At 33.1% G+C, this 144,179-nt stretch overlaps 11 protein-coding genes across 12 annotated transcripts in view; 6 read left to right on the forward strand and 5 right to left on the reverse strand.

Annotated features, from left to right (window-relative positions):
- Positions 1–2,904: 2,904 nt before the first annotated feature.
- On the reverse strand, positions 2,905–7,420 carry LOC103496262 (CBS domain-containing protein CBSX3, mitochondrial). Of its 2 annotated transcripts, none has more exons than XM_008458045.3 (6): positions 7,111–7,420; positions 5,677–5,943; positions 5,459–5,540; positions 4,427–4,500; positions 4,114–4,174; positions 2,905–3,348 (listed from the first exon to the last, which is right to left on the reverse strand). In XM_008458045.3, the coding sequence occupies exons 2-6, from the start codon at positions 5,935–5,937 to the stop codon at positions 3,206–3,208; spliced, it is 621 nt and encodes a 206-aa protein (XP_008456267.1). In that variant the 5' UTR covers positions 5,938–5,943; positions 7,111–7,420; the 3' UTR covers positions 2,905–3,205. The 2 variants fall into 2 exon arrangements, with proteins under 2 accessions (XP_008456267.1, XP_008456268.1); XM_008458046.3 differs by having other exon boundaries at positions 5,677–5,958; positions 7,111–7,362.
- Positions 7,421–14,214: 6,794 nt separating this feature from the next.
- On the forward strand, positions 14,215–20,751 carry LOC103496261 (uncharacterized). The gene is made up of 9 exons (XM_008458044.3): positions 14,215–14,528; positions 14,671–14,793; positions 15,628–15,716; positions 15,819–15,957; positions 16,979–17,053; positions 17,877–17,998; positions 18,119–18,194; positions 18,456–18,515; positions 20,347–20,751. The coding sequence occupies exons 2-9, from the start codon at positions 14,710–14,712 to the stop codon at positions 20,482–20,484; spliced, it is 783 nt and encodes a 260-aa protein (XP_008456266.1). The 5' UTR covers positions 14,215–14,528; positions 14,671–14,709; the 3' UTR covers positions 20,485–20,751.
- A 5,801-nt stretch (positions 20,752–26,552) lies between these two features.
- Positions 26,553–30,599, forward strand: LOC103496260 (calcium uniporter protein 6, mitochondrial-like). The gene is made up of 2 exons (XM_008458042.3): positions 26,553–27,443; positions 29,909–30,599. The coding sequence occupies exons 1-2, from the start codon at positions 26,904–26,906 to the stop codon at positions 30,392–30,394; spliced, it is 1,026 nt and encodes a 341-aa protein (XP_008456264.1). The 5' UTR covers positions 26,553–26,903; the 3' UTR covers positions 30,395–30,599.
- Positions 30,600–44,551: 13,952 nt separating this feature from the next.
- On the forward strand, positions 44,552–45,133 carry LOC127143954 (uncharacterized mitochondrial protein AtMg00810-like). Its single transcript, XM_051079262.1, has 2 exons — positions 44,552–44,978; positions 45,084–45,133. Exons 1-2 carry the CDS (start codon positions 44,552–44,554, stop codon positions 45,131–45,133), a joined length of 477 nt encoding a protein of 158 aa, XP_050935219.1.
- A 5,590-nt stretch (positions 45,134–50,723) lies between these two features.
- LOC103496259 (uncharacterized) lies at positions 50,724–53,208 on the forward strand. The gene is made up of 3 exons (XM_008458041.3): positions 50,724–51,146; positions 51,442–51,674; positions 52,795–53,208. The coding sequence occupies exons 1-3, from the start codon at positions 50,895–50,897 to the stop codon at positions 52,988–52,990; spliced, it is 681 nt and encodes a 226-aa protein (XP_008456263.1). The 5' UTR covers positions 50,724–50,894; the 3' UTR covers positions 52,991–53,208.
- A 15,267-nt stretch (positions 53,209–68,475) lies between these two features.
- LOC103496258 (NAD(P)H-quinone oxidoreductase subunit N, chloroplastic) lies at positions 68,476–71,226 on the reverse strand. Its single transcript, XM_008458040.3, has 4 exons — positions 70,655–71,226; positions 70,433–70,549; positions 70,253–70,338; positions 68,476–68,780 (listed from the first exon to the last, which is right to left on the reverse strand). Exons 1-4 carry the CDS (start codon positions 71,051–71,053, stop codon positions 68,735–68,737), a joined length of 648 nt encoding a protein of 215 aa, XP_008456262.1. The 5' UTR covers positions 71,054–71,226; the 3' UTR covers positions 68,476–68,734.
- A 4,691-nt stretch (positions 71,227–75,917) lies between these two features.
- LOC103496256 (ABC transporter B family member 25, mitochondrial) lies at positions 75,918–88,221 on the forward strand. Its single transcript, XM_051079334.1, has 21 exons — positions 75,918–76,035; positions 76,153–76,605; positions 76,715–76,942; positions 77,032–77,218; positions 77,366–77,427; positions 77,634–77,677; positions 78,885–78,987; positions 79,226–79,333; positions 79,565–79,648; positions 79,753–79,813; positions 80,390–80,535; positions 80,623–80,739; positions 80,857–80,942; positions 81,571–81,659; positions 84,882–84,937; positions 86,117–86,197; positions 86,284–86,349; positions 86,423–86,515; positions 86,867–86,931; positions 87,138–87,273; positions 87,869–88,221. The coding sequence occupies exons 2-21, from the start codon at positions 76,276–76,278 to the stop codon at positions 88,013–88,015; spliced, it is 2,289 nt and encodes a 762-aa protein (XP_050935291.1). The 5' UTR covers positions 75,918–76,035; positions 76,153–76,275; the 3' UTR covers positions 88,016–88,221.
- Positions 88,222–99,099: 10,878 nt separating this feature from the next.
- LOC103496255 (uncharacterized) lies at positions 99,100–104,005 on the forward strand. The gene is made up of 6 exons (XM_008458037.3): positions 99,100–99,955; positions 101,240–101,452; positions 101,582–101,695; positions 101,893–102,090; positions 103,020–103,184; positions 103,468–104,005. Exons 1-6 carry the CDS (start codon positions 99,641–99,643, stop codon positions 103,804–103,806), a joined length of 1,344 nt encoding a protein of 447 aa, XP_008456259.2. The 5' UTR covers positions 99,100–99,640; the 3' UTR covers positions 103,807–104,005.
- An 18,577-nt stretch (positions 104,006–122,582) lies between these two features.
- LOC127143993 (uncharacterized) lies at positions 122,583–124,794 on the reverse strand. The gene is made up of 2 exons (XM_051079336.1): positions 124,544–124,794; positions 122,583–122,706 (listed from the first exon to the last, which is right to left on the reverse strand). The coding sequence occupies exons 1-2, from the start codon at positions 124,778–124,780 to the stop codon at positions 122,623–122,625; spliced, it is 321 nt and encodes a 106-aa protein (XP_050935293.1). The 5' UTR covers positions 124,781–124,794; the 3' UTR covers positions 122,583–122,622.
- A 16,688-nt stretch (positions 124,795–141,482) lies between these two features.
- On the reverse strand, positions 141,483–143,904 carry LOC103496254 (ethylene-responsive transcription factor ERF069-like). The gene has a single exon (XM_017046464.2). The coding sequence runs from the start codon at positions 142,447–142,449 to the stop codon at positions 141,682–141,684; it is 768 nt and encodes a 255-aa protein (XP_016901953.2). The 5' UTR covers positions 142,450–143,904; the 3' UTR covers positions 141,483–141,681.
- Positions 143,905–144,047: 143 nt separating this feature from the next.
- LOC103496253 (ubiquitin-conjugating enzyme E2 28) overlaps positions 144,048–144,179 on the reverse strand; it is a 2,512-nt gene continuing 2,380 nt past the window's right edge. Inside the window, exon 5 of the mRNA XM_008458035.3 lies at positions 144,048–144,179. This exon is cut by the window's right edge and continues 199 nt beyond it. The gene's annotated coding sequence lies outside the window, so the exon portion shown is untranslated.

A 144,179-nucleotide genomic window follows, 5' to 3' on the forward strand; every position in this document is an offset into this window, starting at 1 on the left:
ACATTTAGTTTTTTGAAAACGGTGCTGTTTTCAAAACTTGATCATATGTTTCATATTTTCTATGTGAATTCTTTGACAAATTCTGAAAAAGGAAAACAAATTTAAAGAATTAGTTATGTTCCAATTTAACAAAAATTGAAATTATTTATAAAATAGAGTAAAGTTTATTCAATTTCTCATAGTTCATTTATCTTTTCATTTTTAGTTTTTTTTTTTTTCTTTTTTGCTATTTAGGAGAATTTCTTTTTTTGAAAACTTTTTTTAGTTTTCAAAATATAGTTTGGTCTTTGATAAAGTGGTTAGAAAATAGAAATAGATAGCAAATCAAGAAAGTTAAAAGATGTTATGAGTGTTTAACTTGTCTCAATTTTTTGAAATTTTATTTGTATTTTCATAACATCCTTAACAAAAAAAAAATATAAATTAATAGAGGAAATTGGTGTTCGTGGGTTTATCATTTTCAAAAATAAAAAGAAAATTGTTGCTAGATGAGACTTCAAAGTTATTAGTTCAGTCGTCAAACCTTCTATTAAACAAAAAAAAATGTTTATAACCCAGCTGGTAACAAATTTGGCTTATGTTTGTAGGATTTTAAACTTAAAGCATGTTTCTTCTACTTTTTTATAATAATTTGCATAGCAGAGGTGAATTTTTAGTCAAATTATTTCTTTTTTTAAAAAAAAAAAATTGACTTAATTTTTGAAGACATGATGGCAAAGAAAAAAAAATTAATTCTATATGTAATGGATCAATTAAATTTTTTTCAGAAAAAAATATTTGTTTGGGTTTATTCCGACAAAATTGAAAACATCTTCAATTGGTTGTTTTAAAGTTGAATCCTATAAAACCATTACCGGCAATTTCATCCGAATTTGTTTCAAGTTATCTTGATTAATATTTTTTTTTTCTCGATTAACGTTTGGGTAACTTTCTTTGTTTATAAAAAAAACTAATTGATTTAATCGTAAAAGAAGGAACTATTGATCCAGCAACTAACTAAAAGATTATAGATTTAATTCATGGTGGTATTAATTTTTTATGAATTATCTTTGATACTCCGGTTAATTGGGTTGTACATAAGAAGTGTGCAGTCCAAAAACTTTAGTGAGATGCTTTGGGGAAAGAAAAGAATAAGGAGAGAGATTATGAAAAGGGAAGGATTATAATAATCTTTGTTTGGAGAAGAAATAAGTGAAAGGATTATAATGGATCATTTATAATCCGTGTTTGGGAGAAGAAACAAGTAAGGAATATGAGAAATTTTTTTTATTATTATTATTTTTAAATTAGTACAAATGTATTTTTTTTAAAAAAAATATATTGTAAATCTAATATACAAATATTTGTATTTTATTTATCAGAAATTGAATTTTTTTATCGAAAAACATATTCTATTAGCTTTCATAAATGCGATATCAATTTTGAACATTTTGTACACAAGTTTTTTTGTGCCAAAAATTAATTGATGCATGCGAAAAAAAATTACATGTATTTTCTTTAAATTGATGTTGTAAATGCAATATTGAAAAATTGCGTATTGTTAATAATTAATTTAAAAAAATTTATTTTTTTTTAATTTGTACAAATATATATTTTTTAAATTCCTATTGTAAATTAAATACACAAATATTCATATTTTATTTACCAACATTTGAAAATTTTATTGGAAAATACGTTTCATTAACTTTTGTAAATACGGTATTAATTTTGAACGGTTTGTACATAAGCTACCAAAAAATTAATTGATGCACTACATGCGAAAGACATTACATATATTTGTTTTTAAAATTGATGTTGATAGTACAATATCGAAAATTATGTATCGTTAACAGTCGATTTAAAAATTTTAATTATTATTTTTTAAATCGTATTATAAATCTAATATACAAATATTCATATTTTATTTATCAAAATTTAGAATTTTTGTTGGAAAATATATTTCATTAGCCTTTGTAAATATAATGTTAATTTTGAACGTTTTGTACGTAAATTTTTCGTACCAAAAAATTAATTTGTGCATATATGTATTTTTTTAAAATTGACGTTGTAAGTATAATTTCAAAAAATTATGTATTGTTAACAATCGATTTAAAAAAACGACAAACATTAACATCATCATACAACTCTATTTTGAAATATAGTATTAAAATAATAAAAATATTAATAATGGCAATAACAATAATAATAATAAATTTCTTAATTTAAAATAATAATAATAAATTTTTTAATTTTTATAAATGATATCAACCTTTTTATATTTTATAAAAGAGATTTAAATATATTTCTTTTCCTCTCTTTATTCTTTGTCCCAAACATGGGAAGGACATTATCTTTTCCTTTTTTTTTTTTTTTTTTTCCTTCTCATAAATGGGACTTAAAGGATATTAAAAAAAACTAATTAATATGTAAGTATAAAGTATAAAGTACACATTCTTTCTGTTTAAGAAAATCCAATTTAGTCTCTTTTTTTTTTTTGTCTAAACTGTTGCATGTTTTATTTTATAACATAAACCGAATGTAGAAGAAAAAAGAAAAGGAGCTTTTGGAAAAAGGTGGATTATTGGGCGGTTCACCTTGCTGATTCTTGGTTTAGGTATTACTTTTCATGTTAACTTATAAATTTGGTCACAACATTTTAGGTGTCTGATAGAAGTACTTATGAATCTTTTAAGTCTTCAACATTATCATTTTGTATCTAATAATATCTTCCATTTTGAAATTCAGACTATTCAAATACAAAATTCAATGCCAAATATATCTACTCTTCAATTAAATTGAATATTTGCTTACTAGATGTCGATAAATAACGAAAAAAAGGGACTTCAAAAATTTATTAGGTAGGATCGGTGCTAGTGCCTCTGAAGAAAATCTTGAAGTTAAATCCAAAGAGATTCCACAAATACATTTTGAACAGAAATATACTGCTTCATTTTTGGTAAATTGCAAACTTGGAGGAGATTTATGACAGTCATCTCCTTCAACGATGATGCAAAATTAGGGTGCAATTTTGCAAAGCAAAGTTGTTGCGAGTCTATTATTACAACATCAGTCCGTTATTGTACTAAAAACAACATGAAAATGAAGCACAACCATATTAATAAGAGAGTGCGCATACCAAGCTTATCATCATCATCATATGTACAAGAGCTGAAGTGCTCTGGTTTATCGAATCATACACCAAGCAACCAAAGTCAGCAGAACCAACTTAATAACCTCCCTGAATGTAAGCATTCAGGCGATCTAGCTCCTCCCTATGCTCGCTCACCACAGCCCGAACAACATCCCCGATTGACACCATGCCTTTCATGCCCTTGTCATCAATGACGGGTATGTGCCTGATTCTGTTGTCTGTCCACAAACATGAGATCTCCAAGTTATATTAGATAAAACGGATATTGCAAATTGGACTAAAAAAAATAACTCTGGACTTTGTGGTTTATTTCATAAGTTGCAATATTACTTTTCTGGACAATCCTCGGAGTGTCGGAGAATTAGATATAGAATGACGCAATTGTGACTTAGGAGTAGAATCTATGTTCTCTTTCTTTGTTACCACCACACAACTTCACATCCTAATTTTCATTCACTTTGCTAGTTTTGAAATATTAAAGTATATAGAGATATTTCTAAAACAAATGAAAATATTCCTTTCAAATACAAAAGAAAAAACCAAAATATCACAGTTTATTTGTGATGGATCGCAATAGACGGACTAGTTTTTGTTTCTATCTATTGTATATCGTAGTCTATTATAAATATATTGTGATATAACAAATATTTGTAAATATTTTTAGAAATTTTCATTTGAAATACTTTTTCTACATTCAAATTTGCATTTTTTATAATTTAACTTAAAATCAATCATAACACCAGCTATAGATATCCTCGAATTGATGGAAGTTTGGAAATAGACTAGTGTGACAGTGTTCACACCACATCATTCTATATGTCCCGTTTTCCATCCCACTCGAAAGGTGGACTTGAAACATTTCATAAATGTTTAAGAGTAATCATAACTTTAGAAGATATAGACGTATTATAAACGACAAGATTCAGAGGTGTTTTTTCTTTTCTTTTCTTTTTAAATTTTAACTTAAAAATGTATTGTAATACCAGTCATAAGTTGCATAGCCCGCAAGACCTTGGTGTCAGGTGTCACAGTGATAAGTTTGTTCTGCAAACACAAACCAAAGCAATTTGTAATTGCAATTCGACCTTCCCATGTTTTGTGTGGCTATGAGATATAGATGGAGGGGAGATTAAGGAATAAGAAAAGGGACCCATATGCAAATTAAGATAGTTGATTAAAAAAAAGGAAATGATTTAAATAAATAAAGAAAACACATGAGCATCTAACTTCCATCGTTCCACACGCAACTAGTAGAGAAATCAAGGCTGGGTGAGAAATATAGGTGACAGGTTATACCTCCTCAGTCATAATATCCCCAACTTTGGTAGACTTCGAAGATCTGCCTTGCACTATAATCTTTCTCAGATAATCTATAAATTGCGTGAAAAGAAAGGCTCAGAATTCAGATATTTCATTCCAAAAGACAAGAAGATGCTTTCGTTGATCTTAAAATAACATTCTAGGGTCATAGTAAAAGGAAAAGTAAACACCCCACGATCGATTGACACGCAAAAGGTAGAAAATATCTTTGACAGACTATGATTGAATAATTTAATGGTATATTTGAAACATGTATAGTTTAAAATGTATCTATGTATTTTAGTGCAACGGAGTAATGCAAATTTACTCTCCGTTACAAAAAAAAATCCAGTTCACTTTGAAATCTCCACTGAAAAACCAATGAGAATATGTAGGTTTCTTGAGAAGAATGGCAATACACAAAGAAAGTGCATCAGAAGTTTGAATTTCCGAGTTTGAACTCCAGTACTTGGCACAATCAGCCAATTGCAGAGTATTGGAACTTTAACTTTTTTTTAGGGTTTTCTTAACATATTATCTATCTTGTTGTGTCTTGGTGCTTTGTACATATTTCTAGCTCTTATAACTTCTCCTCTATTTGACCAATTGAAAAAATCATGTGTCACTCCTTTAATTGGGGGCTATCACCCCATCTTTTGTAAATTCAACACCTCAATAAAACTTTATGAAGAAAAAAAAGGTCGTCGCAATGCAAAAGAATTTACAGATATGGCAAAATTTAGATTCAATTTAGAAGTCTATCAGCGATAGAATTTTATTACTAATAAATTTTGTTATATTTGCAATTTTTCTTTATAAATGTTACAATCCAAATTATTATCCCCAAAGTGATACCCAATTCATTTACCCAAAATATATATCTCCAAGCATACATACACTTTGTTATTACCCAAACTAAACTATAAATGAATCTCCACTATAAATTATGAAAGAAACATATATTTCGTACGTACCCATATATTAAGACAAATGCCTGCATTCAGAAAGCATATCATACAAATATTGTACCTCTCTCTGTTATAATACCAGCTATTGAATTTTGCTCCGCAGGTTTAACCACCACCAAGGCTCCAACATTGTGCTGAGTCATCTTTTATATATATATTATTTAAAAAGGAGTGTGTAAGTATGCATATCAGAAGTCTAAACAAGATACGAAGATCTCACTAAAATCCCAAAAGATATAAAAATGCTAAAAAACACACAACTCTCGGGAGGAAGCATACCGACTGAACAGCATCATAAACAGAGTCCTCCGTGGTGCACCAAAGCCAAGATCCATCGGCACTTTTGCCTTTAGCTTTCAAGATATCATCAATGGTAGTGCTTTCAAAGCCATGCTCTTCAATGTTTGCAGAACTAGCTGATGTTGAAAAACGTGAGAGCATTGCAGGCCTCATATGGGGGTTTGCTACACGAATTTGTTGCAGAACAGCAGTTTTCACAACGTTTCCATGTGATAGAAATGATCGCACAGCACCTTGCATCTTTACCTGTTGCACCGAAAGCTGAAAAAATGTGTACAACAAGCTATCTCTAAACTTTGAAGTGTGTAACATTTATCAGAAAACAGCAGTCCATTACAATAGTACCCGTACCCAAGAAAATGATTCAAAACTCCCATTAATTATTACATTCAATTATAAATTTAATCCCTGAACTTCAAGATTCGTGTTTAAATGATCCTAAACTTTCAAAAGCACAAATTTAGTCTCTCCATTTTTTTAGTATTTTTTTTAGTTCAAGAATCTAATAGACACAAAATTAAAAGTTTATAGAGGGTGTGTTGGGGCATTTTGTCCAGCATGTGAGATCGGAGTGGACGAGCAAGATTATCCAACTAGGACGACCGGACCAAAATCACGCATCAAAGAATCAACGATAGAAATGACTCATAAGCATTAAACAGCAATTATGAAGAGATATTATGGGTAATATGAGATACTTATCAAAGTTTTGGGACCAAATGAACAAAAACCTCAAATCAAGACTAAACCTGAAATTTTACCAATAATCTACATTTTAAAATCCACATAGCAAGAAAACAAGAAACAACAGCTTGCAAGAAACTTGACAATTGAAGCACAATAATATATCTATGCCATTTCCTTCATAACATGACAAGAGATGGCCCCTAATTTTTCCTCTTGCCGATGAGCTAGATGACAGTTATCACGTAAGAAATAAATCACCATATCTGTATCAAATCACTCACCTTATCCATATTATGAAGATCTAAAGCAGAAAAACGTGTACGGAAGGGAGTATGAGGACGAAGAAAAATCAATTAATTAAACACGCAGAGGAACAATTATTAAACCAACCGGCGGTGGTCGTAGCCACAAAAGCTGAACTAAACTAATTAATGCGATCGATAAAAAAATATCCACAATACAAAACAGGACTCAAACTCGATCTAAACGAGATCAGTACACCTAAACATACTGAATACGAAGGAATGGAAGAACATGAGTAAGGAAAAAAAATCAACGAAAAAATCAGCAGGGCAGAGGTTGACGGACACATTAAAACGAAGAGCGAGAGAAAAATAAAGTTAGAAAGAAGATGAAGTGAAAAGAAAAAGGCAAATACATCAGAGAGTAGAGCGTTGATTGCAGGAAAAAAATAAAGAATGAAATGGGGGAGAAGAAGAGATTTACCTGAGTGAGGAAGATCCGGAAGAAAAAATGAAGGAGTTGAAGAAGAAAGTTGAGAAGCAGGAAGAGTTAGAAGGTTAGGAGAATGAAACCTAAAGGAAGGTGAAGATGGAGATGAAGATGAGGAAGATGAAGATGAAACGAAGGGAAGCGAAGCTGATGGAATGGAACTGCGAGACCCGATTTTATCTCACTCTCAATTATTTTGCCTTTTTCTTTTACTTTATTATTGTTTATTTATTTCCTGTTTGGACACTCACACACACTTTCTTATCCCACCGCAGCTCGTGGTTTTGTCATCTATCTTTAGTATAAATATTCGTCGTTTCATGTGACTTCCATATATATACATTGATACATAAAACAATCATTAATTTTATAAAAATTAATAAAAATACATGTCAAATTTCGGATTTTTAGCAATAATGGCACATACTAATACAATTAACAATTCTATTTTTTATATTTACTCCGTTTTTCTTTTATTTAATTTTAATAGATCTTAAGTTAAATTTAGTTTTCTAAAACCCTCATTTTGAAAATTTGTTTTAAATAATAAATTATTACAAAATATCATAATCTTTCATCACTATCTATTATGATAAGCATAAACAAAGCTAATAGTCTATAGTTGTTCATCGTAGATAGACTATTTTTTTCATATTGTAAATATCTTCGTTTATTTTATTTGAAGACAACTTTCAATTTTTATCAAAATTGATAAAATCATAATGATAATAATTTTTAATATCTATCACCGGTAGATATTTATAGAATTCTATCGATGTTTATTAAATATTGATAGATATCGATCATTGATAAATTTTAAAATTCTGCTTATTTGTTATTTGAATAGTTTGTTTTAGAAAGTCATTGTCAGCCAATTGGTGTTCGGCTATTTGTTGTGTGTAGTCAAACAAACCTAGAAAAGTATCTTTTTCTTTTCTTTGTTACATGGAGGAAAAGAAGTATCTTATGACTTACATATTGTAGATTGTACTTTGTAGCTTTATTTCTTTTTAAAGAGAATAATATAGGTTTTATCTCATTTTTATTTTAAATTCAATAATAACCTCCTACAAATTTCAACCATTCATATCTTTTCATATATTCAAGATATGGTAGTTAATCAATGTCTTATCCACTTCGCCATATCTTCATGATAGTAATTAATTATTGTCTTATCTACTTAATCTTATCTAATCTTTGCAATGGTAATTAACTATTGTCTTATCAACTAACATTTTTATGAACAATTACAACATGCAGAAATTTTAGAGATAATTATTAATTGTGAAACAACATTTTAAAAATGAATTTCTAAATGTAGCAAAGTCTATCGTAGATAGACTTTTATGTGTAATATAGTTTATCAATTATAGATTCGGACAAATTTTATTATATTTTATATATATATTACATGGTTTCTCTTTCAACTTCAACAAAGATTGAGTTAAAATTTGGACAAATATTTATAATAGTAATTAATGTTTTGTATTAAACTATAATTAGATAAACTATATAGATTTGTATTGTTAAGCTATAAGTGTCTTTTGTCGAAGTAAATAAATTTATGCTAGCTATTGCATATTGTTGGAACAACTATGCTCAAACGAAAATTTCAAATTGTTGTATAATTGTTTTACAGTGGGACGAACAACAAATACAAAGGAAAAACCTGCAAAACAGAATATCGTAAGGAGATGCTGAGTCGTGGATCATATTTTTTTAAAAATGTTTCACGACTTTACTTGATGTACAAATAGTTCGAAATTGGATGTCACGTTGTCCCTAAAATAAAATGGTCATCTCAATTGAAATTGCACTATAACTAAACGAAAGCAACACCTTCAAATTATGCTTAAAAAATAAAGAGTAACAAGAGAGAACGAAAACAAAGAGGGAAATGAGAACAGACAAACAGAGACGGAGAGTGTTTTTTATACATCTAAAATGGGGTGATGAGTCTTTTTATGAGTTTGGCTCACAATGATTCACAATAACCAAAACAACTTAAATGATGGAAGACAGTTCTGTCGATGAAATAAATATGGAATTAAATAAAAAATGAATTCAAGAAAATAACAATGGAAATCTTTTATTTAACAGATAATCGTTGGACTTTAAAGAAAAATAAGTTTAAAAAACTATTTTAAATAAAAGAAATTTTATTTAAAAAACAGGATAATTATCAAAAATGGCAAATTTGACAAAATATTTATAAAATATAGCAAAATTTCATATTCTGCATCGATAGACACTAATATGATTTTATCAGTTGTATTGATAGACAATAATAGAAGTCTATAAGTGTCTATCATTAATAGAATCTAAATTTTTAGTATATGTTGTAAATATTTTAGTTTATTTTACTGTATTTGAAAATATCCTTAAAAAATATTATATTATTATTTTATTCCTTACCTTGCCTCACCACGACCAACTGATCGACCAAAAGCTACGGTGAAACATGGGTACCCCTTGGGTTTTCCTCACATGTGATTCAATGGCGGATCTAGAAAATATATTGACGGGAGGCTAAAAGAAAAATATGAAAAATAAATTTCATAGGTAAGATTTGAATTGGGTGGAAGGGAGGCTAACAATCAAAGTAACCACTAAACTAATGGTAAATATTAACAATTAAGTAGCTTTCTTTATATATATTATATAAAGGCAATAATGGGCCTATGCTAGCTCCGTCGGTAATGTGATTCATCTTTCTATAGGCGTGAGTTTCCTTCTTTCTAAGGTTTTGAAAACCTTCTTTTTGGCTAGTCTTTTCGTCAAATGATCTAACAAGTTTTCATCTGTTCATATGTGATCTACTCTAACTACACCAGTAGTCATAAAATCTCTAATGTTACTCTGCTTAAAATATATTTATTGTCTCTTGCCATTGTAATTGAAATACTAAACTTTTGCGATTGTTGCAATACTATTGCAATGGATCAATATAGTTGGTGCCAGTTTTTCCTATAAAGGAATTTCCAATAGCAAGCTTCAAAATCAACTTGCTTCTTCACTAGTTGCTGCTAATGCTATCATTTTCGATCATCTTAAGATAAACGATATATTAAGACAAGAACAAGTTCCCTAGCCCAAAATTCAAACATCCCATAAAAGATGATTAATTTCACTTGAATGTTTTTGCCATACAACTCAATACATTAATTGCAAAACTCAAGAAACTCTCCTAACTAACCTTGAAAACAAAAGCTTGGAGATCAAACTCAATAATTTAGTGTAAAACTTATAACTTCTTGAACAACCTAATAACAAGCATAATTTATCAAACTTTTATCTCGATATGGAAAATTTGAACCCAATACCTCATATCCATAAGTACTTACAAGTGTCAGTTGAGATAAACTCGTATCGGCAATAGTCCAAACATTAGTATAAATTTATAACGATTAAAAAAATCTTATTTTCGCATTTGAGACAAAGATTATCCAATAATATAATATAAATGTATTACTGCAATCAAATAATGTACAAAGAAATAAACAAGTTTATATATTCTACGGGCCGCCATCAATGAATATATATGCATTCTAACAATTATTAAAAACAATCATAAGTTGCGGCAATCTCATTTTAGAAAATAAACCCTTCAATTACGTCGTTATCTGGATCCTTAAATCTCTAAAGATTTGAAATTTAAATTTCATAATGATGAAAAGAAAAAAAAAATGGACAATCGTCATTTCATTTTTTCTTTTTCTTTTTCTTTTTCTAGCAGGATGAACTTTCAAAAAAAAAAAACCATTTTACCCAAAATCTAATTTTAAATTTATATATAAAACAAGCTGCGAATAATTACAAAAAATATGCAATGAAAAGTTTAGAATTTGTGAAGTAGTCTTATTGAGTTTTATACTTGGTTAACTCTAATAAGTAATAAGTAACAATATTAATGTAATTAACCTTCGAGAAAGTATTTCTTTTTTTATTATTCCAATCAATCTTGCATATCATTCCATTAATTTTTTAAAAAATTATTTTATATAAATATTTAAAAAAAAAAATAACAAGATATCGAAACTATTTATAGAATATAAAAAATTTATCCATTTATTCCTTTTTATCTTTTCGTTACATTTAAGTTCACATATAATACAATAGTTCCTTTAATATATTAAAAAGTCAATAAATTAATAAAGAAGGAAATGTTGTATTAACTACTAAAGTAATCATGTTTTGGTAGGTAATTTTTATAACTACTGCTATAACAAAAGTATCAATTTGGACCCTTCGAGATGATTGGTTTGGTCCAAGGCCCAAAAATGCACCGAGTGTCCACGAATATTGATGATCCAAAAAACGTATATTAAAATGACTTAGTTTAAGAATAAAATCAAGATAGAACACAATTCAATTCGAACTTTCGTTTATCCATAAAAAGAATCCATATGATTTAATTACAAATAAAATGTTGAGAGAACTTGAGGTTTATCATATATATACACGCACATACACATATTGAGAATAGCTTATGAAAAATTAAGTATCATTTCAAAATTATTTTGATCTTATTTGATGACTATTTTGTTTTTTATTTTTAAAAATTACGTATTTTATCATTGTTTTCAACCTCCATACATAAAAGAGTTGAGTTTTCAACCAAATTCTAAAAGCAAAAACAATTTTTAAACTACCTTTTTATTTATAAAAAGAATATGACTTAGTTAAGAAAAATATTGGTAGAGAAAATAATCGAACAAGAAATTCAAAGATCGAAATGGTATTCATATGATTAATTTTTTAAAAAATAAAATGATTATCAAATGAGTCGATTTCTTTTTTGTATTATTATTATTTTGAAAATTTTGTTTTCCATCCCATAATATGTGCAGGTGGTTTTCATATTTACTACGTAAATCATTTGAATTTTCAATCAATTTATCAACTGAACAAAGATAAGCTTTTGTTAAACTATGTTTCTAGTTATTTTGTTTTTTGAAAATTAAGGGCCCGTTTGTTAACGTTTTTGTTCCATGCTTCTTGTTTCTGTTTCCATTTTTTAAGAAACAGAAGTGTTTGATAACGTTCCTTGTTTCTCGTTCTAAAAAAAAGTAGAAACGTTTCTCATTTTATAAGAAATTATTGGGAACAAAAAAAAGTAGTTTATTCTGTTCCGTTTCTCAATTGCTTCTATTGGTTTCATTTTTCTCAATTTATTTCTATTTGTTTCGTTTTCCTTTTCTCAATTATTTTTATTTTTTCCTTTCATTTTTCTCAATTATTTTTATTGGCTTTTTTTCTTTTTCTCAATTATTTTTATTGGTTTCCTTTTCATTTTTCTCAATTATTTTTATTTCTTTTCTTTTCCTTTTTCTCAATTATTTTTATTGGTTTCGTTTGACTGTTTCTCAATTATTTTTATTGGTTTCATTTTCCTTTTTCTCAATTATTTTTATTGTTTCCTTTTCCTTTTCTCAATTATTTTTATTGGTTTCCTTTTCCTTTTATCTCCATCGTCTTCTCCAAATAATCATCCTCTTCCTCTTTCACTCATCGTTTTTTTCTGCACACTGTCTTCCTCTTCACCTCTCATCGTCTTTCTCGACAACCCGAACTCTTCCTCTTCGTCGGATCCATAGTTTTTGCCTGATTGTTCCTCTTCGTCGGATCCATAGTTTTCATCTTCCTCTTTGTGCAAATCTGGGTTTTCGTTGTGGGTTTTTCTCTAAAGCATCATAGGTTAAGAGTTAAATGTTAAATTTTGTTTTGTTTCTTTCAATTCTGAATATTGAAGACATAATAACTTACTTTAAAATTAATATTAAATTCTAGATGTCACGAAATAACAATGACATTGTTGAAATTGATGGATTAAAAAGAGAAATTGCCTGAGTAAGAGATGATATTGCCAATCAAATTTGGCAACATTTGAAGGATAAATATAATTTTATGTTTATGTTATTATTTTTATTCGTGCATTGATACTTCTTCGTATTAAATGAATAAACTTTTGATAATTTTATTTGTTATGTTTGATGGATAGACCTATATTTTTGTTTAATGTTTAATTGAAGTAGATGTGAAAAATAAAAAATAAATCTAAAAGAAAATCAATAAACAAGAAACAGTTATCAAACACATTTTTTGTTTCTGTTTTTTTTCGAGAAACAAGAAATATAAACAGTTATCAAACGCATTACTATTTCTTGTTTTAAAAAAAGAAGAAACAGGAAACAGGAAACAGGAAACAAGGAAGAAGAAACAAGAAACAGAAAATAGGAACGTTACCAAACGGGCCCTAAGTTTATAAACTCTGACGCAGGGTAAGTTTTTTATTATATTATTTACTTTAGGGGTTTTTCAAAAATAATAAAAAATACAAACTATTTACTCTACGGAAAAAAAACTATAAACACAAAATCTTGTTACATGTTGCATAAATTGTTTATCCATTTTGACAATTCCGGTTTGATATAAAAAAATTGAACTAAGTTTTTTAAAAGATATTTATGTGCTTTAATTTTTTTAAGGATTTTCTAAAAATTATAACAAATTTGTAACATATCGTACTGTTCCTGCTTTTGCTTTTTTGTTTTCAAGCCATAAGTAATAAATATTTACGTGTTTTTGCTACATTTATCAAAGGGTAATTATAATGGGTAACAACTTTTAGAATAATTATTAAGTATGTAGCAATATTTTTAAAAAATTGTAAATATAACAAAGTCTATCAGACTATCGTTGATAGATTCTTATGATTTATTAGTGATAGACCAACATTTACTACATGGTTTATCAGCGATAGACTCTTATCAGTGATAGATTTTGACATATTTTGCTATATTTGTAATTTTTTTAAAATGTTGATGTATAATTAATAATTTTGAATATAATCGCTATATTTGCGATTATCCCTTTATCGAAATTAATTTTTTTCTAAAATATTTTATGAAATGTTAATGGTAGGTTAGGCTACAAGTTTCTAAATAACTACGAATTAACTTTTCAAAATGAGGCCCATTAGACATAATTCGGTGCAGACTTACACATGGCATGGCATCCACTCCGTCGGAACGCTGACGTGGATTCCCGATTTCTTGTCGGCCTCCCGAGAAAAGGAGACATTATTATTCCAAAATTCCATTTTCCATAATCCATATTAGTCAAGTCAAATCTCAAACCTCTTCTTCCTTTTCGGTCCTCCACTTGTTGCTCTACCTTACAAATTCTCTCTTGCTTCCTCTTATTATTCTGCTGATTCTCTTCCATCTTCCCTTTTTTGGTCGTTCACCGGCGCCTCTTTGTGAACCACTCGTTTTTTTCTATTTATTCCGGCTGTCGTTGCTACTTTTCAACACAAATTTCAATCCAGTGTATCTAGCCGAAGTACTTTGATGCCCATGGCCCCCTAGTGCAATTGGCTTTCTAAGCCTACACCGACCTTTTCCGGAAAAGTACGTCTATGTTCATCATCTACGAGTTAATGCTTTGGCGGCTTTAACTCGTTCTACACGTGATTCTAGGGCTTTAAACTGTTTTTTCTTTGACTCTGGTGAGTGAACTATTCGATAGTGATTTGGTTTTCTTTTTGTACAGTTTGCGGGAATTGCACATTTGCTTCTGGCTCTTGTGTACATGACTATCTCAGACGCTTCCGGTCCGAGCAAGGAACTTCTATGGCTGGCTTCGGTCTTTTCTGGCATTGTTTTCTGCAAGATTGTAAGTGTTGAGTACCGGTTCGTATTGTTGTTCTTTGTTTGAAGTAGAGTAAGTGAATTGCTATCTGCAATCTATGATTTCCTTGACCGTCGTGTCTCTTCATCGATGTATAATACTTATTAACCTTCACATGTAGCAGCATTTCACCAGTCGAACTGCATTTTTGCTCCCGGTTTATTACGCTCCTTTTTTTTTACCTAATTTCTGCTTGTTCTTTTAGAAGCTGGTAGTTGATTCAGTTACCAATTGTTGTCTCTTTTCAATGTGCATATATTTATATATGTTTATTAGTGGTGGCGTCTTGAGTGAATATGTGAATTTTAATACATGCTGCTCTCATGTGCATGTCTGTTAGTATTTTAACGATAGGAAGAAAAATATTTTTCTCCTTTTGGTATTCGTGGGTTACCAGTGCCACGTTTTCAAAATGTTAATGAAATTACTCTTTTGATTGCCTGTGCACATAAATTTCTTATTCACCATAGGACGAGTAGAAAAGACATATATATGAACTTTAGTTTATTTAAATAATTTTCAAGGGAAGCTTCAGTTGTTTAAAAGATCGTTAACCAGAAAAGCAGAAAGAAGAGTGGTTGAAGAGTAGTTGTCAAACACATTTTATTTATTTATTTTTCTTCAAGGCATCTTATCCATCGAGCTACGTTGAACGGACTATTTCTCTTTTCAAAGTAGAAAATAGAGAAGAAAATGAAAAATTCCAAGGAAGAGACTAGAACTAGGAAATGGAAGCATTGAGGACTTGTGCTGTGTTCTGTCCACACGAGTGAAAAAGAAGATTGAATGTTAAGAAACTTCTCTGTTTCTTTCTTGAAGGTTTACACGTTAACAGGCATCATTAGCCTCCAAAGCTTTAAAGCATATGTCAAACTAAGCAATTTTGGAAAGGTTGAATGGAACAATAGGTAAAATGCTTGTAATCTCTTATTTCATTTAACACTGTGCTTATTTATTAGTAATACATCTGCTATGTGAATGCAAGAAGATGAATTATTATTCTATTTCAGGGGATTTTCAACATTCCACGCCCTTGTTGCAGCATCTTCTTCTCTTTACCTTGTTCTGTTTTCAAGTACTTTTGATCCAAGTTCCCGTAATGAGCTTCTTATAAGAAGATCATCCTCTTTATCTGATATGACATTGGGGGTAAGTTGAGTAGAAAGGTCATGAAAGCTTCCTCGTGCGAAATTTGGTTATAATTGTTTCTTGACTTTGCTTCTTTTGTTTTTTGACACTTGACATTACAATATACTTGCCCCTAAGCTGTTTTAGGAGTTGATTGGGCTACAGAATTTGATAGTTCTTTTGTGTACAATTTATGTCATTAATATAAATGTACGTGTCAATTTATTTATTCTAGTATAATTATTTTTTTGACACAAACCGTTCTACTTGTTATTTTATTCAGTTTGCTTCTGGCCATTAAATTGAGGATGTTAGTCTTATGAGTTGACCTAAACTACAGTTTTATCACCAAGTCATTATTTGATATAGAGGTTCATGGTTGGACTTTTCACATTGAGTATTATTCACATCCATCTACTTGCATTAACTTTTATTGTTCTTCTGTTATTTGGTTGAAAAGTATATTTAACATGTGTACTCAAACACGTACATTACTCATAAGGGAGTTGCAACATAGATTTTTAGAAAGCTGGGACAAGAAATAACATTAGCTTCTATGTTATCAAGCACTTTACCTGCCTTAGTTTAGTCGAATGGAATCACTGGTACATTTTAATTACGCTCTATATTGATTTAGATAATTAGAAATTTGGTCAGTTCAGTGAACATTAATTTTCTAGGAGACTCTAAATTTGTTGATGCTCTTTCAGTCAACCAAGTGATGTGGCAGTAATAACATAGATGCCATTTTGTTCTTTACCTTCTGTTTTTACTTACTCTCCCGGCTATGTGTTCAATCTTAATTTTTGTTCTTTGTTTTTTCTCTTTTTCATGTTAGAACATTTTCCATTTTTGTCATTTTCTCTTCCTCAAGGCCCCTAGTGGCTGCAAGTGATTAGTTCCATGAAAAGTAATTTTATTATTTTTACTTGTTACTCTATTCTCCATGCCCAAGGAGCAGTTAGATATCTCATTGCCATTAACTTTGTCTGTTTTGAGTCATTAATTTCATTTTATCTTTTCCTGTTGGTGCTTTTTGCAGTTCTCCATTGGCTATTTTCTATCAGATTTGGCAATGGTTCTTTGGCTTTTCCCAGCTTTAGGTGGTTTTGAGTATGTAAGTATGGAGAAAGATTCATCCACCCCCACCCCCGCGTAATATTGATATATTCATTTGATATTGTATGTCGTTGTGGTTTATACCTTACTCGAACACAATTTATTCTATAGGCATTGCTAGAGTTCTAAAAATATATCTTTTTGTAATGGGAAAATGTTATTAACAATTGTTTTTGTTTTCTTCTTTATAAAGTACACAGGAAACTCAATAGATACTGAGTCTGTCTCCCTCTAATAGGATTATAACTATAACTATAAGCTTAAAATAGTTTTTCCCCCTTTACTGTCAGTTTTACAGATTTAAAATGTTCTTGACTGAAAGTAGAGACTAATTTCGTACATTTATTGTGGAGAGAAATTGATTTGAGCAATAGAGCAGTCGGGTCCAAATGTAGGAAAGCTCATTATGCGGGTGACTTGTTAGACTGATGAGAGGATGAAACGTTGTGGGGTTTCGAGTGCAGTGAATTAGTTATAAAGATAGCAAGAGAGAATTAGTAAAAATATATGTATAGTACGAAAGAAAGTTATATTTGTTGATATGGTGCTTTGGTACAACGAAAGGGAAGCATGATAGCTTATTCATGGAATGTGATAAAATTGATTCTATACTTGTAGTGGAGAAAGTAGGATAAAATTACTACTGATTGTAGGAAATATGTTTCTCATCTAAGAAAAGATATTTTTTCAGAACTTATTTTCTTTTAGTTTTAAGTGTCCCTGTAAACATATTTTCTTGTGGTGAAAAAATGTAGACCGTAGACTTGTGTACTTCAATACTGTGTGAAAGCTGATAACTGACTTTCCTAATTTTCAAATAGATCGTGCATCATGTTTTATCACTGTTCTCAATCATTCAATCCCTCCTAAGTGGCCAAGGACAGGTTTATATACTAATGGTTCTTTTCACAGAAAGCACAACACCATTTGTAAATCTTCGATGGTAAGCTGTGAGTTAAGTTTACTCTGTACTCTATTTCTAATGAGAAAAGCAAATTTCTGTTCAGAGCAATAACATATTTAGTTTTCAACATTTTCTCCTTGCTTTTCTTTAATTTATCAGGTACTTGGACAATGCTGGCCAGAAGAATTCAAACCTCTACGTCATTAATGGAATTGCATTGTTTCTCGGGTGGTTGGTAATGTCCATAATTTGAAATCTTGTTTCTTTTAGTGTAAACAATGTTCCCTAATGAATAGAAAATAATGTATATGTGAATTCATGTAACTGAGCTTAGTCTGTGTCCAATGGCTTCTTTAAATTTTTTATTTAATTGGTTTTTAGCTATGAAAAGAAGTTACTTCACTCATGTATTGAGTACCTAATTAGGCGTAACCAAATTTTATCTATTTCAGTTCTATTTTCTTCTTCGGAACTGACATGAGTTTTGTTTCTGCAGGTTGCCAGGATTCTCTTATTTATATATTTTTTCGGTCACATGTTTAAACATTTCGACCAGGTGAGATCAACATCTCCCTTTGCAAACCGAGTTTTGAATAGTTTGATCATTGTTAATAACAGCTATTGCGAACTGTGAAAATAATCAAACACAATAATTTTAATACGAAGAAATATGATACTATCGTGCTATAGATGATCCAAGTACAATTTTCATGAAGTATGGTGCTAGAAATGATCGATTTACAAGCTTAGCTTCATGCTTTAAGTATTCAAATCATGTAGTACAATTAAAAGATGAAGAAATATGATGTTATCATGCTAGAGATGATCCGAAGTACAATTATCTTGAAGTATGATGCTAGAAATGATCCAATTACAAGCTTAGTTTCATGCTTTATGCCAATCAGGATATAGATGTAGGGTAACCTAAGACCAAACCTCTTCATTCTTCCGATGAAGTTTTTGTTACTGAAAATAAAAAGGAAAAATCTGTTCCAAGTTAATGCTGATTATTTGAACGGCTGTCTTAGACTATAACTAAAATCTAAAAGCATATTAATTATGGAGAGAAAAATGGAAAAAGGGAAAAGAAAAGAGCCTCCTAGTTTGAAAACTTTTTAGGCCAATAGCCTAGAGACTATTTTCAAGTGGTTGCTTTTAATCACGGTGAATGAGATACCCCAAAATTTTCCTTTCGTAGCTTTTGGTTCTTATGTGTCAGATAATTGGTGGGCTGAGTGGGATTACTTGTTAGAAAGGAAACAAATTACTATTTTTGGTTGAAGTGGGTATAGGTAATGAAATATATGGTTCGAGTGGGATTCATTGGAAAAAAAAAATACTATGTTTTGTTGGATTTTGGTAGGTGGGAAATATTGGCTAGCCTGGATAACTCCTTCCCCATATGGGTGAATTCGAGTTGACTTATGGACCTTATAAAAAGTTTTTAGCTTATTCAAAGCACTTTTTGGAATTTTTACCGCATTTGATTTGATTGTTAAAAGTGAGTTTGAAGCCTCTTAAGTGCTTTGTTCTTGATGAAAAGTTGGGATGAGTTGAGGTGTGAATTCCACTTCTCCTTTAGCACAAGAAATTAGTGGGTGCCATGGTTGAAAACCATCAATTTTGTGCCTTATTAACTCCTTACCTCATGGGCTCAAGGAGTTCAACACTAGGGTTTGTTTGAATCATGAAGGAATGAATTTAGATTGAGCGTTTTGGGAAGAATTTGTAATAACAAACTCATTTCGTGCTTGCAGTTTCCAACCCAACTCTCCTTTTCATCGCTTTCACACTTCATGATTTCATTTTCATTTCGTCCTTGATTAGTCATGCATCCCAATATTACTCAGATTCCCAGTAATCCTAAGTGAATTCTATCTCTGCAAACAACACCTGAAAGGTAGTTTGAAAACTTGGTTTCGTCCTGATTAAGAGTTCAATTCTGCTCCTCTTTTGGTACAACTAGCGTGGGCCAAGAACTTAAAATCATTAATATTGTACCTTATTAACTCTATACACCCTAGGTTTTAGGAGTTCACAACTCCTAGTACCTCACAATTCTTTGCATTTCACAATTCCACTCCTTACCTAAGACGTCCATGAGTGATTCATCTAAAATTATTTTGCTAAGAAGCATTTTTGTTTTTACTCGAAAGCACATTTTTCAACCTTCATTCTAAACTCACCCTTAACTGGAGCTTCCTCCAAAAGCCACTAGGAAGAACAAAAAGTGCCTTCTTTAAAAAAAAAAAAAGCCCTAAACACCAATCCCTAATTAACCATAACTTAGAATCCTGTCATAGAAAAAAATACTTGTAAGTGGTTGCAAGGCTTCTTTCCTTATAGAATTAATTGTTGCTGAATTTTTCTATTTCGATATGTTTCAGGTGAAAACTGTATATCCTTTGGGGTTTTATAGCTTGCTGGCGGTGCCTCCTATGTTGGCTATGATGAATGTGTTTTGGTTTTGGAAGATCGCTAGAGGAATGATCAAAACTCTCAGAAAAGCAAGGCACAGCAAATGATAGGTCTTTTTTAACCTGCTGCTTCTTTGTTTGTCTTGCAGTATGTATGCTATTTAGTTGCTAAAACAAGCATAACTAGTATTAGTGTTTTGTACTAAAGAAAAAAGGAAAAGAAAGCTATTTAGTTGCCGACATGTAAAAGGTATAAACGTCGTTAATTTTAGGTACAAGAATGAGTATGCTTTTGGTGGTTAAACGTCGTTAATAGTTTAATTATTGACCAACGATACTTTTTATTCATTAAAGATTGTGTTTCTTTGGTTGAAATTAGCTCTTAATCAATTAGAGCTTTACTTGGAATTGCTTAATTAGATTTTTTTTTTTTTTTTGTTTTTCTTTTTTAAAAAACGAGAGCACTTTTTATGAATAAAATAGAAAGAGATTAATGGTCGAATTATGAAGCGACAAGCTTGAATTACTTTTTAGTAGCTATTTGGCTTTTGAAAATTAGGTTTATTTTTCAATTTTTTACCAAAATTTTTATCTTTGCTAAATTCTAAAAAATAAAGTTTTTAAAAACTGTTTATTAGATCTAGTTAGGTAATTGTTTTGTTTTGTTTTGTTTTTTTAAATTATGCATATAAACATTATTTTCACCTCCAATTTTCTTAATTATTTAAAAAATTTAGTCAAATTTTGAAAAGAAAAAGTTCTTTTTTTGTCTCTGGAGTTTGTCTAAGATTTTAACTTATTGGAGAAAAAATAGCTTCAGAAACGAAAATCAATAAAAATTTATTTTCAAACGGGACTTTAGTTTTAAAAACTTGGTTTTTGGATTCTAAGAATATAAACAGGAATTACATAACAAAGTAAGAAGTTGAGAGATAGAAAAAGTATTAGGTTTAATTTTCTTTTAAAATTAATAATAAAAGAGAAATTTGTTTAAATGAAAAGTCAATCGAAAATATTTATAAATTTTTTCTACACACTTTTAAATCCTTTTGAATTAATAAAAAAAAATATTTTCTAAGAAAAATAATAATAAATCACTCTTGAATTCTCTCTCATTTTTAGATGGGAATTAATAATATATAATAATTTGAAAGAGCAATTTGTTGAAGAGTAATCTCCAAACATAATTGATTTGTTGACTCTCAAGTATACACCTACCCATCGTTTGGTCCCTCTCTAAAAGTTTCCTTTTCACATCCCAATAATGACTGTCCTTTTTTCTTTCTTTCCAATCACTTTCTGATAGGCCTGCGGAACTTGAGGTCATAAATATGTGATGTTTAAGAGATTGAATGTTTGATCTCAAAATTGGTAGAGGTATTCAAAATTTTATATTAGTGTATATAACCTATTTTTTCATATTTAAATGATCGATGTGCCAAGAGTGATTTTACTTTAGAAGGATGACTATGACTGTACATACAATATATTGTAATTAACAGAGGGGCACGAGTGGATTGCCTCCGGATAAATGCTAATTGAATTATACTTATTTTTTACAAAATTAAATTTGATACTGTTTGTTTCTTGGTTTTAAAAATTAAACTACAAACACCAACTTTGATCTAAGATTTTTATGTTTTGTTATATATATAAAGTGTAGTTTTGATTTCACCGTGGTTTTAATTTAAAATATAATTATTTATTAATAAATGCAAATTCCATTAGGATAATTAATCAATGCAATTTGCATTAGGGTAATTAATCAAATGCAAATGTTAAGATAATATATATTTAAATTCATCCTTTATTTATTACTCGATAACCATTTTTGCTCTTTTCGAAATTAAGCATACACACTCATTCTACCAAGAAATTATCTAAACATTATCAACGTTTTTCAAGTTAAAAAATTTTTAAAAAAGAAAAGAAAAAAAAAATTTGAATACTAGTGTTTTCTTTTATTGCAATTTAGTTAATAATTCAACAAACCAATGTTAAAAAAATGAAAGAAAATAAATTTAACTTTTTAAAATGAAAAAAAATTGAAAAATTGAAAATTGAAGTAATTATCCAGCAAAAATTAAATAACATAAATTTAAATATCAGGAGTAGGTGGAGGAGTCTAAAATGTGAATCGAAAGGTCAAAGTAAAAAAAAAATAAAAAAATTATGTTTTAAAAAAATGAAAAGAAGAAAAAGAAAAAGGAAGAAAAGAAAAGAAAACGTGAGGTCCATCCAATATTGACTAATAGTGCCTATCCAAGCGAGAAACGATTGCATCCTGACATACATATATTGGTTTCATACCTGCCACGTTTTGTTGCTCATACGTGGATAAGTGTCCGTTGGGTTCGTCGGCAAGACAGTTACGAAATATGTAATAAAGTCAATTTAATGTGATTTTATTTCTTTTTTATAAGTACTTACCTTTGAGTTTCAATTCTCTAAGTTCAGCTTTAACGTCGGATCCAAAAACTTTATTAACTAGGCTTTATAGATTAATAAAAATAATATATATATATATAAAAAAAAGGGTTAAAAATCACATTTGGTTTATATACTTTGGTATCTATACTTTCGAAAGTAATGATTTGATTATGTACTTTAAAGTTTGCTATAATATAGTTCCTACTGTCGAGTTGTTAATATTTAATAAGAATTTGAAATGATTGTCATATAGGATTCACATGTACAAGTTAATAAACAATTTTCTACGTGCAACGAGTTTAGATAAAAGATATTAAAAATCCTACTTTCTATGTTTTTAATTTATTTCTTTCATTGCCTTTCTTGCAATCTAATATTTTTCAAAGTAGATTTGTTTTCAATGGGCATCAAAGGTTTGAGGAGATTTAATTGGGTTCCTAACTCAAAATCATTGTCCTTAGATTTGTAGGCTCGTATTCATATTTTCATGCTCATATAACTTTCCAACAGTGATGTTGGTTCTTTCAAATGTTGTTTTGATTCATTCTGATTTCAATCCTAATCTAACCTTCTAGTTTTACTAAGGTTAGCATGAATGAACCTGGAAGAAACCAATTGTGATTAAAGAATGTGAAAATACAAGAACAATATTAATCAAAGAATGTAGTCGTTACTGACGCTAATAGCTGTGTAAATGATGCAAGTTACTAGAAGGAGAGAAAAAATAACATAGTCATGTTGGTAACTCAGTTTGGTGCAACATCACCTACATTTGGAGGCTTTTAGCCCAAGTGAGGAAATTATATATCAAATTCAAGATTGTTCATAAGTACAAAGTTTATTAAAGATAATATCCTCAAGATATTTTTTCGTTTAGAGTAAACTAAATCAATTCAGAACTATTATGGATACTTCCTTTGAATCGACCACTCTAAGTTGAACTCTACATTTACACAAGAGAGGCTCTCCTTTAGTGTGATTCTTCTGAATTTATTAGTCAGTTAGACCTCCCCCAACTCTTGTAATTTCTACGTCCTCGTGTAGTCCACGGTTTACAACATGTGGTACAATTTACACATCAAATTTACGAAGATTCTTCTTTTTTAGCATTCACCAGCTATTCGACTGGAAACACCACACTTGATGGAACACAATCTTCAGTACACACAAGTCACACCCTTGACAGATCCAGTAGGTCATATATATATGAAGATACTCCAAGTTGTAAATGTGGACAAAATCTAGCGAAACAACCAAATCACCACTGGCTCGAAAAGGATCAATCTCCACAAATCTCTCAACAAAATAAGAAACACAAACAACAAAATCATGTCTTTAAAAGTATTTGACCGATAATAATAAAAATAAAGAAAATTTGAAAGCAAACACCATAACAAAATGATATTGATAGTGTAATGTTGACTTCTAACCTCTAAACTTGGATTTACGAGTTTAGCTACATTGGTTCACAGTAATCCATAAAAGTAAGATCGAAGCTAATTGTATATTGAACAAAATCACACAAAATATTCATAGATCCACTTCATTTATTAGATATAACTGATTTTATTAATTAAAAGTAAAAAAATTAATATATTAAATAATATAGATTTTACATTTATCTATTTGCAAGTATTAATTTTCATACATCAATTTTTTTAAACCATTAAAACAAAGCTAAAAAACTTTGAAACTTATCTCTTTCAATCTCTAGTTCAAATTCACTTTTCTCAAAATTTAAAGTTGCAAGAAAACTTAAAACTATCTGGTAAAAAAAATTGAAAACCATGTAAAAAACCATAACTGCATTCATACTCTGAAACTTATTTCCTATCTAGTCTAAAAATTTGAAAGTCATCTTGCAGAAAATCATTTTTGCATTCACTCTAAAACTTATTTTCTAATTCATCCTAATTTTTTGTTTTATTTTCTTTCAATTAAGATTCAGATGACAACCACCTCAAATTTTATGACCAAATGTGATTTTTAACAAAGAAAAAAAATGTAAGGAATGAGGCTTGAGCCTAGGTCTAAAAAGGAGGGCTAACTGATTCCTCTCTTTCTTCGACATCATGACGACAGGGAGAACAGTAAGAAAAAAAGAATCTTCTTATACGCAGGGCAAAATATGAAAACAAAAGGGGTGAATGGGCCCTTCCTTCCTCTCCACTTGGTTGTGCAAGTTATTTCATTGCTTCAATTTTTGCCACCTGGTAAACTAATGAAACCAAAAGGGTTCTTAGAAGAATAAGAAATAAAAGGTAAGGCTCCCACAACGATACGGACAGTAAGAAACAAGCAAAAGAACCCATTTGGACGTTGAGTCTTAGAAGTTTCTGTTCTTGCGGTAGCTAGACTCAGAATTAGGAGTGAAGCAACTTTTCCTAAGAGGCTGTATTTTCAGAAAGATGTTGGGATCAAAAGGAGAAATGAGGTAGGAGTCAAATCCGTTCGAAGGACTTGTTTATTTTCTTAAAAAGAGTAGAAGCTTTCTGGAATGACTTCCTAGGGGCTATGCTAACAAGCCTAAACCTAGGCTACAAGACAAGAAGAATAAAGAAAGTCTAGGGTCGGAGCAAAGACTAAAAAGGGGATAGAGCCAGAACCTTTCTTAAGTTTTCTTGTTAACCCCTTAGGCTTTCTTTTCTTCCTTGCCTCTAAATGAGAGAAGACAAAGGGCAAACCCTAATGTCAGCCAACAACCTGCCCCTCTTAAGCTGAAACAGGGATGAATTGAAAGAGTGCATGAAATGCTCTTGATCTTTATGTGTCGATCCTACGTTGTTTTTTAGGCGTTGTATGCTCGACAAAGCAAATAAATATTATGTAGCTTCACTAATCTCTTAATCTAGTGACACTTTAAATTTTTTTTAGTACAATGAGAGTTGGGAGATCTAAATCACAAATCTCTTAATAGTTGATACAAACTCTATGCTAGTTAAACTATGTTCACTTTGACAAGACACAATGTCTCGATTAACTTCGACAAATGTCAAACCTAAGTCATTCACTCATGAGAGAAAATATATAGACTAATTAAAATATAAAAGTATTTAACACCGTCACAGATTGCATTGACATATATTTCTACTTTAAGTTTAAAATTTTCATATTTTATATCTATTTAACTATAAAATGTTAAAGCATTAAAAAAAAAAAAAAAAACGAACACACAAATGAAGAGTAAAATATAACAACAAGATGTGAAGTGTGGCCAAACATAACATAGCTCAATTGACATTTAAGTGTGCTAATGCTGAACAGCAAATTAGTTAAAAGAAAAATCAAAATGAAGGTTAAACTTAACAACAATTTGCATCATTTCGTTCAAAAAGTTTCAATTTGGATCCTCATTTTTGCAAAAACTAAAACTAAATACATACAGAGAGAGTGTGAGTTGAGTAAGTTGAATTGTAAAATGTGAGGTTAGAAGGTAATGTAGGATGGAAGTGCAAAGCTATGTAGTAAATTATTGAAGTTAGTGGATGAAAATTATTTTAATTTTAAACAACACCAACTAGGTAGGTGGGTCAAACACCAACAACAACAACAACAATTACCTATAATTTTATTATTTTAAAGAAGTACATTAGTGAAAGTGCGAAATGAAAATAAATAAATAAATAAATAAATAAATAAATAAATAAAATAAAATAAAATAAAATAAAATAAAATAAAATAAAATAAAAATCCAATTTTGGGAAAGCTACAAAGCGTTTAACGCGGTCGAAAGAGAAATAACAAAACAACACACGGAAGAGCTGCGTAGGGTTGTGGACCAAGCCTCCCTTCCACGCCATTGCCTCCTTGCTTTGCTTTTCCCGTTTCCATCGGAACGGGGCCCTTCCAAAATCCCATTCTTTAAACCGCCAAAACACAAACACAAACACAAACACCACACAACAACAACACAACCAAATCCCATTTATATAAACATTCCCCCCACTCTCTTTTCACATTCCCTTCCTCTATTTCTTCTTCCATCTTTTCACCATGATTCTTCTAACAACCTCTCCATTCCACTTTTGAACATTATCGCCAGAGCTTGAGCTTTCTGTTTTTGTTCACTTATTTTTCAGCTCTTGACAAACGGGATCATGTGGAGGAAATGCTGTTCTTCTGCCACTAGTTTATTCACTCGCAGATTGTTGGTTAATGGGGTTTCTGGGTCTTCTTCTCCGGTTTATTATGGTACTCTAGGGCTTTCTGCTGGAGTTTCCTTCAATCCATCGCCGCCTCTACGGTCCTCCAGTTGGTTTTGTACCGGAGTTGCTTTGTTTTCGTCGTCTGTGGATTCAGGGAATTTTACTGGAGTTCGTCGCGATGTGGATAAAAGTGAGAGTGGTGGTGGCCCTGGTATCGGGTCTGTGAAGGAAGAATCTGGTAATGGAATTGGGGAAGAGGAGATTTCGTTTGGGGAAGCGAAAAGGTTGATGAGATTGGTTAATGTTGAGGCGTTGAAGATGAAATTGGGGACCGATGGGAAGGAGGCGATTGGATATTTGGAGCTTCTAGAAGCTTGTAAAAGCATGGGTGTTGCTAGGTCTGAGGATGAAGCTGCTACTTTTGCTCGAGTTCTTGATGAAGCTGGTGTGGTTCTTCTCTTTCGCGATAAGGTCTATCTTCATCCTGACAAGGTTGGTATTTGGTGGGGACATTCAGTTAATTTTTTGCCTTTGCATCTCTTCATATATCATAATCATTATTCAATTTCTCTTAGTTTATTTAGTGTCAGAAATACGGATGGTAGGTTGAAGTTTTTTGTCGAAAGGATAGAGTTCTATGTAATGAAGTTCTTTAGATGTATATGTTTTTCCAAATTTAAGAGCATTTTGAAAGTTGGGGACGTTTTAAATCTTGAATTTAAGACAAATCAAAGAGGGGCCGCCATGGCTGTGAGAAAGAAAGACATTGGTACGGGATGGTTCAATCAATGGTAGCCACGAGATAGGATTTAATTTCTACGAATTTGGGTTGTCTCGTGAGATCTAGGGTACGTCAAGCTGGGTCCGTTTACTGACTGATATATGTAAATATAAAAGAGAGAAAAAGACAAATCAAAGGGGAAAGTTTGGAAATTCTTGTTGTTTTTGACTTTTGTGTTGTTTTTATGTTCTCTAAAAAGGTTTAGAGAATGAACATGACATTCGCATAAGGTTTTGGGGTTAACTAGGTCGGCTGGAACCGGCATTTAGAAGTCTTTCAATGGATTTTCCTTCCTTAATGGAAAAACTGGCTTTTCAATGTTTTTATTATGATGAATGAAAGTACAAAATAAAAAAGCAGGGTGGACCAAAAGAAGGAACACTTAAAAAACACAGCTTCGAGATGATGGTCAGCTATTGGGTTATCAAATGCCACTTTTCAGAATTAGCCACAAAAAAGATGGCCAAGTTCTACGAAAACATTGAAAAGTTAGAGAAGAACGTCAATACTGATTAAGATTACTGTGTTGGGAAAGGTAGTCTTTGGAGTTTTAAGACTTGAGGACTTGTAATTTATACTTTCCCAAGAAATCTTCCTCTTAAGCGCGATGTTTATTGGCTCTGAGATGAATTTTGGAGATGTAGTTTATGTTTTATTTGTTTCCTTTTTCTTAAACAATATTTTTGTGGGTCACTACTTTGTTCCTAAACTTAAACTGGTAAAAGTCAATAGTTTGGATAGGCACTTGATTTATTTAGTTTTGAAGGACCCAAACTTTCCATTGATTTAGTTAAAAGTTTCATATAACCGACATAAAGCCCCTAAATTTGTGTTAAGTATAGAAGGAATGAGGTTTTCAAAAAAGGTTGGAAAAAGAACACCAAGTGGAACACAGCAAATCTATGAAAGTCAAAAGTTCCATCCCATATTTTCCAAGCTGGGACGTCCACCTCATTTATCCAATCACTTTTTTTCTGCTCTACCTGTCCACACAAAACTTGAGAAGTATTGTCTTTTGCTTCCCTGTCAAACACTCGACATATATGACACTGTCTGTAACATCAAGGATGTCCAAAATTCCTTTTTAAAGATCGGTGAAAATGTACATTTTGAACATCTTTCATTGCTCCTGTACTCGGTATAACAGATTTAGTTGAACAAGAATCGATAGGAACTGCCTCTCTTGTTTAATTTGTTTTAAATTTTATAATATGAGCATTCATGTGTAGTGGGTTTTGAACTCCGAGAGACTTGATTAGCAGTTTCAAAATGTTTTTCTCTCTTTGTTGAGATCCTAGATCACTCCTTGTTTTTAGCCAATGTCAGAACTGCAAGTGTGACTAATGCCTTGATTTTCGTATGAGCCTTTCTCTGGGATTAGCGTGCCTTCTTGAAAGAATTTAGCTTTACCAAATCATATCCATCTCCATCTGATTCGAATTACAAGATCTGTCACTAAACACACTCTGATCAACAAGTTTGGAGTGCTGAGGATATCTTCTTTCATTTCACTTTCATCGTATTCGCTCGAGGACTTCTTAGTATGCTTGTATCCTTGGCTCAAGAACTTGATCGTAGCTTTCTTTTTTTGTGTTTGTTATTATGATCCGCAAACTGATAACTGAAAGTATCATTGTTGGCTATATTTTGGTTAAAGTTAGAGGACCAGCTGTTCAAGAGGAAAGTATGGCTCAATCTGCACTTTGTGGGCCAATGGCCAAATGAAGATGAGAGGAGAGAACAAGGGGAAAAGGAAAGATACTACATTTTATTCTTAAGATTTAGAGTGTATGGTCCATTAAGTGTATTTGTGATTTGATTGTGCTGATAACTGGGATTATGATACTGTAATTGGCGATTCTCTTCATGTATATATCCCAAGGTGATATAATGAGCATCTCTGAGTAGTCAATATATTCACATTCTTATTGTATGCTGGAAGCTTCAATCGTGTGGCACAATAGGCCATATCCTTGATGCTGTTTACTAGTATGTTCTTTTCGCACAACTGCGGAAGTGAGAACCTGATTCTTTTTCCCACATTACACATTCTCACTAACAGAATCTGTTAATACATGTAAAACATTAGCCAATCATTTTGGATATAAATTCACAAGTTTGTTTTCGGCACCAGTAGCTTTTTGACTCATATAAACTTAATCTCAATGTTTTATAGGTGGTGGATCTTGTCAGACGAGCCATTCCCATTGCTTTGATGCCGGAAGACGATCCAACGAGGAGCGAGCTAAAGCAGCTGCAAGAAAAGAAGGAAGAAATCGACGTATTAGCACATAAGCAGGTGCGCCGAATACTATGGACTGGGCTAGGCTTAGCTGTTTTACAAGTTGGACTCTTCTTCAGGCTAACATTCTGGGAATTTTCATGGGATGTAATGGAACCAATAGCATTTTTCACCACAACAACCGGATTAGTTATAGGCTATGCCTATTTCCTGTTCACTTCAAGAGATCCCACTTACCAAGATCTATTGAAGAGGCTTTTCCTCTCAAGGCAAAGGAAGCTATTCAAGAAACATTCTTTTGATGTTTGCAGATTCAAGGAGTTGCAGAAAAAATGTAAGTCGCCTCTCGATGCTACGGCAAATATTAAAAATCGGGTGGGCGTAGATCTCGAGCTTGAGGATTGTTTGAGTAGAGATTAACTACTACTACTATCATATACCCTTTCCTTTATTAGAACAGGCAAGGGGTTAACTATTATTAACATCCCTAATCTTTTAATTTCTTTCTTTATATGGGGGCTGTCATCCAATTTTGGAGTTTAGAGGTATAAACTAGTAAAGAATATGGCCATTGTTCAAACAAATATGAAATGGATTACACTGAAATAACCATTGCATTCCCAAATCTTCATTGTCTTTGCTTCCTGGCTGCATTATTCTTTTACTCATCAACTGAATTAGGATATTTGAACTTACGCTAAATTATAAAAAATGCTTTCAAATTTTGTGGCTAGCATTAAAAATATCTTCAAACTTTCGAAAAGGGTTTAAAAATTCTCTTACCATTTGTTTTGGATAGAAATTGTTTGTTTCAAAAATACTTTTGAACTATTGAAAAGTTTCGTAAATAGCCTTATACCTACAAATTTTCGAAATGCTCTCAATAATCCAAGTTTGACTCAAGTTTTTTAGCACTCATAATAAAAACCAAAATTTAAAGTTAATATGATAGTTTTAAATTTCCACTAATATGTTGATCTTTTCACATTTTCATTGGTTCAAAATCGGTAGAAGAGGTGAATTGATATTTTAATTATATCTTATAAAAATCCATAAATCACAAAAAATAAATATCAAATGACATTGATACAAGTCAAATACAAAAATATACATTATTTGTATTGTAAATATAATGATATATTATAAATGTAGATATTCATAGCCTACATAAATTACAATTTTCATATAACTCTTATTCAATTCCATATTGTAATATTCATCTCATTGAATTTCATAATGTAACCTATACCATAATATATCCTATAAACTTAGACCATAATATGTCCTACACACTACAATTGAGTTCAATTGTTTCTCTTCTCCTTCTTTTCTTTATTCTTCTTTTGTGTTCTTATCTAGTTTTTGGTTCTTTATTTCATAACGATTTGAAAATTATAAAATATTTATTCAATAATTAAAATTTTTGAATTTTTTTATAATTTTTCCAAAAATATGCAAAATTAAAACTTTAATATTATCAACATTGATATTTTAAGCCTTGGTTAGACCAAAAATTCCACAAAAGTTCAAAAAGTTCCAAAGTAAAAATTTCATCTTAAAACATACTAAAACAATAATTAGTAACAAAAAAAATCTCATATTGATAGATCTAACAGGCTGTCAGTGTGTACATAGTAAAAAATATTTTGTATTGGATTTTTTTAAAAAATATAACAAATCGGTAAAATATTTATATTGTATAAAACAATTCTGAAAATGGAGATACAAAAAATGTTTCAATCAACATGCGATTAATCAATTACAAGCGCACACGAGTAATATTTTTATAAAAGATTGTGTACTACAGTCTAAACGAATGATCTACTATCGTTTAGGTCATGATAAACGATCGTGTAGTTCTTTTTAACGATTGAAAAAAAAATTCAAATTTAAACGATCGTGTTGACTATACTAAACAATCGGTGTTGACCATGGCAAATAGGTCAACACCGTTTGTGCTGATCATGAAAAACGATCATGTTGATTATGGTAAGAGATTGTGTCGTCTAATATAAATAATAATTAAAAACTTCAAATCAAATGATCGTGTTGACCGTGGTAAACGATTGTTTAAATCATTCAACACCTTGTGTAATTCGTTTTAAAGGATGGAAAAAAGCTTCAAATTTAAGCGATTGTGTTGACCATAGTAAACAATCGTGTTGACAATGGTAAACGATCGTTTAGATCATGTTCAAATTATATTCAAAAGATCTTGATATTCTCAAATACGAGGAAAATGAAGTAGTTTTGTACAATATTGCCGAAAATGGTGAAGATGAAATAAGAAATTTAAACAGAAAAATAAATCGATTAGAAATAGAAGAAAGAAAATTTAGAAGTGGAGATGAAGAAATCTGAAAGAGAAGTAATTGCAAAGAAGGAAGAAGAAGAAGAAAGAGAGGTGACGCAAGGGCAAACATGAAGTTGTGAATATATTTTGTCGGCTTCATAGGCTTTTCTTACATTGTTATACGGACCATAAATATTTACCACTTTTTCTATATTTATGTAAATTTATTTTTAGTTTATGTCAAACACCATCATTTAAATGTAAAATGATTTTGATAAGAGAAAAAATGATTTCCAAACTAAAATTAATTTTGATTTTAGGTATGTTTGGTAGTGATACTTGAAGTAGTGATTTTAGGTGAAGAGATTTTGTAAAAGTGATTTTTTAACCATCAAATTTTGGTTTGGTTTCAAAATTTTTGAAGTTATTTTTAAATACTTAAAATGATTTTGAATTAATACATATTTGGTTCAAAAGTGATATTAAAATTACCAAATTATATTTTATATTTAAAAATTATTCAACCAATTAATTAGAATAATATATTTTTTATTAATTTTTTTTACATTTGTTTTTAAAAAATGTTTTTGTTAAAAAGTTGGTCACCAACCGTTGTCGTTGAAAACGGTGGTCGGTGGTGGTAAACTGAAAAATGGTGATTAGAGGTTGCCAGTAATGGTCGCTTAAGTTGGTCTACGATGGTCACCGAAACACGGTCGTCGACAGTTCAAAGAAAATGGTTGTCGAGAATATGGTCACTCGAAGTTCGATTAAATATCTAATTTTATTAATTTATTTTGAATAAATAACTAATTTGTTGGAAGTTGTTCGAATTGTTTGACATTTGCTAAAAAGCGATAGTCGAAAATTGATCGACAATGATTTTGGAAAACGTCGATTTGAGGTTGGCAGCAATGGTTGCGTGAAGTTGTTCGAAAACAGTCATAAAAGATAGTTGTTGAAAATTGATCGGTGATGATTTTGAAAACAAGTCATTAGAGATTGGTCGGTACTAGTTGTGAAAAAATGGTCGTCAGCAACCATTGAGAAATAATTGAGATGTGACCAGAGGTTTACTGGCGACCATCGTAAAAAAAACTATCATAGGAAATTTGTCAACGATAACCATTAAAAAATGGTTGTCGGAAGTTTGCCTGTGATGGGGTAATCATTGAAAGTTTGCAAACGATGGTTAAAAAAAAGAGTAATCGAAAGTTGGCCAATAACAATTTTTGAATTTTTTTATTAAATAAATAATAGCTTTAGAATTTCCAAAGAAGAATAACTTGATTAGTGGTACTTCAAAAATAAATTTAAAGTGATTTTTTATTTTTCAAAAATCAAATTTATTTTATTCTCAGATGTTTGATTATTTTAGATAAAAGTGATTTAAATGATTTTAGCCATATCAAAATTACTCCCAAACACACATTTAGTTTTGTTTGGTTTGTTTTAGTGTCGATTGAATAAGAATTTTTGGACAAATCACATTTTGTCACGTCATTTACCAAATTAATGACAAAAAAAATAAAAAATAATTGAATTTGGGACTAATTAGAAGTTGATATATGTCCCAAATTAAAATTAAAAACGTAAATTGACTGGTTTTGATGACTCTACATATCTTTATTATGACTGTTGGATCTGTTGGAATTTGTGTCATAAAACTCATACTTTGTTATTTGATTCAATAAATTTTATTATTGAATGCTATAATCTTAAAACCAATAAATTTAGGCCCCGAGGCTATTCTACTGAGTTTGTCAAATACACTTAAACTTTATGTAGAGGCATAAACATGATTAAGTTCAAGTTAATAGCGCAAATAGTCTATAGTGTATGAATAATGTTGGGCGCTTTATTCTGGATAAACACTATGGACGCGGTCCGCTCTGTAGTTAGTACAAACGATGTAATCCTGAATCGTCCATGTAGAGACATGGGAGTGGAGGCATCCTATGTAAATGGTTTGCACAAGACTGGAACCACGAAATAGTCATTTTTTGTTATAACACCGTAAACTATAAACTGACTATTTCATTTATGATGACCTAAGTAACTTGATCTTAATCTTGAGCTAACTATGAACTTCTGTTCATTCGGTAGTGTCCTTAGATCTGCATAGGTGAGGACAGCTCATCGTCGCTGACCCAATAAGCCTCCCATTTCAGGGATAAGACCGAGTAGATAGCTAGGGACATAGAGTGCGAGACGAAATTCGCTCCTACCCGTTTCTGGGATAGTAGATAGGTTGTTCCCTTAAGTACTAAATCTAAGTCTTGAATAAGGGGCCCCACTTTCTCATTGGCCCGAGAAGGATTTAGGTTTATAGGTTGGACCTTAAACCAATTGTTCAATAGCGGATCAGTGGGTCTTAAGGAACAAGATGTAATCTCGAGGGTAAAATGGTATTTTGACCCAGCCAAGATTAAGAACAACCTGTGAAGGTTCAACTTACTCATCATGGTTATATCAGGTGGACAAAAATATATCTATTGTGAGGGGAGTGCAACTAAGAGTCTTTAGTGGAATGTCTCTTTAGTTAACGAATGTTGATTAAGCTTGGTCTAAAAGAGTTTAGCCAGTTAATCTCGAATCGTTGGAGCCCATGATCTATAGGTCTATTAGGTTCCCCTACTAGCTCATATGGATTCAACTAAGAACAATATGTTGAAGTAACTCGAATTGTTCGAATTATGAAAAGAGAGAGAAACTGACAAATATATATGATATAAGTCGGTAGATATAAACTTTAACCTTTGGGTTTAAATATGATTTAAATAAATATGAATATAGATTCATATTTAAGCTTGGAAAGTTTTGAAACAGTAAAAGTTTTAAAAGTCAACTTGTTGACTTTTATCTTTGAGAAACAAAACTTTGACCGGATTTATATTCAAATATGATTTGAATTTTAAGAAAACGAATGCGGATTTATACTCGGGAGGTTAGAATTAGTCAAGACGGGAAAAATAGTAACTACTCAGGAAGTTTGTCTGAAGCTTGAAAGGAAATGCTTTTGAGTGGTATATCGATTTGGAGCTCGAAGTCATTGATAGTGGGAATAATTAGAAAAATAGTTCTTAAACTGCTTCTACAACACTAGACATACCGTAAGTATGATGGAGCTTACAAACACAAAAAAAAAAAAAAAGAGAGAGCCAGTCACTGAACTACATCAACCGATGAAGGGCTTTGAGTATTGACTGCAAAGATCAACTCACCGAACTGTCGGTCGTAGAAATGTGCACTCAAGGCATGCACTAGGAATTTCTCTACATTTTGTAAGGAATAAAGCCCCGCACATGATATGGAGCATCGTGAACAAAGGAACTAAGGATTTTCTTGTTCTTAAAGTAAAGAAAGATAAGAAAGAGATGAAGAGTGCTGAAAAGATAGTGAAGAGCACCGTGAAGAAATCTATGGTCATAAACATGACCTCGGTGATGTTCTCTAAAAGGAAGGAACTAAGAGCTGAAAAGAAAGACGACGAAGAGAGAGAAGCCGTCTAACTTTAAAGGAAAGACAAGAAAAAGTTTACCCATTTCCTGATTCAAATATCGCAGACATGCTAAAGTAACTACTGGAGAAGCAGCTAATCCAACTGCCAGAGTGTAAGCGACTTGAGCAAGCAAGAAAGATAGATGATTCTAACTACTAAAAGTATCATCGAGTCATCGATCACCCAATAGAGATTTTTTTTGTGTTAAAGGAGCTAATTCTCAGGTTGACTCATAAAAAAAAGATCGAACTAGACTTGCAGGAAATAACTTAAAAAAATCATGCTGTAGAGAAGATAATGTCAGATCTTCGTTAACATCGATTTTTTAGCAAAGGAAAAGCTTGGTCCAATTTGGGACCTTTGAGTCTATAGCTGTCCAATTCTGCTAGGAAGTTGCACTAAAGGATTCTCAAGGAAAAGAAAGATTGGTCGAAGAAGACGATGAAGGGTGGATAGTTGTGACAACGCCGAAAGAAAGATAGTCAACTTTGACCCAAAAAGAGTTCCATTCCTACCAAAATTATAAAAGAGGGAATAAGGACCATAAGAAAAAGAAGAAGAAGAAGACTAGGAAGCCTAAGCCCGTGTAGGAGGAAGACAAGGATTGTTCTCGACCTCAGCACTTAGTAACCTTGGTAGACTTCTTTTCAACAAACTTCCTTCGTGATCATCATGATGAAATCCCAGAAGTTGTTGCGTATCATGCTATCAACGCAACGAAGGAAGAAAACATTCCTCCAAGATCAGTAGAGGAGGATAGAGTGTGAAAAGACATATCAAGGTTCAATGTGGATGATCTGTTATCACTTCCTCAAGATACCAAACCATCCTTATTGATGCGTTGTTAAATTCAGGAGCATTAACTTCGAGTGCTTTGGCATCTGCGACACATGTGAGTGCTCCTTATTGTATGTCTATAGCTTCTCAGATAAGGATTTGTTATTGGGATCCAAACTTTTATAATAGACCTTTGAATGTTTCTAAATATGTGTGAGAACACAGAGTCGACCTCATTCTCATGTCGAAGTTGACTATGAGGCAATTAAGCATCTTGATGGACGAATAACTCTCAAATAGTAAGCTGGTACTCCAAGGTTTCAACCACAGTAGCCAAAGAGCAATAGGCATGATACGCTTAGAACTCACAATAGGGGACCTAAAGGCCAGAGCATCGTTTCATGTCATAGACTCTAGGACCACTTACAAGTTGTTACTAGGTCGTCCTTGGATTCATGGAAATTGTGTAGTAACTTTGACACTTCATCGATGCTTTAAATTTTATCAAGATGGCATAAAGAAGGTTGAAGCTGACTCTAACTCGTTCTCAAAGGCCGAGTCTCACTTCGCAGATGCAAAGTTTTATTTGAAGAATGATAATATCTCATAAGCTATGCCTACAGAAATTTCCCTTATAAAAAGAGAAGATAAATCACAACTAAAGTCACTTGCAAGCATAAGAAAGGAACCACATGAAAGTACATGAACCTTTAACTCTGGAAAGGGTGAGATATCTGTTGGCATCACAAAGAGTATGATCTTGCATTGAGGGGTAAAAAGACTTCAAACCCACCAATCTTGTGCTATGTCCCTCTATCAAGGCGAGGTTGGTGACATTAAAGTCTTAAAAGAAAGCTTCACTACACCGCTGACTAAGATAACAAACCGAGAGATAAAGTTAGACCTGACAGAAGCAAACTTTTCCCAAAGGCAGACGAAAGACGAATTCGATCATGAGGCTTATAAATTGATGATGGAAGCATGTTATAACTTCGAAGCTTATGTAGAGGGACATATAATTTAACTTCTATTAAGCTTATGTAGAGGGACATATAAATTAGTATTAAGCAATATCCTGCCTAAATTATAAATTCATTGCATTCACAATATCCTGCCTAAGATAAAACCATAACTTATTTTCTAGCCACCGTCATTTGTTATTTAACAAATATTTAGAAACAAATACAACAAAGTTGGTGATTTAAACTTTCACTCTCTCAACAATATTCCATGAAAAATGTATTATTTTTCTTTTTTTCTTTTCTTTTTTTGATGTAATTTTTAAATTCACATTTACATTACTTATGCATATATTTATTTTAATTAATTTCAGAATTAAAGGCTAGAAGATAATTTTTTTTTCGTTCATCGTTAGAATATACGTACCATATCAATTCGCCAGTAAGTTCAAATTCTTCTTACTATTTTTAGTTTTAATACTTTTTCAATCTATGTGATAAATCATAATACTTATATTGCTTAATACTAATTTAGGCAGGATATTGTGAATGCAATGAATTTAGTCAACATTTATAAAGGTAGACTGCAAGCAATGAGAGAATCCGGATGAGATTCATTATTGGAAAGAGTTTCTTATTTCTGTAATAGTCATGATATTGAAGTTCTTAAAATGGATGTTATGTCTTTAATTTGAGGATGAAAAAGTCGAAAATCTCAACCAATTACAAATTTGCATCATTATCGGGTTGAAGTCTTCTATACTGTCATCGATATGCAACTTCAAGAATTGAATAATCGTTTTACTTAATCAAGTACTGAATTGCTTCTCTGTATGACTTGTTTGAATCAGACTTATTCATTTGCTGCTTTTGATAGGAAAAAACTTAGTCGACTTGCTCAGTTTTATCCAAGAGACTTTTCAGCTATTGAACTCTCTATGCTTGAGGATCAACTTCAAAATTACATTTTTGACATGCGTTCAAAGTTTATTGAACTAAAAAGCATTGGTGATCTTGCAGTGAAAATGGTCATTACGAAAAGAGATAAGGTCTATCCATTAGTTTATCGGTTGCTCACATTGACGTTGATTTTACCAGTTGCAACAACTAGCTACTGTAAAGAGAACATTTTCTACTATGAATATTGTGAAGACTCAAATGCACAATCGAATGAGAGATCAATGGATGAATGATTGTATTATAGCTTATATTGAGAAAGATTTATTGGATAAGTTAGATAATAAATTTATCATGGATCGATTTCAAAACATGAAAACTCGTAGAGGACAATTGTAATACGCATTAAATTAATTAATTTTTGAAGCTATGATTTTTTTTTTACATTTTTTAGTTTGTTTATTATATAGTGCCCCCTTATACAAAATTTCTAGATACGCCACTGTTTACAGTGATCATTGGTGGTTCATACCCAGCCACAAGGGCTCTCCACGCTCTCCCATCTAAAGTTTTAATAAACGAAATAATATGAGGTTTCCAATATGAATAATTTTTGCCATCGAGGACAAGAGGGGTGAACTTAAGGTCCTTCCCGGATTATCTCCATGGATTTGCAACCCGCTCTGATACCAATTGAAAAACAGTGTGAGATAATCAAATTAACCTCTAGTTCAATCTAAAGTATTTAACAATAGTAATAGCTAGAGGGACAACAGAAGTAAATAACACAAGGAACTTTGGTAACCAAATTCGGTCAACATTGCCTACAATTGGGGAGCTGCACACAACCCTGATGAGTAATATTATTATGATTCATTATTAATCAATATACATCGATACAGTATATAATCTCTGTTCAACTATATGACTATTTAACATGCTTATTAGCTTCAGACTCCAGACTCCCTTTGAATGCATGAGTGAATCTACTCGACGATGTCTTCATGCTTTCCGGAACTTTACAATGAATACTTTGATCACTACTTCATCGTTCATCTTACTCATCATCAAAATTATCTTAGATCAACATGTTGATACCACAGATAAAAGATCGCACTACCTTCTTTATGCTTGTAGCTTCTGCGATCAATCTCTCAACCGATCTTAAGTAGAAAAATCCTTCTTATCCTTCTCATCCTTCTGCACACCCACGTCTGACGTACCCGCAATATATATACCAACAATAAGAAAAATTTTACAAAGATATTTATGCAAGATTCCTAAAATAAATATCTTAACACTTAAAAAGATAATCTCATAAAATCTTTTTGACAAAATCCCAATATATTTAAATGTTTGTTGATATCATATATTTATAAATAATAAAAATACTCTTACCTATCCACTAAAATGTAGTTGACAATAATTTATTATTAATTTATTTATAAATATAATTTATTGTTGAAGTGTTCTTTGTCTAAAAGAATATCTTTAAAATTAAAAGAAAAAACTTATTTAAAAGAGAAGATAATCAATGAATATTTGGTTCTCCTATATTTAGGGAATCTCTCTAATTATCTCCAAGAATATAATAAGCTCCTATTGCTTAGGGATCTTATTAAAGATACAAGTCTTATACATATCTGGATCAATATGTATATATATATGTTTTGAAGATGGGTAAAAGGTGCGCAAAAATAGTGAGAAAAGTTCTTGTTGCTGATACTTCCTTCCGACTTACCATTAAAGTGCCCGCAACGAAAGGTAGCTTGAATTATGTCTTCTGAAACAATATGACTACCTAAAGAAGAGTTCTGCGTTGAGTAATATGTAGAATGAATCTATGGCTGGTTTGATTAATAATAGTGTTATGCATACGTTCAGGGGAAGCCTGACTTTCAGATGTTGTTGACGGGAGTCTTCTTTATTCCAGGGGGAGCCTGGAGTCTGACGTTAATACTCATGTCATATAGTTATAGTATTGAGTAGTATACATAAGCTATATTGATGTCTAATGTTTATGGTGACTATTAATAAAATGACTCATCTGAGCTGTGTGCAGCTCCCCAGACGTAGACAATATTGGCCGAACTGGGTTATCAAAGTCTCATGTGTTATTCTCTTCTACTGTCTCACTAGTGATTACTTGCATTATTAACTGCAGTTATAACTGAAGGGTCCTTGATTATACTTTAATGTTTTTTATTTGGTATCAGAGCGGGTTGAGGGATCATGGAGATAGTCAGGACCATCTGCATCACGTCCTTCTGTTCTAGATGACAAAAATTACTCATACTGGAAACCTCAGATGATTTTCTTCATTAAGACATTAGATGAAAAAGCTTGGAGGGCTCTTGTGGCGGTTAATGATCCTTCCATGATCACCGTGAATGGTATTTTGGTTCCAAAGCCTGAAGTTGATTGGACCGATGCTGAAGAGCAAGCATCTGTTGGGAACACCAGAGCACTTAACGCTATATTCAATGGTGTTGACCTGAACGTTTTCAAGTTAATAAATTCGTGCAGTACAACCAAAGAAGCTTGGAAAACCTTGGAGGTAGCGTATGAAGACATTTCCAAAGTAAAAATTTCTAAATTACTATTGATAACATCTAAGCTTGAGGCATTGAGAATGACCGAGGATCAATCATTGTTTGATTACAATAAGAGAGTGCTTGAAATCACAAATGAATCCTTGCTGCTCGGAGAGAAGATACCTGACTCTAAAATAGTGCGAAAAGTACTTTGATCCTTGCCCAGAAAATTTGATACGAAAGTTACTGCCATTGAGGAAGCCCATAACATTACGACACTGAAGCTTGATGAATTGTTTGGTTCGTTTCATACGTTTGAAATGACCACTGCTGATAGAGAAAGTAAGAAAGGCAAAGGAATTGTGTTTAAATCCACACATGTAGGTGAGGAGGCTGTAAGTGACACTGAAGCAAACATGGATGAGTCAATAGCCTTATTAACAAAACAATTCACAAACACCCTTCGAAAACTAAAAAATACGAATGCCACAGGTATGAATGCTTAAACTTCTAATCTGTATCGAAGAAGAAATAATGATGACACTACCAGGAGGAATAATGAAAATTCTGATAGAAGAAGTGATGGTTATATCAAGAAGAAGGAAGGTGACATAAGGATTTTCAGGTGTAGAGAATGTGGAGGAGTTGGTCATTATCAGCCAGAATGTCCTATATACCTAAGAAAACAGAAGAAAAAATTTCGTGTCACACTATCGGATGAAGAATCTGGTGATAGTAGAGACGATGATGGAAACATAAATGCCTTCACTATACGAATTACGAATGAGAACTCTGATGATGATAGTGAAAGTTCTGAAGAAAACAAAAATGATGATCTGACAATTGAAAAGCTTGAAGCCTTGTGGAAAGAAGATTGTGAAGCAAGGGCAATACAAAAAGGAAAGGATACAAGACCTTATAGAAGAAAATGAATGTTTGTTGTCTGTAATATCCTCTCTAAAGTTAAAACTGAGAGAATATCAGAATGAAAATGATCAGATTCTAAAATCTGTTAAAATGCTAAACTCAGGAATGAAGAATCTAGATTTAATACTTAAGTCTGGACATAACGGTTCTCATAGACATGGGTTGGGATTTGTGGGCTCTGAAGTAGACTTGAAGCTACATCCGAAATCAAATTTGTTCCTGCCTCAATGGGAGTTGAACATGAAACGATTCGTACAGAGACTGGCATCAGGACTACTGTCAAATCTCTTGGGAGAATTTGTTACTATTGTGATCGAAAAGGTCATATCAGGTCAAATTGCTATAAGTTAAGGCGAGATCAGCTGTGGCAACAGAAATACTGGAATAGGAGGCATGTACAACCTCGCACAGTCTGAAGAATTAAATCTGTTGATAGATGTAAGATTGCTTTTACATCCGTTCAGACCATAGATGATGCGTGATATTTTGATAGTGGGTGCTCCAGACATATGACTGAAAATAGATCCTACTTTACGAACTTAAAAGACTGTGTCACCGGACATGTTACCTTTAGTGATGGTGCAAAAGGAAAAATTATCGCTAAATGCAATATAGACAAAAATCACTTGCCATGGTTAAATGATGTTAGGTATGTGGACGGACTAAAAGCAAACTTGATCGGTATAAGTCAACTATGTGATCAAGGCTACAAAATTAGTTTTGATGATGTTGGTTGTGCTGTGATGAATAAAGAAAATCAGATTTATATGAGTGGTAAACGACAGACTGATAACTGTTATCACTGTAACTCAAATACGTCAGACACCTGCCAGTTGACAAGATCAGATCAAACATGGCTATGACATAAAAAGCTAGGGCATGTCAGCATGAGAGGTTTGGAAAAGATTATTAAAAATGAAGCAATTGTGGAAATTCTTGATTTAGAAGTAAATGGATTTTTTTTGTGTGGAGACTGTCAAATTGGCAAGCAGACAAAGTCTATTCATAAAAGTCTAAAAGAATGTTATACCAACAGAGTCTTGGAACTGTTACAAATGAATCTTATGCGTCCGATGCAAACAAAAAGTCTGGGAGGAAATAGGTATGTGCTGGTATTAGTTGATGATTACTCAAGGTATACTTGGGTCTGCTTTCTCAAAGGCAAAACAGATACTGTCAAAATATGTAAAAATCTGTGTTTGAAGCTTCAACGTGAAAAAGGGAAGAAAATAATCAGGATTCGAAGCGATCATGGTAAAGAATTTGATAATGAAGGCTTTAACAGTTTCTGTCTGTTAGAAGGAATACACCATGAATTCTCTGCACCTATAACTCCTCAACAAAATGGTGTAGTAGAAAGAAAGAATAGGAGGTTACAGGAAATGGCACGTGTTATGATCCATGCCAAAAATTTACCTCTATGTTTCTGAATAGAAGTTGTAAATACTGCCTGTCACATTCATAACAGGGTAACTATTAGAACTGGAACGACTGTTACATTTTATGAACTTTGGAAAGATAGAAAGCAATATGTTAAATACTTCCATGTATTTGGAAGTACATGTTATATCTTAACTGATAGGGAATACCGCCAGAAATGGGATGCTAAGTCAGAACAAAGAATATTTCTTGGGTACTCTCAGAACAGTCAGGCCTATAGAGTCTTCAATAACAAATCTGAAAGTGTGATGGAAACAATTAATGTAGTTATAAATGATCTTGATTCAGCTGTCAAACAGGTGAATGATGAGGAAAATGAGACTCCAAACATGTTTGAAGGTAGAACTACGAGCATTGTAGAAGTTTCTAAAGTTGATAACCCGTCTGATGATCCAGGCAAAAGTTTGGAAAAATTATCAGAAGAAAGTATCGCTAAGAAATCAGAACTAATTCCATCTGCTCATGTGAAGAAAAATCATCCAGCAAGCTCTATTATAGGTGATCCGTCAGCTGAGATGCAGACCAGAAGGAAAGAAAAGATCGATTACATGAAGATGGTTGCTGATTTGTCTTATACTTCCACAATTGAACCTTCTACTGTTGACTCTGCTCTGAAGGATGAGTATTGGTTAAATGCTATGCAAGAGAAGCTACTCCAATTTAGACGAAACAATGTCTGGACGTTAGTTTCAAAACCAGAAGGTGTAAACGTTATTGGCACCAAATGGGTATTTAAAAATAAGACTGATGAAGCTGGATGTGTAACAAAAAAAAAGCCAGATTAATAGCTCAAGGGTATATTCAAGTTAAAGGTATTGATTTTGATGAAACTTTTGCTCCTGTTGCTCGACTTGAAGCCATTCGATTACTACTTGGTATATCATGCATACAGAAATTTAAATTGTATTAGATGGATGTAAAGAGTGCTTTCTTAAATGGATATTTGAATGAAGAAGTTTATGTTGCTCAACCAAAAGGTTTTGTTGATTCTGAGCACCCAAAGCATGTGTATAAGCTCAACAAAGCTTTATATGGGTTAAAGCAAGCTCCTAGAGCTTGGTACGAACGACTAACTGTTTATTGAGAGGTAAAGGATATTCCAGAGGGGAAATTGACAAGACCTTGTTCATACACAGGAAATCTGATCAACTTTTGGTTGCTCAAATTTATGTTGATGACATCATCTTTGGAGGTTTTCCTCATGATCTTGTGCATAATTTCATTAACATCATGCTGTCATAATTCGAAATGAGCATGGTTGGAGAACTTTCATACTTTTTGGAGCTTCAAATTAAGCAAAAGAATGACGGCCTATTCATTTCTCAGGAAAAGTATGCTAAGAACATGGTTAAAAAGTTTGGGTTGGAACAAGCTCGAAATAAGCGGACTCCAGTTACGACACATGTTAAACTTACAAGAGATACCGGTGGTGCTGAAGTTGATCATAAACTTTACAAGAGTATAATAGGCAGCTTATTATATTTAACAGCAAGTCGACCTGACATAGCTTACGCTGTGAGAATATGTGCCCGTTATCAGGCTGATCCCCTCATCTCTCATTTGGAAGTTGTTAAACGAATTCTTAAGTATGTTCATGGGAAAAGTGACTTTGGAATGATGTATTCCTATGATACCACCCTTACTCTTGTGGGATATTATGATGTTGATTGGGCAGGTTCGTCTGATGATCGAAAAAGTACGTCTGGAGGATGTTTCCTTTTAGGAAACAATTTAATCTCTTGGTTAAGTAAGAAGTAAAACTGTGTCTCTTTATCTACAGCTGAAGTTGAGTATATAGCAGCAGGAAGTGGTTGTACACAATTTATTTAGATGAAAAATATGTTGCATGAATATGGCTTTGATCAGAACACTATAACGCTGTATTGTGACAATATGAGCGCAATTGATATATTGAAGAATCCTGTTCAACATAGTCCAACCAAGCACATTGATATAAGACACCATTTTATTCAAGAACTAGTTGAAGATAAAGTAATTAAGCTTGATCTTATTCGTTCTAATTTACAATTAGCCGATATCTTCACTAAACCTCTAGACGCTAACTCATTCGAATATTTACGTGCTGGTTTAGGAGTGTGTCGCACTTAACTTCATGATTAGCTATAAAGATGGCGCATATCTCCACGTTTCAAATCTTTCGAAGTGTCAGTGCCGTTTTCGAATTAAATAGATGTCTTTTCGGCTGATGGAGAGTTTTTTTTTGCATTAATGGGTTTTAAATTTCTAATTATTTAAACTTCCTCTGGGTATTTAAACTAAGTTCATCTTGAGTCATTACACATTCTGAAGTTGATACTACAGTTGAAAATTCTCATCGGTTACTCGAATCCTATTCGCTATGGTGAACACTCGCAAGGGATCTTATGTGCCGAAGCAATCTGAAGATGCACCTAATGTCATCACTTCTTCGCCTCCTCAAGTACAAAATGCAAGGGTAAGAGGTCGCCAGTTCAAAAGCACTCCTCCCTGGACACCTTATCGGCTTCCGTATGAAAAAGCATAGGGAGAGGCTTCTAGTGGGTTGTAGGAATCTTTACGACCTGAGGCTGTGCCTGACGTTGGTGAGTATGTTGTTCCTAGTTCTCCTATTGTGCATGCACATCGAGCTTCTGAGGCCATTGTATCAGATATGGATTCAGATGATCAGAATGATGTTCCGTTAATTCGATTGCTAAAGAAAACCTCAGGGCCAGTTCTATCTAAGAAGCTCCCTTCTGATCCCCCAGATTCCATTCATTCTCAAGAGAGCTTTTCAACAGAAGGGATATTCATTCCTACTCTAGGAGGCCCTCGACGATCACCAGCTATGCCTTCAGAACATTCTCCCTCGGTTCACCCCCCTCGATCAAAATTACCTGCTTCAAAACCTGATGCGGTGCCTGTACACATTCTTGGTGTCACTATTGCTGCACATGAAGAACAGAATGATGTCTCTCGAAATGAAGATCAGTGTGGTTTTTTTAACCAAGCTGAAATACCTCCTGAAGACATTCCTCCTCCTACTGATGATCCCATTTCTCCATCAACTGAAGGAAGGCCAGAATCTCCTAAAGGTTCTAAACCTCCAAAGAGAAAAATTCAAGAGGCTAGTAGAAATGTCACTACTAAAACAGGCAGAAAGAAAATTTCTACGAATATTCCATATGTTTCCATTGATGGAATTTCTTTTCACCACGAGGAAAATGTTCAACGTTGAAAGTTCGTGGTGCAAAGGAGAATTGTCGATGAGGTAAATATATCTGAAAAACATAAATCCTGCATGAGTATCATGGATCTTATCCAGAGGGTTGGCTTGGAAAAAACTATCTCGAATGTTGGTCCTTTTTATCCCTAATTAATTAAAGAATTTATTATTATTTTGCTTGATGAGTTTAATAATCCAAGTAGCTCTGATTATCAGACAGTTCATATTAGAGGGTTCAAATTTATGATTTCTCTTGCTGTGATTAATGGCTTTCTTGGGAATGTTGTTGATATTGACTGCTCTCCATCATGTCCTACTACTGAGGTTCTAGCTACTGTCTTATCTGGTGGGACTTTGTCTACATGGCCTGTAAATGGAATTCCTACGACTGCTCTCAGCATCAAATATGCCATCCTGCACAAGATTGGCATTGCTAATTGGTTCCCTTCCTCACATGCCTCCAGCGTATCTGCTGCTTTAGGTACATTTTTGTATCAAATTTGCAATGGTGATAAAGTAGATACAGATGCCTTCATTTACAATCAGCTGTTGAGGCATGTTGGTTCTTTTTGGGTCAAGGTTCTCATTGCTCTTCTGCGGTTGTTCTCTAGTCTGCTACTTCACTTAAATGGAGTTGTGCTTACTGCAACTGATGCTCCTGGACCTAAATCTAAAACAATTGCTCTTAGCTACAGACTCTTTCAAGGCAGTCATGTGCCTGATATTGATCATGATGTGCATCCGACTCGGGGTCTACGTATTTTTGACATTACTAACTGGGATAAGTCTGCTGAAGGCTTCTATGTAGATCTTGAGTTGGCTGCCCGCATTGTTAATTCCTTGACTTCTGAATCTCGTGCATTGACTAACTCCATCACTCTGCTATCTGAATGTCGATTAGAGGTGGATGCTCTTATTCGACATTTAAATTCTTTGGCACTGTCTACGAGTCGTCAGCAACCATCATCCGGTTAATGTCATTACTTTTCCGGTTCAAAGGGGGAGTGGATGTAATGAAGAAGAGGATGTAATGAAGTTGTTTTGTGGGATGTTATGAAGTTGTTTTGTGGAATGTTATGAAGTTGTGAGATGTGTTTTTTTTTATTTTCTTTGTCAGAAGGATGACGTTGTTCTGGCTCTATTCTTTTGATGATTGTAGTCTTTGTTTTATGACAGATGTAGTTTGATAAAATCTTTTGACTTCTGAATGAATTGTCTTCTGTCTCACTAAGAACTGAAGGATGCAGTTGAATGAAATGACTCTGTGGTACTGCTGTTGTTGAACCAGAAAAGAAATTCTTTTAGACAAAAGGGGGAGTTTGTTGAAGTGTTCTTTGTCTAAAAGAATATCTTTAAAATTAAAAGAGAAGACTTATTTAAAAGAGAAGATAATCAAGGAATATTTGATTCTCCTATATTTAGGGAATCTCTCTAATTATCTCCAAGAATATAATAAGCTCCTATTCCTTAGGGATCTTATTAAAGATACAAGTCTTATACATATCTGGATTAATATGTATATATATATGTTTTGAAGATCGGTAAAAGGTGCGCAAAAATAGTGAGAAAAGTTCTTGTTGCTGATACTTCCTTCCGACTTACCATTAAAGTGCCCGCAACGAAAGGTAGCTTGAATTATGTCTTCTGAAACAATATGACTACCTAAAGAAGAGTTCTGCATTGAGTAATATACAGAATGAATCTATGGCTGGTTTGATTAATAATAGTGTTACGTATACGTTCAGGGAGAGCCTAACTATCAGATGTTGTTGACGGGGAGACTTCTTTATTCCAGGGGGAGCCTGGAGTCTAACGTTAATACTCATATCATATAGTTATAGTATTGAGTAGTATACATAAGCTATATTGATGTCTTGATGTTTATGGTGACTATTAATAAAATGACTCATCTGAGCTGTGTGCAGCTCCCCAGACGTAGGCAATATTGGCTGAACTGGGTTATCAAAGTCTCATGTGTTATTCTCTTTTACTGTCTCACTAGTGACTTACATTATTAACTGCAGTCATAACTGAAGGGTCCTTGATTATACTTTACTGTTTTTCATTTATGTTTAAAAATTAGTTAAATTGAAAATTTATTGATTAGTTTGGAGAAAGTTAAACTTTGGTCTCTATAATTTGATGAAACTTCATGTATAGATTTTATGATTCGAAATCTTTTCATAAATAGTCTCTACGAATAAAACTATTTTCTAATTGTAAACCATAATGACTAAATTCTATCTTTTTAAAATCATGGGGATTAAATTTTATCTTTTTAAATTCATAAGAACTAAATTCTATCTTTTTTGAAACTATAGGGATCTAACTTGTCATTTTAACCAATAAGGCTTTATATAATAATTATTTTGTAACATTATATAATTTAAAATATGCAACATAATACATATTATATTAAAAACAAATTATGAATGCCAACAAAAGCTTAGCTCAACTAGTATCTCTTTGATTCATATAATTCGAAAACAATTTAAAAAAAAAACAAAATCTAAATTATCTGGCAAATGCATATCCACTAAATTGTTGAACTGAGTGTATCTAATAAACATAAATCTAAATTATCTGTCAAACCCATCTTAAAGGGTGATGGAAAGCTTATATGGTGTAAGGTGGAGTATTTTTTTTTTTAATAAAGAAAGTAATACCAAGCAAATTGATAAAATGTAAAAGGACCAAAGAAAAAAGGCCCCTAGACACTAATTATTGATATTTGTTAATATTTTTAGGGAACTTACATAAATGTAACAAAACACCAAACTATTTACGACCCGTGTAACAAAGCCCATAAAATTAGCTATTTTTTGAATATTCCAGGTTTGCCCTTCTCTTCCTCGCGATTTCTCTGCGATTTCTTTCATCGTCTTCCTCTTCGATTTCTTTCATCGTCTTTCTTCTTTTCCTCTTCTTTTTTTCTACGATTTCTTTCCATCATCTTTCTTATTTTTAAACTATTTTTTTACGTCGTTAAATATTTCCATCGTATTTTTTTTTCACTGTCATTTCTTTCCATCGTATTTCCTCTTTTCTGATTTTGTGATTTCTTTCAACCGCCTTTTTTTTTTATTCTTTTTTACATCGTTTAATATTTACATCTTCTTCTTTTCTAATTCTTTTTTACGTCGTTTAATCTTTCCATCGTCTTTTTTTTACGCGTTTACATTTGGGTAACCTAATCTAAACGACTGTAATAAGATAAATAATCTCGAAAAAAATCATTTAAATTGAAGGAGCCAAATGTAAACGATCATGTAAAAAAAATAAAAGATTGTGTACAAAGAACTTGAAAAAACTCGTTTAGATTGGAGTAGCCAAATGTAAACAATTTGTGTAAAAAAAATAAAAGATTGTGTATAAAGAATCTTGAAAAAAAATAATTTGGATTGGAGTAGCCAAATGTAAACGATCGTGTAAATAAATCTAAACGATCGTGTACCAAAAGAATTAAAAAAATCGTGTACCAAATTAAAAAAAAAATATTTAGATTTGGAACGATCGTGTAACAAAATTAAACGATTGAATTAAAAAGATAAATTGTAGCCATATCTAACGATCGCGTATAAATTATAATCATATCTAAACGATCACGTATAAATTATAGCCATATCTAAACGATCGTGTATATATTGAAATATATCTAAACGATCGCGTATATATTGCACCATATCTAAACGATCGCGTATAAATTATAATTATATCTAAACGATCGCCTTGTAGCCATATCTAAACGACCACGTATAAATTATAGTCATATCTAAATGATCGCGTATATATTGAACCATATTTAAATGATTGCAAATATATTACGTGCGCGTTATTGACGGCGTGGTTGACGGGCATTTTTGGTATTTTACACTGTGGACCTCTAGGTTTTTTCCGTTTTTGGAATCGTTCTATACAGTGTAAACATTTTACCTTTTTTTTATATTTTGGAAAAGACCCCATATTTTTACTTCAATTATTCAAATGTTGTACTTCTTTATATTAAAATTATTATCACTATATAATCAATTTAGATAAACAATAAACTTAGAGAATAAATTTTATATTCATTGAAATTATATGATCCAAAAAAACACCTTAAAGCATAGAGACTATAATATTTGTTTTAAAGTTTTAAAAAATTTAAAAGTAATTAAAAAAAATTAAAAGTAAAATTGAAACTTATAAAAACAATTAAATATAGAATTTGAGAGTGGGGTAAAGAAGAGTGGGCAAGATGGTAATTTGACAATGGTAATAGATAACTAGATAAGGTTCCGACAGTCTGTTTGTAGATTTTGCTGATTAATTTTGTTGGCCATTTCCTCCATTTTTGCTCTGCTCAAATTACTCCAATCACAACGACTAGAAGAAGCAATTAGCCAAATGTTAGGCACTGCGAATCTTGTTATGGGCTCATCTTCAGCCGCCGTGGCTACTTCAACGCACTTTGCTGCCGTGAAATCTCTTCCGACCTCTGGAATCGGTCACCACAATCGCTTCCCAACTCCTTCATTGCCATTGCTTTTGCCTTCTACTTCTATTTTCAGCTCATGCTTCTTGTCTTCGCCACTTTCTTCTCTTTCTTCTCCCTTCAACACCGCAATCGCCGCCGTTAACTCCGATTCCGCCGATAAGGTATTCTTTAACTTCCCAATTTCTTCCACATTTCGCTTCTCTTCAATTTCGCTATTGTTCGTGTCTAGGTTTGGTTTAAATTAATAGGTATATTAGGAGTTAGGTTTTTTGGAGATTGTTAATATCCATGGAAATCTAGACATTTTGTGTGCACAAATAAATTAATTAACAGCGATTTCGATCATAATTTGTGTTGCTTTTTATGTGCGTTATGTGTTTTCCCTAATTCGTTCGGGAAATTTGGGAGTGTGATAGTGAAATTCACTGGTTTGGATGTTTATTTTTTACAATGCAGCAAGAATCGATTAAGTATTATTTTCTAGTTGCAAATGCGAAGTTTATGCTTGATGAAGAGGAGCATTTCAAAGAACTTTTGTTTGAGCGGCTTCGGAACTATGGCGAGCGTAACAAGGAGCAGGATTTTTGGCTTGTCATTGAGCCTAAATTCTTGGACAAGTTTCCTAATATCACAAAGAGATTGCGGAGACCTGCCGTTGCTCTTGTTTCAACCGATAGTACCTGGATTACGTAAGCTACCTCCTTGCATTCGTTATGTTCAATTTGGCTTGTATTTTTTCTTTGTTTCTCTTCACAACATCATATTAGTTAAATTGATTAACTATGAGGAAAAAGTATAACAACTTTAATCTTTGTTTCAAATATATTCCTATGCTTTCAAAAGTTGCATTTCTACCGTTTGGAGTAGAAATTCCTAGAATTTTAAATGAAGATTGGAAATACCCTGTACTTTCCAAAGTTAAAATATTCTCATGACATTTTGGAGAAATCTTTTAGAATTTCGGAGGAGAGTTGAGACATGAAAGGAATTTGAGATTCTTAAAATTGGGCGAGTGCCTGAATCTTACAATCTTGTGATTGTGGACATAACACTAATATCTAACAACTTGAATTATTGTCAATTCCCATTAGCATCATCTGCATTGGTATATTTAGTTCTTGCAGCTCATTAACTTTTGGAATTTTTATCATGGAAACATTAACCATCAGAGGCCCAACGGGTTGCTTAATTGTTTGAATGCTTTTGGCTTTTATATATACTTGTAGTTTTATGTAAGAGAAGGAGACAATAATATGGTGTGTTTAGAGTTACAATAGGAAAAGAAATATGGAAATCTAGTAAAAAAATTGCTTGATCTTGCAAACAGCTGCCTAGCTAGAAGCTGCATTGCATTTTAATTTTCCACTGGTTTGTTATTTGCATATTTATGCTGACAGGATAACATTTACTTATTACCCATCTGTTCTTGGTCAGTTTTTTGTTTTTCTTTATTTTCTTTAGATGCTTTAATGCATACTTATCTTCTTGCGAAGCTGTTTAGCTACAGAAACTGAAATTCAACTCTCCTTTTGATTACTTCATGTAGGTTCAGATCTAGTCTTTTGTACTTTCTATAAAACTTAAAATTAGTCTTTACCGTTAGTTCCAAACAATAACAAATATTTCTGTGCAAAAGAAGATGCAATGTGAACATATGTAGAATGAGATCTAAAGTAAAGAGGGACAAAATGGTGAAATTGTTTACAAGCACTGTAAAATGACCTCAAAGCTCAAACATTCTTGTATCTCTGCAACAAAGTCTTCGCTTGACATTCTATTTTGGTCTCTTTTTCTTGTTGATATGGGCAGTTTTATGAAGCTGAGACTGGACCGAGTTTTAGCCGAAAGCTATGAAGCCAACAGCATAGAAGAAGCATTGGCTTCGACTCCGACGAACCTGGAGTTTGAGAAGCCTGAAAAGTGGGTGGCTCCTTATTCTAAGTATGAATATGGATGGTGGGAGGCTTTCTTGCCGCCAGTAACAAAAGCAGAAGCAAAAGTATAAGCTGTATGTAGCTTTAATTTATTTACCAGCCTTTTTTACCCTCTCTGATCAATTATGAATTTTGATGGTGTGAGGATTTCGTAAAACATTTGTAGTTGGAAGGCAGTTTTTTTTTTTATTTTGGTAATCTAACGTGGTAAAAGAAAAATTATCTCTATTGTAAAGCTATCATAAGGATATTTTCTTTTTGTTTTTTAATACTAGTGAATGTCTGCAAAGTGTAACTTCAACTAATTTTACAAAATAACCTACCATATTTGGCTTACTAAACTTGTGAGATATTAAATCTGAGATAGGTGACTACTGTAGATTGAACCAAATTTAGTGTATGTTTTTCTTCACTTGATTGTCCAAGATTTATAATTGATTATCAAGTTTTTATTTATTTATTTAAAAATTATTCAATTACAGTGCTAGTAGTTGAATTGTGTCAATTAAAATTTGAATTATAATTGCTTTAATTTAAAGCATTAACTTTTGTAAACTTATCGATTTTATCAATTATATTCTTATCGGTTAGATTTTTGAGGTTCAATCTCCCACTTCATGTGTTATCAAATTATTGGACGCAAATTTGAAAGTTTAAGAACGTAATGACCTTTTTCTAAGCTCAATAATTTATTAGGCATTACTAAAAGTTCACATACAAATTTTACCTATGTTTGGTACCTTATTTTAAAATAATAAAATTAGTTGTGATTATCAACTAAACATTCCGTGGATTATATACTGTTATCAAGTATTTTACATAAAGACATTCAATGGGAAATCAATCAAAAATCACAAGGGGAATCCGTGGAAATGGCAAATATAAGAATGAAAGATAAAAAAATAGCAAACTATTATTATTTTTTTTAATTATGACAAAACTAATTTCCTGAAATAGTTTCTCACTTTTTTTGTCCAAAATTGCCTCTCAACGGATGAGAACTGCCGAGATTCAAATACAGTATATTTAATGAGATTGAAAAATCAAATAAAATATCACATGTCCGATTAGTGTATTTATAAACACACCCACTTAGATAATTATTAACTAAATCAAAAAATTATTATATTCTTTCAAAGATCCCTAAACATATTCAATTGATTTCAATATCCCCTAATTATTTCGATTTTTACCTTCAAATTAATGAACCATAATCCCAATTATTTAATTTTTTAATGCAATAATTATATATTCCAACTATTATAGATCCAAAACTATATAATGCAATAATAGTTTATTATCATAAAAAATAAGAAATTAACGAAAAAATGATTCAATCTTCATTGTTGAAATTTTGGAATGTATTAAAGTGAATACGTCCTAAAATAATGGCAAAAATAATGCAATGATTAACTATTAACAAAAACATTAAAAAAGTAACCGAAAATCATTTAAAGGATTCAAATTTCAAATACCAACCATTCTCTAAAATCATGGCAAATATAATGCAAATAGTTAAGTTTAGATTCAAATTTCAACCCTCCCTAAAATCATGCCTAATACAATGTGGTCTATCTTTAATTTTGCCAATCAACAATAATTAAGGGAAACGAAAATAGAAGATTCACCGGAAGACAATCAACGGGAATGTTCATGGCCGTAAAAACATAAACAAGAACGGAGCAAAGGATATTCTTTTTGAAATTTTAACATCTTTATTGTCTAAATTACTTTAGAAAAATAACTAATCTTGCCTTCCTAACATTAGATTCATAAGATTATTCCATATACATTTTATTTCTTCGCCCTAGTCTACCATATTTTCGTAATACCCGACCAGTACATCAAATTAAAACGTGATCGCTACACATGAAACAGATACCCGTATAATATATGACATAATAATTTAATTTAATATTCATCCCTCCTATATACAATCTACTAGTGAAGACTGTATTCGATATGAGTATTTCCTTTGAATTTTTTAATGCAATAATTATAAATTCAAAACTATATAATGCAGTAATTATTTATTATCATAAAAAAACAAGAAATTAACGAAAAAGATATTCAAATCTTCATTTTTGAAATTTTGGAATTATACATTCGAAAGTGAATACGTCCTAAAATAATGGCAAAGATAATGCAATAGTTAATTATTAACAAAAACATTAAAAAAGTAACAAAAATCATTTAAAAGATTTAAATTTCAAAAAGTAACCAAATACAATGTAAATATTAATTATCTAAGGAAAAATGCGGAATTAAGGAAAACGAAATTAAAATATTTGCCGGAAGACCATATTGACAATCAACCGGAACGCTCATGGCCTAAAAAACGTAAATTTGAACGAAGAACGTAACAAATAAAATACATTGTATTTGTAAACACGCCCAGTTATGATAATTATTAACTAAATAAAAAATTATTATATTATTTCAGAAATCCCTAAACATATTCAATTGGTTTCAATATTTTCTAATTATTTCGATTTTTACCTTCAAATTAATGAAAAATAACTTCAAATATTTAATTTATTAATGCAATAATTATAGATTTAAAACTATATAATGCAATAATTATTTATCATCATAAAAAAAATAAGAAATTAACGAAAAGGATATTCAAATTTTCATTTCTGAAATTTTGGAATAATACATTCGAAAGTGAATACATCCTAAAATAATGGCAAAAATAATGCAATAATTAATTATTAACAAAAACATTAAAAAAATAACGAAAAATCATTTAAAAAATTCAAATTTCAAAGCTCACGTAAATACCAAACATTCCTTAAAATTATGGTAAATATAATGCAAATAGTTAAGTTTAGATTCAAATCTCAATCCTCCCTAAAATCATGCCAAATACAATGCAAATATTAATTATCTAGGGGAAAATGCGAAAGTAAGGGAAACGTAATTAAAAGATTCGTCGAAAGACCATATTGACAATCAACTGGAACGCTCATGGTCGTAGAAACCAAAATTTGAACGAAGAACGTGACAAAGGAGATTGTTTTCGAAATTTTAACTACAGAAATCCAACAAAATGTTGAAGAACGAAAACAATGATACAAACGATCAGAAGGTTGAAGATCGGTGGAAAGAGTCTGGGAACGGTTCCGATGAAAAGCAATCGGTGGTGCAAACCGATTAAAAAAGGAAGATCGCGCGTATCTGGAGCGAAGGTGGAAAGCGTTTAAAAAATGGAAGAGAAAGCGATTGTATTTTAAGAAGGAAAAAGGAAGGAAAAATTAGGGTTTTCTTGGAGAAGTGGAGTGGCTGCATGCAGAAGATGTGATGCTTTACAGAAGATGAATTCTTTTTTGGGAGGGGAAATTAGAAGATTGAAGGGAGTGCATAGTATGTATTAATTATAGGGTATTTGTGGTTTTTCTTACTATTGTATTTAAAAATCTATATTGTCAATTAGGTAGGGGCATTTAAGGCCTAGTTGTCCCATTTATTACGTGAAAATTAATTGTTTTGCTATTTTGACAATTTAAAAATAAAATTGTCATTTATCCAAAGTAAACCTTATATTTTGTTATTCTTCTTGTCGCCCCAAACCATAACTTGAAACTTGAAGCCCACTACGAGTAGGCCCTCTTTGACCCAAAAATACCAACGACTGCTATCGAGACTTATCTCTGACTCTCAGACGATTACAACTGTCATCGAATGATGCCACTTACCTACTCGACAACGGCTCGAGCACTGTAGACGACGCCCACAATACGAGAACCTTTGAGGGTGACAACACGTCAATGGCGAAAAACCCTCGGTCCTCTACGTTCTCTCTCTGCTACCACGACGTGCAAGCGACTATCGCCAATCTTCGACGACCTTTTCGACGATATGCAACATAGAAGCGACTGCCGAAAGTCGTCTGTTTGGTTCTTCCTCCGCCACCCGTGAAATGTTGGCTTCCTATTCTTTATCTTCCTTCCTCTGCCACCCTCCGCCTCCATTGCTCTACCCATTCTGTTTATCTCTCCATTGAACGACCATGCTGATTCCAAGACAGACCTCGACAAAAAAAAATTATTTTCTTACGAGTTTGATTTAAACAACAAAGGAAGGGTGATTCGCTTAACTGAAGCTCATCTGAACAACAAAGGAAGTTTTATTTGTTTGGTTGGTTGACTCTCTGGTGGAAGTTCTGGAAACCCCAAAGTTCCATAAATTCTTTCAAAAGACATTCCGCAGTGGAGGGTTTATCTGGATTTTAAAAAACGACAAATAAGATAGGAAGCTTTCTTGAGATCTTGAAGGTGTTGAAGTCGGGGAAAAAGGAAACATTGTTGTTCTAGCTGGTATTGATTTTGAAGGATGGGAACAATTCAAGCGATTGTTGCTGGTTTTTTTTTAATGTGGAAGATGAACCTAGGGCCTCTCATTCTGGGAAGAAAAAAAAATTCCAAAATCCTCCATTTGGAACCAAACGGGAAAATCACATTCAACCTCCTACCCTCTGCGAAGTTCTCAATCTGGAAAATCTCCAAGCGTGAAGCCTAGTCGTTCTGATGAAGAAAGCTGAAAGAGAGGAGAAAAAAGAGTTAGAAAGATTTGTTGGGAGGATATGTTGGTTGTCACTAAACGTGGCTTCCGTGATGGAGGATTTTGGAAGTCCTTCAAGCACAAACATAATGTACATTTGTTATCAATTCGTTCCATCCTGACAAAGTCCTGTTCAAGTGCCCTGATCAGACGATAGTAAGACTCACTACAAGAAGAAAAGGGTATGCTGATGTAGAGATGCATCGGCAGAAGCCAGAAATGCGTCGGGAGAGTCTACGCCGACGTCGACAAGGACGTCGTGAGAAATACGTCATGAAAGACAATCCCGACGTGCGAACGGGATGGTGTCGGCAAATTACTGTCGACGCACTCTTCACTGACATGGTCAACACGTCGGCAGTGAGGAACTACCAACGCTTGTTAACGGTGTTGCAAATACCTCACTATCTACGTCACCATGTACGTCGGCATCGTTAGTATGCAGCATTGGCAATGTTATCTGATTTAAATTTTTATTAATTAACATAAAATTAATAAAAAATTATTAAAATTCCAAACTTTATTAATAATGTAAAATTAATAAAAATTATTAAAATTCTAAATTGAATTACAATTAACGTAAAATTGAAAAGAAATTATTAAAACACCAAATCGAATTTATTATTAATTCAAATATTAAAAAAGTACACGTTCGTAGGTAGTTCAAGTAATTCAAATATAAATTACGTAAATAATACAAAGTAAAAATGAAAACTTAAACATAATTTTAAGCGTTGACGCCAGTTTCTCAACTTTTGCACATTGCCTCAACATCACCGTAGCTAGTATGATCTCAGGGACATGGGCAGAATGTGCAAAGAGAAAAGTTGAACATTGTTACGAGTTGCGTCAGAAGAAACACGAGATTGCTTCAAATAGAAACAACTCTTACTCTGTGGTTCAAGAAAATTGATCGAAAAGAGAAGAGCAGAAAATGACAAGATCGAGAACCGAACAGATAAGCCATAGAAAATTTCTCACTTGGTTATTAGGTAAATATGATTGATTATTAAAAAAGCTATCAATTACATTTACTTAATACACAAGTGGGAAACTTTCTATGGCTTGCCTATTTAGTTCTCGATCTTGTCATTTTCTGCTCCTCTCTTCCAAATCAATTTTCTGAACTACCTGAGTAAAGGTTCTTTCTGTTTGAAGCAAGCTTATATTTCTCTGGACGCGACTCGTAATAATGTCCAACTACCCTCTTTACACATGTTGTCCATGTCTCTATGATCATACTAGCTAAAATAATGTTCAACTTCCCTTCCTCTGTTTGAGTTCCTCCATTGCTGAGATACACAAGTTTGATATCAAAACTACATACAATATACACTCAAAAGCATCAATATACATACAACAGAATAACCATCATAATTTTAATATACATACAACACAACAGAACAACCATCAATATACATTCAAAATCGTATGATTCAAATGATGACATGACACTGGTGGTCACTGTTGGCCGGTACTGGAATCACCACCATAGACTTCTAACAATCTTTTAAAATATAACTATATAAATACACATTATTGTACCTCTATAATAAACCATATCAATAATTTTAAATTATTATTTTTGAAATATGATTTTAAACACTAAGTTTACTTCATATAAGTACCATTCCAACATGAGTTATTTATACTCAATTTCCACATCAACGATAATATTATGCAATTTTTACCATACAAAACGTTGTTAGACAAACATATATCACTTATGGAATAAAAGGCTCTCAATAAAAGTTGTACAACTTTGTTTTATTTGTTTTTTTTTTCAGAATTTATGAGATGTGAGAGTTTTTAATTATCAATGGTCAATTGTACCCATTAATTAAGAACAATTTTACATCATATTTGATTTTTTTTGTTGGATTTATGAAAAAAATTTAGGGCTTTATTTGGTTAAGTTTTCCAAATAAATGAGAACTGAAATTACACTTTATAACAAGAAATAGTTTAAAACTTACAAAAAATAGAAGAACGGCGACAAGGGCAAGGCACGACGAGTGTGGCAAAGTCTTTTCTTCTTCTCCTCTCTTTCTCTTCAAAATTTCAGTTCTTTCTTTTAGAGAATTGAAACAAAATATATAGGGGAACTCCCGATGCCATTAGCGTTTCGTCGGAAATAGTTAGAAATAGTTCTGACGAATCACTAATGGCATTGGGAGTAGGTAAACCATTTCCAACGCCATGCATGGGCGTCAGAAATCTTGCTCTGACACATAGTTAATGTTTGAGTTTATCTCAACGCCTATGCAAGCCATCAGGAACTATGTTACCTATTTCCGACACCGGTTGAGAATCGTCGAGAACAAGTGTTTTCATTCTCGACATCATGCATGGAGCGTCCAGAATCGTGCTCTGACACATAATTAATGTTTGGGTTTATCCCAATGCCCCAAGCAAGCCGTCAAGAACTATATTCCTATTTTCGATGTCGGTTGAGAATCGTCGAGAATGGCTTCTTGTTTTTCGACGTTCTTCAGAGCACGTCGATAAAAGATAATATTAAAATAATATTTTTACCATGTCCCAACGTATGAAACACGATGTCAGAAATAACCATTTGTCTCGACGTTCCTTCTTTCGACACTATTTTGTGCATTAGGAACCTCTCAATTTTTTGTAGTGACTTCTCACGATGAACAAAGGTTGGGCTACCTATGGTTCGCTAACTTTGAAAATGGAAATATGAGATCCAAAAAAACATGGGAGAATGTTGCTTGCTCCCTCTTATGGAGGTTGGATTAAACTAAGGAACTTCCTCTGCATTTATGGAATGAGGAGGTGTTTAAGCGGGTCAATGATAAGTTTGGAGGCTTCATTGATTTTGCGGATGATAATTCGAGTCTCATTAAATGTCTGGAAGTGATGATCAAAGTTAAGGGAAATTATTGTGGCTTTATTTCGATTGAATTTGATTTGATAGATGGTTCTGAATCTTTCCTTGTGTAGGTGGCTTCCTTCCAAGATCTCATTCTTCTAATTGATAAAGTTGCCGAAATTCATGGATCCTTCTCACTAGAAGAAGCTACTAAATTCTTCAAAGGCCTGAATGGCCCAGATCTGAACCCTGTTGATATCTAGCACATGGAAAGGTCGAATTCGAGGATGTCAATCTACGTTACTTAAACATCTAGTTTGGTGAGTACGACGATAGAAGAAGCTGAGATTTCTCATCCTTTTTTGCAATCTAAAGTAGATGCAAGAGAACCGAATTTAAACTTGGCACTCAATCAAATCCTATTGGGCTTGGCTAATAGTTTGGGTTTTTCTAATTTAAAAGGGAAAGGTGTTGTTGTGGATGAAGTTACTGCTCAAAAGCTCATCCCCATTAAAACCCACCCTGGGATAGTTATTAAAGATAAGTCTCAATTCCCCCTTTGTAGTCCATCCTCCATTCCAGAAAATCTCCTAGCTTAAAAAAATTAAGTTTGCAGAAAAAGACAAGATTCGACCCTTTTTAAAAAAAAGTGTGATTTGCTCCACAAAACAAAATGTAGGCCCTTCAACTTCAACTTCTCCCTCAGTTTGCATCAATGATGAAACAGATGCAATTTTGAACGTTTCTATTTCTAGTCCTAGCAGTCTTATCTCTGAAAATAAATTTGCCCCACTTAAAGTTGAAGATTCACAGCACATTCCTGATTTTTCTCCCAACGTCCATAGAATTTTCCATAACGATAGTTCCACTGACAGAATTAGAAAAGAGGGCCTTCAACTAATGGCTTTAGAGGAAAATATCATTCTTCCATTGCCCAATGAAGAGACAATTGAAATTGAAAGTGTAACAGAACTGGAACCAGTTGCCTTTATGCAAAAGAAAGAAGGGAAACTGCAGAGAAAGGGTGAGGCCTCTTTAAATAGCAACAAGAAGCTCACTAGAGAAGTTAAAGCTTTGCTAGGTATATGGGAAAGGTAAGCTTAAGATGCAAAAGCTAGTAATTCCAGGCTCCGGTAAGCTATGTTAATTCTCCCCTGGAATGTAAGGGGTTTTAATGCTCTCCCCAAAAGAGTGGTTATAAAAGACTTGCTTGTGAAGTTCAATCTATATATGGTTATTCTCTAGGAGTCTAAAGTTAGTACTGTCGATAATCATTTGGTTAAGTCGGTTTGGAGTAGTTGTTGTGTTGGGTGGGCAGCTTTACAGGCTTATAGTTCTTCGGGTGGTATCCTTATATTGTGGAAAGAGGATTCGATCACGGTGGTTGACTCTATTCAAGATCAGTTCTCTATTTCTATTCGTTGTAAGTTTAACACTAGCTTCTCTGGTTGGATCACGGGTGTGTACGATCCTTCATCTTATAGACTCACAGACCAATTTTGGTGGGAGCTTTCTGGCTTATATGGTATGTGCAACGAAAACTAGTGTATTGAGGGTGATTTCAATGTAGTCAAATGGTTAAATGAGAAAAGCTTCGGCGTTCGTCCTACTAGATGTATGGTTCGTTTTAATAGTTTGATTGAGGAGGCACTACTAGAAAAAAGACCTTTCTTGACGGTTGTAGATTTTATTTTTTGACGTTTTTTGAAAAACCCGTCAAGAAAGGGGTGATTGGAAGGAGAAACCGTCAAGAATTTTTATGAAAAATCAATTTTTAGCTTTCTTGACGTTTTTTAAACGTCAAGGAATATAATTTTTTTCTTGACGTTTTAAAAACGTCAGGATTATCTATTAAATTCTTGACGTTTTATAAAACGTCAAGAACATTTATAATTTCAAGATTCTTGACGTTTTGTAAACGTCAAATAAATGTATTTTTTCTTGACGTTTTAAAAACGTCAAGTTATATCAATTAAATTCTTGACGGTTTAAAACGTCAAGAATTTTTATAAAAAGCGGAGGGAGTTATTTTCAATATTTCTTGACGTTTTAGAAACGTCAATATTAACTTTTTAATTAAAATATTGATTTTTTAAAAAAATTACAATCCCTAAACTAAAATATTAAAAATTACAATCCCAATCACGCACCTGCTCAAAATTTTTGTGCCTCGCTCGTCTCCCCCATTGCCAAACGTTGCTCCATTTTCTCGAATGTCGCTTTGTCTTTGGCCGTCTTCCATCTTCGGCCATATTGAGTTTGTTGAACGTCATCTTCCATCTTCGGCCGTAGTCTTCCATCTTCGATCGTCGTCGTCTTCCATCAAATATTTTATTTAACAAAAGCCCTAGATACTCGAGAGACTCACGCTTTTTCCTTCATTTTTGCGCGTCTCCCCCTCTCGCAAAAAGTAACCCATCGTCGATCTCTTTCATATTCGTCTTCCCCGATCGTCTCGACTTCCAAAAGCAGCGCCACCTCTACTTTGGCTATTAACGCCGGCGATGTCAAGCTTCGAGCATCCATTATCGATGTCACAATCATCAACGGTTCTAGTTTGAACGACCTTGCTCTTTCCGTCGAGAAACTAGGCTTCTTCATAGTCGACTACAATGTCCCCAAAAAGGTATGCTAACTCCTCAAATTTTCAAGATTCTTATGGCTCTTTGATGCATTCGAGTTCAGATGACATAGAATTTCACGAAGTGAAACTTCATGTTACGACTGGAATTTGGTTATTGTCTATCTTACCTATTACCAGAACGAACCATTTGGTTTAATCTATGATAAATTTGGCACGGTGTTTTTGGAAGCTGAAGTATGTAATCGTTTAGGCTGGACGTGAAATTCATTCATTGTATTGAAATTTCTAAGTTTAATCCGATTATTTTGCTGGAAGCTTGAGTTAGGTTTCTCTAGAATTTATTTTCCTTCTTCGCATCATCAAATTCAATCTCGTGCTAACTTGTTTTGTTATTGCATCTGAAACTGGTCATTTTGTTTAGATAGCATATAATGCTTGTCATGATCATGGAGATGCCTTTATTTGCACTAACATGGATTTTCACCAACACATAAATTGTATTATACTTACATAATGGCTGGAGAGCCACCTGACCTTAATTCCATTTTGCATTTGAAATTTTCTCTTTCACTCTTGTTATTCTTATACTGTAGATTAGTTTCCCCTAAATTTGATGTTTACACCATAATTCGAAGATATTCCCTTTCGAAATGGCTTGTTCTCTTGGTCCTGTTCTGGGATTAGGCCGGCTGCTTCAAAGATCGACAGATTTCTTCTATCCAAGCCTTGGGTTGATTTTTTCAAAGAAGTTAGTATGGAAAGACTTTCACATACCACCTCAAATCACTTTCCGATTCTTCTAAAACTAGGGGCGCAGTCTTGGGGTCCTACCCCTTTTATATTCGAAAATGCTTGATTGGATCATCATCTTTTCCTAAAAAATGTTGAGAATCAGTGGAGTGGTTTGATTGTTGATGGTTGGCCTATTTTTTCCTTCATGAAAAAAAATTAAAAGGTCTGAAAGTCCTCTTAAAGGGTTGAAATAAGGAGACATTTGGCAACATTTTCTCCTAAAAAAAAGTGTTGATCGATAGATTAACTCTCTTGATTCGCTTGAAGAGTAGAGCTCTTTCAATGAGGAAAGTGCGACGAAAAGAGAAGTTTGTAGAGGGGCTTTGTTTGATTTGATTGTTAAAGAGCAGAAATTATGGATTCAGAAATCTAAACTTCAATAGCTTAGAGAGAGGGAGGAGAACTCAAGCTTCTTCCACATATTGGTTTCGACTCGTAAAAGTAGAAGTCTTATTTCTTCTTTTGTGAGCATTGATGGGAAGACTCTTGTCATAGAGAAGGAGATTGTGGATGAGATCCTTAGTTTCTTTTCCAACTTATATGACACAAGGATCTCTTTGTTGTTTATTTGTGACGATCTCAAGTAGAAAGGCCTTAACTTACAGGATTCTAGCTTACTTGAGGCCCCTTTTACTGAAAAATAGATTAGAGAAGTTATCTTTGACATGGGATGTCTTAAATCCTCCGACCATGATGGAATGACCGGAGAGTTTTATAAAAAATCTTGGAACATTCTGAAGTCCGACCTAGTAAGGGTGTTCCATGATTTTTTTAGAAACGAAATTACTAATAGAAGATGTGATGAGACTTATGTTTGTCTCATCCCAAAAAGAAAGAGGTGGCTCATGTCAGTGATTTCAGACCCATAAGCTTAGTTACCTCCTTGTATAAAGTTATCTCCAAGGTGCTCGCAACAAGACTTTAAAAAGTCCTTCATTCGATAATTAGTGATTCTCAAATGAATTTTGTCGAGGGGAGACAAATTCTTGATGCTATTTTGGTTGCTTCTAAGGTTGTTGACGAATGGTCTTTAAAAGGCAGAAAAAACATTCTTTTGAAGTTTGACTTGGAGAAAGCTTAAGACAAGGTAGACTGGTCCTTTTTGGATATGACCATAAAACTTAAAGGCTTTGGTAAAGAGATGGAGGAGATGAATTTGGGACTGTTTGTCGACGACTAATTTTTCCATTATTGTCAATGGTAGGCCTAGAGGAAAGATTCTTGCTAAAAGGGGCATTCATCATGGTGATCTCCTTGCCCCTTTTCCTTTTACGATTGTGGAAGATGCTCTAAGTTGCCTTATTCACTAATGTAATGAGAAAAGGAGTTTAAAAGGCTTCCATTTTCTCTTCGTGGGAGGATGAAAATTTGGAGACATGGTAGAAGGTGATCAATATCTTTCTTCTAGGAGCTGGCTTATCCCTTAGCAGATTCAAAACGTCTTTGATCGGCATTAACCTTAACAGTGATGATTTGACTCCTTATACTAATTCTCTAGGGTGCTCGGTTGATATTCTTCCTTTTAATTACTTGGCCTTTTCTATTGGAGGGGGTCGTAATAGAAAAGAGATGAGAAATGCCCTTAAAGAGCAACTCATATATAAAATCGATAGGTGGAGGAACGTGTCTCTCTCAAAAAATGGTAGGTTAATTCTTGTGCAATCAGTACTTAATAGCCTTCCTTGCTATTTATTTTTCCTTGCTCAAGCTCCGGTTGGTGTTATCAATAGATTGGAAAAGATGATTAGAAACTTCGTTTGGACAGGAGAGTCTACTAATTCGGTTGCCCACATTGTCAATTGGGATTGTACTTCTCGCCCGATCTGTTATGGTGGCCCGCGGATTGACTCATTTGCGAAAGAGTATTGCTCTTCTCATTAATTGATTTTAGAGGTTAAGCAAGGAAGAAGTATAACACCCCAAAAATTTAAGGAACTTATTATGGGTATTACATTAAGTGGAATTGGAACTTTATGGAATTTATTTTGTGTTAGATTAATTATATATATATATATATATATATATATATATATATATATATATATATATATATATATATATATAAATGTGTATAATTAAAGATTGTGGAGCTTGGTAGAAATTGTTATTAATTATGACATGAGAGCTCAGTATCCCAAGTTGTTCAAAGATTAGAATTTTCGAGAACGAAAGTTTCTTAAAGGAAGAAAGATTGTAACGCCCCCAAAATTAAGATACTTTTGGAGTTAATTATCTTAGTTTTGTTTAATTAGATTTAATTTATTGGACGTTATTTTGAATTCATTTAATAAAAATTATTTGATTTTTGTGAGGATTGAAATTAATTAAATATTTGTTGGATTAATTAAATATTCATCCAACAAATATTTAATTAATTTCAATGCTCACAAAAATCAAATAATTCTCATTAAATAAATTCAAAATAACGTCCAATAAATTAAATCTAATTAAACAAAACTAAGATAATTAACTCCGAAATTATCTAATTTTGGGGCGTTACAAGAAGCCTCCTTATGGAGGCGCTTAATCGTGGCCATTTACAGCTTAGAGGAGAATGGGTCATCTACTAAAGATCCGAATAGGGGGAAAGTCTTACAGATTACGGGCCGATATTTTGAAGCACAATGAGACCTTCAAATTCTCAGCTTTTGTGTTGGGAAAAGGAACCAAAATCAGATTTTGGAAGGACAATTGGTGTGATGTGGAGCCGTTTGCAGAAAAATTTCCCAACTTATTCTCCTTATCATTAAACAAGGGTGCTTTTGTGGCTGACTGTTGGTGTATTATTACTCATTCGTGAAACTTGGGCCTTAGAAGAAATGTGCTCGGTAACGAGCTTGTCAATGTGGCCTTAATTTTGAAAATTCTTCATTCTTGGGCCCCCTCAAATGGTGGTGATAGTCTTAAATGGACTCCTAACCCTAATGGCAGCTTTACTACGAAGTCTACTTTTCTCAATTTAACCAAGAAATCCCCCTCAAATGGTGGTGCAGTCTTAAATGGTCGCTCGCTTACAGAAGCCTTAACACCAATGGGAAACTCTAAAAAAATTTCCAATACAATATGCTCAATCCCTCGATGTGTTGCCTTTGTTTCAAAGAAGAGGAGACCCTGGACCACTTATTTTTGCACTGTCTCCTTACTAGGAAAGCTTGAAATACTTTGTTTAGAATTTTTGATTTGGAGCTTTGTCTTCCCAGTAAGGTTGAAAGTTGGTTGATTGAAGGGCTCAACATTAGAGGTTATAGCTCAAAAGGAAACATCTTATGGAGATGTGCTACTCGATCCCTTTTGTGATGCATTTGGAAAGAAATGAATAGTAAATTTTTTTAAGATAGTTATAATTCCTTTGATTTTTTTTTTTTTGGACTGTGTTGCAACACACAGCTTCTTGGTGGAGTACGAATTACACCAAACACTTTTGTAATTATAGCCTTTCTATGATATTCAACAATTGAAAGACCATCATTTTTTAGTTTCTCCTGGGAGGGCCCTCTTGTCCCTTGCCCTTAGGTTGCTCTTTTTTGTTATATGAATATACTTGTTTCTTATAAAAAAAATTAAGTATTTTCAAAATTTGTACTGTTATTATTTTGTACTGTTATTATTTTGAAATAGTCTATAATTTATAATAGGTGTTTTAATTTTAAAAATTTGAGTTTTTAACATGATATACTGTATTTCTAAGTATTTTTATCTTTAAATTGAGTTAGTAGAGCTATTAGGGGACTTTGGATGATTAACCGCTTTTAGATACTCAAAATGTTAAATGATCTTCCATTGTTGTTATGGAGTGAAAAGGTACAAATCTGTCATCGATTTATTTCTTCTTTTCCATATTCTTCTCTGTTCGCATCCTTCGATTTTTTTTCTCTTTCCTTCTTGTCAAGCATGACGGTCAACCTTAACCTTATATTCTTTTTTCCTTTTCACTTTCATTCTTATTGTTATCATTGAAAAACCAACCAGCGAGGCATCAATTGTTCTTCTTCTCTGCCAATGATGCTGGTAACTTTTTCTTCGACCAACTTTTGCAAAACTGGAGTTTGTAAAATGAAAGAAAGGGAGAAAGAGATAGAAAGAGAGCGAGAGTGAGCAAGCGATAAACAAAGTGAGTGAGATCGAGCAAGAGATTTGGAGAAAGTGAGAATGTGAGCTCGTGATCACCACATGACCGCTCCGACACCTTACATCGCCTTTTTTATTTTTTTGAATATTTATATTAAGTATGTCATCTCACTCTTCAACATATGTGAGCTTACCAGTTCTCTTTTTGTTTAAAATGTACTATATGGAGAGTAAGACTGATCATCATATCCACACATCCGAGAGTTATGCCATTGTTGTTCCTTGTTGCTTATAGCCTTATAACAATCTCCCTTTTCTCAAACATGCTTTCTAACGTTTATGAAAACTTTTTCCTCTAAACCTATTTTCTAAATCATTTTCGCACGAACAGGGGGGTGGAGGTTGTGAAATATGTCCATTGTACCATAGGCTATTGGGATTGAGTTTGGCTTACTTGTTCTAGTGTGGGAACAAGTGCCGTATGATTGCTCTAAATCGTTTACGAAAGTGCGACCTTTGACACTTTACGAGGGCATATTTTGGTAATTTTAACTGAATTTGACGTTAGTAAAGTGTCATTCAACAATTTTTTACCTGATTTTTTAGGGTTTAGGACATTTTTTGGTTTGTAAAAAGACCATGTCACCTTCGCTATACTCTTTTTTTAAGTCTCTTAAAAGTAACTCATGTGGGTACACTAAAAGCTCAAAAGAAAGTTGGACACCAAGGAAGCCATTCTTTGAGGTAATAATAATTGCATGAAAGTACAATAAAATTATTTGCAATTTACTCTAAATAATACTAATTTTCTTCCTTTTCAATTTGGGGAGTGGTGGAATGTGCACTGCTTAACTATTTAACCAATAATTTTGAGTTAATAACTTGAGATTTAAAAAAAAAAAAAAAAAAAAAACTGTATTCTTCATGTTTAGGGAGGAATTAATCTTCTATTCTTCCGGTCATCAACAAGCGTCTTCAAGCTCCTGCAATCTCCTTAAGCGGTTTCCACATGAATTTTCTCCTACAAAAACAAAGTCAATCTTCCCATTCTGAGTATCTCACGTTAGAAAGTAACAAACCTTATAATCATTATATAACATATTTGAGTTACTCATCCATACAAGACATAATCTTTACATAATATTTATGTGGGAGAGGAAGAGAATCTCATTGTCGATTAGTTTTAAGATATAATATTATGTTAATCTAAAATAATATGTTAATATATATCGAGAAGACCTCATAAATAAAAGAATTCCTTCAGATTAATTTCTTTGTTTGCTTTTCTATAAAGAATTTTTTCCAAAGGCTTCCCTTATTTAAAAATCACCATGCTCCTGACTAAGGACCATTACAAATCTTAATACCCAATATTCAAATCATTTCGCAAACAAACGTAGGCAAAACAGTTGAACACCTACTCCACCCCCATTTTTTTTCTCTCTTCTTCTGAATATAATGATGGTTAAGATTTTAACTCCCAAAACTTTGAAAGGAGGACTATATATTAGTACATGTTCATCATTATTGATCTATGTTCATTGGCTAATTATCGTAGACCTATGTTCTTTTGAGTTTTAAGCGATTATAAATATTTAGGAGATGTTTGGGACAATGAGTCTCAAATACTATAGCAATCGTCTTTTGCTATAGTAAATTCGATTTTGTACTTCTCAATTAACTACATTTAATATTATTTCAAAGCTTCTCATTTGCTATATTATTTACTATTTGGTACTTTTTTACTATTTCACCTTCATCGTATTCTTATTATTTATTACAATTTTTACTATTTTCTTCTCAAACTAAAATAATTTACAGATTAAATACATAGTATTATTATCCAAATTACAATAGTCTACTCTCTTAAACACAAACTATCATAACCCAACTCTATAATAACCTATGATTATAATAACCAACTTCTCGCCTCAAATATCCGATTAGAAACCTCATCCAAATGGACACGATATCTTCTTCTTCCCCATAGTTATCTCACACCAATCATTTCTCAAGTTCAAACAAAAATAAGGCCAAGTTTCTAAACATGCCATAAACTTTCCATTTCAAAATATTGTTCTTAAATTGAAATCTTGAGGTTGGTGACCTCAAAGTATCTCAACTTCCATCAAAATTTATTTGTTAAAACTTTACGAAGGATCAAAGTAGATGCATTTACATATATAATAAAAATGAGCCAAAATATTTATAAAAATTTTCATACATATTAATAGAGATTATATTGAAAATCAATATATTTGGTAAATGTTATTTGGATGTTTTTATCAAGTATAATAATCTTGTTTGAAAATACTTTTAAGCCTCCTGACCAACTAAAAAATTGAAAGCCTCTCGACCAACTAAAGAATTGGAAGGAAAAAGATAAAAGAACGGTAATTTTCTAACTTTGGAACAAAATTTATAAAACTATGTATTGCACATTGTACTTCACTTTATTCCGAAGTGGACAATTAGACCAACGAAGAAACGTACCAATTCCCGCACTCGGCGATGACTCGGACTTTCGGCCGGAGAGTCGGCAGCAAAGCAAGGAACTGCAACTCCGCCTTGGAAAGAACCTGATCAATGTTTCCAATTCGGTTATCCATTTTTTCTCAAACTACCTCTTTCTGAACCGTTTAATCTAATGGCATGCAGTTCAAATAATCTCACCTTAGCCTCGATTATCCACACGACCAGTCCCTTAGCGTTCGGAGGCAGTGCCGCCAGCCTGTAATCAACTTCCGGCGGAAAATACCACCGTGCAATCGGCTGCTTCCCCAAATGAGCCTGCATTTCGAACCCCAAAAAGTAAGAACAACAACCGAACAAAACCTGAGAAAAAAAATAAAACTAATCAAATGGAATGAGCCGTAAGGATTCGATTCAACGGACAGGGCAAACAGGGTGAATCTTGGTGAGAGTGGTCTCAGGATCGCCGAGACCGCGAGCAGACAGATCGAGGAAGTAATAGCCTTGGTAACGGAGGCGGTTTAGGTATCGGCCTTCGTATCCGCCTTCATGCGGTGAGTAAATTGCTAAAGCTTTGTGTTCCTCCACATCCGATAACCATTGCCCTAGGTCGAATTTAAGCAAGTCGCCACCGATGAAATCGCCAATTCCGATTCCCTCGCATCTCACCGTTGCGGCTCTGCCATTGCCGGGACGGAAACTCGACCGTCGATTGTTAATCGGCACCATCGCCGGCGAGGTGAGTGGATGGTGGCGACTTGAGTGAAGATGGAGCGGTGGCGCGAGGGGTGCTCCGTTGAACATGGAGGCTACAGGGGCCATGGTAGGGGTTTTTTGAAAGAGATATAGAATGTAGAAGGAAGAATGAGGTTAGGAGAAAGAAAGAAGGCCATGGATGAGGAATTGGATTGGGAATTAAGAGGAGGTGGAAGTCGTGGAGATGCCATTGTTGAGGTTTTGTGTGGATGAAAATGGAGATGAAACTCATCTCTTTGGTTTTGCTTTTCCTTTTTTATATGTTTACCTTTTAGAGCTGACAGTGATAGCAGACTGCAAAGACATATCATAAACTACTGATCAAATCAATACTTCAAATCGTCGAATCATAAATTCGTATAAATTTGAGAAAAACAATTCTTAAACATTGGCATAAACCCAATAATTAACAGAAATTATTTAAGTGATAAAAAGTATTTGCAAATATGATAAAGTATTAGAAAGATTTTCATAAATATAATAAAGTTCGATTTTTAAATATTTAAGTTTGTATTTCTCTATGTCTTTCTTCCCCTTGTTGTCTGTCATTTGATTGTATATTATTTGAAAAAACATTGTTTAGATAATCTAAATAATCAAATTAAATGAGAATGTTAGAAAAGAATTATTTAGATTTGGAGCAAGATCGTATCTATATCTATACCATCTATCGATACTCTATAATGTATATAAAAGAGTTTTCTTTTTCTCCCTCTTTTGTCCATTTCATTTCAATAATTCTAACTATAATATTAATAGTAATTTTTTCAATTTTAAAATTTTAAAATAAAAATTTAAAAGAAAATTGTAAATCAATAACTTATTAAATTAAGTGAAATTTTCTTAAATATAACAAATCACTCGAATATTTACGACCGTATAACAAAACCTTAGCCATATTTTAAATATTTAAGGTTTGTCTTTCTGTTTTCTTCTTCTTCGCTACAATTTCTTTCTATGGTCTTTCTTTTTTTCTTTTTTTCTTTTTTTTTTTTCCGCTGCGATTTTTTTCCATCGTCTTTCTTCTTTCCTCTTCTTTTTTTACGTCGTTTAGATTTAGTTATCGTCTTTTTCTACGCCACCGAAATATGAACGATCGTGTACAAAAAAAAAAATCAAATCTTAAGGATCATGTATAAAGAATCTTGAAAAAAATCGTCTAGATTGGCATTTCAATCTAAACGATCGTGTACAAAGGATCTTAAAAAAATAAATGATCCTATAAACAAATTTAAACAATTGTGTACCAAAATAATCTTGAAAAAAATAGTTTAGCTGAATTTAAACAATCGTGTACCTAATTTAAAAAAAAATCGTTAAAATCTAAACAATGTGTAACCAAATTAAATGATAGAATTAAAAATAAATAAATTTTTAAAATTTAGCTATCCAAATCTAAACTATAGTGTGCCAAACAATAGCCAAATTTAAACGATCGTATACCAAAAGTTTTTAATAACATGGGCTGTCAGGACTTTCGAAATGTCGGCTATAAAAAGTGTTATGAGTGTAGTATTATGATAATACTCGTTTATTGGATTTATGATAAATTTTTACTTTAATAAGGAATATTAATGTATGAATTTAAAAAATACAGTATAATTTTTTTTTAAATGATAAATATTCATTTATGTCGTTATAATAATCCTAAATTTTTCTTAGATACGTTTTCTGATATGAATTAGAAAATATGTTTGATTATTAACTAAGTGCGTTTGTAAATATATATATATATATATATATATATATATATATATTGGTTAAAAATAGGTTGTAAGAATGTGTTGAAGTTTTTTTTTGTAAACGCATTATGTAAATGAACTAAGTACATTTGTAACACTTTAGGCGTAGAAAAAAGCATGTATAAAATTTTGCGACATATTATTGTAAACCCATTTTGAAAATAATGAAACTTGACACACACTTTATATAAAGTATTTTTTTTAAAACGGAAAAGAGTTTGGTGAGTTAACATACTTTGTGGTTTTTTTTAAGTGTGGTGGTTAACTAAATCTTCAACTTTTTGCCTTTTTTTTTCAAAACAATCGTTGAATTCAAACACAATAAATTACAATTTTCATTTAAAATAAACTAACTTCACTTATAAAAAGTCATATTTAGGTAGTATGCGTATTTTCATTAGAAATAGCTTTTCACTTGATTTTTTTATCCATCAAACTTACGTAACTTACTAAGAATCCTAAAAAGACGTTCGAGTTGTACCTAAAAATCCTATAAAAGACCTAAGTTTATAACTATTCTATAATGTGTAAAAAACGTATTGATGTTCTAACAATTCACATAACCTTGATTTATGTTTCCCCATTGTGTTTAATTTCTTTATCGGTTATGAAAACACAATTAATTTATGAAGTTCACAGGATTTCTTTTGCAACCATTGGAAGTTAGTAAAAATCATAAACAATAGTTTTATGTTTAGGGGGTTAAAACATTCCAAACAACTACATGTGAGCGCAGAATTTCTTAAAACAGTAGCTATTTAATGTAAATGACATTGCAAAAGTCAAGACATGGTATGTGCAGTATGCAAATGAACAAATAAACAAAACTATAATTCAACATAGTAAGCAAATAACAGTTAATTTACATAAGGCAATGACATGCATCGCAACCGGTCAACGAAACACAAGATATGGATTTTGATCGAATCGTTTCGGAGGCAGGTCGAAACGTAACCGTCGCAAAACAGAAATGGGTTGGGCATGGATAAAAGAACCAGAAAGAGTAGGGCAAAAATTGAAGATGAACAACACGGCCCGATGCTTCGAAAAAGGGAGGAAAATGTTTCATTTTGATTAAGAGTGAAGAGGAAGGGAGAAGAGATGGGAAAAGTGGAAGATAATTGGAGGGAAAGGGAAGAAAAAGGAACAGAAAAAGAGATCAAAATGGGAATTTCAGCCGGCAGCTCAAGGTAGGGTTATGACAGGTGTAGGATGGAATGAGGGTAGGATAAGATAGGGTGATGGAGATTAGGATAACCCTAATCCTCTTTTACACAAAAACTTAGGCCAAACAAAGTTTAACCCAAAATCCGTTTTTCCCCTAAATCGGAGGCTCAAACACATTCTAATGTTTTTTTTTAAGTTAACTTAATAAGTAATGTCTATTTTATTAAAGTAAAAAACACTTTTTGGTTATGTAATTTTAAGTTAGTTTTTGGTTCACCTTGAGCCAGGAAGATTCAATAAGTAGTTTTGCAATTTTGTAGGGTTAAAAGTTCAAATAATTGTATTATAAAATATGGAAAACAATAATAAATACCTTGAAGATATATTAATTTAAAGTTCAATCCAACGTTTGGAAGTAGTAAAAGAGCAAAGGATGAATTTTAATATAACATTTGAATGTTTAAGACATAAGACGAGTTTATGGTCAAATATAATTAGGGTTTTTTTCAAATGCAACAAATCAAATCAGAGGATTGATAAATATAACAAAATGACATTGTCTATTAGGTAATAAATATTTTCAAATAGTTTTACCATTTAAAATAAATATTAATATACAACTTGCAATGTACATGAAAATATTTAAAGTTTAAATTTAAACCCTAGCCATTTTTTAAATATTCTGGGTTTACCCTTCCCTCTTTCTTTTGCGATTCCTCCTCCTCTTCCTGCTATTTCTTTCGTCGTCTTCCTCCTTCGATTTCGTCTTTCTTCTTTCTTATTTTTTTTTGCAATTTCTTTCCATCATCTTTCTTATTTTTTAATTCTTTATTTACGTCATTTAATTTTTCCATCGTTTTTCTTCTTTTCCTCTTCTTTTTTCGTTGCGGTTTCTTTCCATCGTCTTTTTTTTTACGTCATGTACAAAAAATAGCAAAATCTAAAAGATCGTGTATAAAGAATCTTGAAAAAAAAATCATTTAGATTGGAGTAGCAAATGTAACCTATCATGTAAAAAAATAAACAATGATGTGAAAAAATAAAAGATCGAATAAAAAATCTTGAAAAAAATCATTTAACGATTGTCTAAAAAAATCTAAAATCTAAACAACAGATTGTGTATCAAAAGAATTAAAAAAATAGTGTACCAAGTTTTGAAAAAAAAAATCATTTAAATTTGATCGTGTAACCAAATTTAAATGTAACAAAATTAAACGATAAAATTGAAAAGATAATTGTAGCCATATGTAAACGATCGCGTATAAATTGTAACCATGTCTAAACGATCGCGTATCAAACAATAACCAAATCTAAATGATCGTAAATATATTACGCGAGCGTTATTGAAGGCGTGGTTGACGGGGCATTTTTGGTATTTTAGACGATGGACGTGTCGACTTTTTTCGTTTTTTGAATTGTTCTGTACAATATAAATATTTTGTCAGTTTTTTTATATTTTTTTTAAAAGACTCCTAAATTTAATGTGTTTAAAACCTTATTTAACCATTAAAAAAAACTCAAATGCAAATATATGATATAACATATACAAATGTTTTTTTCTCAATCACACATGATCAATTCAATATATCAAATATAAATAAACACATGCTTTTTTAATTATACACACATGCTCACGAGTCAAAGAATGTAGCATATCAATATACAATAATCTCTATCACAATATGATATTAGTTGTGTGTATTTAACTCAACAAATAATCATATATTTTTTCTTGAGTTGTATCTCATCGACATCAATTTCATCGATTAAACTATCAAGTACGTCCGTTGGATTCATGCTACACAATGCTTGAAGAATCGTGCCAGATAAAATAAGCTTTTATTAAAGAAGGAAAGGGACAAAATAGGAAACGAGAAGATTCCCAACATGACATTTAAACATATATTGTAATTATTGTGAAAAAACTATTTTGAAAATAAAGGGAAGTCAACAAAATAGATATGAATTAAGAGAATTGAATATAAATTTAAATAAAATTAGTTACTTTGTTCCAAAAAAGAAAAACAAAATATAAATGTAAAACAGTTCGTTGGAGGTTTCGCAATTAAAATAATAATAAAAACTAAAAGGAATCCGACTTCTAAGGCCGGGAACAAGAGGTTAGATGGCGCGGCAAAGGTTTATTTTCCCAATCAATTTATTATAGATTTAGGGTTTCCAGTTTCCAGTTCATTTATGTAACATGCTTGAGTGATTTCCGTTGGGTTCACTGAAGGATCTAATCTTCGTTTCAAGGTCATTCGATAACGGAATCCACTTCTGTTCTGGTAATCCGAAGAATCACAGCAAGTATTGAAGTTGAAGAATTGAGGAATTGAAGAAGAAGAAGAAGAAGAAGAAGAAGAAGAAGAAGAAGGAATGTTGGCTGCCTGTAGGTGCCTCGGGGCAACCGAGCTTATTCAATCTAATGGCCGACATTTGATGTCTTTCAAAGGCGGAGCCTCGTTCTTAATCTATTGCAATCGTAATTACAATCGTTTTTCAACCGGCGCGCTAGGAATCATCTCCGACAGATATCCGATCTTAAGCAGCGAATTCGTTAGGACACATGATGATCGTATTATGTACATTCAAGGTCGCAATTCTCGTAGTTTTAGTTCCTGTAGACGGAATTCCAATCCACTGAGTCGCGTCCATGCATTCTTGCCTGATCCTTCTTCTTCCTCCTCGACCAAAGGATCTCAATCTGTTAGTTTTTCTTCTTCGGGTTATGTATTTTGATATTCAATTATACTGTTCCTTGAAGTTGAGTGTTGATTTCTTTTCCTTTTCCATGGTTATAAACAATTTAATGCAGGGTCACATGTTAAATGGGCGGCTAGTGTTTTCAACCTCTTCTGCAAATGGCAGTGAAGCTGCATCGTCTCCCAGGGGAACAAATATTAAACCTGTTAGTAAAGGATCGGAGTCCCAAGTTGCCGATACAAAGATTTTGCGTACTCTTGCTAGTTATTTGTGGATGAAAGACAACTCCGAGTTCCGTTTCAGGGTCATAATGGCTTTGGGTTTCTTGGTCGGAGCTAAGGTCTGGTTAATTACAATCATCAACACCTAGTTTTCCCATGTTTCTCTGCTCTTCTTTTGCATTTCATTTTTGTTCTTTTCTCCTTGTAGATTTTGAACGTTCAGGTACCATTTCTCTTCAAGCTAGCCGTTGACTGGTTGACCACTGCTTCAGGGAATGCAGCTGCTCTTGCTTCTTTTACTGCCGCTAATTCCACCATGTTAACTCTTTTTTCAACACCAGCTGCGGTTTTAGTTGGTTACGGCATTGCCCGGTCTGGGGCATCTGCTTTCAACGGTACTAGACATGAAGTAATTGCTTATTCTCGTTCTACGTTATCTGCATGCTTTTTCTATTTCATTTCTTAAAAATATATGTTGTCTTCTTTATGTTTTGCCTATTATTTTACACTGCTGTAATGCAATTCGTCTCATGCTATTGTAGAGCTGCGGACTGCTGTTTTCTCCAAGGTAGCACTACGGACGATTCGATCTGTATCTCGAAAGGTATGTCTGGAAAAGTTCTGTTTTTGTTTTTCTGATGCCGGAAGCCAAATTGTAGAGAGGTTTTTTGAACTTTTGAATTTCTAATTTAATGCTCTAACTATTGTTACTTCATTCTTTTTTAGATGAAGATTCTTTCTTTTTTTTGGGATTTTAAATTCTAATTTTATCATGATGCTTATGCTTGATTTATGTATTAAAATTTGCAGGTTTTTTCACACTTGCATGACCTTGACCTCCAGTATCATCTTAGGTAATCATTTTCATTTCGTTTATACATACATACGTACTCTCATGCGTATATATATACTTTTTTAAATTGAAAATCTTAGGTTAATGGTGAGACAGACTATTTATTTGATATAGGACCCAACAGATTCTAGCCAATGGTTAGGATTGCCAGAAAAATCATGAAATTTTATGGTCGTTCTCCAATTTCGTGTGTTTTCAACTTAGGTGTTACCAAATGGAGTAAAGTAACATTTTTCCTTTTTTGTGAAAAGATTGTAGTATGCATGGATGCTTGGCCTTTTTTTATATATATTTTTTTAGATTGAAAATCTTAGGTTAATGGTGAGACAGACTATTTATTTGATATAGGACCCAACAAATTCTAGCCAATGGTTAGGATTGCCAGAAAAATCATGAAATTTTATGGTCGTTCTCCAATTTCGTGTGTTTTCAACTTAGGTGTTACCAAATGGAGTAAAGTAACACTTCTCTTTTTTTGTGAAAAGATTGTAGGATATGCATGGATGCTTGACCTCTATAGCTTTCCATTTTCTAATCTGTTCTTTAAGATTTTATGCTGGAGATTCAATTTCAATTAAGTGGTTCTCAATATTGAGTGCATAAAATATTTAGGCATGGTGCTTATTTACTCATGCAATTTGTGGTACAAGGTCTTAGATGTGTTTGGTTACCACTTGCACTGTTGCACTTTCCCACTGGAATCAATTCAAACTTTTCACTATGGTGATACATCCTTTCTAGGACAATGCTAAAATTCTTTAGACTAATATTATCTTGGTCTTGCTTTGGGAGATTTAGTTGGGAGGAGGAGAAACATTTCAAGTTCTTTGGTATGTAATTATGCATTATGCTTCTTGTTAAGAGTCTTTTATCAAAATATTTTTAAGTTCAATAGCATGTGGGGTAGAGGGATTCGAATCTTTGACATTTTAGTTGAGGATATATGTCTTAATTAACCTGATGCTCTAGCAATCTTCTATCGAAATCTTGCTGATTATGCTCTTGCTTTTTGATCAAATTTGGATCCCTTAGATAGTCTCTGAATTGATTCATTGTCCCTGTCTTTTTGTACCAATCGTCTGTTATTATGGGTTACTGAAAGTTGTTGTTTTTGTTTTTAATCTTGTAAGAAGGCAGTTTTAGTTTCTTTCCCCTTTTGGAGTTGTAACTTCCATGATAATCTCTTGTCCTGTTCACTTTATTTGTAGTCGTGAGACAGGTGCCTTGAGTAGAACTATTGATCGCGGTAGCCGTGCTATAAATTTTATTCTTTCATCCATGGTTTTCAATGTTGTACCCACCATCTTAGAGGTATTATCATCATCATCATTTGATGAGTATCTTAGATTATGAATTTATAGCTTTCTTTTCCGTGGATCCACTTACTTTGGGACTCTAGTCTATGTATTTTGGAACTACTCGAGAATCCATTTACTTATATCACGATTCCTGTCTGTTTATCTCTCCTTTATTCACATAATTTTCATAGGAACGGCAATTTTGTTTTCATCCTTGTTTTTTTGGATTTAACTTGCTTCTGTTCTTCCAGATATCCATGGTGTCGGGTATTTTGGCCTACAAGTTTGGAGCTCCATTTGCATTTATCACTTCACTATCGGTGATAGCATATGTCATTTTTACGTTGACTGTGACTCAGGTTCCTTACTCCTACCATTTTTTTGGGGTGGGGGGTGAAATAGGCTTTTGAGTTTATGTTTACTTTCCCTGTTTGTTGATCTCCCAACTTTTTAAGTTTTCTTTTCCATTTGAATTTATGTTCTTCTGTCACTATCACTAAACTGTTTACTTGGTTTTTGATGTGTGGATTGGATTTATTGTTTCTTTCTAAGTGTGCTTATTTTCTCTCGTCTCATTTGTGTATTTCCAGTGGAGAACTAAATTTAGGAAGGCCATGAATAAAGCTGATAATGATGCAAACACCAAAGCAATTGATTCACTTATTAATTATGAGGTCTGGCCGTGACGTCCTTAAATAGTTGTTTTTCTAGTTGTCCATCCATAATTCAGTTTCCATTATTCTGCTGCTTCTTTCCCTTATTAAATGTGATTTTGCAGACCGTTAAATACTTCAATAACGAAGCCTATGAAGCCAATAAATATGATGAATATCTCAAGAGTAAGTTTTACTTGAAGACTTCTACTGTAGCATATAGTTCTTGACTAAAATGGTCTAGTGAAAAATGAGAAAATGTTTGCCAATAATGTGGTTATAATTATCACTGTGCCATGTGATATTTATGTGTGGTTTGCATGTTTACCCAAATTCATTATAATATGGAAAAATGAAGTAGCCTTGACTATAATGTAGACATAGTTTGTACTTTGTAAAACTTCTCATTCCCCTCAATTCCCTGCTTGAGGTCTGTATTTAACACTGTTAATAGGTGAAGATAGTTAGACCTGTAGCAGCAGAATGACTTGTCCTAAGGAAACCTAAAAAATTTAAAAGCTAACACAGTTCAAGCAAGTATAGGGCAGTGACATGGAGTTCTTTGTCAAACAAAATACTAAATCTTTTTTCTTAGTAAACAAGTAAAAAAGACTTCACCCATGTCAAAACATCCCAAATGCATAAAAGGAGGGAAAGATAAGATATCAACTTTATTGTCAGTCACTGGAACTTAATTTTCTTTTTCCATCCTTTTCTAACTGGCATCAAATGGTAATGCTGTTTGTGATCCTTAATTCTCAGAGTATGAGGATGCTGCTCTGAAAACACAACGCAGTCTGGCCTCCTTAAACTTTGGTCAGAATGTAATATTTAGCACAGCTCTATCAACTGCTATGGTGCTGTGTTCACATGGAGTTATGAATGGAAATATGACAGTTGGTGATCTGGTATTATTTAAAACCTTATTGCGCTGACAATTTAAGTTACCTGAAAAGATTATTTTAACCGTAAGAACTATGGTATTCTGTAAACAGGTTATGGTGAATGGCCTACTCTTTCAGTTATCTCTTCCTCTTAATTTCCTTGGTAGTGTTTATCGGGAAACCATACAGAGCCTTGTTGATATGAAATCGATGTTTCAATTGCTGGAGGTACTTTACATCAAATAAAAATCACTTTTCGTGACCTGCTGTACCATCTTGGATGTCTGAAGTCATCTATGTGCGTTTTCTGCTTTAATATAACATCTATCGTTTTGTTGTTCATAGGAAAGAGCTGAGGTTAGAGATGCGGACAATTCAAAGCCTTTAAAGTTGGATGGTGGTAGCATCGAGTTTGCTAACGTACACTTCAGGTGTTGAATCAATTAAGCTTGCAATTGTTTAATTTAGGCCCCATAATGAAGAATAGTCCTGGAATTACCTTGATTAAGTTTGTCTTTCTAAATAATTAAATTCAGAAACATCTCTGCTTCAGTTTTATGCAATTTAAGTATGCAAATCTTTACCGTTCCTTGTTTGACTTTATCTATGTTAAATAAGATTTCTTTTTCTTTTTATTTATAAAATTATCAATGTCAGTGGTGGCATGTTAGATTCATATGCTAGCTCTTTTGGTTCACACTCTTTCACTGTGATAGGCTTTGTCACATCTAGATTGCAATTTGATATTGTCTATCTTTTTTCTATTCAAGTTATGACTTTATGCATTTAGAATAGATGAAGATTGGTTTTTTCTTTTTATGATAATTGATGTCATAGGTGACATTAGATTTGTATGGTCGTTCTTTCATCAACACTCCCCCCCACCCCCATAGTTTTTTCACCTCACTTTGTTTGTAACCTGATGCTGTCAAAGCTGATTTCTGTAGTCGTTTTAATTTGAACACACTGGAATTGAGTCATCTCTTATGTTAATTTTGTCAATTTTTTCAAGAGATTGTTGCTTTCTTCTTTTTAATTTATTCAAGCGATTATCTTCAGTTACCTGGCAGAAAGAAAGATTCTTGATGGTGTGTCTTTTGTTGTACCTGCTGGAAAGAGCGTGGCTATTGTTGGTACCAGTGGCAGCGGTAAAGAATACCATATTTGGTCTTATTTACCTTTACATGCGCAAGATTTTTGTTTAAGGACATTTATTTGTTGATGATATTTCCTTCTCTATGTGGTGCAGCTTATGAATTCTATTTTCTTCATGTTCCTTCAATGCCTTATCCCATTTACCCCTGGTTATGATTATTCTATCTATTGTCAGTTTCTGTTGTTATCAACCAAGACTTTTGGTTTCATTTGATCAATGAATTGCTTTAGGCATGCTTTGGAACAGTTAGGTGTAACGTGTAAAGTATGATGCACTGAGCTTGATCAATGGCCAATGGTGAAAGAATTCCACAAGAACTTTTAGATTTGGAAAAAATGATTTGTGTAGTTCCCTTCCGCCCAAACAGTTTTTTATTTTTATTGTTTATCTCATTTCATTTCAATTTTTTAGAGGAAAATAAATCAGTCCATTTACAATTTTGGCCAAGTAAGCTCCTCTTAGCACAATTTGGAAAGGTAAATATTCTAAGAAAGTGAAATAGTGAAGTTCTTTCCCTGATGTACCACTCTTGTATTTACTCTTTCCCACGCTGTTTTCTAAAAAGAATTTGAAGTGATAGATTGCTTCTTCGTGTTCTGTTCTTTTGGATGGAACTTCCTGCTGGATGTTCTTAGCATTTCTGGGAGTATTCTGGTTCTTTCCCTCCATGTTTAATACATTTTTCTGTTGTGTTATGCTGCACCCTTCCCAAGACAAAGTGAGATTCTTTTAGCTAATATGTCCAAGCTGGAAAATTTTACTTGGGAGAAATGGAAGGATTTTCGAAGGCTTAGTCTTTAGGGAGGAATGTTATGAGGCTGAGGAGGTTATTTCCTTTTATGGCCACCTCTGCCTGGATATCGCATTTTGTATTTTCACTTATCTTGATGAAGGCCAGTTGAAAAGGAGTTTCAAGATATCTTTTAGGTTCCATGTCTCCCGTTGAGCTTTCGTTAAGTTTTCTTGCAATTACCGAAGGTCTCATTTTCTTAATTGGAGCCCATTATTGTTTTCAGTTTGACGGTTTGGTTTTTTTAACCCTTGTACTTAAGGAAAAGTCATTTTGATTTTCTATGGAGAAGATGTTCCCATCCTTCCTCTTTGTACAACTTTCTAATGGAATTTTTGGTAAAGGCTAAAAAAGAAGTTGGGAAAAAAGGAGGCAGAGGAGAGAAGAAGAAGACAGAAGAAGAAATGAGAAAAAAGGAGGCGGCGGTGGCAGTCATGGACAGGTTGGGAGGAGGGAGAAAGAATGATAAGAAAAAAAAAAAAAAGACGAAGAAAATTTGTTTATTTAAATAAAATTTAACATTTATAATTAGATAGAGTGCTGCTTAAGCTCTACCCGAGCCAAATTTGAGGGCCAAAAGTTTTATTTTCTCATAAAAATATTAGTAATTTCATGTCTTCAACATTGGGGTTGGCTTCCATGTCCATTATAACATACAAAGATTGGAAATGGTACAAACACCAGATTTTGCAAGGATTCATGGTGTGCGAAGATCCTAGCAATTTGAGAAATAGGAAACTTTGGTTATTTCAACCCCTAATCAACAAATTTTAGAACCTCCGAGATCAATCAGCACAACTTCAAGGAGAGTTAGGTAAGGTTAACTTTTGACTGAATATTAGAAGGTTAGGAGAACTAGTTGCTTACTCTAAGTTTGAACACTTCACAAGCAAGCTGATTAATCTCACCTGAATGCTCAAGCATGCAACCATATAATGGCCATAAGAAAATTTTCATCGATGTATCACAAATTTTCATCGATGTATCACAAATTTTCAATCCCAACATTCAAAATTCAAATAAGATGGTAACAATAAAATTGCAGCTAATTTATTAAAAAGTTATAAATAATAAGCCCTTTGCAGTTCATATTACATGGCTTGAATCCACCCCCTAATGCTCTATTTTCCCAAACCTTGACAGCATCTCAATGATGAACATAAAATAGTAGCAATCCTTTGGAACGGTGATAGACCTCAAGATGAATCTTATTCAATTATCTGAACAAGTACACAGAATTGATAGATTAGCAATCCCTAAAGGGAAAGTAATTGGTAAAGGCGAACAAAGAAAGAATTACCCCCCCCCCCCCCCCCCCCCCCCCCCCCCCCCCCCCCCCCGCCATATCCACTTGCGGACCTCCCTTTCACTATTTAAACCCCTCTTCCCTCCAACTAACTAACTGTGGGTCCCAGTTCTAGCAACCACACTCCCCATAACGTGTGCGCTCCCCTTATTTCCTCTTCTATTTTACTGCCAAATGATTGGTGGTCTAACAGACGGCAAGACAGGTTCTTGGAATCTCTCACTTATAAGGAGCATAAAAAATGAATTGGAAGATTGGCTAATTCTAACAGGAAAATTTGAGGTGATCAGGCTTAGACCTTGTACAGACTCTAGGAGATGTCCCCTTGACCTTATCACCACACCCAACACCCATTCATTCACTGAAACCTCTTCTACGTCTTCTGGAAAAGAAAAATTTCTCAGATGTTAAAAGCTTCTTATGGAGGGTGGTCATGGGCAAAATAAACCCTATGGAGTACGTGCAAAAAAGGGGAACAAAGATCCTCTTCAACTACTCTTTCCCCATAAATTTTCATCTTCAAGAAGAAGAATGGTGGAACACAAGATCTCATCTTTGTTAGCTACTCCTTTGCCATTGTTTTTTGGGATGCTTTCCTCCAGGCCTTTGGTTGAGCCTAGTCATCAACCTATACTATGATGGTGGCTTGTCATTTCTAGAAGCTGGCGTATTCCGTGAGAATGAACATGATCAGAATGCTCCTTTGGATCATATGGGCAGAGAGAAATCATAGAACCTTTAGCGGAAAAGAGTGGGACAACTCACAGTTATATGATCTTATTTTGTAAATACCAGCCACTTGGTGCAAATTTGCAAAATTATTTTGAACTATTCTCGTAGTGAGATTTATACTAAACAGGAGGAGTTTTTGTAGCCTCCTTGGCCTTTTGTATTACAAATTGGGGTTGGTTTCTCTGATGTCAATGGATAGTTTACTTCTCCTCTTTAAAGATGCTGCATTATGCATTTTGACTTTTAAAAGATAGGCTCCAATTCTTTTAAAGCTTTCTTGTACAAAACTTTTCCCATAAATGCTCAAATTTAAATCTGATATAAAGCTGTCTTTTATTGAATGCTTGCAGTGTCATTGATGTAGTTAAATTGGTATCTCCATACAGGCAAGTCAACTATTCTTCGTTTGCTCTTCAGGTTCTTTGACATCCATTCAGGAAGTGTAAGAGCCCTTATCCTATGTTTTAAGATTTTGGAATGACACTAGGTTTGTTTATAATTAGGAGTATAAGAGTTTGATCAGCATTCTTTGATAACGCCATGTAAAAGGTCCTGCAGTGTTATTGAGCTATGGACATACTAACATTTGTGTTCTTTTAAATTTTAGCATATGCTGAAATACGAACTATTTCCATTCATACATCGACTCCATTGTACAAAATTGTTTCATTATTGGTTTATTTGCAATTACACCTCTTGCTTCATATTGTTTGTGCGTTGGAGCTTATGGAAAGGCAATAGTGCTGTAACTTTAGGGTTACCGAAATGCACATTGGTTGTTATGACTTATGAGCAGTGATGATTTGTGAAAATCTATTATTACTGTTTTTCCCGAGTTGATAAATGGCATTGATCTTCTGAGGGTATACACTTGTTAGCTTTTGAGTTTGATCTAATTATTGGGGATTGATCGGTTCTTTCACCGTTTCATACTATTTTTTGTTTGGAAGTGGGAAAAACCAAACTCCAATCTGGGTTTTTGGACACATCTTCTAAAAATTGATCTTGTTATAGACTTTTGTTAAGCTGACAGATAATAAAATGCAAAGGGAAAGCGCCTGACTACTTCACCATGTCTCCCAATCCAACTGTCTTGGATTGTCCCGCTTTCTCAACACCAATAAACATTGCCTTCCCTTTGTATTTTCTCTTTCCCATCCTCATATCTAAAATGATTCTTCCATGTAAAAGATGGCGATTGCAATAATACATCTTCCATCTATCTTGCTATCTAAATTGCCCGAAAGCAGGGCACCTGCAAACTAACTTGCGCATTCAGACTTAGTTAGCTCTTGTTTGTGTTCTTCTTTTTGATTAATACATCTCTTTACCGGACTTTCTATAAATGAGGACTAAACATGGGGATCATTAATAATCCACTCTCTAGAAGCCACCTTGTTTTCAAGGTGGAAGTGAAAATTTTATTTTGCAATATAAGTTGCATTGTCTCAAGTGGCATATAGCCGCTTTCAATGAACAAGGATCTTTACTTTCTGTTGCTCATCTCCAACATTATGCATCCCTTGAAGGCTGCAATGGGATTCTTGTTCTGCCTTTTATTGTGGTTTGATGGTACCAGCCGGTAAATGCATTGATCTCCTCTAGCAACAATTTTTTCCAGATTAAAATTGATGGTCAAGATGTACGGGATGTGACACTTGATAGCGTACGGAAATTTGTTGGTGTTGTGCCACAAGATCTGGTAAATTAGAAAATTTGTCACATTTGTTTTACAAAGATTAATTTTACCCTATAACCTATAAGGTTTGCATGTACTGCGAAAAACAGGTCCTCTTCAACGATACAATTTTCCATAACATTCATTATGGTCGTCTTTCAGCTACCGAGGAGGAGGTATATCTTGAAGTAGTATGCCATTGTTTTATTCTTACCTGGGACACTTTTCTTTTAACTTTTTTCTCCTCAGGTTTATGATGCAGCTCAACGTGCTGCAATTCACGATACTATCATGAACTTTCCTGAAAAGTATTCTACAGTTGTAGGTGAAAGGGGGCTTAAGGTGAGATATTATTAGTGTTGACAAAAACAAAGTGTGTTGTATTGTTTTTATTTTGATTCGGTGGTAGGTATGTGCTTGTTGGTATCGAAAGGGCATTTGATGTTTAATTTCTAATGGAGTTTCTCCTTTCTGGCTTTCAATATGCAGCCTAACAGTTAACAGTATATATGGTGCATGCTTTTGTAAGCTAAAACAAGAAATCTTTGCGAAATCTTGCCTTTAAGCTAAAACAAAGATGTTCCCTCCCTAACATTTTGGCCAGTTCTAGAGCTCCCCAACCTGTTTTTAGTTTCTTCAGATTAGTGTTTTCACATAGTTCCTGATCTTCAATTGGCTGTAATGTCTCTGCAGTTAAGCGGTGGCGAGAAGCAACGAGTGGCTCTAGCTCGAGCATTCTTGAAATCACCGTCTATTCTGTAGGGATCCTGTCTTCTTTCCTATTTGCGTTAATATGCAACTAATTCTTTTCCTTTCACTACATGGTTGCATTTACTATTTTAAAGAAAAAATATATATTAGTGAAATAACATAGACGAGCTGAAAGCATGCTGAATCTCTCTATCTTTCTTCTCTATATCACCTTTTCTTTACATTTACAAAATGAAATGTCAACTTTATTCAGGCTATGTGATGAGGCTACAAGTGCACTCGACAGCTCAACAGAGGCCGAAATTTTGACTGCATTGAGGTCACTTGCAAATAATAGAACATCAATCTTCATTGCTCATAGGCTTACCACTGCCATGCAATGTGATGAGGTTAGTAAGTGCATAATGAAATTTCCTTAATTGCACAGGTAATCTGCTGATTCAGCTCCTGATTTGGAACGAATTTTCGAGTGCTTAAATGTATTTTTTTAACACTTCAAATGAAAAGTCATTCCAAATATCATTCCAGATATGCAATATTTCTCACAAATCCCTCATCAGTCAAAATTATCTCTCCTTTCCAGTTTTCATATGCAGTCTTCAAATACGTGTTTTTTTTACCATACTATATATAGAACTTAAAAGTATTTCATGAATAAGATAAAACATAGTAAAAGAGGAAATATGGAAACAAGGAAAAAAGAAGGAAAGAAAACCCCTATAGGTAAGGAAATTTGAATTTAGGCTTATTAGTAAATTTGGTCCTTTTTAAGTTAACAAAGAAGGAAAACCTGGAAGTAATACTATTTCCTAAAAATAGTCTAAAAATAGTCAAAAAGTCTGAAGTAGTCTTACTTGTTTTGCTCAAGAGGGCTTTAAAACACTACTGCTGCAGATCATTTCAAGTTTTAACTCTTCATTGATTGACTGGGCAAATTTATTGAATATATGCATTATTTGTTAAAATTGTGTGTGTAATATGCAGATTATAGTTTTGGAGAATGGGAAGGTGGTTGAACAAGGTCCCCACGAAGTTCTCTTATCAAAGGCAGGAAGATATGCTCAGCTGTGGGGCCAGCAAAATAATACCATTGATGCCCTTGATTCTGCAGTTAAACTTGAAGCGCAATAGAAAAAAAGGGGTCATAATAATTCTTAATTTATATTCATTCAAAAATAAGGTCCCTTCCCTCCCCCAATAATTTAAATCTGTTCCTAATGGATTATAGGCCCTTTATTTTTCTTATGTACCATATTATATACTTTGGTCATTGCTACTATATCCATTCAAGACCTGTATTTAATTTAAAGAGTCGATGTCTTTGTTGTTTGCTCTCATTGATATTATTGTGACATGTATGTTTTAGGTTTTGCCAATGATGCATTTTTTATAATTTTCTTCCATGGTGTTTGGAGTTTGGGATAGCCCCCCCTGAAAAGTTATGGGGTGTCAGTCCCACTGAAAGAGTTACACTCCTTGTCTCAAGTGGACAATTTTTTGGGATGTATGCTTGAGCTTTCTATTAGGTCAAACAATATATTACACAGCTTAGATATATAGTTAAAGAGTTATTTTTAAATATAGCAAAATGAATCAATATATTTTCTGTTTTTTAAGAATAGATGCTATAGTGATGTTTAGTTATAGGATAATTATTATAGATGTCGAATTTTAGAATAAATTATTAAGTATATAGCAATATTTTTACGAAATTATAAATATAGCAAGGTCTATCGATATAAACTTTTATGGTTTATGATAGACTAACAAATTTGTTATATGATCTATTAGTGATCGACTCTTATTATTGATAAATAATTTGATTAATAGATAATTTATTTTTATCCAGTAAGATAATCTATTGTAAACTATTTAAATAATTATAATTAATCGATATTATATATATTATATGTATATAAAAAAAAAAAAACTTATGCAAAGTTCTATTTTCAATTTAAGAATGATTATTTATTACGAGTGAGGTATTTATGACGAGTGAGGTATTGAGTATTTTTAAGTCGACCTTTTGTTTTATGTGGAACATAAAAAATAAATGCCCTTGGAAAAGGTGAGATGCCATAAATGATTTTTCTTTTCTTAAAGTATTTGGGGGAGGTTAGAAATCATGAGTATTTCTCATTTGACCTTCAATTTTAAATATACTTATGATCTTCATTTTATTTGCACATCTAAAAAAAATGAAATTAAACATAAAAGCATTAACTTCTTTTGTTTTCTAGGGAATTTTTAAACATCAACCTTTAACAATAATTAGAAAGCAAAAAATTAAAAAAGAAAATCAGCAAAAGATTTGGGAGAATTCAATTGAAAACAAGAGTTCTCTAAACTACTCCTAGTCTTAAAGGATTGGAAAATGAGCAACATCAACCAGAGCTTATCTTGATTCTAATCTTAGTTATATATTTAATATGCTAAAAAGGGTTTAGATTTTATTCTCCTCACTCTTTTGCTGTTTTAATTTTTGGTTAATGTATTTTTAATTCGTTCAGTTCAATCCTGATTTTAAAAGTGACCACTTTAATAAAAAAAAAAAAAAAAGGAGAATTTTTTTATTTTAATTTTCAAGTTTCGATGAATACTTGTGTTTGGTCCTGAGGTTTATAAAAGTAAATCTATTTGGTCTCGAGTTATTAAAAATGTAAAATTTTAGTCAATTTTTTTATTTATTTAAAAAATAGTTATATGGTATATAAAATTTCGAAAATAATTAAAGAAATGATACCATTTTTAAAAATTATTTTTATGTCATATGATTATTCAAAATAAAAGTAATAGAAATATTTGAGAGACTTTTTAAACTAATTTAAAAGACTAAAAAACTAAAAAAAAAAAGTGTATTTTAAAAACTTAGAAATGAAACGAGTCTATAATTATAAACATGGTAATTATAAAAGTGTGTTTTTAAAACTCGAACTCGAGGACCAAAGATACATTTTATTCAAAACTCACATAATATTACAGGATTAAAAAGATAATTTTTTAAAAAAAGAAGACTAAAAAGGAAGGTTAAGGTACCAAAGTGGTTACGAAGATCATAAATGAACGTAAAACTTTGGCATTTCCCACACACAAATATTAGACAACCCACGTGATGGGCACGTGACATTTAACAATATGAAAATAAATGAAGGCATCCCTGAACGGAGCTCCGGCCGACAAGTTTCGATCTAAAAATAATCGGAAAAAAGTTTCCACATCTAATATTTTATATATAAATTTCATAAATTAAGAAATTTTAAGATCTATGCTCTTAATCTTACTTTTTTTTTACTGAATATTTGTTTTCTATAGATAATATTGATTGTTAAATATTTAAATAATTATAATTAATTAATTTTACTTTTTTTCATCATCATTATTGTTAAAATTGAAATTAAAATTCATGTCATACTTATTTTAAAATAATTAACAAACATTAATCTTAATGACTTTAAGATATATATCTTTTAAAATGTGCGATTAGAAGGGTAAGTTTTAAATTTTAATGACAACATTTTATAAGAAAATTAAAATACTAAATTAAAATTAAATTCTATTTTCTTAGTACAACTTAGTGAGAAGTTTGAATCACGTAATCCTCAGTCATGCATAGGATGAGGATGTTTGGTGAGCTCTTGTTGCCCAAAACTTAAAGCTTAGGCTCCATTGGTAACCATATTATGTTTTTGAAAATTAATCCTATAAAAAATACTTCAACTTTTAACTTTTTTATTATTATTATTATATGCATTCTATTATTCAAAATTTGAAAATGAAAAAAAATGAATTTTAAAAAGTTATTTTTGTTTTTAAAAAATAAAAAACTACAAAATGCGATGACTACGAGGGACACGTAAATGTTTAGGTTTCAAAGCTTTACAATTATACAAATTGTTTGTTATAATTGTAATAAGCTTGGTCATTTAGCTAGAAATTGTAGAAACATGAGTCGTCTTGCTACGCAGGCGAACCTGATAGAAGAAGAATTAGTAGCTATGATTTGAAGTTAATGTAATTGAGGGGTCTGAAGGTTGGTGGCTGAACACCGGTGCATCCCACCATGTCTGCCACGACCTTAGTCTTTTTAGAAAATATAATGAGGTTAAGGATAAGATAATCCTTCTAGGAGATCATCACACAACCAAGGTGGCCGGTGTTGGAGAAGTAGAACTGAAATTCACATCCAGCAAGATGCTTGTGCTAAAGGAAGTTCTGCATACTCCAGAAATTCGAAAGAATTTGGTCTCCGAATATCTCCTCAACAAGGTTAGATTCACACAAACCATAGGATCAAACTTGTTTACCTTAACTAAAAACAATGTTTTTGTGGGGAAGGGTTACGCTACTGATAGCATGTTCAAATTGAATCTGGAAATTAATAAGATTGCATATTCTACTTACATGTTGTCTTCTTTAATGTTTGGAATGCTAGTCTTTGTCAAGTTAATAAAAGGTTAATTAGCAACATGAGTAGGTTAAATCTCATACCTAAGTTATCTCTGCATGATTTTCAGAAATGTGCATGTTGTAGTCAAGCTAAGATAACTAAAACCTCACATAAGTCTGTAACTAGACTAACAGAGCCTTTAGAATTAATTCATTCTGATTTATGTGAATTTGATGGTACTTTAACTAGAAACAGTAAAAGGTATGTAATTACCTTTATAGATGACTGTTCTGACTACACTTTTATTTATCTGCTTAAAAATAAAAGTGATTCCTATGACATGTTCAAAGTTTTTGTAACTAGAATAGAGAATCGGTTTAACAAAAGAATTAAGAGACTTCGTAGTGATAGAGGAACTGAATATGATTGAGTTGCCTTCAATGAATTTTATAACTCAAAAGGAATAATACACGAAACTACTACACCTTATTCTCCTTAAATAAATGGAAAAGCATAAAGAAAGAATAGAACTCTAACTGAGTTAGTAGTTGCTATCTTACTTGAGTTAGGAGTAGAACCATCTTGGTGGGGTGAAATAATTAAAACTGTTAATTATGTTCTTAATAGGATTCCTAAATCAAACAGTAAAACTTCACCCTACGATGTCCTTAAACATAAAACACCAAACTTGTTTTATCTTAAAACTTGGGGTTGTCTAGCTTATGTTAGAACACCTTATCCAAAAAGAAGGAAATTAGCAAGTAGTGAATGTGTCTTAATAGGATACACTGAAAGCAGTAAAGCCTATAGGTTATATGATTTAGAAAACAAAATAGTCATAGAATCGAATGATGTAGATTTTTTTTAGGATAGATTTCCTTTTAAATCTAGAAATAGTGGGGGGCCTAAATAGTTAAACTAATGGGGGCTCAAGTTCCAGTAGTCTACCTTCAATTAGGATCCAAACCCAAGACAAGGAAGTATATCATGAACCTAAAAGAAGCAAGAGAGCTAGAACAGTAGAAGACTTTGGAGAAGACTTCAAAATATATAACGTAGAAGATCCGAAAGATCTAACAGAAGCCTTATCCTCAGTAGATGCCAATTTATGCCAAGAAGCTATCAATGATGAAATTGATTCTCTTGAATCCAATATAACTCAGCACCTAGTAGACTTACCCCTCGTATGTAAAGCTATAGGCTGCAAATGGGTTTTAAGGAAGAAACTCAAACCTGATGGATCAGTAGATAAGTATAAGGTTAGATTAGTAGCAAAAGGATTTAGGCTGAGGGAGAATATAGATTTCTTTGATACTTTTTTCCTAGTCACTAGAATCACCTCAATTAGAGTGTTGATATCTATAGCTGCCCTGAACAATCTCTTAATCCATCAGATGGATGTCAAAATTGCTTTCCTAAATGGTGATTTAGAAGAAGAGATTTACATTAGACAACAAGAAGGTTTCATAGTTTACGACCAAGAATCCCCAGTTTGCAAACTAGATAAATCCCTCTATGACCTAAAACAAGCTCCCAAGCAATGGCACGAAAAGTTTGACAACTTACTCATGTCAAAAGGATTCAAAGTAAATGAAAGTGACAAATGTATCTACTATAAGATTGAAGGTAGACTATGTATTATCATATGCCTATACGTAGATGATATGTTAATTTTTGGATCAAACTTGCACGTCATAAATGATGTAAAATCTATGTTGAGTGCAAACTTTAACATGAAAGACCTAGGTGAAGCTGATGTATCTTAAGCATTAAAATTACAAGAACTGAAAAAGGAATTTCTTTAGATCAATCTCACTATATAGAAAAGATTCTAAAGAAGTAGAACTATTTTGAAAGTAAACCAACTTGTACACTTATGACTCTAGTGTGAAATTATTTAAGAACATTGGTAACAGTGTTAACCAATCTGAGTACGCTAGTATCATAGGTAGTTTGAGGTATGCTATTGATTGCACTAAACCAGACATAGCTTACGTCGTAGGATTACTATATAGGTTTACCAACAGACCCAGTCTAGAACACTGGAATGCAATAGAGAGAGTAGTGAGATACCTTAAGAAAACTCAAAACCTAGGATTACATTATAACAAGTTTTCCGCTATACTTGAAGGTTACAACGATGCTGATTGAAACTCCCTCTTAGATGACTCAAAGGCTACAAGTGGCTATATTTTTAATATAGCAGGAGGATTTGTGGCTTGGAAATCCAAGAATAGACAATCTTAGCCCAGTAAACGATGGAGTCAAAGATGATAGCACTAGCTACTACTAGTGAAGAAGCAAGCTGGCTTCGAAGCTTGCTATCAAAGATTCCCACATGGGAAAGACCGATACTATCCATACTAATCCATTGTGAAAGTACTGCAGCTATGGCAAAAGTTCAAAACTGTTACTATAACGGTAAGAGACGACAGATACGTCGTAAGCATAGTACCATTAGAGAATTGCTCACTACTGGTGTAGTAATAGTGGATTATGTATGGTCTAACGATAACTTGGCTGATCCTTTAACGAAAGGACTCGCTAGAGAAAAGGTTTTTAAAACCTCAGAAAGAATGAGACTCAATCCTATTAAAACTTGAATTACTATGAGGTAAACCCAACTTGAAAGACTGGGGATCCCAAAAAACAAGTTCAATGGATAATAATTGATCACAAGTAATGTGACGAGAATCATGCTAAATAATTAGAAGTTCCATTCTTATGATTTAGTGATTAGCATGACATCTGAAGCGTATGACAAGGCTAAATTCTGTTCTTAATGAAATCTATACTTGATATTAAGTAAGGTACCTAGCTACAGGAGTACTCTTGATAGGTTCACCTTTGTGAATGTGGAAGTGAGGGTCGCTTCCTACGGAATTCTGGGAAGATTCCTAAAGCATTCACTAAACTAGAATATACGTGCAAGGCCATAAAGCACGGGCTATTTTAGAACTTTACTAAAATAATTTTGTATGTGTGATAGCGTTAGAAGTAAAGTTCAAAACTATGAGTTACTTTACAATACTCTAAACTATTGGCACTACATAAAGGTTCAAGTCATCAGACGCCTTTACTTAAGCACAACATTACAGAGACAGACACTGTTCGATGAAAATGTTTTTAAAAAATTTCAAGTGGGGGACTGATAGTAAAACTTTTTCAAGTGGGGGATTATTGGATGAAAAATTTGTAAGAAATTATGAAACGTTTTAATATTTATTACAAATTAATTTTTTTTACCGTTAAACATTTTATTATAATAAATTTGTGACGTTTCACAATTAAATTCTTTTGACCGTTGCTGATCCTCCACCACTATATATACATCCCTCAGTTTCATTTCTAGACACAACATAGAAAACAATCTTCTCTTCATTCACTTCCTGTTCAAGTCTCTCGAGTTGTGTGTGTGTTTGTCGAGCTTTGAGTGATTTATAGATTAACAGTTTGATTTCTGTGCAAAATCAACTGACAAGTGAGGTTGTTTTATCCTAGTGACGACGGGGTAACAATCTGTTTGCACAATTCAGAGTAGAGTCGCGAAACCTAAAGAGAGCGAGTTCCGCGACTCAGGCATCTACTAATGTAGTTTTTCTTTTGCAGTTTCTGTTCTTTTATCCATTTGTTCTGCTGCTGTTCATTTGCTGCCTTTTTTTCTTAATTACTAGTAGTCGGATTTGGACGAGTTATGTGTTTTGAAGACCTAAGTGCAATAACATTTCCATTTTTGAGTACGAAAGTTTGTTTAGGGTTCCGATGAAGGATGGTGAAGACTGAGAGAAAGAACTCAGCCATAAAATACTAAAACGGTAAGCATTTTTCTTTTCTTCTTTAGTAAATTGATTAAGATATCTTACGTATATCACAAAAGATTTGAGATATCATCCAAAAATCATGAAGATTCCAATTTTTTTTCGGGTTTAAAAACTACGAAGGTATTCGAGATGAAATCCAAGAACTATTATTGGGGATTCAACATGCATGTTGTTGATTTTTAATAAATGAAAATAGTATATGGGATGTATGGATGTCTTGAATCAGTAGAATGAAGGTTGAAATAAGATGAAATTGTTTTCCTTGCAAATAATAAGAAAAAAATGTGGTACTTTTTGATAGTATATGTGATATTTGTGTTAGTGTATTATACATGTAAGAAGATATTAGTATATATGTTCAAATTGTATATGATACTTGTGGTTTTTTAGAGCTCTGTACATGGGTATACCTACTTCTATTATATGCAATGAAAAAGATAATTTGAAATTTAGTCATGGTATTTAAGTATATGTGTTAGTGTATTATAAATGTTTAAAGTTATAGTTGTGGTATTTAGGAGATTTGTACTAGGGTATATCTACGTGTGTTCTTGATATGAAATTGGTTTGTTATGTTCTATTTGTTTCAAATTGTTGCAGTTTTAAGATTTTGATTGATTGGTGTGCTTATCTTTCTCGGAAATACTTCTTATATCGAAAATATTCTTGCGGCAGTATTTTGTTACTGAAAACGTTTCGTTTTTTCTTTCGATAAGAGATATGGTTCATGACAAGATTCCTGGAAATAATTCTAATAGACGTAGAAGCTAAAGAGTACTGGGTTCTTCTTCTAGGACAAAACAGTCGAACAAAAATTACCCAATAGTGATGGATGATGCAGAAGTGATTATATATTTCAATGTTAAGGTATTTTTCAAATATATAGGGTTTTATTAACTAGTTTGACATACTAATCATATATAATGTTATAGGATATCCCCGTTGCAGAGATGAAAACCCTTTACAGCAGAAAATTACAGAAACCCAATTTTAATTGGAACCTTAAAATTACCAATACATTGGCAAAAAAATTACAAAAACAATTTTTATGGATAAACATGCTTTGAATAAAAATAAAGAAGAAAACTTACGCTCGTTGACGACTCTGAATCTACCAATCACCAATTTGGGCACTACCACTTGGAAACCTTCCTATTCTCTGATTGAGATGGTTTGTGGGAACCAAAATTGGAATAAGAGAATTTTTCTTAGAGAGAAATGGGAGAACAAAATTTTTCACAGAACTTCTTCGCAGAACTCACTCCTTGTTATGCAAAGTATTCCCACTTCTTCAAACGGAAGAAGTGGGAAGTTGGAAATAATAAATGGGAACGTGGGAAAACCACCCATATTCCTTATTAACTTAATAATAATTATTAAGTTAATATATATATTAAACTAATTAATTAATTTAATTAAATAATTAATTAATTTAATTTAAATAATAAATAATTTAATAATTAATTAAATCATATTTAATTAATATTTTCATTTAAATCATATCTAAATGATATCTCTCGCATAACCTATAGTTTTAATTTAATTAATTTAATTAAATCAAATTAAACTAAACTATTAATTAATTCTCCAATTAATTAATTTCTAAATTAAATATCTTATATTTAATTTAATCCATAATTTAAATCATATTCAAATATAAATTTCTCTCATAACCTACAGTTTTAATATGTATCATATACACATTAAATTTTAACTTATAGTTTTAATATGAATCTAATTCAAATTAAACTAATATTTGAACTTATTCAAATATTTTATTCTCTCGTAATTTAATTTTGAATCATATCCAAAATAAGAAGCTACAACGATATGAGATTAATTAGCTAAACTCATTAACTACATTAATCAATATTCGTTAACTGTGTGTACACTCCACTAAAGACTCACAGCTGAACTCTTCTCACTGTAGATATATTTCTGTGTCCACGGATATAGACCAATACCAGTAAGTTAGTCCTTCACAAGTGTTCGTAACACCAGCTGGGTCAAATTACCGTTTTACCCCTGGGTTACCTCTAGTCCTTAAATACCAGTGCTTCTCTAATGAACAACCTGTTTATGGTCCAACCACTAAACAGAAACCCCTCTCGTGCCATAGAGAGGGTAGGGCCCTTTGTTCAAGTCCCATAGACACCATTTAAGGAAACACTTATCTACTTACCCTAAAGGTGGGAAGGAGTGAATTCCATCTTGTGTGATTATGTTCCCAGCTCCCGTACAAATCAAAGGACAATCCCTCGCAAACAGGAGTTCATAATACACTCAGGATTAAGATTAAGTCACCTAGGTCATCCTAATGAAATAGAAATCCAACTAGTTAACGGAGTTACATCTAGTGATTACTATTTCGTGGTCCAGTCTTATGCAAACTCATTGCATAGGATACCCTTACTCGCATGTCGTATACATGAACACATTGGATCAATGTGTTTGTATCAAATACAAAGTGAGTCGTATCCATAGTGTTAACAGGATAAAGTACCCAACCTTAACCCTATACTATAGACCCTTTAAGCTGATCTTGAACATTGATCCCCGTATGTCTTTACATACTGTTCAAGACTCATCAAACAGCTTAGGATGTTAGTTTATTGGATTTAGGTTATTAAGACAAAACTAATAATATAATCAATAACACTTATTGAAATTATAAAAATAAAACACTTTATTAATGGCAGTCAATTGATTATATTTATTATCTATGAGTTTTAGGACATAAAACTCAACACCCGTAACAAAGCAAGAATATGAATATTCAAAGTTTGGGGAAACATTTGAAGATATTACCAACCACTACATTCCTATAGACATGGTGATGCCAGAAGATGTCCAATATAATGAAATCAGAACATTAAGCACACAAATAGTGCCTTACGAAATATATATTGAATATGATATAAAAAATAAACAAGATTCTCGTATGCTAACATATATTGAATGTGTATATTCATATTGATATCAACAAAAAAATATGAAATATATATTGTGAGAGTTTAGAAAAAAAACTTAAAATATATGAATAATATTTTCCACTGGATATAATATAATCGTTTTACATAGTAAAAATATGCAGCTACACTTCAACAAATATTGTGAACAATATACATAGTTGATTTAGAAACTAGAGTAGTAATATAAGAATAATACTAACATATAACAAAAAAATTAATTGAAACAACATAAAAAAGTAATTATTGTAAAACAACATATCCATATATCTCTTGAATATGAAATTGGTAGAATATATCGAATGAAATAGTATGAAATCACTGGAAAAAATGAAGATTAAATCTAAAGTGAGCGACACAATAAATCGAATTTTGTCAGGGTGTAATTGGGTTGGTTGGGTCAATTTTCCTTCAAAACCGACTCGAAATGTACAGGTAGTATTGATAGAGCCCGACCCAAATTTGGGTCGAGTCGAAATTGGTGGATAATTGTAAATGGCAGAAGCGAACAAAAAAAAAAGGGGAAGAACGACGAAAGTGAAGAATGAAGAAGTGAGCGGAAGAAAATGGGAAGACCGAAGAAGTGAAGAACGCGACTTCTTTAACTTTACTTTTAACCTAATGGGTTGAACCACCAGCCGAACCGAACCGATTCGATTTGGTTCGACACTATAATTCTTATGAACCAGTCCAATCCGAACCAAACCGAGTCGGTTCGATTCGATCCATTGGTTTGGTTCGGTGTTTTACGCCCCTAGAATTTTGTAAGTCGATGGACAAAAAAAAAAAAAATGGAAGGGTAGGAGAAAATGGAAGAGAGACAAAAATAATTGAACATGTAAAGATATGCTTTAACTAAAACAAATAACAAGTATCCTAATTGTATTCGATATATACGATAATTAATTTAGAATAATTATTAAATGAAATCAAAAGATAAAGTAAAAGAAGAAAATATTATATAATTAATACTTCAAGAGATTGGCAAAATGAAATAACCCAGAATTTAAGACAAGGGTGAACTAATGAATTTAAATCAGCTTATTTCTCTAAAATTTCCATAAATATTAGATGTGAAAAATGAGAATAAGGCAGACCTCCACATTGTAAATTAGCCGAAAGAAAAAAAAAAAATGAATAATAATAAATTCTAGAAAATGAAGATCTAATTTCAACCGGAATTGTGGGCTCCGACGACCGGGGCGAGAGGGAAAAACAACCGATTACGAGTCAGAGAGAAGGAATCCGAAGGACAACGATTCGTCAATCGCTCAAACTCAACTACTTTTCGTTTCATGTCTATTCTCCGAATCGATTTTCATTTTATTTCTTGTTCTTCAACCACAAGAATCAGCCCTCTTATCAATCCCTTTCCCTCATTCAACCAATCTGAACCTGTTCTCGAAGTTTCACTGTAAAGCTAGTTCGCTGAAATTGAAATTCGACATCCATTTCAATTGCTGCTACTTCTTTCTTCTGCACCGGTGGTGGGATTTGTTCGTTTTTTTTCTTTCCAGAAATGGTTTCGTTTTCTTAAGATAGGCCAAAGGGTTTTTGGAATTTAGAGAAAAAGACGGATATGGAATACAAGAGGCAGCAGCAAGGGGCGACAAGAGCTTCAGATTTTGAAGGAGTAGCTCGGAATTCTCGGCGTCCTACTCGTTTTGTTTCTAATGAAGATGATGATGTTTATGATCTTAGTAGCGACAGTGGCAATGATGCTGTTGGTAGTTCGCGGTCATCATCTTCCCCACAATCTCTTGCTGCTAAAGCCATAAAAGCCTCATCGGCTCATAGGGATTCTTCACTCTCATCTGCTTATGCTGCACGCTCTGCTTCCCGGGTCTCGAAACCCACTTTTTCTTCATCTTCTCCTTCCCCCTCATCCGTTCAGGTTTAGTTTCTGTCTTTTTTTTTTTAAATCTTCAAACTGTTGGCTTACTCTTGTTAATTTGATTGCTTTAGAAGCTGGTTTTGTTCTTGCGTTATTGCTGAACTGATAATCCATTAGCTATTCGAACTTGTAAATATGGTTGATAGCTCTATTGTGTGTTGTCTCTGATTATTGGATCTTTCAGCACCAGTGTATCGAAACCTTGTTTTTATGAGAACTAATTTTTACTGCTTGATCTACGTTACAAAATAAAGAGGAGAGTTGAAAAGAAATAATGCCTGGGTTTTTCTTTTTCATATCTTAATTCAACAACTGCGGGGGTGGGGATCAAACCATTTTTTTTCTTTTTGATGGTGATTAGTGCCTTATCGTCCAAGCTATGTTTGATTTGCAAATGATGCCTGCCTTCTAGAGTTGGTTCTGTGAGATTAACAATCCCTCCTTCACTAGCTTAGAGCCTTGTTATGTATGCTATTACAGATGTAGAAGTGTTTTCCCTATAACCTGATGTTTGAAGAAGAAATAATTTAATTTATGTAGGGGCCACATTCTGCTCAGAAGACCAGCTGACAGCAGAATTGCCTCTCTGTCCCCATTGAATGTTGCACTTTGTCTTTCTATCCTTGATCATCATTTTCTTCTAAGTTGGTTCGAAAAGAAGAATGAAATTACTTAGATATTTTAAAATGTTCTTAACAGGTTTATATTTCTCTCTTTCCGTATTATTGATAAAGACTACTCTGCCTGCTGCTTGTTTCGTTGATCATCTAAAATATAATCCTTTGTTCATTCTATACTATCTTATCTGGCTAGAGATACTGAATACCTTTCCCCCTGGCACTGTCTTCTCGTTTCTTTTCACGCTCAAAGAAGTGTTCTCTTTGCATTTACTTTATCTAGTTCCTAGGTGATGTAAATTTCCTGCTACTAGTTCCCTCAATTATGAAGGACGTGTTTTGCATTGCTTTCCTGTGGATTCTGTTTATCCTGATTTGAGCCAAATAATAGAAAGACATTGCTTATGAAATACAGAAATACTAATTCAAGGTGGAAAGAGAAAATGAAGGGGTTTAATTTTCCATCTATCTTGCACAACGCTCTCAATTTTGTTTAGCTTTATTTCTTTGGCAGGTGTGCACTCCGTTTATGCATTTTACTCCTGTGGCGGTGCCTTCACTTTCTACAGTGCTACTTATCAGTTTTTGATTTGCACTTGTCCTCCATATTTAAATGGATTCTCTTTAACTAACTTTTCTCCAAAATTTATGATGTGTATTAATGTAGGATTCCAAGGCATATGAATATACATCAATGAAAAGTTTGAATGAATCTAAACATGGATTCTGGGGTGCTTTGGCCAGAAAGGCCAAAGCAATTCTTGATGATGATAATGGCGTCCAACAACCTGAAGCACCTGGAAGGATGAGGGAGCAAGGATTTGGTACAGGTACTGGTGCAGGTGCAGGTGCAGGTGCAGGTTCAGCTACAAGGGCCAAGGTAAGATTTTCTAAATTGCAGTAGCCAGTATATGAGAGGAAATGTTATCTATACAGTTTCTTAGTAGGATGTAAATATGCCTGCTCATAATGAACAGCCAAGATTTTTGTATGTGTTTGCAATTTCCAGTATCATAACAGAAGTCAATCAGATGAAAGCCAACCAAAAACAGAAAATTCTTCTTTCCAGAAGGGTTTGGGCGCCTTAGCATCTTCCCTTAACTATATTGGCAATGCTTTTGAGGTAAGCCATTATCTGAAAATTTCAATAACCTATCCATTTACCCCTTTAATTTTTCAGAAAACAGGGGCATTCTATACTTCTTTCTGAAATATATACACCGCTAAGACATCTGGGGTCATGGACCATTCTGAGTGCTCTAAGATTAATCGATCTCTATTTTAGATTATTCGTAAAGATATTGCTCGTCTCCTTCTCAGGAAAAGCTTACGGCTGTTGAAAATAAAACGGCTGATATCATTCAAGAAACTCGCAAGCATATTAAGAAAAAGTCTGGTGGTTCAGTGGCACAATATCAGACACCAAATTCTGGGACTACCATGGAATCTCAGACGCAGCCTCCAACACAAACCCAAATGCAAACTGGCCTTGAACTTCAGCTGAAGGCATCTCGCGACGTAAGGTGGCAACTGTATATCTCTAGTTTATGAAATTATAGCATTGAACGGTTGCTAAAACTTACATTTCAACAATTTGTTTCTCCTCTAAAAGAAAGAAAAGAAAAAAAAGACTAATTTACATTTGATCATATAAATCAGTTAGCTTAGACAAAATGATCTTGATTTTTTCTTGCAAGCCTTAAAAAAAACAGTTGGTTTTATCATTTTCTTTTCCTTGGGTGTCTTACTTGTTCATTTTAGAAGATGTGGTGATCCAAGGATCATATTGGTTCTTGTGTTTGGTTTGTAAATTTGTATTTACTGCTATGATATGATGCAAACTCATGCAGAGGTTTCGATTATTTGTTATGTGTCACCTTTTTTCAGAGTTCGTATGAATTGATCTGATTTATATTTAGAGTTTGTCATGTTTTGGGCCTCATCACATTGATCATTTGGAGAATGTAGAGTATTTATAACCGAAAGGATTAAAGCGAGTTTTGAGTATTTGTATGTGGCTGTTCTTCAGTGCATGCTTAATAGTAACACCTTTAAAGACACAAGTTCAGTTGAAACTTGAAGCCTGCTTTAACTTCTTTATCTGTTACTTCTCGTTGGAAAAAAATCGTAGATTCTTCAACTCTATACGTTACCGCCTACATGGTTGGTTTTCATGTCATAGGATATTCTAATTTTTGTTTATGTTCATAATGACTCTGTCCTGTATAAATGCACAAGTCAATTCCGTTGTACCAAAATTGCATCCATGGATGTCCTAATGAATGTGGTAGGCGTCTTTACAAATTATCTATGCACGTTCTTTTCATGACTCCATTATTTCTCAGTGCATGTTATTCCAGTCTTCATGAATTCTTTTTCTTCTATGAACATTGACATCATCTAAACCCGTTAAAAAGTAGACATATTTCTTTTGTTCGACTCCATAGGTTGCAATGGCAATGGCTGCCAAAGCAAAGCTGCTTCTTAGGGAGTTGAAGACTGTCAAAGCAGATTTTGCTTTTGCAAAGGAACGATGTGCTCAGCTGGAAGAAGAAAATAAAATTCTTCGGGAGAATCGTGAGAGGGGAAACAACCTAGAAGATGATGATTTGGTAACCACTTTTCCCCTGCCCTTTCCATATAATCTTTAATTCTATTTCAAGGCAGGCCTTGTGGGGTAAGATACAACATCTTCTTCTGGCATAGCAATTCTGCATATAAATCCAGTGCTCTAACTTGATCGGATCTTTGTTATTTGACCTTTCTCGGTTTGTTACATCACTAAATGTTGTTTTCCAGTGCTTTCATTTGTTTTCCAATGTATGTCAAATGGGAGTCATGAGCTATTTTAATCAGTTGATTTTCAATTCTAACTCCTGATGTTTTTCAATTTAGATACGACTTCAACTTGAAACACTTCTAGCAGAAAAGGCTCGTTTGGCGCATGAAAATTCAGTCTATGCACGCGAGAATCGATTTCTAAGGGAGATTGTTGAATACCACCAGCTAACCATGCAAGATGTTATATACCTTGATGAGGGCACTGAAGAAGTTACTGAAGTGTACCCCATTAAGCATCCTGCAGCAGCTTCGAATCTCAATGCTATTTCTTCATTACCGCCTCAGCCATTGTCATCATCGTCTTCAAACCGACCTGGAGTAGGACTTGACATGAGTTCACAAATGACTCAGATTATTCCTACTTGCCCTCTGCCCCCATCAGATCTGAGGTGAATCTCCTAAAGCAATTTTTTTTTTCTTTTTACATTTTTGAGTGTGGCGGCTGATTGCATGATGAAAGCCATCCAACCCTATACTCTGATTTAAATGATAAGAAACATTGTACCTTGTAGTTTTGTCTTTTCAATTGCTTGTGCTGTTGTAATGTAACAATGTCATCTCATTATATTAATGTGGCAGTGTTTGTTATGCATTGTAGATCTTTCTAATCTGTTCTTCTTCCTTTAAGTTGTAGAGCAAAGTTATTTATGTTATTTTATTTCTTTTCTTTACATCCTTGTTGCGTAAAGAAAAATAAAATTTATGAAAACAGCCTTCGCTTCAGAATCCTAACTTCTAATGTTGTAATTGAAGGAATATGAATAACATGCGAATAACTAACCTACTTTTTTTCTTCTTTCTATTGTCAAGAAATTGGAAACATCATCACTTATTAAATTGTATGTATGTTATTGTGGTGGAAGTTTCAATACGTTGACAAATATAATTTTCTTGTCGTTAAATTACAAATTTAGCATCTTGGTTATTGATAATCTCTTATTGTCGATTTGGTATTTAACAATATCTTACAACGATTTAAACTTTTTTAAATACAATGATTGAATTTTTAGTCAAACTTTAAAGCTAAAACAACTTTTTAGCCTTGAAAATTTAGTTTGTATCTTTAAATCTTTGGTAGAATAACAAAAGTAAAATTAGTATTTAAATTCAAAAAATGAAAAGAACAAAATAATGGTTATCAAATCTAAGTGTAATTTCTTGAACCTCTTATTTTCAATGTTTTAAGTTCTTAAAATTTTTAAATCTAAATTTTGAACTATTTAAGGAAAAGAATAACAAAATTACCATACGTAAGGTTGGAATTCATCTTTTTATAATGATTTGTTAATTTTTCTGGAAAGATGTATTGAATATACTAGAAAATTCTCATAAACAAAATTGAGAGTTAATAGACTTATTTATGATTTTAGAGTTCAAGATTTATTAACGATTTTAAAGTTCAAAAATTTATTAAATATAATTAAAATTTTAAAAAGATTATCTTAAAACGAAAAACATAAAATTTTAAAGGACCAAACTTATAATTATTGCTCACACACGATTTTGAGAGGAATTTAATCGGTGGAATTTGAATTTTGTATTTGTATAGATTGCAAAATAGTTAATACAATCTCTAATGTTTGATCCTTTATTCTTTCTTTTAAAAAATAAATTTTAATTTCAAGCTTGTTGATCTTTTTAGAGCATATTTTTTGGTTTGTTGAACAATTTAGATTAGTGTCTGATTTATTGATCATGTTGGATCAGCTTTACAATTTCAAGTTCAAGAGAGTTATATTTTTTAAATGTTCAGAGGTTTGGAGTTTCGATGTTCAAAATTTGAGAGCTTTAGGAGAGATATAATCTTATAAGTTTAAAAGCTTCCAAGCTTGGATTTGTATATTTTGCAAATCTAGGGTACTTCAAATTTTCGTAACTTTTAATATACCATTGGTTTTCAATTATTCTACTGTTCTCCCTCCTTTCCCCAAAATGAAAGGGTAACCCTCTATTTACCGATGTTTCTCATACACTTGAGCTTGGAATATTTTTTTAGCATTTAAGCATTAAACATATTTTCGAGATTCAAAATTTCTCATTCTAACCATTACATGTGAAAGAGTGATTTGTTCTTGCATTAATTTCAGAATATTTAAAACGGGAAAAAGAAAAGAGAAATGAAAAAAAGAAAAAAGAAAAAAAGAGAAGGCAATTAGACAAGAAAACATGAAAGGTTTGAGTGAAATGAACTTTTAGCCTTCGAAATTCCAATTGATTTTGTGGGACATAATAAACACATAATATCTATCTAATAAATTTGATAAAAACTTCATAATCTATTAGAAAACAATGGTGGGGTGGATTCCATTCAATACCACACATTTAAAGTTAATAAACTTTGCTATAAATAGAGCCCCATAACACACCCCCCCCCCCGCCCCCCCCCCCCCCCAAAAAAAAAAGGAAAGAAAAAAAAGTCAATTACATCCAATTTTGGTTATTATCAAATATATCAATAAATCGTTTAAACACCAAAATTAACCTAACTTAGCTTAAGGGTAGTTAATTTCAACAATAATGTTTTTTTTCCAAACTAATAACGATAATAAGGTAGGTTTTAAAGAATAAACAAACAAAGAAAAGGTTAAAATTCAAAACAAAATCGTGTATCGAGTACACAATTTCATTTAATCACAATCTATATGATTAATCAAATGTTATAATCGAAATCGTGTACCGAATAAGCAATTTAATATTTTGTTTATCGTTTTTTAGTTTATTTAATTGTCTTTAATATTTTTTTAATTATTTATTTAATAACGAAATCATAAATATTTTAGTTGGCAATTTCAAAATGTAATCAAATTAGTATTTCTATTGAAACTATATAAATGAGACTAAATTGCAACCATAACTTTCACGATTGCAATAGGGTTTTTTTTTTCTTTTCTTCTTTAAGCTTCTAAGGTTTTTCTTTTTAACTAGAAATAGTATTCTAATTTTGTTTTTTTTTTCCTTCTCAAGTTTCTAATATGACTAAGGTTATGGTGTAAAGGAGAATGCAATTTCCCTTAAATTTTAATTGAAAATTGAAATTCATATGAATTAAAAATTTGATTTATAATTTAAGCATTGATTTATAATTTAAGCATGATCTATCTCTTCTTCTGCAACATCTTTGTCATGTTGTCGTCAATGTTGAATATGTCTTCAATCCGTGCCAAAAACATTGGATCGTCTTGTTTGATAAATAATTTTTTCAACAATATCAAAGTTTAATCATACATTGAACTCAAATCAAGTAAATCGTGTTACACCAAGTACTTGTGTATGTCTTGAATAAAAGCAAAAGTATTATGTACGATTAAATATAGTAACATTAAATATTGTTCATGTCATATAATTATAAAATGTATCATATTAAAATTCTTACCATGCAATAATAGTAAGAGTTGTTGGATGTGATAAATCGTTTCGTAATTGAATTGTGAAAAAAGTTGTGAGATAATCAATAAAACCTTTAGTTAATCCTAAAGTAATTAATTGTCATAATAATTAGATGAATAGTGGAAGTAAATAACACAGAAGCTTTGGTAACCTAGTTCGGTGAATGCCACCTATGACTGGAAAGCTTTCACAACTCAAATAAGAAATATTATTAAGATTCAAAGTTGTCAATATAAATCGATACAATAAAGAACATTCTTCTTATGTATATGACTATCTTTAAGTACAATATAACTTAAAGAATTCAGGCTCCCTCTGAATTTATGGATGAATCTTCTTAAAGATAAACTCAGACTCTGAATTCATTGACTACAATTCAACTATTTCAGTCTTCTTTCATATTTCTTATCAACTCGTACACAGTAAGATCACCTGTAGATCTTTAGTAATTTGTCATGACACAGAAGGTAATTGATGTATCTTCGATTTCTCCCGAAAGAATGCTTTCAAATTGAATGTTTAGTAATGCACACACGAACTAAGCATAGAGTTTCAATATATAACCACTTTATCAAATCTTTGAGATCTTCTTTAAAAGAAGATAAAAGATTTCTATTTATGAGAAATATTTTTTATCTTTTAAAACAGATATTTTTTTTAACCTTTTTTTAAATAATCCTTAAATAATAAAAAAGAATCTCATTAATTCTTTTTGACAAAAATCTTAAGAAATTGTACTAGGAAAAATAGTTATCCGATATAGCTGGGTCATGTGTTGCTTCTCCTTGTGCCCAACAATCATGACGTGCATGCCACACATAATATATTCATCATGCATCTTACTTTGTATTGGTCGTGTGTACCTTTTAAATCAATTTGGTGTAGTGTTGGGTCTGTAAAACACAATGATGGTACGATTTGCCACATGCAAACTGTCGCAACACATGGGCCAAAGTAAGTTCAAACTTCTTGACCATTATGACATCGATCAGTAATGCCATAATATCGTGTGTGTGTATGGTGTGTCCAACTAATCTGTAAAATAAAGTGAACATAAGTAAACAACAAAAAATATGTAGTAATTATTTGTGTAATATTTTGTTACTGAGTGTCACATCCCCTCTCGAACCACTTGCTAGCTTAGTCCGGAAGATAGCATGATGTTGACTGACATCGTTCATCGCAAAACAATACATGCTGACTCTGCTGAGCTCTTGATCCTGATAAACAAGCTAATCTTATACACAATTACTTTACATGCAACACATGACAATAGAACCTAGATAACACATAACATACATTAAGTGTAGCCCTGAAATAACTAACCTATAGTCACACCGGAGTTACACCATACCAAATAAGATAAACACCAAAGTTTACGCAACTATAGTCAAAACTTACACAACCTTACTTAACTAAACCCTACAGAACATATACAACAGAACATGACAGACTATAAGGACAACTCCAACCACGTACTAGCAATTGTTCTGGGAGCTTTCAGCAAACTAAGGCAGTTTATCGGGCACCGGGAGCTCAACCTCTAACTGAAACGTGGGAGAAACAATTTGGAAGGATGAGCTATAAAGCCTAATGAGTGACAATGCTTTAAAACTGTAAATCAAAACTCATGATAATCTTTGAAAACTTATAAATATGACAAGCGAAGCGTTAGCTGTAAATAATTTCAGGGAACAACTCCTTCAAACATTCAATACGTACATTTATAAAATCTAGCAAGACATTTTCTGTTTTAAACTATTTAACTAACATGACTTAATTACGTTGTGTAGGGCACGTTCAGTACAACCAATGTTTATTAGTTCTACAATGTAGTGGGGTCCGTCCAGCACTCCCATAGTCTTTGTCGTAGTGGGGCTCGCCTAGCACTCACAACAACATTGTTGTCACGAACTACACTCAACATCAACAACGGAATGTAACCTATGTGCACACAGTATCCTTTAGCCTCAGGCTCAAGATCTCAGTCATGTAGTCAATGGAAATATCATAAAGCATATGAACACATTAAACATGTATGCTTATCTTAACCTTGCATAAACTCGAACTTACTCAGCTTGTTTGTGAAAAAAGCAAAAATCTTAAAATAATTCTTGCTAAAACTATGCTTTGCTTAAACAAATGCCATTTCAACTGCTTTTCAAAACTCATTAATCACGTGATAACATGTGGATTCCATCAAAAAATCTAAGCTCGAAACTCATTCTCGAAAGCTAAACATAGAAATCATATATCATTTATAAACTCGTAGTCAAGCACGTTAAAAAAATAGTTATAAGAAACAGTTTAAAAAAAAGAATCATTTTCAAAACTTGTTTTTGTCATTCACAGTCTTAGGCTAGTTTCTCGGTATGTAAACTCGACCTATTTCCTCTTGACCTGTTAAACAACCAAAACCTAGTATTAGAAATCTAAATATTATGATCTTAAAATGTTATGCTTGACATGGCTCACTAAAGATGATGCTTAAGAAGTCTAACTTTAAGAAATAAAACCATATTCCACATATTTCTCAATATTTTTCAAATTCGCAGCATGATATTCAAATGATCACAACTCTTCCAATACTTAACCAAAATGAGTGTTCTTTATGTCAAAATATTTATTTTGAGGTCCTCCATAACTTAGCTCAAGATATATAAATCTGATTTCCTGTGTACAATCTCAGACATCCCTCGAAAATGAACCACTCCAAAAATCGCATACACCACGACCCCTTTAACTTGTCCCTACAATATAACTTATTTTCAGTCATTTTTGGTTCATGATTTCTTCATGAAAATTGTAGTAAATTAAACAATCTTTCGAACCATACCAAATAGAGATCCTAACTCCACTGGTACATCCTGAAATACTAAAAAAGAACATAGATATCCTGATTTCACGTGAAAACAACCTACCCTGTCTTCTCTATCAAAATTCACCCAATGAACATCCGAATTTTCTTAAGCTTTCTTCATAAAATTTATTTAAAAATGAATTAGCTTTTAGTAATTTTAAACCTCACATCTTCATTGTTTTTTGTAGCTCAAACCGATCAGAACACCAGAGGTGGTCTGTGTTTACCATACTTCTGCCAAAGCTGACACTTTTCCAAGGTTCTCTTCTTCCTCTTCAGCCTCAATTTCAAAAAACCTTCCTTCTTCTTCCTTTCTTAGCTACTGGTGCATGTGTTTTACTTTACCTTGGGAGGAGACGGTGGAAATGGGAAAAGAAATGATGAAGATGAAGAAATGAACAATTAAAAAAAAAAAACTTCTCTTTTATTTTCTTATTTCTCTCTCACTTTCTCTTCCTTTAATTCTTTTCTTTGTTTCCTTTTTTTTTTAATTTCACTTTTTCTTAACTGAAGAAAATCCTTCTTCCTTCTTTTTTTTTTCAATAGCTAAAATCCAAAATGAAATAGGAAAGACTTTTACACTAAGTGTCCATCAGTCAATCAAATATCCGTCTATATGTTATCAACATATTTGCTTGACAGTTCAAATGCAGGTGGCGATCCTTCCATTTTACATAATAAAAAAAAATATTAAAATATCTTATTACAGGAAATTATAAATGAATAAAATCACAAATAAAATAGTACATGAAACTTGGTGAACGATCAATTGCGACTTGCTGTAATTCAACTTGTGGTGTTATAATATTAAATCAATCACATGTCTACACTTGCAAAAGTATTAGTGGCCTAACTACTTTCAAGGCTTGTGCACTACTCACTCGAGATAACTCCCCACACGAGCATATCTCTGGAGGTTGACAACGTCGACATCAAGTACCAATTTTGTGAACCGACTGCTAACCATGGAATCTTTGACCTTTCATATCAAGTGGTTGAACTCCTAAAAATTTTCACACACTAGTTTCCAATTATACATCAACGATTTGGTAGCAGGTTCTCTGCAGTCCTAATTGGATTCCAATGTCTTGTAGAGTAAGAGTGAATTTCCCACAAGACATATGAATTGTGTGGGTCTTAGGTCTCCAATGCTCCACTAAAGAAGTAACGAGGTGCCAATCTAATTGGACAAATCCAATTTGAGCAACCCAAGAAAAATAGTTACTTCATTCGACGGAATATGCTGGTCAAACGAGATAGTATGTTGAGATACTACCTCCTTCCTCTGAATTGAACAACATATTTAACCAATTGTTTACAAGAGAAAATATCATAACAATAACTCATTCTAGCATTATGCTAATCTATCAAACAAACAAAAAAAAGATCGATAATAACTCACTCCATCATTATTCTAATCCATCAAATAAATGAAGAAAAGACTTCAATACCTAATTCAACCTCTAGTTGCCTAATTAGTGCAAAAGAAAATCTTAAAACAAACAAGGAAAATTGGCAAAAATAGAACATAGGTTGAGAAGAAAATATTTTTGGAATAACTTTTAAAAATAAAGAATTTTAAGACAAAAAGTCCAATTTGATTGCTCCTTGAGAAAGGTTGAATAAAGGGAGTTATTTTATTTAGTAATAAACTCCACATGAATATTTATACAGATGAAGACCTATATATAGAGGGTTTCAATGGGTTGAGCCAATTAAGTTGTTTACAGATTTTACAGATTGTTATAACTGACCGAGTAACTAATAATAGAGTCAAAACAAGTTCAGTTTTACAAAGACTCTAATACTTCTTCTCAAGTTGGAAGGTGGACATCAAAGATTCCTAACTTGGCTAAGAGTTTTATCAAAGTATTTGAAGGTAAGGCCTTCGTGAACATGTCAACCGGTTGTAAATTTGAGCGAATGAGCAGTACCTTGAGGAAGATGTCAACAAATTTATCTCTTATAAAGTGGCAATCAATTTTTATATGTTTGGTTCTTTCATGGAAAGTTGGGTTAGATGCTATAGCAATTGCGGCTTGGTTATCACAGAACACAATAGTTGGCAGGAATGAAGTGATATTCAAGTCTTTTAAAAGTTTAGAGATCCATGTTAATTCACTGGTTACTAAGGTCAAAGCTCTATACTTAGCTTCTATGGAGGATCTTGAGACAGTTACCTACTTTTTTGACTTCCATGATATGAGAGAATCTCTTAAGAAAATACAAAAGTTTGAAGTAGATCTTCTGGTGTTAAGGCAAGCTCCTAAATCTGCATCAACATAAGCTTTAAGGTGAAACTCATTAACTGGTTTTATTAAAATGCCTTGACCTGGTGACTTCTTTAAGTATTTCAAAAGATGATATGTGGCATTCAAGTGATCATTAGTTGGTTTTTTTTGTAGGAATTGGCTAAGGCGATGTATAACAAAGCATAAGTCTGGTGTTGAAATTTGTAAATATAGGAGCCAACCAATTAATCTTCTATAGTTGGCTGGTTCTTTATATGTCAATTTTGTTCCTTTTTCCTTTGAAAGTTTAATGTTTGGGTCCCTGGGTACCGAAGCAGGCTTGGCATCTAGATAACCAGTGCCTTTGAGGATCGTAGTGAGTACTTGTGTTGTGAAAGAGTAAACCTTGTTTAGAACATGATAGTTATAGTCCTAAGAAGTATTTTGCTTGTCCTAAGTCTTTGAGCTTAAAATGGCTCTTAAGAATCTCCTTAACAACATTGATTTCTTCAAGAGATGGACCAGTTAAAAGTATGTCATCTACATACACTAATAATGCCATAAATTTTGTACTATTTCCACAGGTAAATAGAGAATAGTTTGATTTGGATTAGATAAATCCATGGGCTGATAGTGCTGAAGAGAGCTTTAGAAACCATTGTCTGGATGCTTGTTTGAGACCATAGATTGATTTATTCAATTGACAAACAAGTTTTTCACCTTTATTTGGTACAATAAATATTTTATATCCCATAGGCAAGGACATATATACTTCTTCAAATAAATCTCCATTGAGAAATTCATTTTTTATGTCCATTTGAGCAAGTTGCCAGTTAAAAGAGATCACTAAGGTTAGAAGTACCTTTACTGTGACTATTTTGACAACTGGTGCGAATGTATCAAGAAAGTCAATGTCTTCTTGTTGGTTGTAGCCTTTTGCAACGAGTCTCACCTTATAGCGATCAACACTTCCACCGGGGTGATATTTTACTCTGTAGACCCATTTACTTCCTACAGTGTCATGGTTTTTCGGCAAAGAGGTTATTGTCCATGTGTTGTTTCTTTATTGCATCGATTTCTTCAGCCATAGCATCTCTCCAATTTTGGAACTTGACGGCTTGATGATAGAAAGTTGGTTCATAAACAGATGTAACATTCAACAAGAAATATTTGTGACTTGGTGAATATGTTTCATAGGAAAAATATTTTTCAAAAAAATAAGGAGTTGCGGATGTTATGTGTTTATGGTTTAATATGTTACAATGGAAATCTTTAAGGTATGAAGGAGTACATGTTGACCTGGATGATTATTGAATAGCTATAGGCATGTCACTGCTGCTTGTCATTGTCAACTAGGTTAAATTCATCAACGCAATTTTCAGTATTCTGATCAGTGTTGTGTCTCTCATCACACTCTATGATGTTCGGCATTGGGTGGTTTGGAGGTGTATTGCTGCTTGAATTTGCTTTAGACATATCAAAAAGTAGACAAGGTAGAACAAACTGGTCCAAAAAATCATGATTTGTCTGTAGGGGCTCTCCAAGGTGATTTTGAAAAGGAAATAAGTCTTCAAAAAATAGGACATCTCAGGATACAAAAAAAAAAAAAAGATTTTCTTAGTCATATCAAAAAATTTGTAACCTTTTATGCCAAGAGGGTATCCTAAAAAAAATGCATGGATGAGCACGTTGGTCAAATTTAGTACGATTAACAGATAAAGTGGAGGCATATGCAAGACAACCAAAGACTTTAAGTAAAGAATAATCAGCATGCTTTCCAGAAAAAGTTTCAAAGGGAGTAGCATGTGATAATAAGACCATAGTTGTTTTGTTTATCAAATGGGCAACAGTAAGGATGCATTCACCTCAGAAGGTAAGAGGGACTTTAGACTGAAACATTAGTGCTCTTCCCACATTTAAAAGGAGTTGGTGTTTTATTTCTACAACTGAGTTTTGTTGTGGTGTGTAAATACAGGAAAATTAATGATTTGTCCTGGTTGTGGCAAATAATTCTTTGAATTGAAGTTCTGGGACATTATCAGATTGAAAAATTTTGATGACTTTAGAAAATTGGGTTTCAATGAGTTTGAAGAAATGAGGAATGATTTATAGGACATCATTCTTGTGTTTCATAAGGTAAACCCATGTGTATCTAAACTTGTCATAAACTAAAGTAATGAAATATGAGTGACCATTATGAGTTGGAGTCTTAAAAGGGCCCCAAATGTCACAGTGTATTATATCAAAGATATTAGGGCTACATTACTTAATGTTGGAAAATAGAGGTTGTTTGGCTAAAGGACATATATGACATGTATTTTTACATGATGAATTATTGGAGAATTTTAAGAGAGAGGATAAATCTTTTAGTCTAACAATTGAAGAGTGCCCCACCCGTTGGTGCCAAAGATTTATAGTAGCTTTGCATATAAAGGTAGAGTGTCGTTTATCAAGATTTTCAGGTTATGTGTAAGGAAGATAAAGGCCTTCTATGTTTTCCGCCTTCCCAATCATTCTCGAACTTAATGTGTCCTGAAGAATATAGTGATTGTTAGAGAATGTAATTGAATATTTTGAATCTTTAAGCAGGGAACTTATAGAAAAAAGATTGTACTGGAATTCAGGAATTAAGAGAACATCTCATAGACAAATATCTTCGGTTATATCAATATCTCTCAATTCTTGGATAGTAATTATGTTCTTGTTTGGTAAAATGATAGTCATGTTTTGAGCACTTTTAAGATTTTTAAAGACTGATTTATCATGACTAATGTGTGTAGAAGCTCCAAAGCCAATTACCCAGACAAGGTGATGTAGCGATGAAGTAAAAAGGGTATGAAAACATGTACCTACTATATGTTTATGGTTTTGGCTTATCGCTGAGTTGAGACGATGAAGCATGAGACTGTATCATCTGCATCAAGTGGGAGTATTGGTCATTCTTTAGGCTGGCAAAAAAGTCAGTTCCCTTTTCATTTTCAGACTAAGAGGTTGCTTGTTGATGGCTTGCCACATTATTCGATTTTTGATGCACTGAAGAAGTGTTATTTGAATTGCCAAGTCTATGCCCATAGGGGTAGTTGTATAGTTTGTAACATTTTTCAACGACATGCCCTTTGTATTTGCAGTTGGAACAAATTCGAGTATCTTTCTTTTTAGATCGTTCATTATTCTATCTTTTGTTCTCTGTGTTTGCCATCAAAGTAATGGTTTTAATCAAAGGTGAAGCACCAATAGTTCTGTCTTTCTTCTTGTATAATGAGTGAGAAAACTTTATTTATCATAGGAAATGGGTCATTTAATAAGACTTGTGCACGAATTTGTGAAAAGGATTCATTCGAACCCATCAGAAAAATCATGACAAATTCGACATTAAGAAATTCAAGCATTTTCTTCATACCTTCACATTTACATTCATCAACTGGGCGATATTCAAGTAGTTGTTGCCATATTGAAGTGATTTTTGCATAATATGATTCTACCAATAGAGTACCTTGTGATGTTGTGACAAGTTCCTTTTGCAACTAGTACACATGAGGGTCATTGAATTGTTGGTATCTTTGTTTCAATTCATCCCATATACCTTTTTCACTTCCAGAATTAATAATCCAAGAGGTCATTACATCATTATTACATTGTCAAGCTGACTTGAGGCTTCCTTCTGCTGTAGGTTTCTCAATGGTTCCATTGATAAACCCTAATTTTTCTTTGCCTAAAAGTACCAAACAAATCGCCTTACTCCAAGATGAGTAATTATTAGATCCGATGAGTGGCTGAGTGACAAGAATAGTAGTTGGAATCATTGAGTGGGGTAGCATATAGGGATTCGTCTGGGTTTCAAAATCAGTGGATGTTGAACTTGATGTTGGGGCTTCTGTGCTTGCCATAATAGAGGGTTGATTGAAAGAGAAAAGGAATCAATCGAAGAAGGTTTAAGGAAGAAGAGAAAAGAGAGCGTGAAGAAAGAGTGCTAAATATTCAACGGGGGATGCGAAAATGCTCTGATACCATGAGAAAGGTTGAATAAAGGGAGTTATTTTATTCAGTAATAAACTCCACGTGAATATTTACAGAGATGAAGACCCTATATATATAGGGTTTCAATGGGCTGGGCCAATTAAGTTGTTTACAGATTGAAATATTTAGAAAAATCACCTACTTTAGACATGATTTTACACAAATGTCTTAAAATTTCATTTATATTCTTAATTAAGATTTCGTGTTTTTGAGGACCATTTTAACCTTCACATCAATATATGAATATAATTGATTTTTGAAAATATATATAAGAATTTTATCATAGTTATATTATACCAAATTTATTATCTATTCTATAACTTACATAACTAATATAATAAATAATCCACAATTATATTTGCATTTATTATTAAGATATCATTTATTGGAGATTTATTTTTAATATGGTAATAGTATATTTAATAATTCTACAAATTCATTTTATTCAATTTCATCTGCAACGTAAAATCAATATGTAATTACTAATAAAAATGGGTAAATAGGTCATATGGGTCCTATATTTGTGCAAAATATAAGCTCATTTAAGAAATTTCTGAAAATTTTGGAAATTTTGGGTCCATCTTGTAATATGATATACCATTCTAAGCCTTAGTAGTTAAAACCCCCTACAGATTTTACAGATTGTTATAATCAACTCAGTAACTAATAACATAGTCGTAACTTCAGTTTTACAAAGACTCGAATACCCCTCAAGTTGAAAACCCCTAGTAATCTCAATTGGATGTCTCCATCTTCTTCACATACGAAAAACTTCCCCCAAAAATCAGCAACCTCAACTTTAGTTAGCGGTGTACGAAAGTAAGGCAAAAACTAGTGGCGACTTCAATCATTTGGATGACAACTACCTTCCCCCAACATCAAATAGAGATGGAATCCATCATGTGCGACCTGTGAAGAATCCATCGAATGGATCTCTAGCACCCAGGAAAACTTCATCGAAGATGGCAATGTCGAAGCTCCGACGGATTAACCCATCGACTGCCGACGGCAACTATGGCTATCCTCCACTTCGGCAGCAACCAATGGTCGGCAATCAATATTAGTGATGTAAGAATAACCCGAAAATCCAAATAACTTGGACTATCCAATCCATATTATAAGGGTTTGGTTGGGTTAGTTTAAAATTAGGTTGGGTTAGGAGTTGAAAAATTCGGTTTAACCTAACCCAACCCGAATTAATGATATATGTGTGTGTGTGTGTGTGTTTATATTTTATCATTAATTTAATAAATAGAGAAGATTTAGGTAACTGGACTTCTTGTTCTTTACTTCATGACGCTCTTCTATCTATTATCTCACGACTCACCCTCTTAGCCTCTTATCTCACCTTTACACTGTTGCCAACGTCTCATCTCAAATCGCCTGTCCCTCTCAACTCCCTCTCATCCACTACAATAAATCAGGGGTTCTCAATGCACAAAACGACATCAAAAGAAAGAACGTCAAGACAAACGCCTGTTCCCGATGTCATTTTGGATGCGTCGAGATACAGCGAAAATATTATTTTAATGTTAACTTGTTCCGATGTTTTCGAAGGACGTCGGGAATAGTTCACAATTAAAATAAATATATAACATATCCCGACTTTCCATGCATGGCATCGGGAATGGTGACACTTATTTTCGACGGTTTTCGCTGACGTCAGAAATAGATAACATATTTCCCGACGACTTGCATGGGGCGTTGGAAAAAAGTCAAACATTAATAGTGTTAGAGCAGGATTTCTGACGGTTCATGCATGGTGTCGTGAATGGTTATACCTGTTCTCGATGCCATTAGTGAATCATTGAAAATGTTTTAAACTATTCCCGATGATTCACTATAGCATTGGGAATAGGTAGGACCTCCCGACGTCTTTGTGGTGCATTGAAAGTTCTCATGTATATTTCGTTTCAGTTCTGTGAAAGATAAAACCGAAACGAATAAAAGAGAAGAAGGAGAACTTCAAAGACTTCGTCGTTGCGCCCAAGCTTCCCTTTGCCATTGTCTGCCTTGCCGCGCCATCCCCTCATCGCTGTTCTTTCGTTTCTGGTAAGTTTAAAACAATTTCTTGTTAAATTTGAAGTTAGTTTAGGTTAGAAATTAGTTTAGGTTACTTAGTTTATTGTTTTCTTTTTTGAAATTAGTGTAAGATTGAATATTGAATTAGTTTTAGGATATTGAATTAGTTTTTAAATGTGGGTTGAAAATTTGAAGGGGATGGGAGTTATTTGAGAAATTGGGTTGGGAAGTTTAAATTTTGAGTTGAAAATTTGAAAATTTGAGGGGGAAGGGGGTTTAGACTTAATTTAATGGAATGGAATAGGTTAAGAATTAGGGGGGTTGAATTGGAATTTTTGAATAGGAGAGAGTTCAATTGGAATTTTGAAGGGGATTAATGATGAATTAAACTTTTCAAGGGAGTGGGGTGAGTTTAATTGAATATTTGAAGGGGATGGGTTAAGAATTAAAGAGGGTTAAGGATGAAATTTTGAGGGAGGACAAAGGTTATTACTATTTTAAAAATTTTGTAATTTGTGTTAAGATTCGTTTTGACTATCTTGTAGTTATGATAGCCTTTAGTTCAATTCTAATTGTTTATTTCTCAGTAGTTTTGAATAACTTTGTTGTTGATTTGGGATGGCTATCCTAAAGTTATGGTAGCCTTTTTGTTTTAAATTTGTTTGTATTTCTGAGGGTTGAAGATGTGGTAGTAGGATAGCTTGTAAGGTAGCGTTGTTGGAAGGGGTGGGTAGGATGCGAAGATTGAAGTTGTTTGTGGTTAATTAAGTTGTGGTGGTTATCCTGCAGTTATGGTAGCCTCTGTAGTTTGAAGTTGGTTTTAGTGAAAATTTTGGGAGGTTGTATATTCAAAGGAGTAATTAAGTTTAGGATGAGAGAGAAGGAATATGCTTCTAATCAAACCTATTTATATTTTAGGGACTTTAACGATGGACAAGGGTTGGATGAAACTTAAGAATAAGTTTTTCATTGAGTATAGAGAGGGAATGGCCTAATTTTTAAAAGTTGCCAAGTTTCACGTTGATGCCTACGGACGAATAAGGTGTCCATACAGGAGATGTATGAACTCAAATTGAAACTCATTAGAGGGTGTGAAACCACATCTATTGACTATTGGAATATCCCCTACTACATAGAATTGGTGTATCATGGAGAGTCAATTAGCTTTAGTGGTACAGAAAACTTTGATGAAGGAACCAGTAGTAACTATTTTTAAGAAGGAACTAAATGTAGGCAGTTTCATGAATAAGATGATATGTTTGGCATGATGAATGATTTATAAGTCCCGATTGAATAAGAAAAGGAAATAGAGTAAGGTCGTTTGGAGGATGAAATGTCGAGAAATATTAAGGTAGATATAGAAGAAGATACAACAAACGTATTTCAAGACTTATTGAAGGAAGCACGTAATGACTTGTACCTCAGTTGTTCTGAATTTTTCTCCTTGAATTTTTTGGTTAAGTTGATACATGTGAAGGTTCTAAACAGTTGGAGTAACAAGTCCTTCAACATGTTATTAGAACTCTTAATAGAAGCATTTCCAATGTGTAGTAGTACTATCTTTAGTTCATTTTATGAAGCCAAACGAAAACTTCGTGACTTGGGTCTAGGATACGAGATTATTCACCGCGTGCAAGTACGACTGTGTATTGTATTGGAAAGAGTTTGCTGATTTGTAACATTGTCCTACATGTGACGAGGCTCAGTACAAGGTTAATCATAATAGAGGGAGAAAATTCTACATAAGGTATTGCGACACTTTCCTTTGATATCGAGATTACAGCACGTGTTTGTATCGCAGGAAGGGTTCACTGACATGAGATGACATAGGGATAAACGTGTTGAAACAGATGATGTGTTGAGACATCCAGCTGATACGAAGGGATGGAAACACTTTGATTGTGAATTTTCTAATTTTACTTTTGATCGACAGAACGTGCATTTGGGGTTAGCTTCAGATGAGTTTAATTCATTAAGTCATATGAGTACCTCATACAGTATATGGCCTGTTGTGTTAGTTCCTTACAATTTTCCACCATGAAAATGCATGAAAGAGATAAATTTCTTCATGTCATTGTTCATACTCAGTTCTAGATCTCCTGGTAGAAAAATCGATGTGTCTCTCCAACCATTAACTGAGGAACTGAAAGAGTTATGGAATTTTGGGGTGCGTACGTGTGACTCTCTTACATTTCAGTTGTTTCAGCTATATGCAGCCTTGTTGTGGATGATTAATGGCTTTCGACGTATAGTGGCCTATCAGGGTGGAGTATAAAAGAGTATCAGGCATGTCTCATATGCATGGGCGATAGATTGTCGTTCAGGATACGAGGTAGAATATCCTTTATAGGACATCGACTCTATCTTCCAAAGAACCATGTGTGGCATAGAAGTAGGCTACATGATGGAAAGATAGAGCGTAGGGCTCCTCCAGTGGTGATGAATAGGCATCAAATCTTAGAACAGCTAGATCTGTTGGATTTTTCTAGTTATGAGTAAACATCCTTCAATAAAGGATAAGAAAAGAAAGAGAGCTCTTAATTGGAAAAAGAGAAGTATTTTTTTTTAACTTCGTTGCTGATCGAGACCACTGTTACATCACAAACTTGACGTAATGCACATTGAGAAAATGTTTGTGACAATTTGGTTGATGCGTTGTTGAATATCAAAGGGAAAACCAAGGATACCACGAATGCCCGGTTAGACGTACAAGATCTGAAGATAAGAAATGATTTACACCTTATAAAAGTTGGTAACCGATTGGTCAAGCCACATGCGAGCTACACGTTAACTCGCAGCGAACGAGTTGAGTTTTACAAGTTCCTAAAATCAGTTAAGTTTTCCGATTGATTTTTTTTCAATATATCGCGATGTGTGAATAAAAGAGAAGGGAAATATCAGGTCTCAAAACACGCATTTGTCATGTTTTATTACATCACTACTACCTACTGATATTCGAGTATTTTTATCGAAAAACGCGTATATGCTATTATCGAACTATGTAATTATTTTCATGACTTGTGCGCCAGAATGATAAGAATAAGTGATTTGGACAGATTGCAAGAAGATATTATAATCGTACTTTGTAAGTTTGAAAGAATATTTCCACCTACCTTTTTAGCATTATGGTACACCTTTCCCTTCACTTACCATACGAAATCAAGGTTATTAGTGTGGTTTCTTACAGTTGGATGTATCTCATTGAAAGAAGTCTACGCACTTTGAAACAGTATGTTCAGAATAAAGCACGTTTCGAGGGGTCTATTGTAGAAGCATATGTGATGAATGAATCGAGCACCTTTTGTTCGCATTACCTAAGTGGTATAGAGACTTGATTCACAAGAGATGAGAAAAATGATGATACCATTTCAAAGGATGAGGTGATTTGCGAGTTTGAAATTTTGAAGCAGAAAATACGACCATTAGGTGCGTCAAGTTTTCGTACTCTATCACAGAAGAGAAATGCATATTCCATTAATACATCCTCAACAATGTAGACGAAATATCATAATATCACAAGTAAACATTTCTTATCTTAGTATTTCTTAGGTATAATTGTTGAGTATTTGTTATATATTGTTGTTACACAAATTAAACTAATAATCATCCCCGTCAGAAAACATTTGAGGCTATTACGTCGACATGCTCAAAATGCTACTGATTTATACAAAAGACATCAACGAGGATTTCCTGAATGGTTTCAAGCATAGGTATATAGCGATTTTTCATGCGACATGTATGAACCAACGTATTTATGCAAGTGAATGTGTATAGTCATTGTCACCTTGATTTTAGGTTATAGAATTGCTTGAGTTTGAAAATCTATCTCACAATCACTACTACAAAAACAGGATTTCTTGACGGTTTTAAACTGTCAAGAGTGATTATTCTTGACGGTTTTAAAACCGTCGTTGAATCCAGTGTCAAGAAAGACATTTTTCTTGACAGTTGTAAAAAACGTCAAGATTTGTTAACATTGACAGTTTAGAACCGTCAAGTATTCCATTTTTCATGACAGTTTAGAACCGTCAAGGATAGGTTTTAATGACAGTTTATAACCGTCAAGAATGTGACTATGAATGACAAAAACCGTCAAGAATGCGAATATTCATGACATTTTAAAACCGTCAAGAGTGCATTTTTCATGACATTTTATAACCGTCAAGAAAGTCATTGTTTATGACATTTTGTACCCGTCAAGAGTATTCTTTTTCATGACATTTAGGAACCGTCAAGAGTGATTTTTAATGACATTTTAGAACCGTCAAGAATTTCGTTGTTCATGACATTTGCGAACCGTCAAGAAATTTATTGTTCATGACATTTTAAAACCGTCAAGAATTTTTCATTTTTTTAATTGTAATTTATTTATATTATTGTTCCTGTATTATACTCTCATTGGTCCAAGAATTCAACTACATATAAACGACAAATATACATCAAATGGCAACTAAACATCATCCATTCATATCATTTCCAAAACATTGCATCATATTCATATATCATTTACAAAACCAATACATATGAACAATTCACCTATCAACAATTCACCTAAACTCTAAACCTCAACAAAGTCCCAAAAGTATATCAATCAATCCCCACCTCTCCCCCTCCCCCTCCATATGAACATTTCAAAAAATCAACCACAAAAAATAAAGTTTCCTGTTTCAGAGATGACAAATAAATCCTAGATCATATGTACGAACCTAAAAACTCAACCAACTCAACTCGCACCTCATCTAACTCGGCCTGTGAGTATGGTTTTCTTGTATCAATCTGTAAACATGCAAAATAAATGAATTAGTATTCATGAAAATTATTATACCCACAATATTGGATCAAAAGTAAACTATCTAAAGAACAAAACCACTTAGAATATAAAGCAGTGATGACAGTATCAATATAAAGCTCTTAAAACAAACGTAAAAAGTTTCTAAAAAGTTTCAAAGCAATACTTTAACACTTGAAACAGCAAAAAAAAAAAAATGTTTAAATGTCACTTCGAGTCTCGTAACAATCCCAAGAAGATCCTACACTCACTTTGATTCTCAACCAACCAAAAGTTTTCAAAAAGTGTGTGAGTAACACTTTAACCCCTGAAACGAATGAAAAGTGCGTAAGAGAAGTATTGAATCTCAAAACAACCTATATTGCTCCACACACTTACAATCAAGCCCCCTCTGAGGAAACACTTTAAAGGATTGGTATCACATATTGATAACATGATTGGCTAGCTGCACTAGGAAATAGAAAGAAAAACAAGTGGCACACCTTTCTAATAACATACTAGGGGACCACAATAACTTTCTATTTGAATTACATGTATAGTGTTCTATGCAACACATATAGTGTTTTTTAATTACACTTTCTATTTGAATTCAACCAACCAATATTAGATTCAAACTAAACTATCTAAAGAATAAAATCAACTAGATCAATCACAATTCTTCAACTCAATCGAATACCAAAATAGAATCGCATAACCAGATGCAAAAGAAATGCATAGGCAGTGAATATATTAATGCTTCTTTATATTTTCATGTAAACAGAAAAGAAGCACAAAGAAGTAAAGCGTTGTAGCCGCTCCCATACTGAACCCTCCTACACCAAGCTTAACTTAGGAAAGAATAAAGATTACAGCAAAATATACTAACAATCAATGGCAGAGGAAAAAGAATAATAGAAGTTAAAGTAGTATAATCACTTAAAATGCTATCAGACATATCCATTTAATCTGCATTAGAAACTCCAAGTTTATAAAATAACACTAAATAAACAAAGCAACAGTCGTTAACAAAATAAAAGATCCAAGAAAATTGGGAATTGGAATTAAAATTACACTTAGCAGAATAGATCGATCACTTAAAAACTAGAAAAAGAAACAAAACCCATCCCTGTAGAAAAACATACTTAGATTTAGTGGACATAGCGGCAATGTAAAATGAAGTAACGAAAGTGGTAAGTAACAGAGAAGTAGAACAGAAAAAAAAAAACCCAATAAGCTCATGCGATATAAAGCTCAAAATACAAGAGTATTATACTAAGAGTAAAAGAAAATAAAAGAAAATACAGACTAAAACTAACACAAAGACCATACTCAAGCAACATAAATATATGAAGGCAACCTAAAAACGAACCTAGACAAATCCATCTCAAAGGCATCATGAAAGAGATCAACCAAAGATCATCTTAGAGAAACAATCTCAAATACAACCTCCACCAGGAAAGGAACTTCTAAGTAACAAACTCCAAAGTTTAGAACATCTCACCCGACGAGTATCTCTAAAGTTTTACTTGAAAGTTTACCTAATATCAATGAACAATTGTTCATTAATCTTCCTTGCCCTACAACAAATATATAGATGCATAATAATCAATCCCAACAACAAGCAAAGCCAACAGAAAACAATCACTCTATGGTTACTAGATCAAAGTCAAGACAACAACAAAATCATAACACTTTTCTCAGCATTCTTTTCCTATAGGACATTTGGGTGTAAAGCCTACGAGAATAAATAGCTAGGTTGTTACAGACATTCAAGGAATCATGTTTCACCCTCCCTTGCCAAAATTTAAACATATATATATACAAAACGAGTCGCATACAACATACCTTAACCTGCGCACCCTTCAGTTCAATGAAACGAGTCTTCAAAGAGGGAGGAACCTTTTCAGGTCTCGGAACAGAAATAGCAGAAACCATCAGAGGCAACAAGAGACGGATATTTGTTTGAACAAGCCGACTATACAGCTGAAAAAGAAACATGACGACCAGTGGACTCTCCGTTTCTATCTTAAATGAACGGGTACTGGGATTGAGTTGCACAGTCTCCGTGCATCCGGAATTCATTGACTGATCCGATGAAGTGGATACTTCCATGGGCTTTACATCTTCGACACTAGCAGCTGGATTTTCAAAAAAATGGCTTACAGTCAGCTTAAAGTTCTGGTAAATTTTCCAAACGAAGTCCAGCAATGGTTGCACTTCATTTTCTAGAGTCGGACTAAAATTTCTAAGAAGATCGAAGATTATGGGAATACAAATTAAGCCATTCTCCTCGTTATCTGTGGTAAGCACTTGCTTCGTCAGACGACACACGGGGAGAAGAATGACGCGATGCTCGACGCTCGGCTTAGGCAAATGGGACTGAGGTTTACGGAAGGAATGCGACAGCTTCAAACGTGGTGAACGACTAGAACGCACGGCTGGCTGCGGTGGGTGGTCGTCGAAAAAGAGAGGTTGACGACGACATTCGGTGGAGAAGTGAGGAGATGGGGTGAAGTGGCGGCAATTGGTTGAGGAAGAAAAAGAAGAAGATAAGGGATGGGGCGTTGATGGCAGAGATGAAGAAGAATAAGAATTTTAGGGTTTTTTTTTTCAAAAAGAAATTTAATAATAATAATAAAATAATAATAAATAATAATAAATAATAATAAATAATAATAAATAATAATAAATAATAATAAAATAATAATATATTTTTATTATTTATTTTATTTCATTTTATCACCCAAAATATTTTCCTTTCCCTTTTCTTTTCCTTTTCTGACCAACCCAAATAATATAACACCCAACAAAAATAAAATCTTCAAAATTTAAGATAAAAGTGTTAAGAAATTTACCTTGAAAAATTGGGAGGAGGTAGGTTAATTCCAAAAATTGGGAGGGAAATGGAAAAAGTAAAAAGAGAAGGGGAAATGTAGGTTTATTTTTTTAAAAAAAAATATGTCTTTTTTATAAAACATTCTTGACGTTTTTAAAACGTCAAGAAACGTCAATAAATTTGAAAATGAAAAATTTTGACGTTTTAAAACGTCAAGAATTTATCGACATTTCTTGACAGTTTTAAAATGTCAAGGATAAATATATACATTTGACGTTTTAAAAAACGTCAAAAATATCGAACTCATAAAAATTCTTGACGTTTGAAAAATGTCAAGAATGTAAAATAAACAACTTGACGGTTTCAAAACGTCAAGAAAAAAATGCATATTACTTGAAGTTTCAAAACCGTCAAGAATTCTGTAAATTGCCTCCCCTCCGCCTATTAATCAAAATTCTTGACGGTTTTTTCATTAAACCGCCCCTTTCTTGACGGTTTTTCAAGAAACCGTCAAGAAAAGAAAAAATCAACCGTCAAGAAAGGGTCTTTTTCTAGTAGTGAATTTCTTTGCACTTGCGATGAAACCATCATTTGACATTCGTTGTTATAATGGATGCATCGTGGGTGGATTGAGATTTCACACGTTAGAACGTGATTCTCGATGCACTACACAAAACAGTGGAGTGATGGTAATTGGTGAAAGTGATGCAAGTGAAAGTGGCGACAATAATTTCTACGGTGTTCTGGACAAAGTGTTGCACGTTCAATATCCGATGGGAATAAGTGTTTGGCTATTTAAGTGTCGGTGGTATGACACGGACGTCAACAAAAGTCAAAGAACACATGTGAAATTAGGGTACAAAGCTATCAACACGTCCCATTTTTGGCTTACCGAGGAACCTATAATTCTTGCGATGCAGGCACAGTAAATATTTTACCTAGATGACCCAAAGAATGGTAGTAATTGGAAAGTTGTGCAAGTCGTCCAGAATAAGCGTTTATGGGATGTGCCAGAAGCGGACAATGTTGAGAATGAGCAACTGAGTGTACTAGAAATCATGTCGACCATTGAGTGGATGAACGCATTGAGGATGACACTTTGTGCAGGACTAATGTTGGTCCTGAAGGGATGAAAACCCTTTACAGCGAAAAATTACAGAAACTCAATTTTAGTAGGAACCTTAAAATTACAAATACATTGGAAAAAATTACAAAACTATTTTTATGGTTAAACATGCTTTGAAGAAAAATACAGAGAAGAAAACTTACGCTCGTTGACGACTCTGAATCTACCAATCACCAATTTGGGTACCACCACTTGGAAACCTTCCAATTCTCTGATTGAGATGGTTTGTGAGAACCAAAATTGGAAGAAGGAATATTTTTTTAGAGAGAAAATTTGTTAAGAGAGAAAATGGGAGAGCAATTCAAACTTCGCAGAACTCATCCCTCTGATATTCGTTACGCAAAAAATTCTCTCTTCTTCAGTCAGAAGAAGAGGGAAGTTAGAGAGAATAAATGGGAACGTGGGAAAACCACCCACGTTCCTTATTAATTTAATAAATATATATTAAATTAATATATATTAAATTAATTAAATAATTAAATCATATTTAATTAATATTTCATTTAAATCATATTTGAATGAATATCTCTCACATAACCTATAGTTTTAATTTAATTAATTTAATTAAATCAAATTTAATTAAACAAAATTAAACTAAACTATTAATTAATTCTCCATTTAATTAATTTTTAAATTAAATATCTTATATTTAATTTAATCCAAAATTTGAATCATATTCAAATATAAATTTCTCTCATAACCTATAGTTTTAATATCTATCACATACACATTAAATTTTAACCTATAAGTTCAATATGAATCTAATTCACATTAAACTAATATTTGAACTCATTCAAATATTTTATTCTCTCGTAATTTAATTTTGAATCATATCCAAAATTAAATTTATATAATAAATTCTAATTAAAATATAAACTTTATATTATAATGTATCAATATACATTATATTAATTCCCAAAGTATATTTGAACATTTCAAATTACAACCAATATAAATAAATCTCATTACTCTTTATGAGCTAGGAAGGGGACCTAATGGACCTACATATCAGAAGCTACAACAATATGCGATTAATTAGCTAAACTCATTAACCACATTAATAAATATTCGTTAACTGTGTGTACACTCCACTAAAGACTCACAGCTGAACTCTTCTCACTGTAGATATATTTTTGTGTCCACGGATATAGACCAATACCAGTAAGTTAGTCCTTTACAAGTGTTCGTAACACCAGCTGGATCAAATTATCGTTTTACCCTTGGGTTACTTCTGGTCCTTAAATACTAGTGCTCCTCTAATGAACAACCTGTTTATGGTCCAACCACTAAACAGAAACCCCTCTCGTGCCATAGAGAGGGTAGGGCCCTTTGTTCAAGTCCCGAAGACACCATTTAAGGGAACACTTATCTACTTACCCTAAAGGTGGGAATGAGTGAATTCCATCTTGTGTGATTATGTTCCCAACTCCCCACTCGGTCTTATCCCCAAAATAATAAGCATATTGAGTCAGCAATTTGGTCACTCTCACCCGTACAAATAAAAGAACAATCCCTCACAAACAGGAGTAATACACTCAGGATTAAGACTAAGTCACCTAGGTCATCTTAATGAAATAAAAATCCAACTAGTTAACGGAGTTACATCTAGTGATTACTATTTCGTGGTCCAGTCTTATGCAAACTCATTGCATAGGATACCCTCACTCGCATGTCCCATACATGAATGTATTGGATCAATGTGTTTGTATCAAATACAAAGTGAGTCGTTTCCATAGTGTTAACGGGATAAGGTACCCAACCTTAACCCTATACTATAGACTCTTTAAGCTGATCTTGAACATTCATCCCCGTATATCTCTACATACTGTTCAAGACTCATCAAATAGCTTAGGATGTTAGTTTATTGGATTTAGGTTATTAAGACAAAACTAATAATATAATCAATAACACTTATTGAAATTATAATAATAAAACACTTTATTAATGATGGTCAATTGATTATATTTACTATCTACGAGTTTTAGGACATAAAACCCAACAAACTCTCATTTGGACTAAAACTCTAGTCCTTATGGGATGTACATAATAAAGTAATCCTCAAACATTGGAAATGGTAAAATGTACAAGTATATTACATAAAACGTATATATACAAATATTATAAACTAGGGCATCATCATACCCATTACACATCTTCCACTTGCCCTAGGTTACCTAATGTACATATCTTGTAGACCTAGACTTTCTAGATGACCCTCGAGCACTTTAGTCGTGAGAGTCTTCGTAAATTGATCAGCAATGTTGTGCTCCGAAGCGATCTTGGTGACGATCACATCCCCTCATTGCACAATCTTCCATATCAGATGATACTTCCTCTCTATGTGTTTTCCTCATTTGTGGCTGCGAGGTTCTTTAGAATTGGCTACTTTCCCACTGTTATCACAATATAGAGTGATGGGCAAGTTCATGTTTGGAACAACTTCCAAATCATGTAGGAACTTCCTAAGCCAAACTGCTTCTTTTGCTGCTTCATAAGCAGCGACGTATTCAGCCTCCATTGTAGAGTCTGCAATGTAACCTTGTTTGATGCTACACCATACTACAGCTCTTCCATTTAGGATGAACACTGATCCCAACGTAGATTTTTTAGAATTCTTATCGATTTGGAAATCAGAGTCAGTGTATCCTGTAAGGATCAAATCCTTAGCTCCATACACAAGCATGTAGTCTCTCGTTCTTCTAAGATACTTGAGAATAATTTTAATCGTCGTCCAGTGGTCTAACCCTGGTTTGGACTAATACCTACTGACTATTCCCACTGCATAACAAATGTCTGGCCTAGTGCAGAGAATAACATACATTAAGCTGCCCACAGATGAGGCATAGGGAATACGTCTCATATCCTCAACTTCTTGAGGTGTCTTAGGACACTGTTCCTTAGACAAGTGAACCTCATGCCTAAAAGGTAATAAACCCTTCTTAAAGTTCCGCATCGAATATCGAACCAACATTTTGTCGATATATGTTGCTTGAGACAGTGCTAGCGTTTTGTTCTTACGATCCCTTATGATTTGGATCCCAAGAACATATTGTGCCGCTCCTAAATCTTTCATTTGGAATTGGGCTGCTAGCCAAGCTTTAATGTCAGTAAGGTATCCCACATCATTCCCAATGAGGAGGATATCGTCCACATAAAGTATTAAGAAAGCTACTTTTCCTTTGTTGATTTTCTTATATACACAAGGTTCATCAACGTTTTGGTTAAAACCGTAGGATTTAATCGCAGTATCAAACCTAATGTTCCAAGATCTAGATGCTTGTTTCAACCCATAAATGGATCGATTCAGCTTGCAAATTTTTTGCTCTTGACCTTGGGTTATGAACCCCTCGGGCTGAGACATAAAGATACTCTCTTCAAGATTGCCATTCAGAAAAGCAGTCTTGACATCCATTTGCCATATTTCATAATCATAAAATGTGGTGATGGACAAGAGAATCCTTATAGACTTTAACATAGCAACAGGAGAAAAAGTTTCCTCATAGTCAGCCCCTTCCCTTTGGGTATACCCTTTTGCTACAAGTCTAGCTTTGAAGGTTTGTACCTTCCCAGCTGAATCTCTCTTTCTCTTATAGATCCATTTACACCCTATAGGTTTTACCCCTTCAGGTAGATCTACAAGCTCCCACACTGAATTGAAGTACATAGACTCTATTTCAAGGCCTATGGATTTGATCTATTGGTCCTTATCTACATCATTCATTGCCTGTTTATAAGACAACGGATCCTCAACACCACCATTTGGTATGACAACCTGAGTTTCAGTTAAACTCAAATAACGATTAGGTTGTGATACAATCCTCCGGCAGCGTCGAGACATTCTCAACGATTGAGAAGGAATGAGATTGACCTGATGTGGTGGTTTCATCAACTCTTGATGAGGGACCAACTTCATCAGCAACCTTTGTTGATTCATTAGTAGCTTCATTTAATACTAATTTGCTTTGTGGTTTATGATCTCTCATGTGGTCTTCTTCCAAGAAAGTAGCATTTGTCGATACAAACACTCTATTTTCTTGTGGATCGAAAGTATAGACCACCTCTCGTCTCTTTAGGGTAACCAACAAATTGGCATAACCTTGAACAAGGTTCCAACTTCTTGGGATTTGTCACTAAGTTGGGATTTGTCACTAACACGTGTGCTGGACAACCCCAAATTCTGAAATGAATTAAACTAGGTTTACGTCCTCTCCATAATTCGAAAGGTGTTTCAGAAACACTCTTCGATGGAACATTGTTCAAGATATGAACTGCAGTCTCTACTGCATACCCCCAAAATGAGCTAGGTAATTAAGCGTAACTCATCATTGAAAGAACCATGTCTAACAAGGTTCTATTTCTCTTTTCTGATACACCATTTTGTTGAGGTGTACCAGGTGCTGAGAGTTGGGATTGGATTCCATGTTCTATCATATAGTCCTGGAATCTCAAATCCATGTACTCTCCACCTCGATCAGATCGAAGTATTTTAATCTTTTTACTTAATCGATTTTCAACTTCAGTCTTATACTCCTTGAACTTTTCAAGAGCTTCAGACTTATGCTCCATTAAGTATAAATAACCATACCTAGAATAATCATCTATAAAAGAGATGAAGTATTCAAAACCCCCTCTAGCTTTTACATTCATCGGACCACAGAGGTCTGAATGTATAAGTTCTAAAGGCTCTTTGGCTCTATAACCTTTTCCAGTAAAAGGTCTCTTTGTCATTTTTCCTTCAAGAAAAGATTCACATGGAGGTAATGAATCATCTTCTAACTTGTTTAGAAGTCCATTCTTTACCAATCTCCCGATCTGATCGAGATTTATGTGACCTAATCTTAAATGCCAAAGATAGGTATTGTTATTTAGAGAAATTCTTTGCCTTTTATTTTGAGTATTAGCAGTTCTAAACATCTCATGATTTAAAACTGCTTTTGCTTCATTAGGTCTTAATACATACAAGTTGTTTTCAAGCTTAGCCGAACAAATATGTACATCATTCTTAGAAATGAACGCTTCATTCGTAGAAAAATTAATTGAGTACATATGTTCAATAAGACAAGAAACGGAAACTAAGTTCCTTTTGATTTTAGGAACTATGTACAAGTTTTCCAAAAACATGAATTTATATTCCAAAAACAACTTAGCATCTCCCACTGCACGAGCTGAAATGACATCTCTTGTTCCAACCTTGAGTGTCATCTCACTTTCCTCAAGCTACTTGAAGGAACTAGTTTCTTGTAAAGAAGAACAAACATGGTTAGTGGCCCCTGAATCAAGTATCCAGGCATTTTGGTCATTTTCCACTAAACATGTTTCCAAGACAAGTAAATCATATTTACCTTCCTTTTCTTTCTTCTTAACAAGGTACTTAGGGCAATTTGTTTTCCAATGCTCATCAACATTGCAGTGGAAACATTTCCCCTTGATGACTACCTTAGTCTTCCCTTTGCCCTCAACAGCAATAGTAGGACCTTTCCCCTTCCCTTCTTTCCTCTTCTGAATTTTCTCAGATCCAAAAGATGAAGGTGAAAACCTTCTAGAATGGGCAACATTTGCCTCTTGTTTGATCTGAATGGACGATTGCCCAAACATCACTCTAAGAGAGTCCATGATCTGACGTGTAGTGACCATGATCTCATGTTTCTTGCTCAATATGTCAGACATACTAGCCAAGATGTGGAGGCGAGCCTTGTCATTGGCCTTTGTCCAGCGGTCATATGCATCCCTAACACTTTGGGATGCATATTTAGTGGGGAAAGGAGGACATTCCTCCATTAAGACGAAGCATAGATCAACGATAACTAGAATCATATTCAGTTTCGATTTCCACATCGCATAATTTTCACCGGTTAATTGATCTTTTTTAAGCAATGCAATAATTGAGGAAGACATGCTGAAATAGCTAACAATTGACCATATTAGTTATCTTTGTCTTAACCCATTACATAAAACAATCCAATCAATTCAGCAAAAACAAACAATCAAAGAATCCTAATAAAACTAATGATTTAGTTTTTGCAACCATACTTCAGAAGTTTAGAGCAACAATCACCGAAGGGTAATCAATTACTCATCTTCTGAATTGAGACAATCGCAACTAATTACTAATACCAGAATAACTCTTATTCCTATAGTTCTTAGCTATCGTTGTTCGGTCAAGGATGCATTAACTAACTTAATTCATCCCGTAAGCGTGACCCTACCATTTTCAGATCCTAGAGGTACGCTTCAACAGGCTACCGTTAGGAAAGACAACTGTTGAAGATTAACCTAAAAAATCCTATCCATTTCTGGAGTTTGCGATGTTCCGACTTATATGATCAAGTCCTCTGAAGGGATGGTCACTCCAGGACGACACGTAGGCAGATCATAGAAATCTCACGGTGCAACCTAATGGAGGAGATCGTAGGATACGTTGACACGCATCCTTCTCCCACTTACTATGAACATTTCCCCTATTCACCTTGTTATTGACCCATACAAACACTTTCCGAAGGGAGGCCGCGCCCAGGGCGACACGAAGCTGAGTATGGATCTCATGTGTGAACTCTTAGGGACGTGAGAGAAAAAATTGATATATCATATATACCATTTTTCTTCCACTAAAATGTTCTATTAATTTAGCGTTTAGTTGCAGTTAGCTAAATTCCGGCTAAATGAATATAACTAAGTCTATTCTTACTATAACACTTATAATAAAACTTTACACTAAAGTTTCTAGGTATATTAAACCATTTAATTTACATAGTGACATCTTATGCTAATAGGAATAAGGTTAATTCAACGCCGATTCCGGGTCAGTTTCCAGTTAGGAGGTGTTCTGTAAACCGTCAACTTAAGTACCCCCCAGCCTTAGACAGAACTTTACCGGTGGAGTTCCCTTATAACCTTAAATCCAATTTGTCCTATTCAGTTTCATTAAACAATAAATAAGACTTAATTCTAATCCTATTAGAATTAACGTGATCTTAGGTCTATTTAATTTAAAACAATTTAAAATTAAACCAAATTAATCCTAAGATCCTATGTTTGCATGCAACTCTTTATTATAGGTTGACGGTTTTTAATAATCAAATTTTATAACTATTATAAAATTAGTTAATTAGCCCTATAATCATGCATACTATGGTTTAAATAATTAAAGTCAAATTATAATTAAATAAAACCAGATTACATGCATACATTATATTAATATAACAATTATATTAAACTATGGATGTAATATGCACAATACAAATTAATTTTCATCTTTATTAATATAACAATTATATTAAATAAAATATGAAAATCAATCAAGCATACACAAGACATTAATTTAAATATAACAAATTATATTTAACTAAGTAATGTCATGCATCATGCTTATTCAATTTCATATATTTAAAATATCAACATATTTTAAATTACTCATGAAATTCATAATCATGCATTAAAACCATACATTATAACATTTATAATATATAAAAATGCATGAACATGCTTAACCTAAGGTGGGATTTATCTAAATGACATCCATAAAGCATTTAAATAACAATTGAACCTGTAAAATTGGCCCCTAGGATAAAATAAAACAAAAATTACAATAATAAAGCCTTAAATTTATCCTAAAAGTGCTTCCAAAGCTCCAAAACCGGTCTCAAAACCTTCAAAAAGCTTCAAACCGGGCCCAAACACCTTGAACCAGTCAAAAACCGCTCCAAACCGACTAAAAAATGCTTGAACCGACCCAAAATATGAAGAACCGGCCTAAAACCGCATGAACCGGCACCATATGAAAAAACCAGAGCCGAACCGAGCCGACCGCGCCGAGCCGTCCATACAAGCCGAGCCGAGTCGAACCGTTCGTACAAGCGAGCCGAGCGCGAGCCGTCCGTACAGAGCCGATGACGTCATGCTTACATCATCCCTTCTTCAACCTCCAGCCGTGATTTTTTTTGCTTCGATTTTCGTGTAGAATCGAAAAACTCTCCGTTGATGGCCTTTCGATTGTCCGTTTTGGGCAAATTTAGTGTCAAAAAACTCAGAAAAACACTCCGAATCCAAAAATTAGATTCTAAATTACATATTTACAAATTAAAATGTCCAAAAACGCAGGGGCCTTTACATTTTGATCTTATCAAAACAGTAAATCTATGGCCAAAATTACAAAAACATTCAATTGCAAAATCAACTTTCATAGATCCCACCTAACCAATGCAAATTTTTAAAATTCTCAATTAAAATTGAGATGGCTCTTATACCAATTGAAGGGATGAAAACCCTTTACAGCGGAAAATTACAGAAACTCAATTTTAATTGAAACCTTAAAATTACCAATATATTGGAAAAAATTAAAAAACTATTTTTATGGTTAAACATGCTTTGAAGAAAAATATAGAGAAGAAAACTTACGCTCGTTGACGACTCTGAATCTACCGATCACCAATTTGGGCACCATCACTTGGAAACCTTCCTATTCTCTGATTGAGATGGTTAGTGGGAACCAAAATTGGAAGAAGGAAAAAAAAATTTAGAGAGAAAATTTGTTCAGAGAGAAAATGGGAGAGCAATTCAAACTTCGCAGAACTCATCCCTCTGATATTCGTTACGCAAAAAATTCTCTCTTCTTCAGTCGGAAGAAAACGAAAGTTGGAGAGAATAAATGGGAACGTGGGAAAACCACCCACGTTCCTTATTAATTTAATAAATAAACATTAAATTAATATATATTAAATTAATTAATTAAATTAATTAATTAATTAATTAAATCATATTTAATTAATATTTCATTTAAATCATATTTAAATGAATATCTCTGTAACGCCCCAAAAATTAAGATAATTTATTGGGCGTTATTTTGAATCCATTTAATGAGAATTATTTGATTTAGGTGGGAATTGAAATTAATTAAATATTTCTTGGATGAATATTTAATTAATTAGAGGTTTTAGCATGTGGTGTTTGTTAAGTTTTTGATTAAATGGTAGGTTAAGAGGATTAAGTAAAGTTGTGGATTTTTAGTGTTGTTGAACTTGAATTTAATTAAATAATTATGGATGTTATTTAATTAAATTGTGGGGTGGAAAGTTTGTTGGAGATTGAATAATTATATGTATATGTGGAAATATATATATAATTATTATGTTAAAGGAAAAGATAATTATATTTGTTGAAATATAATTATTTAAGGAAAAGATAGTTGTATTTTGGGGAAAGGATATTTATTAAAGGAGAAAAAGTAAAATAATTATATTTTGGGAAAATATAATTATTTGTAAAAGGATAATTACTTTGGAGAAAGATAAACAATAATTAATTATTGTGGAAGATAATTAATTATTTTGGAGAAAGATAAATAATAATTAATTATTGTGGAAGATAATTAATTATTTTGGAGAAAGATAGATAATAATTAATTATTGTAGAAGATAATTAATTATTTTGGAGAAAGATAAATAATGTTTATGGAGTGAAGTTGTTATGGTTGAGTTAAGATAATTCATGTTGGAAGTTATAAGTGATTTATTGGAAAAGATTTGGTTGATTAAAAGAATTGAGGATTTAAGTTAATTTGAGATTTTGGAGGGAAAAGTTAGTTTTTGTGGAATTGTAATTAATTGAGTATATATATATGGATATATATATTTAATTAATAATATGGAAAAGTGAAGTTAATTATATGATGGAATATAATTATATTTGTTTGGAAAAGAAGATAATACATAAGGAGAGAGATGGTTGATTTGATTGGACGAAAAAAATATATATTTATTTATAAGAGAGAATAATGGTTTAAATAAATATATATTTATTGTAGATTTTGGTGAGAGAAAAATAATAATAATAAAGAAGTATTATTATTATTACTAATGGTTATAAATGCCTAAGATTAAGGCATTTATTTAGGAAAGATAATGGGAATAAAGATATATGTATATTTTTTGGTATTATATATATATATATATCCTAAAAGGAAAAGGAAAAGGAAATAATAATTATTATTATTATTATTGTTATTATTTGGGTCTATAAATAGCATTGGAATGCTTAAGATGGAAATAAAGGAAAAAGAAAAAGGTTATTTATCTTCTTCTCTAAGATAACCCTCTGCTGTCGTCGTCTCAGTTGAAGTTAAGATTGGTCTCTTTGGAAGCTTGAGGATTTAAAGTGATGAATTTTTCATCAAGGATAAGAGGATTTTTCAATCTCCATCTGATTAACCTTGGTAAGTCAATAAAATTAAATTAATATTTTATTAATTTAATTTTGGATCTATTTAGAGTTTTTGTAAAGGTTCAATTGGCTAAACTTTTTAAGATTTAAATCTTGGATTTTTCCCAATCAAGGTTGAATTGGTTTCAACCCTTTTTTTTATAAAGTTAATTAATTTGGGAGAATTTTTGGATGTTAGCCAATTGCTAATTTCATTAATTAAAATACTAAGTTTTCCTTTTATGATTAGGATCAAGTTAATTGGAGAATTTTACTGTCAACTAGGGAGTACCTTTGTTTGGCTAAAATCTCCAGGTAAGAGATTCTCCTACTAGACCTTCGAACTGAATTCAAGAGACCGCATGTAATTATGATTATGCATTGATGGTAGCTAAAATGCATAACTTGATGCTACTGATAATGACTGTCATTGTATTGATGTTGATGATGATGACTGAGATTATTATGTTGATGATTGATGATGATGACTGATGTTATGTTAATGTCTGGTAGATTGATGTTGATGATTGTTAATGCATGATATATTAATCACATGATTAAGGACGTTAAGATTAATATTCATGCCATGTTATGATGTTATGTTATGTTACATGCTATGGATAGGGTGTTCTGTTAACTTTGTCTATTAGAGTCGTACCTGCATGGGTGTCCTTCGGGATCACCACCTATTTAGGACTGTGTGGTCCGACAGGACGCCAGTCTAGCATGGATATAGATATGATTCGAGTGATTCGACGGGGTCCTCGCATCCCGATTGTCTTAGTGTTACCCCCCGGGTTCACTACAGACCAGCATGTCCTAGGTGCTCCCTCGGGACACCGAAGACCAGATTTTCGTTCCTACGGAAGCGCATGTTGCACGTGTTCGGGAACGTGCCAGAGATTGGGTACCATTTTCAGGACTCTAATGGGAAGTTAACAGACACCTAGCGGGACTAGTAGTAGGTCCCTTACTGAGTATATGTTTATACTCACTCTTTCTATGTTTAACATTTCAGGCGAAGGTAAAGGTAGAGGAAAGCTGGCGAGCGACAGAGAAGGATCCGTGACATGCCATATGGGGACTCAGTTTTGCTTCTGCGTTTATGTTTCAGTGTTTTAATATTCCGTTTTTAATGAAAATTTATTCTTCCCTCGTTTCGAAAAGTGTCTCTTGTCATTGTTCCTTTTAGTAACGACCTCAGCTTAGTATAAAGAGTTGGGTCGTTACAGTTGGTATCAGAGCGTCAGCTTTTAGGTTCTGTAGACTAACTTACGATGTGAGTCTTTGATTTTTGTCCCTATGGCTATTACGGTCTTTTGTCACTCGCCAGGTATGTATTTTATGATACATGATTATGAATATGCATGTGACCTTGCCTGTATTAAACTAGAACTGCATGAATGTTATGATTTAAATGGTGATGGCTTTGGTGGTAAGGTTTTGAATCATATTGGTGGGATATAATGAGGATTGACATTACCTCTGTGATCATTACACGAACCGTGCATTCCAAATGAGTAACTAAACGAATTATGATTTCAACTTGTAATATGTATAAGAAATAAACAATATAAATGTTTTCATGCAAGAGCAATCACGAACCAACAAGGCTACTAAACAGAAGTAGCCTTACAATCATAGCAACAGATCGAAGTCATTTATACAATGATAGCACAAGGTCGCTAAGCAAAGAGGGGAGTTCGTTGATCGTGTGGAGTTGTTCTAACAAACACACATTCGAGACAGGACATTCGTGTTGCAGGCAGCAGAGGATGTGCATGTAAGTTATCGAAGCAACACTTCTGCCCTTATTTGTCCTCTTTAATAATATATTTTTGACTTACTAACTTAGTTTCTAAATTTGTTGCATAACCAAATGTTGGAACTCCAGTCCTAGCCTATCCCGAAGGGTACTCAACCACTCTCTGAGGACGAGATATGTGAGATGATGTTGGATAGACGATCGGGCTACTCAAAAGGCCTTGGTTGGGGACCCAAGCCCAAGGCCTGCAAGAGGGCCAGTGTGAGCAGTGCCACGACCTTATGTTTGCAGACCACGGTAGAGCTCCAATTATGACTTGCGTTTGATGAAGTTATGCTATGGATTGAAGAACATACAAGAAATCACAATGTGTTAGCTTCAGAAGTGGAATGAATGCAGAAGCTTACAGAAGACAAGACCCGGGCACAAAAAGGACCACCACATGATCCCTAGCTTTGTGGTGCGTATAAATGTTTCTATTATTCTTTGTAGTCTGACGGGACCATCAGTCTAACATTGACATTGACATAGACATGATTTGAGAGATCCGATGGGATCGCTCACACTTACGACTGCGTAGTCCACGGGACCACCAGTCTGACATTGACATTGACATAGACATGATTTGAGTGATTCTGTCGAATCACTCGCATCCCAATCGTCTTTGGTGTTCCTTTGGGTTCACTAAAGACCAGTTTGTTCCTATGGGATCATAGATTGTACGTGTTCGGGAACGTGCCAGTTTAGGGGTACCACTCTTCAAGACTCTAATAGGAAGTTAACAGACACCTAGCGAGACTAGTAGTAGGTCCCTTACTGAATATATTTTTATACTCGCTCTTTCTATTTCTATTTTTCAGGCAGAGGTAGAGGTAAGAGTAAAGACAAGATGGCAAATGACCAGAAGTGACCGTGGTGAGCCATAGGGACACGTTTGCTTCCGCTTACGTCATGTGTCAAAATTTCAGTGTCGATATTCTTTTCATTTTATTTTATTCTATTTATCTCCTTGTTTTCCCTTTAAAATTAATAGTGTCCGAGATATGAATTATGTTTTAATTTATTTTCGTATATTTTATTTATAATTTTAACGACAAAACAAGTTTTGTCTTATTTTCTATTTACTTTAAATAAATTTTAATTCTTTTCTTTTAAAGTAAAGTCCACAACTTAGTACAAGAGGTTGGATCTTTACGGTAGCAAAAATAATATACGCATACTCTTCAATTTATTTAAGAAAATATTATATATTCTTTCAAAAGTTACACTATTATATTTTTTTATTTTTATAAATGTTTCAAAATTACATTTTTAGAGCAAAATTTCGTGGAAATGTTATATACTGAAATTTGTAATAATGAGAGAATGACTTTGAATGATGCGACACAAGCACATATCCAAACTCCAAATTTCATCCAAACATTTGTACGAATTTTAACTCCAAGTTCAAGAGTTTAAAAGATGAGCATGTTTAGAATCACCTAAAAATTTAATATTATATTTTTAGATACATTTTTCACATAAGGATGGAAAAAGAAATTTGAATCATAGTCGAACACATGTTCTAATAGTTATTTCGATCAAAGTATTGAGAGAGAAGGAAAAAAATTCTAAAAATAAAAAGTAAAACAATAGAAAATTGACAAAAATATTTGAAAATTGTGATCAAGTGGGAAAGGGAAGTGAATAGTGAAAGGCGGCTACTGAGAATGAAGTAGTGGAGAATTTGGGACCTTAAGTTTAGGAATTATTGGTTCCTTAAAAGATCTGTTTGGTGAACAAACAATGGACCCACCAGATCCACTTCCATGCTTTAGTTTTTATCTCTTTGCCTTCTCCATTATTTTTAACTAACCCATTTTCTATTTTTTTAGGTTTTCATTATTCAAAATTTTTACAAGAACTTTCAACCCTAACTTTCCACTCCAAAGTTTAAAGTGTAGTTGTAATCCTTAGGTATCCTTCATCTTTTTCTTTTCCCCTCTTAATGTGATAGAATTGGTTAATTGATTCATTTAAAAAACTTATATATATTTTAAAAAGAGGTGTTTACTAAAAAAAGACTTAAGAAGTATGGAGGACAAGAATCCATAATTAACAAATAACTTTCCTCCAGGTTAACAAATAACCTTCCTCCAAACCAGAGCTAACCACTCCCACAAGGTGTGAAAAACAAAATTACAAAGTTTATAACATTTGACAAAATGAGAGCTAGCACACCTAAGAATTTTGCCTCCTCATCTAATTCTTTTCATTGTCAGACTAAAATTAGCTCAACTAATAACTTTAGTGCATTAAAATGCCTGCAAACTGACACGTAAGAGAACAAAGGAATGTAGGAAGAACAAAGACAATATTTTATTTCACCTAGGACATTCATGATTCTTATGACAAAATAAATAATTATATAACTTTTTTTCAAATATGGATATGTTTAGTTAGTGATGTCAATCACACTAAACTGAACTAAATAATCAGTAATTTTTCAAATTTTTAACTCTCAATTAGCTATATAACTAATATAGCAAAATTGTAAATAAGAAAACACATGTCATAACTACATCATAAATCTATTAGAAATTTTTTATCGATAACCAAAAATTGAAACCACTAACAAAAAAAGAAAAATGAAATGGAAAAGAATTTGGTATACAAAAATGTATATCTATTACTCACTCCACATTATTAGTAACCCAACAAAGATTGACATTCACAGAAAAAGCAAAGCAAAGCAAACACATAGAAACTTACTTGTTTGACATCGTGTTCATCATAAACTCCCTTTTCCCCCCCCCCTTTTTTTTTTTTCTTTGATTAATGGAAAAAGAAAAGGGTAAGTGTTTCCTATTTTAAAATATAAAACTTGAATTCCAAATATAATCATGTCATACTTATTTGAAGCCAAAAACGAAATCCACAAAATTACACTCCCAAATACCTGTGATTCATAACTTTAGCCACATCACAAATTTCACCTAATATTTATTTAATGACATAATATATTTATAATCGCTATTATTAAATTCGTAACGTCGTTGTATATTAATAGATATTCCACGTCGTTAGTAAATTACGTCAACCAAGAAATAGTCCAAGTCCAGCTCCATCTCCCCCAAATCTTCTTCCCCGCAGCACTGCCTTCTCGCTGCCGGCAGACTTGCCGCCGCCATCTCCAATCCCAACTCATCCACCTCTCCACAATACACCATCTCCTCAATCGGAGTCAAAAAGCTGTCGTAATGGAGCACCGAAGTCGGCGACCAAGCCGCCGTCGTTTTACGCGATTCTACGCCGTCCTCCTCCTTGCTACCGCCGTCCACCGCCGTTTTTACTGCTCCGTCCCCCGAGAAGTTTGTTGCGGCGTTTGGACCCTGGAGTTCTATAGCAGCTCGGTCGTAAACCGCCGCTGCTTCTTCCGCCGTATCGAAGGTTCCGAGCCAAATCCGTTTCCGGAGAATCGGATCTCGAACTTCCGCCGCCCATCGGCCCCACGGTCTCTGCCGGACTCCTCTGAACTTATTCCGGCGAGATGAATTGTTAGACCTTCGTGATCTGGGGTTCCGCTTCTTGCAAATCCCCGAAACGGGGGACTTTGGTGAACTATCAGCAACAGAATGACGTTTTATAGTGATCTCTCTTACGTGTCTCCTAATGGTTGTTCTTGATCCCAAAATCAGTTCATCTTCACTAGAGGAATCAGTAGCGTCGGCGTCGGTGACGATGATCCTAAGAAGCCTTTGCTTCGGTTTTGTAGAGTCACCGGAAGTTAGAGCTTTCCGGCGGCAGTTGGTTTTATGCTCCGATAAAGAAGCCATGTCTCCGACAGACATGTTAGATCTGAAAGAATAATAACAAGCTTGAGGAAGATTTTTGGTTAAGATCACAAATTACAATTGGGGATGTGAAAAGAAAGAGTAACAAAGGAAGAAGAAGCTTAATCAATCTGTAAAATCCGCAAAACAACGAAGAAGAAGGATCAATCGCAAAAAAATCATCAAAGATAGCTTCTCACTAACAAATTGAAGAAGAAACATATGAAAGGATTAGCTACCAAGAAAACCCTTTTCAGTTCAGAAAACAGAGTGAGGAAGAAAAAGAAGAAGAAGCGAAAATGGGAAGACTTTGGAGAGAAAATGGGAAGGGAAGACTTGGGAGTGGAAAACCCAATTCTTCGAGTAAGAAGATTGAAGACAGATATATAGGAATTTAGTGTAAAGAATCACAAAATGTCCCACCCCGTGAAAATTGGCCACGTTGTTATAATTCTGATAGGTTTCTTCAATTCAAGTTTATAAGAGAGACAATTATCTTCGTGGAGACGAACAGATCAAAGTTGACAAAATAGTTGAATCTATGTACCTCTTAGCAACAATGCCACTTTGTTACTTATAATAATTAAGTTATTAGGCAGCCTCCTCAATATAGATTACATTATAAGACAAGATGTAACTCATTTATTAGCCATTGGTAGAAATCGTTTGAAATTACGTTACAAGACGTCCCTCGCAACTCAACTCTTTCACAAAGGCTTAGCCAATGATATATGTTGGATGAAACAATCTTACCATTGGTCAACAACGAGCAATAAACACATGCATTGTTTCAAACTCATATTTGACTTAGAGACAATTATAGTCTAGTGCACGGTAAGTTCACACTACCAACTTTTCAACTAAGTGGTGATCAAAGCAATCAATGTCCTGCTATTGTAAAGATATCTAAAGATTCATTATATCCAACATTATTTAAAATCACATTATTTAGGATTTGTAAAGAATGTATCGACTATACTACCATACCAAGAAATCTTCTAATACACCCACAAGGCAAGTTAAAAGAAAGATACAATCAAAGAGAACCAAGGCTTGATATTTTGTCTCTCTCCTACTTCCCTATTTCCCACTAGGATCTGAAGAGTCTCACAGGTGTGTGGATGTGAAGATGGACTCCCTATTTGACCAGCATCTATCTACTACTAAAAGTCAAAGTATATGTGCTCTAAAATAAATCTAGATTCTTCTCTGCAGTGAAAGTGATATTTATAATCTCAAGTTAATAGTTGTGATTTGGTGAAAGAATGATAAATGATAAATGATGATCAATAATACCGGTGACGAAACAAGCTCTTTGTCACATCTTTGATATTTGACATCTTTCATCAAAGATAAGAGGGACACGTTGATATTTCGCAATCCATCTCCTAATAATAGGCTTCCCCACCAAACCTAAACCCTTATAAATACAAAATGATCACAGCTCAACCCCTAAACCGATGATCAAGAAGTTGGAAAGAACTGTGCATATTGTTAGAGAAAATATGCCTAGAGACTGGAAGGTATTAGAACGATCCTCATTCGGGGTGTAGGGCAATCAAACAACTTTTTAAACTCATAACAAATATGGAAAACAATCATTTGACAATAAGGAGTAATATAAGTTACAGATCTTCCATTATATAATTTCTTCAAATCAATATTCACAATAAAAGTCAGGTTCCTTGCAAAAAAAATTAAGTCTTACGAATACAGAGGCCTTCATTTCTTTCACTTCATGGAAAACA

This window comes from Cucumis melo, chromosome 11 (genome assembly GCF_025177605.1).
Source record: "Cucumis melo cultivar AY chromosome 11, USDA_Cmelo_AY_1.0, whole genome shotgun sequence".
NCBI lineage: Eukaryota > Viridiplantae > Streptophyta > Magnoliopsida > Cucurbitales > Cucurbitaceae > Cucumis > Cucumis melo.

What these genes read in the sequence shown, in the direction of transcription:
- LOC103496262 (XM_008458045.3), bottom strand. Translation starts at nt 5,937, where the DNA reads ATGCAAGGTGCTGTGCGATCATTTCTATCACATGGAAACGTTGTGAAA. An exon ending in GGGATATTATGACTGAGGAG is followed by an intron (nt 4,175 to 4,426) that starts GTATAACCTGTC and finishes TTGTGTTTGCAG; the next exon opens with AACAAACTTATCACTGTGAC. An exon ending in GGCTATGCAACTTATGACTG is followed by an intron (nt 3,349 to 4,113) that starts GTATTACAATAC and finishes GTTTGTGGACAG; the next exon opens with ACAACAGAATCAGGCACATA.
- LOC103496261 (XM_008458044.3), top strand. Translation starts at nt 14,710, where the DNA reads ATGACTATCTCAGACGCTTCCGGTCCGAGCAAGGAACTTCTATGGCTG. An exon ending in GCATTGTTTTCTGCAAGATT is followed by an intron (nt 14,794 to 15,627) that starts GTAAGTGTTGAG and finishes TCTTTCTTGAAG; the next exon opens with GTTTACACGTTAACAGGCAT. An exon ending in CATTGTTTCTCGGGTGGTTG is followed by an intron (nt 18,195 to 18,455) that starts GTAATGTCCATA and finishes TTGTTTCTGCAG; the next exon opens with GTTGCCAGGATTCTCTTATT.
- LOC103496260 (XM_008458042.3), top strand. Translation starts at nt 26,904, where the DNA reads ATGTGGAGGAAATGCTGTTCTTCTGCCACTAGTTTATTCACTCGCAGA. An exon ending in TCTATCTTCATCCTGACAAG is followed by an intron (nt 27,444 to 29,908) that starts GTTGGTATTTGG and finishes AATGTTTTATAG; the next exon opens with GTGGTGGATCTTGTCAGACG.
- LOC127143954 (XM_051079262.1), top strand. Translation starts at nt 44,552, where the DNA reads ATGAGCATGGTTGGAGAACTTTCATACTTTTTGGAGCTTCAAATTAAG. An exon ending in TTATGATGTTGATTGGGCAG is followed by an intron (nt 44,979 to 45,083) that starts GTTCGTCTGATG and finishes CTTTATCTACAG; the next exon opens with CTGAAGTTGAGTATATAGCA.
- LOC103496259 (XM_008458041.3), top strand. Translation starts at nt 50,895, where the DNA reads ATGTTAGGCACTGCGAATCTTGTTATGGGCTCATCTTCAGCCGCCGTG. An exon ending in ACTCCGATTCCGCCGATAAG is followed by an intron (nt 51,147 to 51,441) that starts GTATTCTTTAAC and finishes TTTACAATGCAG; the next exon opens with CAAGAATCGATTAAGTATTA. An exon ending in ACCGATAGTACCTGGATTAC is followed by an intron (nt 51,675 to 52,794) that starts GTAAGCTACCTC and finishes TGATATGGGCAG; the next exon opens with TTTTATGAAGCTGAGACTGG.
- LOC103496258 (XM_008458040.3), bottom strand. Translation starts at nt 71,053, where the DNA reads ATGGCCCCTGTAGCCTCCATGTTCAACGGAGCACCCCTCGCGCCACCG. An exon ending in AGATTCACCCTGTTTGCCCT is followed by an intron (nt 70,550 to 70,654) that starts GTCCGTTGAATC and finishes TTCGAAATGCAG; the next exon opens with GCTCATTTGGGGAAGCAGCC. An exon ending in TGTGGATAATCGAGGCTAAG is followed by an intron (nt 70,339 to 70,432) that starts GTGAGATTATTT and finishes AACATTGATCAG; the next exon opens with GTTCTTTCCAAGGCGGAGTT.
- LOC103496256 (XM_051079334.1), top strand. Translation starts at nt 76,276, where the DNA reads ATGTTGGCTGCCTGTAGGTGCCTCGGGGCAACCGAGCTTATTCAATCT. An exon ending in TTGACATCCATTCAGGAAGT is followed by an intron (nt 84,938 to 86,116) that starts GTAAGAGCCCTT and finishes AATTTTTTCCAG; the next exon opens with ATTAAAATTGATGGTCAAGA. An exon ending in GTGTTGTGCCACAAGATCTG is followed by an intron (nt 86,198 to 86,283) that starts GTAAATTAGAAA and finishes TGCGAAAAACAG; the next exon opens with GTCCTCTTCAACGATACAAT.
- LOC103496255 (XM_008458037.3), top strand. Translation starts at nt 99,641, where the DNA reads ATGGAATACAAGAGGCAGCAGCAAGGGGCGACAAGAGCTTCAGATTTT. An exon ending in CTTCCCCCTCATCCGTTCAG is followed by an intron (nt 99,956 to 101,239) that starts GTTTAGTTTCTG and finishes GTATTAATGTAG; the next exon opens with GATTCCAAGGCATATGAATA. An exon ending in ATATTGGCAATGCTTTTGAG is followed by an intron (nt 101,696 to 101,892) that starts GTAAGCCATTAT and finishes TCTCCTTCTCAG; the next exon opens with GAAAAGCTTACGGCTGTTGA.
- LOC127143993 (XM_051079336.1), bottom strand. Translation starts at nt 124,780, where the DNA reads ATGAATTCCGGATGCACGGAGACTGTGCAACTCAATCCCAGTACCCGT. An exon ending in TGAAGGGTGCGCAGGTTAAG is followed by an intron (nt 122,707 to 124,543) that starts GTATGTTGTATG and finishes GCATGTTTACAG; the next exon opens with ATTGATACAAGAAAACCATA.
- LOC103496254 (XM_017046464.2), bottom strand. Translation starts at nt 142,449, where the DNA reads ATGTCTGTCGGAGACATGGCTTCTTTATCGGAGCATAAAACCAACTGC.